This window comes from Lissotriton helveticus, chromosome 2_2 (genome assembly GCF_964261635.1).
Source record: "Lissotriton helveticus chromosome 2_2, aLisHel1.1, whole genome shotgun sequence".
NCBI classification, from domain to species: domain Eukaryota; kingdom Metazoa; phylum Chordata; class Amphibia; order Caudata; family Salamandridae; genus Lissotriton; species Lissotriton helveticus.
In genome coordinates, this window is record NC_136060.1 from 123,019,586 (window position 1) to 123,163,764 (window position 144,179).

Sequence of the window (144,179 nt, forward strand, 5' to 3'; positions counted from 1 at the left end):
CAGTAAGTTCAGGAACACCCACCATTATTGCCGTATAGGGCACTGCCTCCGGGGGCAGGTTAACCGCCCTACGCCTGGTATTGGGACTAATATTATGCCCAGGGGGTACATTAGTATCCCGCCCCCCCCCCCTTGGTTCAACTGCTGGTGGTGGCTTAGATCTTCTCGGCGCGGGAATAGGAGGCCTGCGGGTTTGTATGGAAGGAAGTGAGGGGACATGGTTAGCTAGAGTTCCTGTTGGAGCCCCAGTCTGGGGCTGTGTAGATGTTTCAGCAGTGAGATGACCGTTCCCCCCAGATTCTCCAGAAGCGAGCTGCGCGCTTGCACCCCCCCCTCCGGGAAGGTCACGCCTATGCGCATTTTCTATGGCCGCAAGCCTAGCATCTATAGAATCTAGTTTCATAGACAGTGGTTCTAACAGGTTCTTAAAGATGACTGTGAGTGAGCTGATTAAAGTGTCTGCAGGGTTGGTTAAGGGCCCCCCAAATGTAAATGGCCCCAAGCGCCCCTGATCAGCTGTGGCACAAGGTGTATCTGGCTGATCAGACTCAAAACCCAGTCCCGTGCTATCAAAGGATGCTGACATGACCATGCTAGCCTCCGGTGTTGGGGCAGTCGCGTCCAGTTTAGCCCTTTTTGTGCCTGATGTCTCTCTAGACCTTTTCCTTTTCGGCGGGTTAGCCCTTCGACAGCCCAAGGGGGCTGTTGGCAATAGAGGCTGGCCCTCCTCCGATGAGTCGACTGGTATCACAGAGTTCACATACGGAGTGGTGTCCACTACACCGGAGGGACATAGTTGCTGGCTGTCCCTGAGTTGAGTTGTCGGGGTCCTGAGTTGTTGGAGCACCGATTCAATAGTCTCATCAATGCTATCCAGAAGTGAAAGGTGAGTGTTATGGAGAATTAATGGAGTGCTTGCATCATTAGACGGTGAAGCCAAAAGTTCCTGGGACAGATTTCCGGTGTTAGCCTCAAACAATGACTCTTTCACAGTGGAGTTTTTCCTAGCCCCAGCGCTAGCCTTAGGGAAAAAATTTTCAAGAGTGTTTGCGTGCTGCAAGGCGGACTTGCTCCGCGACCCTCTGGAAGCCATATTGGTGTCCTGGCAATAGAACAACTCGAAATCGAGGGAGGAGGACCGGCAAGCCAAAGTTAGAGACGTGGCCCGGTCCGGTCTCTTCCGGCCTCTAACGGCCTAGAACGGCCCGCCCTTTGCCCGGGCTTAGCCCGGCGACCGCCGCGCGCGTCCCGCGTTGCGCGTCTGAGGGCGTTATTCTATGGCCCAGGCCCAGGGAGGCGTGGCCAGCCGGGAAGAGCCACCAGGTGCGGCGTGTGAAGAGCCGCTTAGCTCCCTGGGACTCGCAGTCCCGCTGGTCCGCCGGTGAAGAAATCCCGCCAGGTAAGAGTGCTGGAACCTCCTTCGTGCACAGTCCCGGTCTCAAAGCTGTGTCTGCGCTCCCAAATCGAGCGGCACCCGCGGAGCGGGGGCCGCGAGTCGCGGTTTTGACCTCCCAGGTAGGAGGCGCGGCCAGCCGGGAAGAGCCACCAGGTGCGGCGTGTGAAGAGCCGCTTAGCTCCCTGGGACTCGCAGTCCCGCTGGTCCGCCGGTGAAGAAATCCCGCCAGGTAAGAGTGCTGGAACCTCCTTCGTGCACAGTCCCGGTCTCAAAGCTGTGTCTGCGCTCCCAAATCGAGCGGCACATTGTGATAAGATGATTGGTGAAAACAGACGTTTCATTAATGAAGGGGATTGGGTGAAACCTGGTGGACATAGCATTTTCGTGAACAAATTTAATGGACCTTTTAAAGGTAAGGCTGTAGGAAGTAATTGGGTCAAGGTAACTAATAGTCAAACATGGAATTTGAGGTGGGTCGCATTATATCAAAGGCGAGATTGCAAGCATGTGGAAAATTTGGAAGATAAGCCTGATTGTGAGCAATGTTCGCTATGGATGTTGATGGATGATTCTGAGTTTTCTAGAGAACAGCATGTTGATTCTTCCTCCTTTGATGAGGAAAATGGGTCTGATGAACATGGTATGGATGCAAGGGAGGGATATGGGTCTGGTGATGTATCACGCGTATTGAGGGGAGCTGGTGAAAGAAGACTTCCAGCGTATTTGAGTGATTATGTTTCTTGAATTCATTATGTATCTTTTTTTTACTTTATATTGTTTAAATGTTTTTACCTATTTTAGCATGTTTTGTTTTTATGTTTTAGTTTTGTTTTACTCCAAAGGGGGGAGATGTGTTGTATTCCATTGAGATGCTGCCTGGAATGGCTCATCTCTGTGATGTGGTGGAGATTCTAGCATGATGTCATCTATGTGGCATCATTGACAGTTGGTCCAGCTGTGTCTGACAAGAAGCTGTTTGGGATCTTTCTTTAATCAGAATAAATATACTTGAAGATATTCTTCTCTGCTTTCATGCCTTTTAATCATAACAATAAGTTTAGAACCCGTCAATCTTTCACTATTCTAAAGTTGCTAACAAGGGCTTATTTGAGTATTAATAAATTCTTATTAGTATAGACAACCCCAAACACTGTATTATGTTTTAAACCCTGAGATTGCTGGGGCTGATTTTCTAGCATACTGCACCATGTTTTTTCACAAAAGTGAAACAAACCCAGCACATAGAGTTGTCATGGGTTTTACTTTCCAACGTTAATCCTGATTTGCATTGGAATGTAGCCATGAAGTAAAATAGTGCTAAATGCTACTTTGCATCAAGGGGGCATTTATGGATTCTGATGGTAATGTCTAGTGGGAAAATAATTTTACACTGTTAAAGCAAAGTATTTTTCAACTAGAAGGGGCACCCTTCCATAACAAAACCTATGCTTGACATGCACACACACTTGCACTATAGTAAAAAGGTGTGCACCCTGGTGCAAGGCAGTCTAATGTGTGTCACTGCTGGGGATAGAGCAGCAGAACTAGATGTCGGAGGATATGGCCCTGTTGTACTGTCTCCATTTCATGCAATGCAGCAACTTTGATTTCTGCGCTGTTTGAAAACTGAGCAAATCTGCCCCTCTGTTTCTCCAGGCCAGACACTCTTAACATGTAATGGCCAGCAGTATGGATGACATGTGACTCCTACACCTTGTTGCCTACATCCCATGTAATATTTCCTGTCCACTGATTTACATGTTTGTATAATTAATGGTCTCTATATAATATGCAGCGATTATGTAGCAGGGAAGCACTAAATTATGTGCCATAGTTGATTACATGATGTAGCAAGAAAAGGCAAATTAAGCGACACATGTTTCTAGCATTCCTTCAATATTTCATTGTTTATACACATGATCATACTGTCTGGACAAAGATTTTGCCTCATTAGTACCAGTTTACCAACCAAAAACGGTTTATTTGGACTCCCCTTCCAAAGATCTCTATAGTAATTCCCACTTCCACACGTCCTCTAGTATATGCGACAAAGGTGAGCAGATAGGCTGCAATTCCATCCCCCTGGGGTCATTCAAACCTCACCCCCTCACACTCACTTACCTCACCTCCTGCCCCTACATCACCTCCACAGCAGTCACATTTACCTCCTGAACGCTTGTGGTTAGGCTCTCCCCTCTGAAGTGGACCAGAGCTTTCCCCAGCACTCTTGTGCACATGCAGAGTACTTGTAATTTGATGATTGCATGTAATGACCACTAATGTATAACTTTTCTGATTGTAACTGTTCGCACCTCTTCAGGTTCAGGCAGTGTCTGGTCTGATGATTGTATTGTATTTGTGGGAGTCCATTTGTAAACCAGGGTACTAAAGCCTAGTTTTGCCATCCCAATGGTCCGGTGGGAGGGTGATTTGAATTTGGGAGAGTTGCAAGTTGATTCCCATGACCACCACGTTAATGTGGGGCGGAAAGATGACTACACCAACAAGCATTTACAATGCAATATGTCTCGCATTTACTAAAGTTTGAGCTATTGGCATCGTAAAAAACAATGCCTTTTATTTATGTGTTGTTTTTAAAACAGATATATAAAAGGCATTGTTACTTACAATGGCAATATCTTAAACTCTTGCAAATGCAAGACCTATTGCACTGCAAATGCGTTGTGTGCCAGTGCTAAAAATACACAAAAAGCATTAGGAGAGAGCGTGTCCTGCCTGCATTATCAGGCAGGACAACGCTATTTGAAGAAATAGTGCTCGGAGGCTGTAATTAAAGTCTACTGAGTAACAACACTTGTAACATGGGGTTTCGCCATGGGAGGTTACAAAATGAGACAAGGAAGTACTAATGAGTGACTACCAAGACTATTGACCAATGAACAGCCACAGTTTACAGTGGGCAATGACACAAGCCTATGAAAAATATGGGCGGAGGGTGGGATGAGATTTAAGTCCCTACCTAAATACAGCATGCCTCTCAGAGCAGCGCATGCGCTGCTCAGGTTCATCCTAAAAATTACTTCTAAGCCCCTTACTTTTAAAGCAGTGACGGTGTGTCATAAGATGGAGGCCACTTGAAGTGTGAGCTTTGAATTCTATTCCACCCAAGACCAGGAACTCAGTTGTGCACACAAAACCCTGCCCCTCTTTCACACTCACCTACTGCTCCTCAGTCACTTGCTACTCCGATATGGGTCCAAGAATGTTTTTACAAATGGCTGGTATTTGAGGGGGAGAATGATAAAACACATGTCAAACAACAAATATAAAATGTCACACAGCTATTTAAATACTACTGTTGCAAGTCTTGTGCTGGCTTGCAGGCTGGGTGGCTGCCATAACGATACTGGCTGAAGCAGTTCTGATGCAGAATAAGGGTCCTGAATTGCTGGTACTGTTGAGGCTGGGGAAGGGTCATGCAGGTTGGTTCCATTCCAAGCCCCTTTCACTTTTGGCTTCTGTATGATTTTGCTGCAGTCTGTACGCTCGCTCACCTTAAAGGACAGCAAGGGTCCCACTGGTGGCTGACTGGCTTGCTGCATTGTAGAAAGAGAAGGGAAATCCAGAGAAAAAATGCATTTCTTTAAAAGATTCCCCTTCCCGCTACAATGCTCACCTAAGTTATGTCACTCTGTTGCTTCTTCAGTAATGAAAAGTGAGCATGCGCACATCTATTTTACACCAGTGAGCACGATCAACCCAGACACTACCCAAAAACCGGGACTCTCCTCTGCTTAACCAGGTCATTACTCAAAAACTGAGACATTTCTTTAATTTGGAGAAGAGTGTCCGGACATTTCTCCAAAAATCAGATGGTCTGGGGAAATCAGGGATGTCGGGTCACGCCACACTAGTGTTCACAGGAGTCTGTGATTTTGTGAAGAGTTTTTCCCAAAGTCTACATTATTGCTGTTGGTACATGTTCGGTATCCATAACCCTATGATGCTTTTGTGAACTGAAAAGATCATTTCAAAATAAATGGGTATCTGTTTTACTAGATAATCATCCTGGGCCCAGTTCTCATATTCGTTGTATTGTCAAGGAGTTTCAGAAGTTGCGGCTAAGGGTTCATCCTGTTCCTCCTCCTCGCATTGTTTAGAGTCATCAGACGCAACGTAGTGTGGACTGCACAAGTGTCACGGCACTCTTCTGCTACCTCTCTGTCACAGCCCCGTTTTTGCTTCCTGTGCATGGTGGTCTAGAGCGCAGGGCGCATGTTATTTTACGAAGATGTCTAGCACGTAGGGCTCATGTTCCTTTAACCCTATGGTGCACTATGCACGCTATGATTTGCCTGATTGATCTTTCCCCAGCATCCTAATGTCCCATGTTCCCCCAACACCACTCATGACTGATGCTTCTCCAGGATTCCTCATAAGGATAATGTTGCTTACCCAGTAAACATCTGTTCTCGTCGTGTACAGCTGTAGAATCATGCTTTGCATACTCCTGCCATCTAGTGTTGGTTCCGGATGTTGGCAATTTGTTTTTCTTCGAAGAAGTCTTTTCCAGTCACGAGGTAGGTGACTCCTCCTTTTGGTGATAGTGCGCATGGGGATCGACTCCATTGTTAAATTGTTGTCCTGCAGAGGGTGATAATGGAGTTAGTAAGCAAACAATAGAGATGTCCATGCGTATGTATGTAGAATGAGATAGAGAACTACACCAATTACAGGTACCCGGGGAGGGAGGTGGGAGCATGTGAATCTACAGCTGTACATGCCAAGAACAGATGTATACTGGGTAAGTAACATTATCCGTTTGAGGCATGTGAGCTGTAGATGCTTTGCATAGATTATACAGCAGTATTCTCCCGAAGCAGTGGTTAACCTGTAGCTGTTGGAGTTGTCTGAAACAGTGTTCTAAGTACTGCCTGGCCCACATTAGCTTGTTGTCTGGCTAATACATCTACATAATAGTGCTTGGTGAATGTGTGCAGTGTAGACCATAAGGCAGCTTTACAAATGTCAACTCTAGGGATGTTTCCTAAGAAAGCCATAGTAGCCCCTATTTTACAAGTGGAATGCACGCTAGTGGGTTGTAAAAGTTCTTTTTGCTTTTGCATAACAAGTTTGAATGCATTTAACAATCCACCTGGCAATACCTGACTTGGATATGGGACTGCCCATGTGTGGTGGTGCAAAAGCAACAAAATGTTGTTTAGTTTTACGAAATGATTTTGTCCTTTCAATGTAATATTAAAGGTCTCTTCTGACATCTACGGTGTGTAGAGCTTGTTCTGCCACTGAATCAGGTTGAGGAAAGAATACTGGTAATTCAACCGACTGATTGATATGAAAGGCAGAAACTACCTTAGGTAGAATGTGGGGTTAGTACGAAGAACCACTTTGTCTCTTTGAAGTAGGAAAAAAGGTTCTTCTATTGTTAGTGCCTGTAGTTCACCCACTCTCCTCAGTGAAGTGATTGCAATGAGGAGAGCAGTCTTCCAGAAGAGGAACTGTGGCTCACATTTATGCATGGGCTCAACAGGTGGTCCCATTAATCTTGAGAGGACTGTGTTAAGATTCCACATAGGGGCAGTCGGAAGTCTTGGTGGTATAACTATTTTAAGTCCTTCCATGAAAGATTTGATAACTGGCACTTTGAAAAGCAATAAATGTTGCCTATTTTGTAAATATGCAGCTATTGCTATGAGATGTAGTTGGATTGAAATGTAAGCTAATCCTGACTGCTGCAAGTATAACAGATAACAAACAGCAAAGAGCTCTTCAACATCCAACCCCAGCTCAAACGACATCCTGCAGTTGCAAAACCTCTGTGACTCCCTAGCCACCTTCTTTTACCGCAAGATTGCAGACATCCACGACAGCTTCAACAACCAGGCCCCCCCGACAGCCGCTGACACCTCAGACTCTCCGCCCCCCAGCCACAACGACCTCCTGCTCTCCTTGACCCAGGTCAATGACTACAACACCATCAAAATCATGAACACCATCCACTCAAGCTCACCGTCCGACCCCTGCCCACACCACATCTCCAACAAAGCAAGCTCCATCATCGCACTCCCTTTCCGGAAGATCGTCAACAACTCCGTCGAGACCGCCACTTTCCCGGAGAGCTGGAAGCATGCCGAGATCAATGCCTTACTCAAGAAACACAAGGAGGACCCGAAGGACCTCAAGAACTTCCGGCCCATCTCCCTGCTCCCGTTCCCAGCGAAAGTCATCGAGAAAATCGTCAACAGGCAACTGACAAGCTTCCTCAAGGAGAACAATGCTCTGGACTCGTCCCAATCTGGATTCTTCAGCAATCACAGCACCAAAACTGCCGTCATCGCCACCACCAAAGACATCAGGATCCTGCTGGACAATGGCGAAACCGCAGCCCTCATCCTCCTGGACCTCTCAGCCCCTTTCGACACCATCTGCCACCAAGATCATCTGCGGCGTACCCCAAGGATCATCCCTCAACCCAACCCTTTTCAACGTCTACATGGCACCGCTCACCAACATCATCCGATCGCATGACTTCAACATCATATCATATGCCGCCGACACCCAGCTGTTCTTCTCCTTCACCAAGGACCCCACCACCGCCAAAGCCAACCTCCATGAAGGAATGAAGGGCGTCGCCGAATGGATGAAGAACAGCCGCCGGAAACTGAAATCGGACAAGACAGAGGTCCTCATCCTCAGCTCCACCCCCTCCGCCTGGGATGACTCCTGGTGGCCAGCCACACTGGGAGCCGCACCAACACCCACCGACCACGCAGGCAACCTGGATTTCATCCTAGATTCATCGCTATCAATGACCCAGCAAGTCAACGCAGTCTCCTCTTCCTGCTTCAACACCCACTGCATGCTCCGCAAGATCTACAGATGTATCCTCACCAGAACCAGAAGGACAGTCAGCCAGGCCCTCGTCAGCAGCAGACTGGACTATGGCAACCCCCTCTATGTGGGAACCATGGCCAAACTCCAGAAACAACTTCAACGCATACAGAACGCCTATGTACACCTCATCCTCGACATACCCAGCCACACCCACATCACAGCCCACCTGAGAGAATTGCACTGGCTCCACGTCAACAAGAGGATCACCTTCAGGCTCCTCACCCACGCTCACAAAGCACTCCACAACACCCGACCAACATACCTCAACAACCGACTCTCCTTCTACACCCCAAACCACCAGCTTCGCTCCGCTGACCTCACCCTCGCCACCGTTCCACATATCCGCAGAACGACCGCCGGTGGCAGATCTTTCTCCCACCTCGCGGTCAAGACATGGAACACCCTCCCAATCTACCTGCGGCAGACCCAGGACCTGCTGACCTTTAGGAGACATCTCAAGACCTGGTTGTTCGAGCAGTAGCAGCCCCCCGTCCTCCCCCTCCCCCCTGCGCCTTGAGACCCTTACGGGTGAGTAGTACGCTTTACAAATGATTGATTGATTGATATTTTGGATTGAAGCATCAAGAGGATTGATGTTGTTGTAATTGCAATAGATAACAAAACGTTTCCCTTCAGCTGCATAACAGGCTCTTGTAGTAGGCCTTCTGGCCATTCTAATGATGTCATACAGTCTGGTGGGAGATTTAGATAACCAAACTCTATGATTTCAGGAGCCAGATTGCAAGGTTCAGTTGTTTGGGATCTTGGTGTCTGATTTCTCCATGGCTCTGTGTAAGTAGACTGGATGTTAGGTGTAGCTTTTGATGTGGAACTAGGGACAGCTCCAACAGGGTTGTGAACCACGGTTGACGTTCCCATGTAGGAGCTACTAGGATCAGTGTGAGGGATGTTTGAGTTTCTGAACCACTAATGGAATGAGTGGGAGAGGCAGAAAAGCGTAGGCAAATATCCCTGACCAGTTCATCCATAGTGCATTGCCTTTGGAGAGCAGGTGTGGGTACCTGGAGGCAAAGTTTGGACATTTTGTGTTTTGGTCTGTGGCAAAAAGATTTATTTGAGGGACTCCCTAACTTCGAAAGTGTGGGAGGAGAACTTGAGGGTGAAGTTTCCATTAGTGTATTTGCTGTCTCTGCCTGCTGAGAAGATCGGCAATCTGATTGTTCACTCCTGGGAGGTGTTCCGCTAGGAGATAGATTTTGTGGTGAATGGCCCACCTTCAAATGTCTTGGGCCAAGTGCGACAGTTGGAGAGAGTGTTTTTCCCCCTGTTTTTGTATGTAATACATAGCTGTGATGTTCTCAGTACGCACCATGACAGCTTTGCTGACCAGGTGAGTCTGAAATGCTTTGAGCGCTAGAAACACTGCTATCAGCTCTAGATGGTTTATGAGGAGAGTTTTTTGCTGTTGACTCCACAGCCTTGCACTGTGTGGTGTTGAAAATAAGCCCCCCAACCAGTGAGGGACGTGTCCACTGTTAGCATTGTCTATGGGACTGGGTCTATGAAGGGCTGTCCTTTTGATGAATTCTGTGTGTTCCACCACTGCAGAGAGCAATGAGTGTGGCCGCTTACCAACACTAGATCGGTTAACAGACTCTGTGATTTCTTCCACTGACTTGCTAAGCATTCCTGTAGGGGACACATGTGAAGCCTGGCATAGGGAACGATAATGATGCAAGATGCCATCATTCCCAGTAGTTGCATATACATTTGAGATGGAAGCGAGTGATTGGACTGAAATTGGAGAACTAGAGCCTGAATGTAGCGAATTCTGGCTCCATTGGGAAAGGCCAGAGCCCTTTGAGTATCTAAAGTGGCTCCTAGGTAATTTTGAGTGTTGGAAGGCTGGAGATGCGAGTTCAACACATTAACTGTGGACCCCAATTGGTGCAGTAACTGTAGTGTCCTGTGAGTATGTTGGAGACACTTTGGAGACGTACTGGCTTTGATGAGTCAGTCTTCCAAGTAGGGGAAGACATGAATGTGTGTCTTCTCAGATGAGCAGCGACTACTGCCAGACATTTTGTAAAGACTCTGGGAGCAGTGGTGACTCCGAAGGGAAGTACCATGAACTGGTAATGTTGGCCCATTATCACAAATCTGAGAAATGTGCGATGAGCGGGATGTATTGGAATATGGAAGTAGGCACCCTTTAAGTCTAGAGTAGACAGAAAGTCACCATGTTGCAGGAGTGGGAACATTTGTTGAAGTGTTACCATGTGCAAATGGTCAGACTGTATGTAAAGATTTAATTCTCTGAGGTCCAATATTGGCCTGAGAGAACCATCCTTTTTGGATATGAGAAAATAAAAGGGAGTATACGCCTGACTTGTGGTATTGTAGTGATATGGGCTCTAATGTCCCTTTTAAAAGGAGAGACTGAACCTCTTGTTTGAGAAATGATCTGGTGACATTTTGTGTGAATGTGTAGGAATGTTTGGAGGATTGTTGGTAAACTCCAGGCAATAACCAGAACGGTAATTTCCAGTACCCATTTGTCAGTAGTTATCGACCGCCAGACCGGTAGGAAATGTGAAAGATGCTCCCTAAAGTTGCTAAATGGTATGGGGGGAGTGTAGGCAAGTCCCTGTTTGGTATTGTAGGGGGGGGCCTTTGTGTTGAAACCTCTACCTCTGCTGTGGAGAAGTGTGGCTCACTGGTTAGAAGCGGCAGACCCTGAAGCAGAGGACCAGGGTTCAATTCCCGACACGGCAGGGTCTTGGGTCAATGTCCGCGGACTCGATAATTCTCGCTTAGGTGCCTACGCTAACCATGGGTCCCACTCTGCAACTCTGGGCAATAGCTTGCTTAATCTCCACAACGGCCCCAGCAACGCAGGGGATGCCTGGCTTCACCTTGGGGTGCCCTCTCACAGGGAAAGCCAGGACGGGTTCCCCAGGGTTATACAGCGCCAGGACGCCACGTAACGAGGTAACAGTGCGCTTTACAAGTATACATACATTACATTACATTACATTACTCTTGCCATTGTTGCCTCTGTAACCTTCTCTGAAGAAACCCTTAGAGGCAGAGGGTTGATTGTTGCCTTTATAGGTGATAGAGGCAGTGTCTGAGGAGGTATTTGTGGACCATCCACGATAGAAGGAGTACCAAAAGGAACCACGTCCTGCAGTTAATTGGAGGGCTGCCATAGATTTGGCCACCTGTGTCAGTCTTCACTTTCTCTAATGATGAATTTACCACAGGGCCAAAGAGGTGTTCCTTATCAAATGGTGTGTTCAGGATAGAAGCTTGAACCTCTGGTTTAAAACCTGAAATGCGTAATCAGGCATGCCTTCTTAAAAAAACATCAGTGTTGACAGCTCTGGCCACAGTGTCTGAGCATCTAGGGCGCACCTGATTGAATTATTGGATATGAACTTTCCTCCCGCATTAGTTCTTTTGCCTTGGACTTCCGCTCATCAGGTAGAAATTGAAGTAACTGCTCCATTTCAAACCTACACGCCCTGTTGTACCTAGCTAAAAGTGCTTGGGTATTGGAGATGTGCTGGAAGTTTGCAGCCTTGGAAGCTACTTTTTCCCATGAAGTTGCTAGCAACTTAGATTCTTTGCCTGGGGGTTGGAGCATCTCCTGTGGTTTGGGAATTGGCCCTTTTGTGTGAGTTAGAAACTACCAATGAATCCAATGGTAACTGTCCTCTTATGTATGCTGGATTAGATGGTGACAGCTTATATTTCTTGTCCACCCAAGGGGTAAGAAAGCATGCCCTGACGGGATCATTAACAATTTCATCCACATGTCTGATCATACCCTTGGGGTGAAAATTGCAAAAAACACAGTTGATGGACAGAATGTAGAACAATGTCATACATTCACCCCAGTACAGAGATCTGGGCCTAAATCCATTGGTTTTTTTGCACTCCACACCACCCTGAGTTAGACACTGGCTATATGCAAATCAGCTCTGACCCTGTGCCTCATGGGAACAGTCCAGTCCGAACTACCAAGCCATGTCTTTCCCAGACCGGAATCAAGCATCCAAGGACCGGTTTCTGGCTAACAGCCTTCATCAGTCTGGATAGCTTGACTCCAGTGGTGTGGAGAGCCTGGGACTCACGTCTGAGCATACCCAGCACACTCGCGGTGAAAATTGCAAAAAACACAGTTGATGGACAGAATGTAGAACAATGTCATACATTCACCCCAGTACAGAGATCTAGGCCTAAATCCATCGTTTTTTTGCACTCCACACCACCCTGGGTTAGACACTGGCCATATGCAAATCAGCTCTGACCCTGTGCCTCATGGGAACAGTCCAGTCCGAACTACCAAGCCATGTCTTTCCCAGACCGGAATCAAGCATCCAAGGACCGGTTTCTGGCTAACAGCCTTCATCAGCCTGGATAGCTTGACTCCAGTGGTGTGGAGAGCCTGGGACTCACGTCTGAGCATACCCAGCACACTCGGGGTGAAAATTGCAAAAAACACAGTTGATGGACAGAATGTAGAACAATGTCATACATTCACCCCAGTACAGAGATCTGGGCCTAAATCCATCGTTTTTTTACACTCCACACCACCCTGGGTTAGACACTGGCTATATGCAAATCAGCTCTGACCCTGTGTCTCATGGGAACAGTCCAGTCCGAACTACCAAGCCATGTCTTTCCCAGACCGGAATCAAGCATCCAAGCACCGGTTTCTGGCTAACAGCCTTCATCAGCCCGAATAGCTTGACTCCAGTGGTGTGGAGAGCCTGGGACTCACGTCTGAGCATACCCAGCACACTCGGGGTGAAAATTGCAAAAAACACAGTTGATGGACAGAATGTAGAACAATGTCATACATTCACCCCAGTACAGAGATCTGGGCCTAAATCCATCGTTTTTTTGCACTCCACACCACCCTGGGTTAGACACTGGCTATATGCAAATCAGCTCTGACCCTGTGCCTCATGGGAACAGTCCAGTCCGAACTACCAAGCCATGTCTTTCCCAGACCGGAATCAAGCATCCAAGCACCGGTTTCTGGCTAACAGCCTTCATCAGCCCGAATAGCTTGACTCCAGTGGTGTGGAGAGCCTGGGACTCAGGTCTGAGCATACCCAGCACACTCGGGGTGAAAATTGCAAAAAACACAGTTGATGGACAGAATGTAGAACAATGTCATACATTCACCCCAGTACAGATATCTGGGCCTAAATCCATCGTTTTTTTGCACTCCACACCACCCTGGGTTAGACACTGGCTATATGCAAATCAGCTCTGACCCTGTGCCTCATGGGAACAGTCCAGTCCGAACTACCAAGCCATGTCTTTCCCAGACCGGAATCAAGCATCCAAGGACCGGTTTCTGGCTAACAGCCTTCATCAGCCTGGATAGCTTGACTCCAGTGGTGTGGAGAGCCTGGGACTCACGTCTGAGCATACCCAGCACACTCGGGGGAAAATTGCAAAAAACACAGTTGATGAACAGAATGTAGAACAATGTCATTCTTTCACCCCAGTACAGAGATCTGGGCCTAAATCCATCGTTTTTTTACACTCCACACCACCCTAGGTTAGACACTGGCTATATGCAAATCAGCTCTGACCCTGTGCCTCATGGGAACAGTCCAGTCCGAACTACCAAGCCATGTCTTTCCCAGACCGGAATCAAGCATCCAAGGACCGGTTACTGGCTAACAGCCTTCATCAGCCTGGATAGCTTGACTCCAGTGGTGTGGAGAGTCTGGGACTCACGTCTGAGCATACCCAGCATACTCGGGGTGAAAATTGCAAAAAACACAGTTGATGGACAGAATGTAGAACAATGTCATACATTCACCCCAGTACAGAGATCTGGGCCTAAATCCATCGTTTTTTGCACTCCACACCACCCTGGGTTAGACACTGGCTATATGCAAATCAGCTCTGACCCTGTGCCTCATGGGAACAGTCCAGTCCGAACTACCAAGCCATGTCTTTCCCAGACCGGAATCAAGCATCCAAGGACCGGTTTCTGGCTAACAGCCTTCATCAGCCTGGATAGCTTGACTCCAGTGGTTTGGAGAGCCTGGGAATCACGTCTGAGCATACCCAGCACACTCGGGGTGAAAATTGCAAAAAACACAGTTGATGGACAGAATGTAGAACAATGTCATACATTCACCCCAGTACAGAGATCTGGGCCTAAATCCATCGTTTTTTTGCACTCTACACCACCCTGGGTTAGACACTGGCTATATGCAAATCAGCTCTGACCCTGTGCCTCATGGGAACAGTCCAGTCCGAACTCCCAAGCCATGTCTTTCCCAGACCGGAATCAAGCATCCAAGGACCGGTTTCTGGCTAACAGCCTTCATCAGCCTGGATAGCTTGACTCCAGTGGTGTGGAGAGCCTGGGACTCACGTCTGAGCTGTGTTTTTTGCAATTTTCACCCCGAGTGGGCTGGGTATGCTCAGACGTGAGTCCCAGGCTCTCCACACCACTGGAGTCAAGCTATCCAGGCTGATGAAGGCTGATAGCCAGAAACCGGTCCTTGGATGCTTGATTCCGGCCTGGGAAAGACATGGCTTGGTAGTTCGGACTGGACTGTTCCCATGAGGCACAGGGTCAGAGCCGATTTGCATATAGCCAGTGTCTAACCCAGGGTTGTGTGGAGTGCAAGAAAACGATGGATTTAGGCCCAGATCCTTGTACTGGGGTGAATGTATGACATTGTTCTACATTCTGTCCATCAACTGTGTTTTTTGCAATTTTCACCCCGAGTGGGCTGGGTATGCTCAGACGTGAGTCCCAGGCTCTCCACACCACTGGAGTCAAGCTATCCAGGCTGATGAAGGCTGATAGCCAGAAACCGGTCCTTGGATGCTTGATTCCGGTCTGGGAAAGACATGGCTTGGTAGTTCGGACTGGACTGTTCCCATGAGGCACAGGGTCAGAGCTGATTTGCATATAGCCAGTGTCTAACCCAGGGTGGTGTGGAGTGCAAGAAAACGATGGATTTAGGCCCAGATCCTTGTACTGGGGTGAATGTATGACATTGTTCTACATTCTGTCCATCAACTGTGTTTTTTGCAATGATCATACCCTTGAGCATGAGGAGTGTGTGCAAGAATTTTAGAGTACTACTGGGAGTTTTGAAAGAAAGAAAATCCTTTTCTAGGGATTCCTTATGCAACTAAACCCCATGGTAGATAGCAGTTCTATGTATCCTACACTGTCGTCCGGTGGAGAAGGCTTGGTAGGGTACAGATCAGCATCATTCCCTTTGGGCGAATTGGTGTTGTAATCTGTCCAGGGCTCTGTAGGTGTTGGCTCATTGTCCCCAACCCTATCCCCATCCCCATCATCCTGATTATCAGGTGTATGTGGTGGTTGAGTTCTCAGGTGAAATTAGTAAGGGTTGAAACTGAGGAGAAGAAGGTGATGGAAAAGGAGGAGGAGAAAGGTTAGTACCCACATTTTTCCTTTTTAAAGGAATGTGGTAGGCCTCGCCAGTCTCAGGTTTGCATTTTGTTGTCACCTTGGTGGCAATATGTCCAGTAGTTGGAAGAAATAGAGCTCCGGTTGCTTCGCATCCAGTTTGGAGGGCAGAACATCGATTTGGTGGAATCCGCACATCCGTTTGTTTCGGTGCCGGTGTTTTGGGTGCCGGGGGTTTGGATGCTGAGGATTTCGGATCCAAATGTATTTTTGGTGTCAAAGGGGGTGGGGCTGAGACTGATTCTGACTTCAATCTGGAGGTTTCGACTTGGTGCCCAACTTCAAACGACTGTTTGCATCCGGAAGGCTTTGGTATATGTTTTGGTGCCGAGCCAGAAGGGAGGGCATCGGAAACATGGTCTCAGTGCGGACTGTGGCTCGGAGGCGGGGTTGAACTAGAGCCTTCTTTTTGGGCTGAGGTGAACTTTGGGGCAAGGGAGGATCTGTACTCACGGTACGCTGCCCTTGCGGTACGTCTTCATCCCCCTCGGAGCCGTAGTCAGAGATGGAGGTCGGGTTGTGTTCTTCCTCGGCTCCCATGGCGTCTCCGGTCTCTTGTTCTGAATCCTCTCCGAAGAGGTCCGGAATGGAACCTGTGGGATGACTCTGCATGTTGCAACGTCTAGCTCGACAGTCACAAAGAGTTTTCTTCGATCGGAAAGCCTTACATGCGTCGCAGTCCTGTTGTCTGTGCTCCGGAGACAGGCATAGGTTTCACACTTCGTTTGTCAGTGCGCAGAAACTTCGCGTGGCACTGAGGGCAGAATTTAAATGGAAGCTGTCCCATCTGCTGCGAGGCAGACCAACGCGGGTAGTCCCAAAGGCCTTCAATGAGCTACCCGATCAAAAGAGAGATTTTTCCAGTAAATACAATACACGGAGAATGGAATTACACGATCGAAAACAATACCGCCGAGGGTGAGTATATTGCGCACTGAGAGAAACCGGAGGAACGGTGTCGAACCGGAGCGCAGCAATTTACGTCCGAACTCAATGGCTGAAAAAAACAATCTAACAATGGAGTCGATGACCATGCGCACTATCACCAAAAGGAGGAGTCCTCTACCTCATGACTGGAAAAGACTTCTTTGAAGAAAAACAAATTGCAAACATCCGGACCCAACACTAGATGGCAGGAGTATGCAAAGCATGCGATCTACAGCTCACATGCATCAAACCTAGTGATTCCCTCAACGCCCCTCATAACTTATGCTTCCCCAGTACCTCTTACCTGATGATCCTCCAGTCCCTCATGACTGATGCACACCCCAGCATCTTCATGGCTAGTTTTTCCCCTGCACCCTCATGACTGATGTGCACACCAGCATTCCTCATGGCTAGTGTCCCTCCCATATTTACTACTAAAACATATACCTATTTGTGTGAAGATCTCCGCACTGAAAAGATAGGAGAGGCTGAGGCAGAGATCTCGGCCCACAGGTTTGTAGATACCATTTTGACTGCATGAGTAGTACTAATGTGTTACCACTTTACGTACTGCAAAAGTCTGTTTGTGAATGGGCTCTATGGATGGATAAAAATATATCTGTTAGTATGGACGAGTTCATTGGTCATATCATGATCCTGTTTTTTGCATTATGCCAGTCCAGTGTCTGTGTCTGTGTTTCTTATTCTCTTCTCATCTCAGAATTAGTGCATGGACTACAGATGTAAGAGCACAGAAACACATGGCAGTAATTGCCTCATTGTGCTTCCGAGCTCTGCTGTTAAAAATACATGAACTATTAGTTTTCGAATAAAGGTATGCGCAGAAGGCATGAAAAATAAAATGTACAGACCCATTCTGCACTGGTACCGTGCGGTGGACAGGATCATGAATTCATGATACAGACCCTTGAGCATAATTGACAGGACACTATGCATAAAGGCAGTGGAAGTTAAAAGCATTTTCCTGTGCAGTCACAATTCTTTTTACATGGTCAGAGTACATGATTGATGTCCTGTTTTTTCCTTTCCCGGTTGTGATAATAGTTGTGTTATTTGTATCTTGCAAGAAGTGCTATTTATATAGATCTTGGCTCCAATGCCCAGATCAGGCCCTTCCAGCCAGTGTTGTATTCTGGTCAAGGGTGCTCGATTTGTCAGGTTATTTGTGCTTCCGACAATGCAGGTAGATTCCAATGGTGATCTTTAGCCACGTGCTTTGTGATGGGCATGCAAGGTGAAAGTTATTTGATAATGTCTTCTTTACCAAGGCATCATTCCAAAAAATGTAAAATGCAGAATTAAATAATAGATCATGGCTATTTATATGTGAATTAAAGAATGCCCTTTTTTGTTGATCTAAAGTAACAAAAATGTCAAAAGAAAGGCTTGTTTGTAAAAAATGTGCATGTGTTCAATCCACGTAACATTAACTTACATGCCTAAAATAATCTATAAAGCAATAAAAAACATTTGAAAGAAGGGCCTCACTCTTTTTTAAATATTAATGTAAAAAAAACAGTTATATAAGTGCAACGCAAGGTTCTTTGATGCTAAACAAAGACCACGGGCTCACAGGGCAAAAGCAGAATTGTAAAGCATCAAAATGTAAACACTGGTTAGATAGACAAAGCAAATAAACTAAGTGCTGTTGGGGAGTTGAAAAGTAAAGACTGTATTGAGGAATAGTCGCCAGGTGGGTGGGTCTCCAAGACATCAATGGAATGTTAAAATACTTCAAAGGAGTGATCGAATGGAGGGTAAAGTCATGAAATCACCAATAGTTAACACCCCAAATAAAACTTCACAATGCAAGACATGCACTTAGAGACTTGGAAAAGAGATGCAGGCAATGACAGATTAAAAGCACAAGAAATGAATCACTGCACTTAGAAATATTATGATAGACAAACTGTATGACAGAAAGCTATGACATATGACTTTTAATGAACAGACAACATCGATTAGTTATAAAAAAATGTTTATATATAAATATATATCCATTTACATCATTTATTGAAATATATAAATCTTATTTTACATGCTTGTATGACAAAATATCAACAGGGGCATTATTTGAAATAACAGCTGGTCTGTGCAACCAGTCAAATCATGAATATGCTTCAACCATTCGTCAAACTACCAACAATTTGGGAACACTTTAGTTTTTTTATTATTCTAAAATAAAACTTTCAGGCATTCAAAAGTGCAACAGTTAAAACATCTGTGTACTACATCACAGTCAAAACAATTGTAGACAAAGGCAGTGATACAGCTTGATGTAGGTTTCGGCAGTATTCTTATATACATATTGATGTATGACAGGACATGGCAGTTTGTGTGCCATTGTCAAAAAAGGGTTATTTATTAAAAGGCTAGCCTTATTGTAAAATAATCCGCATTGGACAAAAAAACTAATTGTGTTTACTTGTTGAATTCTGATTGTCAATGTTCAGGTAAAAACAGCAGCCACTTCGGTTGCCAAAGCCACTCGTAAAGGTAATTAAAAAAATCCACTGGGAATATTCAGTTTTAAATATAAAACAATCCAAAGACTGTCCTTGTCTGGATTCAAAGTGAAAATCAAAAAGGCTAATTGACATTGTGTTGAAATCATGAATCGCAGATCAGTCCTGAAATGGGTCAGAGATTGGAGCAAACTCTGCGAGACATTAGCTACAACCTAAAAGATGAAGAATCCATGGGTATTTCAAGTTTTCCATTGTTGCAAGTTGCAGTGAGTGGTGCCAGAGATCACTGGCTAGTCTGTACAAAAGCTTGATAACAACTAGTCATGTCTAGGATTTGACAATAGTTGCTTTCATTGGTACCTTTACATAGAGGTGTACAAAGAAACAGTAAAATAACCTTAGGCCTCTAAAGCAAACTTAGTACATCCCAAACAGTTCTTTGTCAACTTATGTCGTCTATTTCTCCTAGAATTGTGGAATGAGAAGAGATATTCTTCATAGCTTAAATTCTAATTTAAAAAATCCATGTTGCAACATTCATATTAAACATTGTACAAACAAACAGAAAATATGGTCCCTTGCAAGTCAACATTGCAGTCCAGTTAAAGTATATTTATATTCTTCCCTTTGGTCCCTCATGTAAAATGTGTTTATAGTTGAAAATTGCCATGGATGATTTTTGAACTGGATACTTAATACTGTTAATTGTAATTTCACACATACAAAAGAAATATCCAGCCATAGATCTAGACAGTACAATAACTTGCATTTTTGTTGCTCAATAAAAATAAATGCGCCTTCAGAAAAATAATATTGCACCTTTCAAAATTTCATACCACACACTTCTTAAAGAGGCCAGCCAAGCAATTTTGCAAAAGCTACTTAATTAGGGTGAGAGGTGCTTCCTAAAAAGGGTGGATAAACACAAATATCTGTGTCTTGCAGCAGTTGGAGAGACAGACACGGTTCAGCGCTGAAAATTAACCCACATTAGAGTGTGTATAGGTTGAGGTGGGAGAAAGCCAAAAAAAAGTAATTTTCATCTTAAAAAATCAAGACTCTAGCTTAAATGAAGGGTGTTGACTTATGTGCATCTAAATAAGCTGTCACACATAAGCAGGAAGTGGAAAGTAAACAGACCTAAAAAAGAAAACAGCTTCATTGATCTAAAGTTAAAATGCAATGAATGACTGACAGGATTGTTTAAAATGCTGACATGTAATGTTAGAGGAGTAAACAGATAAGTGAACAATCTCATGTGCATGCCCTTTGCTAAGAGTAGGATTGCAGTGGATTCTTCCAGGAAAAAAAGGTATGGGTTAGTTTTTCCATTTCTGCTGTTCCACATTTGCAAGAGGAGTGTGCTCTCTACGTAGCACATTCGTATGGCTTACACCTACACCATATGGAAGATCTTGTATGAGCAGCAGAATGGAGCAGTGTAGTCGGTAACAGAATCTCCGAACATTTCAGGTAGAGGGGTTTGAAATGGGGACTGGTACACAATGCTCTGACCATAGTGGTGTGGGTTAAAGAAAAAGAATGCTGGTCCTGACAAGGATGAGAAAATTGACCTGCCTTGACAGCCACAGGGTAAAAGAGTGGTGGGTCCAACTAGAGAAGTGGATGAATAGAACATCTATATACACACACAATGCAATCAATAGGAACAATTACATTGAACACCTATCACACATCCAACAAAATTCAACTACACCATACAGGTGGGCATCTTCATACTCACAAGAGCGCTCCCTTTCTACTAACAAACAGTCATGCTAATCTGCACACTACCAGAAAATAGGTCAGATATTGCATATATCTTGGTATGTAGATTCTCTCACCGGCACACATATTATTAAGTAAAATACACAACTCAACAAACTTCCCAGCCTGCACTTATCTGTGCAGAACTGTGCCGAAGGGAGCAGTCCTTAAAAGTCACACTGCCTGCAACAGTTTCACTAGATAACAGACGACATTCAACAAAGCACATTCGACACAACACAGGACACATTTGCAACACAGCTCAGATTTCAATATATTTGGTAATCACCAAGATCACCACAGTACCGCCAATAGTAATACAAAATCACAACACAACGATCAAAACAATGCGTACACACAGTCTAAATGCACCGCAAAATATTGGACCTCGCCACACTCACAACAGCACTTCACTCCCCATAAAACAATGGCTGACTTAAAAAACAACACAGAAATCACTATGCAGCACCCTCCCAACACCCCACAGCTAGACAAACGTAAAGGAATATTGTGGATTTTACCAATACACAATAGTCACAATTACCACATATGCAAACCTGAAACTATGCAATGTTCATACTAGTGCTTGAGATGGCAGGTACCCAAATTGGTAAAGAACCCAATTAAACTAAACATATACAAAAAAAAGTAACCACACTCACACTACTGATGAGTCTACTGAAATCAGAAAACAGACTCCATTTTGTGAAGGAATCATTAACACCTCGGCGAGTTGGTAACTGTTTTTAACAGAGCTGCCAGGCCATATTAATGCAAATACACCCCTTTTAGCATAGCATGTAGTGGTCGGAGCAGTTCTGATTCAACAAGTTGACTAAAGTTAATCTACTGCATATAGTTGATGAATGTTGTTTTACAAAAATTAATTTCATAACTCATGCATTCACAGAAACAACTGTATGTCTACTTCAAAATATAATTTCGAGCACTGAAGTTACTGGGCACATTTGCAAAACTTTTGTGCTTTTTTTCGGAGTACAATGTTATCAAAAATACATTTACTATTCTCATAGACACTACTTATAAATGTACAAAACCAATGCCATTCACAATGACTCGGTATAACACATATCATTTACCCACAGGCTTTTTTAACTCATGATTGTTAATAATCTCATCCAGTCTTCATCTGAACGTACAACAAAAATATTCATAGTATCTGTACCTTTTTTGTTTAGAAAGTGGTTTTTTTGTGGGCTGTGTAAAAACAATTTAACAGTAGTCCATCTTGTTCCCTCGGAGAAAGCACATGCAGACTTTTGATTAAGTTGTGTCCTCTAGAAAATGTCAAGCCGCATTCTAACCTTCCCTTTTAAGAATTCATTGTTGAGAGAAAACTATTTACATATGTACAATATAAGAATCAGCCACATGAGAGTCCTGTTCTCCAGAGGTACAAATGCCCTTGAAACACAAGTTCTTTATGGCTTTTTTACTTTTGTTCATCCACTCAGTAAAACCATTACAACACTGAGATGCTACTGTACCAAAGGCAGAGGCTGCATGGAAAATACTGTAACTTGTTGGCAATTATGTAGCAAGAATTCAATGGTCTTAATGCAAACAAGGACAATGGCGCCAGCCTCTGGACAGTCATATTCTGGGCACATTGAACTCCTCATTCTTCTGGGCCCCAGTGCCACTGCTATGCCCTTGTTCTTGTGTGTGCTTATAGTTTTGTGTTAATCAGACAGCTTACTTCCGTACTTGGGCCCTTGAATCACATTTCTTATTTGTATTTCAGTATAAGTGGTTTTCCGGAAATTCAAATACAGCCAACATAGTAGTTTAGTTTTCTTCTATTTGCTGGAAGATATCCAAATTCACCACAACAGTTACAAGAAGCTATCCTCCACCAGGTCTGAAGAGTCCATTCCAATGTCGTCCATCATCTCAATATCCTCGATAGTCTCATCCTCCCGCTTGATGAAAGTGGAACTACTGGAACCAGTTTCAATGGCACTTTCATCTGATGTCTGTGAGCTGCAGAAATCCAAAGAAAATAGCTGTAAATCAGTCTGAAACAATCCAAAATTGCAGTGCCAATCCAAGTTGCAATACTAGCTTTGAATTGGTATTATCAAAAGAAACTCAAGAATCCAACCAATGATTTCCAGATAATAATTTGATTTCTGTTGCATTTTATTAGTAAATGCTGTCTAGATAAATTAATTGTCACATAGTTACAGCCACTAGGCTCAATTCACAAAGTCAGAAATGTAAGAGAACGAAATAACATCCACTCCCGTCTTAGACTTTTAGCTTTTTTGCATTGACAAACCTCTTTTTTGAGGCATTGCTCCTGCAAGATTAATGCCAAACATAGATTTCAAGAAGTAATTCTAAAAGTCCTAATGCAATAACAGATTTTCTTCCATGAACAATCTTATTTGTTTATATTTTTCCTTCATAGTGAAAATTATTTCCCAGTAGACAAGGTTTTTTCTTACATATCCATGAAATATGCAGTTAATCTCACCTCAGTCGCTAAGAAATAATACGATTAGACATATTGGGCACGATTCACAAACATTTTTTTTCTACGAGTTTTTGCTTCCTGTGGGTACCACACAATTATGCTATACAAAGTGCTCATTCAATTGTTCGTTAGAAAATTCTAAGCTTGTCCAAGCCTGGTGTAGCATTTCTATCCTCACGCTACCTATCCTTTGCCCCGCATCATGTTTTGCAGCCATGTGCTCTGAACCTTGTAATCCATCATCACTAGTTCTTTACACGGTATTTCTGTTTTACATGTTTATTTAATGAAGGGGCATTTCAAGTTTAGCGGGATGTATGACACTGATGATACTGGTTATATAGATTGAAATAGTGAACAAAAATGTCTGAGTGAAGAAAATGACCTTTTAAGGAGACTCCCTATTAGATATTGAAAGAGGTGACTTGGTTAATAGAGGGCCGGACAATGGGTTCAACCATTCAATCATATCCCACATTCAATCCAATAAACTGCCTTTCAAATACACAAGGACATTCTCAGAGAAAGTTTGTATTTATGCATAACCGGCCACTGAATCAACAAGCCAACCCAGATTCAAGGAGAAGTTTAGCTAAAATGTCTTTTGTTAGAAATAAGTTGTTAATCTTCTCCAAACTCTATCGGGCCTTTCTCACCTTTCCTGATCTACCCGTGGCTTATCACACTTTCCACAACCACTGTTGTGCCTGCCATTGTTTGACACCGCAAATACTGGATACATAATCCTATAAACCTCTGGGAAAGGAATTACTTGCCACTGTGTTTCCCAGAGCAGACTTTGAATAAGAGAGCAACTGAAAAGGTCGAAAGGTTCTGCATCAGCTAAAACGCTTGGAACTAGAGCTCCCTTTCAGCTTTTATCTGAGCTTCTTAGAAGCAGCATAGTGTTAAGTGTTCCTTCAAAGCTGATCTACCTACCTGTGTCGGTTTCTTTTGCCATATTCGTCTTCTGAGACAGGATCAAGGTCTGGTAGGGGGATGATGTAACCGCTGTCTGCACTCAGTCTCTGTTCATCAAATCCACTCTCCCTGTCCTTCATTTTCTCTTCATTTTTGTAGGTGACACCAATGTAGTGGTTGTCGGAATCTATCCTCATGCGAGTCACAGCTGGGTGGTCACTCTTCAGGAAGTCCAAGTGGATTTTCTCATAGCTCTGTGAAGAAACAATGTCACATGCTTCATGATTAAGTGTCCAGGTGGCCAGATAAATTAATTGGCAACTGGATTTCATCAGATAAATGGAAATCTTTCTCGGCAACATGATAGGATAGTCTATGAGGAATATGGGCTGGAATATATCCCACTGAGAAACAGCATGTATTTTCAATACCACAAAATGTTCAGACAGGAGCATCAGAATGTCTACGGCTGTGGCAGCTGAGAAAAAAACGAATTGGAAGCACAATGCTACAGGATTTGGAACTAGGCAAAACTGCAACCAAAACTCAGATTTTGGTCTGGTCCAAAAGAGTGAATGACAAACACATCCTGTAAAATTGTAAAAGTAGTGCTTCACAACTCCATATCTTTCACTTTAAAAGATACATATCTTTCACTTTAAAGATAACATTACCACATGAGATCAAATAAAGGTTTAACATCCACCCCATGAAAATCAGTGGGATGTATTCCTGGTGTTCTCGTTGAATTCTCTTTAATGAGAACTCATCTTGTGAGGAGTGGAAGCAGGGTAAAGGAGTTGGATCACTAGAGCATATCTTAAGTCGTATAACTTTTCCAACATGAAAATAACTTAACAATCTTAAAACAAAAGGTAGGATTTTTAATTGGACCTGATGCAGTGTCTTAGATGAGTGAATTAAGAAAACAAACAAAGTGGTTCCTTCTAGGTTATTTTGACAATAACGGTATATTTTAGAAACAGCAAAAAGTCAAATTCTAACAGTGCTGAATTCTCAAACTGCTCTGATAGAAGACAGTAATGGTGTGCTGTAATTCTTCTCCTTAATTTTATTTATTCCACATGATTTGGAAAATTGTGATGACCATTTGTTTACATTATTGAAGCTTCCATTAAATTGTACTCTTGATGTACTCGTTCTAAGGTTTGCTGACCCACTTTAAGTAATGTCGACCAACTATGTTCTTTAGACTATTGTGCTATAACTCTATGGGACACTTGGAGACTTATGCGCTCTGTTCCCTAGGCCTCCCATTCTGATTGGACTCACACCCATTGATTTTGGTTTTTTAAATATTTCAGTATATATATTGCACACTGTTTGCACAATATGTTACCCAATGTCTTCCTTAGGTCCAGCAATAATTTATTTCTGCACTGATTGTTCATTTTATAAGAAATTGTACATTTAACAAATTCATCATTGGTAGAATTTGACTTTATGAACTGTTCTAAAATGACCAATTATTCCAATTGTCAAAATAACTCTAACGGACCCTCTGTTTGTTTTCTTCATGGGCATTGCTCAGGTTTCAAGGAATACTGGTTCACCCCTTGTTGTCTATGGACATTGGTATTTGATGGGGACAGATACATTCATCTATAAACCATCCTAAGGATATATTTTATTAACACACACCTCTTAAGAATTATTGATGATAAAAGTGATAGAAATCACCGATCTAGTGTATTTTCACATTTTTAGTTCTCAGGATAAATATTACACCAGGAAATACAGCATTTGTTTCTGATCCATGTCCATGTGCTAATCAGGTAAGAATTGGGTTATTTTTCAGATCTGGCATCTTATAAGTCAAAAAGTAATGTGCCAGTGAAGTAAGGGAGCTTTAGAGTGTCTAGCATGAGATGGCTCACTCACTGAACACTTTTGTGCAGTGCCCCCTTTTGTGTGAGAGCAAAATCAGCATCAAACAAAGAACAAAAGCCTCATCACAAATTAAACCTCCATTGTTAGGTAGGAAGGTCATTTTGACAGCTGTGAGCAACAGCATTAGCACACATCAGAAGACATCTACCCAAAATATGCGCCTCAAAGAACTGCCAAAGCATAGAGTAGAGTTTTGTTTGATGTAGAACCACCTGACACCTGTTGTGACCAAAGTGCACTGACCTGTATCCCTACTCACTGTCACAGATTGCAGAACATGTGATGTCCAGAAGATGAGTTATATAGTCGGATTAAATAAAGACTGTATTTAAAAGCGTGTTGCAAAGCACTATGCTGCACAATCTCTGAGGGCAGTGGTTCCCAAACTTCTTTGACCCACGGATCTCTTGACCATTGGCCAAGACTCCCCATATGTACCTTTTTTTGGTGGGTGGGGGTATGTAAGCCCAGCCTCGGAAGTTCTTAAATTTTTCACCCTGAAAATATTTGGGATGAAGCTGATGCAGGTGTTATAATCATAGATGATATAACAAATTAAAAATATAACAATTGTTTAATAAAAAACTGTAATTGGTTATGTCAGAAACAATACTTTTCAGCAGTGGGGTCTGCATATGGAATTTTTTAAACAATTTTTTGTTTTACAAAAATTGCCTTTGGAGAGAGGGGCTCACTCCTAGAAACTAAGTGGAGAGGGAGATGGACGGGGGACTAAATAAATAATTCTCATTGGCACCTTTCGCGAGATCACGTTAATGTGCCAATGCATCCCATCTTGAGTAGAGTGAATACAGAGTAGTATAGTTATCCATTAATTAGTCATGCAGTTCAATGCAAGCATTCAAGTGTACATGATAGATACACTGAAACAGCCAAAAGCACTAGTTAGCAATATTATAGAATAGCCGCATCTTCATTAACAATTTTCTTTTTTGTCCTGAAAAAGACAAAAAGGAAATGGTTGTAGCTTTATAACTTTATGTATATGTGCCTAAAATTGGTTTTTTTAATACTGCCCAAAAGCATGTAGAAACTGTTTTAATAAATTGGCAAGCTGTCTAATTATTACAGACATATTTATTTATTTATTCAAAGTTTTATATAGCGCGAACAGGATCCTTACAGATATCAGAGCGCTTCACAAAGACAGGGTAGGGGCAGTAGGAGTCAACAGAGATAATGGGAACAGTATAATAGTCATTAGCATGGTAATAACATGGATAATAAAAACATACATAAAACCAATCCATATACAATCAGGTAAGGAGGTAACATAGGACAGCACAAGACATTGATCCCACTACAGAGGTGTTCAGGTGGATCAGTAAACCAGCGTGTATCATATCTTGGTCGGTAGTAAGAGAGTAGCGTAGTAGTGCCCCCAGCAAGTAGAGTATAGTGCCAAGGGATAGGGTGAGCAGTGATACAACGCAATGCAGAGACTCTGAACCAACATCTATAACGATCAGGAGATCTTGGCCAGAAGGATTGTTTTCACCTCTTTCTTGAAGAGTGCAGTGGAGGAGATCAGCCTGGTTTCAGGAGGGAGCGCATTCCAGATCCTGGGTGCCATTCCTGAGAAGGAGCGCTTGTAAGTTTTCACTTTCCGGAATCTACGAGGTTTCAGGAGTAGATTTTTTGTACTCCTATTGGATCTCAAACCTCCTGATATAGACAGCTTTTGAGCGAGGTAGTTGGGTGCCTTGTGGTGCACGGCCGCGTGTGTCATAACTGCAATTTTTAGCTGTATTCTGGCTTCAAAAGGCAGCCATTTTAGAGACTTTAAGTCTGGGGATATGTGCGAATGCTTTCTAGAGCCAGTAATGAGTCTCGCGGCAGCGTTCAGGGAGGCTCTTAAGGGTGCTGTTGTGGATAGCGGGAGACCGCTGAGGGCCGCAATTCCGTAGTCTATTCGAGGGATGACTAAGGCTTGTATAGCAGTTTGGAAGTCTTTGGCCGGGAGGAATGGTTTGATTTTCCTCAGCGTGTTAATTTGGAAATTAGCTGCTTTTGTGGCTTTGCTGACGTGCTGCTGCATGTTGAGCTTGGCGTCGAGTGTGATGCCTAGGGATTTCGCCGAGTCCACGATGGTAGGTTGGACATTGAGTGCTGTTAGGTTGTTGAGCCAGGTTTGGGTGGTGGAGATTTTCGCCGGGGGTGTGATGAGTAGGAACTCAGTTTTCAGAGCATTTAGTTTGAGGTGATTATCGGCCAGCCATGATTGGGTGTTAATAAGCGTGGAATTCAGATGTTTGATATCTTCCGGGGATTGTAACTTTAGATAGAGTTGTGTGTCATCGGCGTACATATGGAATTGAACATTGGATGCTTGAAGCAAGGTGGCGAGCGGTTCCATAACGAGGTTGAACAGTGTAGGGGAGAGGGTGGATCCTTGTGGGACACCTAGATCTGCAGGCACAGGTGTAGATAGCACATTGTCGATCTTGAACCTCTGAGACCGATTGTGAAGGAAGGACGAAAACCACTTGAGAACAGTTCCCGATAGCCCCATTCTAGTGCTTAGCAGCTCCAGCAAGTTCTCATGTTTGACCGTGTCAAATGCTGACGAGAGGTCAAGAAGGATGAGGAGGCAGGACTCATTGCGATCCAGAATTTGGAGGGCGTCATCAATTATGTGTGTCATAGCTGTTTGAACCATATGCACCAACTCTACTTCCCTATTGTGACAACCCAGCATGTACTGAAATTTGAAGTGCCACTCTGTTCCCATGTACAAAACCAGTTTCATATATTTTGGTCAGGGAATGGAATAATCTCATGAAAGAGCTATCCCCTACTATACATCTGTTCCCATTAGCAACACTCCTAAAACGAACTTGTTTAACCTTTGTTATTAACTTGTGTGAATCGTTTGTCACCAAGACATTTTGGTAAAGCTGTGTTTACAAATAATAAATCCAAAAAGAACGGATTTAAATCTTTAACTTTAAATAGCTACCAGGAACTGGAAATGTTGAGGCATACAAAAACCTGCAAGCCCGGGGGATGTGTGGTAATTAAACTTTGAAAAGGAAATACTAACAATTCAAAAGTAAGGAAATGGCATAGTAACCATATTAAACCTTGTTCGGTGGTGCCCCTAAAAATGTAAAACATCAATCCTAATGATGCGCGTGACAAGCTCTGTCATTCTGGAGGATAACCTTTAATTTAACAGTGAGTACAGCAACTGTTTTCACAATTTCCCCACATAAAAAAATGTTGGGTGTTGCATTTCCTGCCAGTCAGACCTTTGTGCTTACAAAACTGTACAGTTAGGCAGCCAGCTGGCTTCTAAGAGTCCGTGCTGGAGGATTTAGGCTTGTGATTTATACTCATGGTACAGAGGTTCCCAATCTGTTTGCGGCGCCCCTAGCTTGATTTGATGGCGCACCACGGTACCACAGCGCACAGATTGGGAACCACTGTCTTAGGGTGACAGAATGCCAACCACACAGGACCGTGCTCTCCAATAAACCTACCTTCTTGTATTCTCCAGGCAACAGACTTTCAACTATTTCACTCAGGTTGTAAAATGATGGTCTTTTCTCAGGCTCACTGTTCCAACATTTTGCCATAATTTCATAACTAGAAACATGAGGGAGAACATTATGAGTAAGGCATAGAAGAAAGAGGTCACAATGGCATAAGCAATAAAGTGCTAGGGCACATTAAAACTTGCACATCTGAGCCTGATACTTACACTTCATGAGTTGCATGGTCAGGCTTGGCCATTCGGTAGCCACTCTTAATCTTGTTGTAGAAACTGGAGTCAACCATCATCCCAGGGTATGGTGTACCACCTGCGAAACAAGCAGAATATGAAACTCACATGCCAAGATATTTTACAGACCCACACACACACACAGAGGTTTTATATTCCATCTTGAGGTTAAGGTCTCACAAATCTTACATTGCTGTATATTATTTCACCTGGATTTTTAATTACGTTGTCTGACCACAGTTCTAGGTTAAGTAGGTATATTTTTGCTCTTTCTTTACATGTATAAATAAATATACTGAGAAAGAGATGGCATTATATTTAGAGGCACAACATTACATTTTATATAGGCTTACAAAATAATTTAGGTATAAGCTTCTGACACCTGACCAGTCACTTCTCCGAGCTGAATAAAGCATGTTGACAAAACATTATTAACAATGTATCCACAAAAATATATCAATCTGGCACTATGTTATGAAGTTGCAATTCTTAAAATGTTATAACAGGGTCTTGCGATTTCTTTGTTGTCAATTATTCTTTTTATGGATACTACATCTCTCATTCCCATGGAGTTCTCGTGAAGGAAGGGTGTTATGCTAACTTGCTTTCCCAGGAAAAAGGAGGCAGATCTGTTGCAGATAACCTCCAAAAATAAGGTAGAGGTGTGATCAAGGTCTGAGAAGAATACTATAAGTGATCTCATGAGAAGAATGGGGTGGGCCAAGAAGGACGATGGGTCAAGCAGATACAGCAAGCGTAATATACACAGAGGTCCTGCTAAATTACATGGAGATTTCGAATATTGATATTTGTTAAATACATTTTAAATTCAGGGATGCACCATTGATAGTTATACTGTCTAAGGAATAAAAATCTTGCTTAGTATTGTTTTTTGTTTTCAAGAAATTTGGAGATGAAACATTGGAGTCTAGTTGGTGTTGGCGTATTGGCATGTCAATGATCAGCCCCTTTACAAGACATAGTCTAGAACCTTACACTGCCCCTTGAGATGTTGCAATCTTCAGAACATTTTTATGTCAAATAAAATCAGTGCTCACAGCATCTTTAACCTCATATGTGATTTCTGGGGTATGCATGTTAGTGTGTAAGAAATGCATCCTGGAAATCAGTCTCACAGCTAAGTAAAATCTTACTTTGTGCCACAAATTGCACATCGAGTGCAGATCGGGCAGATCATGTGCCATTTCCACATTTACTCCAAAGCCACACAGTAATTGTCTCTGCTTCTTTTTGTTTAAAACATACACTTTACAATAATTTCTAGACTCAGTAAAGCATCTTGTTCAATGAACGCTGTGATAATCTGCAAACTTGGTAGATAAAGAAAGTTACGGGTACATACCAAGGGAGAATATTTCCCATAAGAGGATACCAAATGACCAGACATCACTCAGTGTTGTATACAGATTGTCAAAAATGCTTTCGGGTGCCATCCATTTTACTGGAAGGAAAGTCTGTAGGAAAACAAACATAAGTATATATAATGAAAGATCTGTCATTGAACAGCAGAATAAGCTCAGCGATTTCCAGACATAAGTGAAATCATTCATCTTATACAAAGTACAAGTAAGTGGAGCGGGGCAACAGGAGAGTACATTTACACTTAATGCTGACGCACATAATTACATTTCACAAGAAATAAAGTGTACAGAGCAAGTTGGGGATAGCGGTTACGCTTTACAAGAAATAATTAACAATTTCAATAATATGCACTATTACAAATTGAACACTAAGGGGGTGCCTTTTTAGTGCCCTTTTAAATCTGCTGGGATCCGTTTTGCCTGTTACAGGCTCGATTGGAATTAGAAAGACTGTAGATGTTCTGTGACCCTGGACCTCAGGATCCTATTTATAATTCCCCATTAAGACCCTCCATCCACCTGTAAAGTTACCACTATACGTGGTAGCTATACCTTGAGGGAAGAGTAATTAGGGATTTAAGAGGGTGACAGTAATGAGACCCCAAATGCCTGACTGCAAATTCTTCTAGAGTTTACAGAGAGAAATGAATGATTTACAAATTCATGTTATTTTTGGTCACAGTCTCACCCATATTTTGAACTCCCAAAGTCCTCTAGCCTAGCCTCTTTCAGAAAACCTTTCGAAATCTAATTAGTTGAATATACCCCAAAATAAGTAAATCAGGGTTCTCCAATTTCGGTCAGGGCCAGATCCATGCCAGATTAAGTAAATATTTATTAAAAAGGTAAGTAAAACAGGGGATGCCTTAAATATCACCATCCATAGCACATATTTTTTATTTCTTTTAACAGTTCTATATCGCGCAAACTTGACCCAAAGGTATCAGAGCCCTTTACACGAGCACCAGAGCTTTACATGAGGACATATTCATTTTTGTAAGGCACAGGGAGATTAAGTGATTTGCCCAGAATCACAGGATGTTGCGCGTCCTTGCTGAGACTTCAACCCGGTTTCCCAGATTGGAAGTCGACCGCATTAGCTGTTAGGCCACATCCTCTCCCCAGATTCTAATTATCAGCTTGCATGTCTGGCAAAAGAAGCGTGTTGTGGGGAATCACACCCTGGTGGCATCCGATTTTGACACAGGCATTTGCAGATCACTTACAAAAAAGATGACTGACAACAGACGTAATAGTTAACTGCTGATTTTGATCCTCTCGTTGTTCTTGCCCAGCGTGGCAAACCAATGGAGTAACATAGTACCCACATTTAATAAACAAAATAGTTACAGGGACATGCCCAATATTTTCTGTTTGGAAAATAAATCAATTGAATTGCTTACCATATCATCAAAATGCTACATACATTTTTCGAACAGCATTTCGAGAGTCTGACTAAACAAAAAGTGGGGTGCTTTCTGATTTCGTTTCTATTCCCTATATCTTAGTAAACTGCTCCTCTGCAATGCTAACAACGTTACACAGGAGAGACAATACTTGGTGGGGCCCTCTTGTGTCTTACCAGAAGACCATGCATGTTTTACCAAGTTTGTACCCTGACGCTGTTGCTTCATTCTGCTGAGCCTTTCTTTTAATCTGCCTTCAACCCACTGCTTGCGGAACCCGCTCCGCGGGTCCCGCTGCGAGGAAGGCGGACTCCAGCTTGCACGAGGGTGAGAGAGGGAAGCAGGGCTGCGAGCTGTTGCTGGCGTAGGACTACCTGTCCCAGGAGCGCCAGCAACTTCCCCAAATCGACATCAGCTGGGGCGCTCTCGCTGCCGGCTCCTCCCTCGCATTTCGCCGCATTGAAAAGCCTTTACCTATCTACACACCGGCGGATTTTGCATTTGTACCCTGACGCTGTTGCTTCATTCTGCTGAGCCTTTCTTTTAATCTGCCTTCAACCCACTGCTTGCGGAACCCGCTCCGCGGGTCCCGCTGCGAGGAAGGCGGACTCCAGCTTGCACGAGGGTGAGAGAGGGAAGCAGGGCTGCGAGCTGTTGCTGGCGTAGGACTACCTGTCCCAGGAGCGCCAGCAACTTCCCCAAATCGACATCAGCTGGGGCGCTCTCCCTGCCGGCTCCTCCCTCGCATTTCGCCGCATTGAAAAGCCTTTACCTATCTACACACCGGCGGATTTTGCATTTGTACCCTGACGCTGTTGCTTCATTCTGCTGAGCCTTTCTTTTAATCTGCCTTCAACCCACTGCTTGCGGAACCCGCTCCGCGGGTCCCGCTGCGAGGAAGGCGGACTCCAGCTTGCACGAGGGTGAGAGAGGGAAGCAGGGCTGCGAGCTGTTGCTGGCGTAGGACTACCTGTCCCAGGAGCGCCAGCAACTTCCCCAAATCGACATCAGCTGGGGCGCTCTCCCTGCCGGCTCCTCCCTCGCATTTCGCCGCATTGAAAAGCCTTTACCTATCTACACACCGGCGGATTTTGCATTTGTACCCTGACGCTGTTGCTTCATTCTGCTGAGCCTTTCTTTTAATCTGCCTTCAACCCACTGCTTGCGGAACCCGCTCCGCGGGTCCCGCTGCGAGGAAGGCGGACTCCAGCTTGCACGAGGGTGAGAGAGGGAAGCAGGGCTGCGAGCTGTTGCTGGCGTAGGACTACCTGTCCCAGGAGCGCCAGCAACTTCCCCAAATCGACATCAGCTGGGGCGCTCTCCCTGCCGGCTCCTCCCTCGCATTTCGCCGCATTGAAAAGCCTTTACCTATCTACACACCGGCGGATTTTGCATTTGTACCCTGACGCTGTTGCTTCATTCTGCTGAGCCTTTCTTTTAATCTGCCTTCAACCCACTGCTTGCGGAACCCGCTCCGCGGGTCCCGCTGCGAGGAAGGCGGACTCCAGCTTGCACGAGGGTGAGAGAGGGAAGCAGGGCTGCGAGCTGTTGCTGGCGTAGGACTACCTGTCCCAGGAGCGCCAGCAACTTCCCCAAATCGACATCAGCTGGGGCGCTCTCCCTGCCGGCTCCTCCCTCGCATTTCGCCGCATTGAAAAGCCTTTACCTATCTACACACCGGCGGATTTTGCATTTGTACCCTGACGCTGTTGCTTCATTCTGCTGAGCCTTTCTTTTAATCTGCCTTCAACCCACTGCTTGCGGAACCCGCTCCGCGGGTCCCGCTGCGAGGAAGGCGGACTCCAGCTTGCACGAGGGTGAGAGAGGGAAGCAGGGCTGCGAGCTGTTGCTGGCGTAGGACTACCTGTCCCAGGAGCGCCAGCAACTTCCCCAAATCGACATCAGCTGGGGCGCTCTCCCTGCCGGCTCCTCCCTCGCATTTCGCCGCATTGAAAAGCCTTTACCTATCTACACACCGGCGGATTTTGCATTTGTACCCTGACGCTGTTGCTTCATTCTGCTGAGCCTTTCTTTTAATCTGCCTTCAACCCACTGCTTGCGGAACCCGCTCCGCGGGTCCCGCTGCGAGGAAGGCGGACTCCAGCTTGCACGAGGGTGAGAGAGGGAAGCAGGGCTGCGAGCTGTTGCTGGCGTAGGACTACCTGTCCCAGGAGCGCCAGCAACTTCCCCAAATCGACATCAGCTGGGGCGCTCTCCCTGCCGGCTCCTCCCTCGCATTTCGCCGCATTGAAAAGCCTTTACCTATCTACACACCGGCGGATTTTGCATTTGTACCCTGACGCTGTTGCTTCATTCTGCTGAGCCTTTCTTTTAATCTGCCTTCAACCCACTGCTTGCGGAACCCGCTCCGCGGGTCCCGCTGCGAGGAAGGCGGACTCCAGCTTGCACGAGGGTGAGAGAGGGAAGCAGGGCTGCGAGCTGTTGCTGGCGTAGGACTACCTGTCCCAGGAGCGCCAGCAACTTCCCCAAATCGACATCAGCTGGGGCGCTCTCCCTGCCGGCTCCTCCCTCGCATTTCGCCGCATTGAAAAGCCTTTACCTATCTACACACCGGCGGATTTTGCATTTGTACCCTGACGCTGTTGCTTCATTCTGCTGAGCCTTTCTTTTAATCTGCCTTCAACCCACTGCTTGCGGAACCCGCTCCGCGGGTCCCGCTGCGAGGAAGGCGGACTCCAGCTTGCACGAGGGTGAGAGAGGGAAGCAGGGCTGCGAGCTGTTGCTGGCGTAGGACTACCTGTCCCAGGAGCGCCAGCAACTTCCCCAAATCGACATCAGCTGGGGCGCTCTCCCTGCCGGCTCCTCCCCCCTTAGCTCCAAGAGCTTATTAGAAGTTGTAGGGCCCCGCTGCGCGGGAGCGCGCGGGAGGGCGCCGGGAGAAGCCCGGGAGAAGGGCGGGCCCTCTGTGGCCCTCAGTGGCCGAGGTAGGCCGGGCTGGGCCCAGTTATTTTCTGCGACAGTGATTTATATTCTGTGCTCATTCACTTATGGGAAATACGCCGGTCTGCTGGAGAAAGTAACATTTTAATGAGACTTTTTTGCATTTCTCTCTGCCCTCATTGTCGGACAATTTTTCTTACATCTCTTGGACTATATTTTTTATTCTAGAAGGACCATAGCACTTTGTGTTTTACTCCTCAGGAGGAATTTAAAGCTTATAAAAATATTTTGTGGATACTGTTGTTTAGAATATGTTTAAAAAATTGCGGTCGGGTAGGGAAGTGGGTGGTATATCTGTTGTAAACAAAGATATTAAGCGCACCAGAAATAATTCTGTAAATAACCCCCCTTTGAAGGGCCAATGCCAACTCTCTGAATTTTGGGATTGGCCCTCCCCCAAGAACGCTAATTTACCTACAAAAATAGGCGCCTGTGCCATGGCTTTAGGGGTATATAGTCAAGCTACTATATCCCCGCTGCCCGCCCTCGTGCAGCCTGTTTTACAACAGTCTGTGTCAGTAGTGCCTCCTCCTCATGTCCTTTCGGAGGGGAATGATGAGAGTGAGTTCGCCTTCCCAGTACTTGACAGGGAATTCACTCATTTACCATCTTGTTTACCATCTGCGTCCCAAACCCCGCCGAAGGATCAGTTGGGTAGAGATTCGCTACCACTATCTATTGACTTTGATCTATGCGGCCGTTATGTGAGTACAGGGAAAGTGGAGTCTTTAACCCCTATTAAATCCTCGGGGGGTGCTACTCCATCTGGATTATTGTTGTATAGTAGCACCCCCTCGTTGAATGGTCAGGATATGTCTGATTTGTTAATCGCTTCTGGGCCCCCGGGTCTTGACCTATCAGGTATTACACGGCCAGGGGTAGCATGTGAAAAACCAATTTCCGAATCTATGATTGCTTTGGAACAATTATTAGCCTCTATTTTATCTCTTTTAGGGAAATTTGTTGGTAACTCGGATTGTATTTTGGAGTCTGTTACCCAAATACTGAAGTCCTTGTTACAAAAGCCATCTGAAACGAGAATTGTTCCCCCCATTATGACTGAACATGTTCTCTCACGGAGGGAAATAAATGTGGCTCAAGTGGATTCTGACAAGAAAGTGGGGAATTCGGTCTTGATATCACACACAGTAGCTTTGCCCCAAACGGCAGTGCCTAACTGTATTAACAACTCAGTTCTTGAGATTGTGGAGGAAGATAAATCCACAACTGGCCCTAATGCAGCTCAAGATCTTTTTCCCATCTTCATGCCTGAAAATAACAAAGAACCTATTAATGATAAACAGGAGATAAAGGTGAAAAATGGTAAACTTAGAAAGAATAAGGGGAATGGAAAGAAATCATTAAGAAAATACAAGAAGAAAAGGCAGCGTCGGATAGTTTTTCAAAATTCTCTGACCACTCTGGAGAACGAAGTGATAGTTTTAGATCCTTCTTCTATACCTATAAATGCAGATATTGATATGGAAGTGAACCCCCCCATTTCTACTTTTTTTAAGGTAGAAAGTGAATTGTGTCCGCCAACTCCTTTGGAGGGTATCTCACAAAGGGGGGGCTCCCTCCCTAGTCTCTTTCTACCGACTGCGACTGGAGGTTCCATTCAATGTCAAGCGGGGGCTCTTGATCCTTTGGCCCCTGCTTTCTTAGTTGCTGCTGAGAGGGGAGATTGCCATGTTGTGGATCGCCCCGTTATAGCTTTAAAAGCTCCAGTGGAAACTCTTGAGTTAGACTTCTTACCGCTTTTTGACGGGGACTTGCCCTTAAATAGAGCTTGGCTCCTTAAACGTTTTAATGAGATAGAAAGTCTTCGTCATATCCAAACTAGGGACATTGAGTTAGTTTCCCTATTTGGTGAAGTTAAGGTAACGAGTATAAGGGTTAAATTCTATTCACCTATCATTGTAAATTTGATACTACAGCAAGCTGAGCACTTTCAACGTACAGGTATTGATATTCTTCCAATTTTCAAGCTTGGCAATACAAACCTGTTTTCTGGGGAGGTATTCAGAGGAGAGGAGCTTAATGGTGCAACCTCTCCACTTAGAGACCTGAGGATTTGGGTATCCAAGGGAAAACGCTCGGTCTCCCAAGTAAAGCCACTTCCACTGACTCAGAATTCCTCTATTTCAGAGGACAATTATCGGTGGAACTGGCTGCAAAGTGCCTTATCTACAAGAACAAAAGATAATCCCAGATTGTTCCAACATCTTTAACACCACATTAAATATCATTTCCTGGAACGCGGCAGGGATTCACAGTAGCCCAGAGAAATTTGATTTTTTATATTCCCTGGGAGCTGATGTGATCTGCTTACAGGAAACGTGGTGTATTAATACGTTGAAGGTTTCTAAGGACTATTATGTCCTGGAGGTGCCTGCTGTTCCCTCCAAGAAAGGCCATGCTAGGGGGGGCATTGCTTGTTTACTATCAAATAAAATGCAATGGAGATTTTCACACTATATTGATCCAAGCAAATTGTTCCATGCTATAACCATTGATAATTTGTATAACAATGGTATAAAGTCCCCTATTGTGATATTGAATGCTTATATTCCCCCTGAGGAGTGTTTTAATGTGATGTTAAAGCAGGTATTTCAGTATATTGTTTCAATTAAGAATGTCCTATCTCCACCGGAAATTTTGCTGGTGGGAGACCTGAATTGCAAAATCTCCAATGTTAGTTTGGAACTTTTTAGAAATAAACCTCAGGAAGAGGCTTATTTTATTCCTCAAGCACTCTTCCCTGATAAATTAGTGACAAATAAACGTGATTTTGCTAAATGAATTAGCGGGCGTCGACGGACTCATATTAAATGGGAGATTACCGTCGGATGCGCCGGCTAAATTTACTCACAAGTCTCCCTTTGGGTCTTCTATCCTGGATTATGTGATCACGGATTATGGATTGTTTCCTTCGATTCTGGACCTTAAGGTCACAGCTACCCCTCTGAGTGATCACAGCATATTGTTTGTAAACATTTCTTTAAATCCGTTGACAATCGCACCTTGGTCTATGCTTGGTAGTGATGTGGGCTTCCATGTCTCTTCGGGTAGGTGCTTTTGGAATCCCTCAGCCATTAATGGGGTACAGGATTTTTTATCCGATACCCTATTAGTTTTAGACGAGTGGCGTGGGAATGAAATGGTTTACTTTGCAGAATTTATGCGAAAAATTACTTCGTATGCAAAAAAAAGGCCTCGACAAAAAAACGGAGTGGTGGTCCCCAGTATCTTGCGTAGTCTGAATGGGGAAATTAACAAATTAGTCCGTGAACAATATCTCGATAGAGTTATTGATCGCGGAAAAGAAATTTCCAGACTAAAAAGAAAGAGAAGTAGACTCCGGCAAAACATAAAAAAGGAAGGGGAGGATAAGGTATGGATTAGCCTGAGGGAAGCTGTTGTGCACGGCAGGATCAGAGAATTTTGGGCAATAATCGGTAGGGGGTGTGGCTCTAGAGTAAGCCCATCTCCTATTGCTATAGCGGAAGAGGTATGGACTACCTATATTCGGGATCTTTACTCAGGGAATGGGAGTTCAAATGAGGATATTACCAACGGTGCCACCAGTGATAATGATCTGGACAGCGGTGCCACGTGTGTGGGTCTTTGTATTTACCCCGCTGAGAAAGAAATCGAGATGGCTATAAAATCTATGCGTGTCTCAGGGGCAATGGGCCCAGATGAACTCCCAATGACGGTTTTGAAATCTGATCCTGTAAGGTGGAGTAAAATCTTGTATCCGCTGTATAGAGCTTGTTTTTTGTCTAAAATGGTACCTGCCTCTTGGAGGGGAAGTATCTTGGTACCTATTTTTAAGAAGGGTACTAGGGAGAATCCTAGTAATTACCGTCTGATTGCGCTCCTCGACTCTATCGGAAAGGTATTTGCGAAATGTATCTTAACATCACTTTCCGAGTGGGTCGAGGAGAACAATATTCTGCCAATAGAACAGACTGGTTTCCGTAGGAACCACGGTACGTTAGATAACCTTACAGCCCTTCATGTGCTTACAGATAAGTATGTTCAGGTGAGAGGAGGGGTTTTGTATGCCGCCTTTATTGATTTTTCCACAGCGTTCGACAAAGTTGATCGTGGAACGCTGTGGAGAAAATTGGCAGTGCTTGGGCTCCCTCTCTATTTGTTGGAGTTGGTGAAGGCTTTACATACAGAGACGTGGTGCAGGGTCTTGTTGGGGGGCGAAAGGGGGTTATCGGATATAATTTTAACCTCGAATGGCCTTAAACAAGGCTGTTTACTGGCACCCCTCTTGTTCTCCTTGTATACGACAGATTTACCTACCGCCTTGGCTGCCGGGAAGGGTATTGCCCCGGTGGTGGGGGGGGCACCGCTCTCCTGTATGATGTATGCCGATGATGTCCTCATCCTTGATTTAACTCCGAAGGGATTAGCCAATCGACTTCATGCCTTGCATTCTTTTGCGGCAGCCCATGCTATGAAGATCAATATTACCAAAAGTAAAGTCATGTGTATAGCTGGCAGGAAGAGGTGCCGATCTGTAGATTATGGTTGGTTTATTGGGGACCAAAAACTGGAGGTGGTAAAATCTTATACTTTCTTAGGGAAAATTGTTACAGCTAACTTGAGTGAGAAGCTCCATATAGAGCATTGCACACGCAAAGCTATTGCCCATGGCAAAGGTTTAAATGCCCTATACCACGCAACGGGGAAACAGCACTTTCCGAGTTTATTGGAAGTATATAGATCCAAGATCCCCGCCACAATATTGTATGGTATTGAACTTATTGAGGTAAAAAAATGGGATTTTTGTCATAAGATTGAGGGGAAGCTCCTTAGATCTCTTACTTCTGTAAACACTGCGTGCTCGCTGGCAGCCTGTAGGCTCGATTTCGGGCTTAGGAGTAGTTGCGTCCAGGGACTATGTGCCCTCGTAAGATGGGTGGCTTGCCTTGCTAGAGCTGAAGGAGGGACGATGAGAGCTCTCCTCAGAAATGAATTGTTGGGTAATTTCAATGAGTTCTCTCAACTGGTTTGTAATTTTAGAAAAGCTGTAACTCTGTTAAATTTAGATGAAACAACTCTTTTCCTGTACTCTCCATTACAGTTAAAGTTGGTGTTGAAAGCAGCCTCATGGGATTTATGTTTTCTATCTGATAAAAAATCTATATGTGAAAAAAGGAATGTAGTTTTTCTCCTTGATTCTTATCAGTTGAAACAACCTCAACCCTATGTTTTATGGTCCCTACCGCATGGTATACGTAGATTTTGGTTTCTTCTACGCTATGATCTAATACCTCTTAATCAACTGTTATCTAAATGGAATGGTTCATCTCCTCTGTGCAACTTATGTAAAGGGAATATTCAGGACTGTATGCATGTGTTATTGATCTGCCCAGCGCTTCGTAAATTGCGCTCTAGATAGTTGAAAACTATCTGTCTTCGTCTGGGCATTGTCACATTGAATGGCTTCCTCTCTGCCCTTTATTCTCCTCCTAATGAAATGTTCTGCTTTCACATTTTTAATTTTTTTAAAGGTTTCCTAATTATTTATTAATATGTTCTGGGAGATGTTTTGATATTCCGACTCTGTGTAGTTTTGGTTCATATGTCAGTATTGTACTTATCCTAGGGTTTTCAAAAGGTATATGTTTTGTGCTTGCTTTCATGTTTCCTTTTGTAAATGTATGTGCTGTGTGTTGAAGTTTGTACACTTTTATGTGGCCCTCTTCGGAGAGCCAAATCATAATAAAATAAATTTGATTTTTACCAAGTATAATCATAGCGCCAACACCCACAAAATGAATAAAGTTCTTTATTTTCAGTATAACAGGAATGCATAGATTTCAGGATAAATAAGGTTTAGCCCAATAGCCTGTAATATTGGGTGTAAAACTTAAAAGGTCCGGAACAGATCAAGAATACCTGATTTTATTTCTTTCATAACTATTTTTAGTTTCAGAGGACCCTAAATAATGTGATTGATGCAATGCATTCCAATAGAATGCAGATCATTGGTCAAAAGCTTGACCAAAGAAGCTGTCTTTGCTGTAAGACATTCTTGATGATAGGAGTTCCCGCCATCATATAATAATTTGCAGTAATGCAAGTCAACTTTTGTGGCTGATCATAAAGTTATTTTATTTACCCAGGATGTAGCCTGAAGCAGTGTGAGCCTACTTTAAAGGCGCGTTTACTTTGGTTGAATTATGAGTAAAGTGGTAGAACAGGTTCATATCTCAGAGCTGCAAGCACATTTGATTGGTGTACACATATACAAAGGAAGGATGCTGAAAAGGTACATACGCTGCCTTTTGAAACGTAGTTGGAGTCGTGCATGATGTCTCTTGCCAATCCAAAGTCACAGATCTTCACGATTTTGCCTTGAGCCAAGAGAACGTTGCGAGCTGCCAGGTCACGGTGCACACACTGCATAGAAAGAGGTAGAAAAGGGAGAGCATCACTTTACGGGTCCTTACATGAGCATGAACCGGCTTAGAGAATTACACAAGGACATTAGTGAATGTAATCCTTCATAAGGGTGCATTTGTAAATGGAGGATGGGGACCTCTAACAAACAAACTTTGAGAAAATAGATATGATTCATCATTCTTATTTCAGGATCTGCCCCAGCACCCAGGAACTTAGTATTCTTACGGAAATAAAAATAACCCACTTTCTAGTGACTCACTGTGACATCTCCCACATTACCTAAACCCCAATCTTCCTCAGGATGTGACACTAAAACAAAGACTCATGAATGAAGAACTCTATGAGTAATATGAGGAAGTTCTTCGCTGAAAGTGCAAACAATGTAAGGAATCGCTTTTGAAGCAGAAGTTGTGGGGAACCATTAGCAAAATCACAGAATAATCACAGAATAATAGCAAAGGGGAGAGTATAGTGATATGACCAGTTGGAAATTTGGTTACAGTAGATGGGCCTGCCAGTTCTAATATGCAGTAATTGTTCACTTATCTAATGCTAATAAGTGTTTATATAGAAATGACTACCACAGTTTCCCACTTAGTGGCATTGTAAACAATAGTTGTTACTGTTATCCAACTGAGTAATACATTGTATAGGCCTGGAAGGATGAAGGGCATAAGTCAGCTCTGTTGGGATTCAAACTTATATCCTGCATATCACACACTGCTGTCGTGCAGATGTCAACAGCAAGCCATCTGAGTAGTGTTATGCACAGAGTTTGCAAGTATTGACAAATGTAGTCAACGTTTCATGGGACACTTACATTTTTTGAGGCCAAAAACTCCATTCCCCGTGCAACCTGGTAAGAAAAGCTGAGTAAGTCCATGAGGGTGAGACCGTCAAAGTTCTCATCTGAAAGGAGGCTAGTGACCTCTGGCTCTGTAGCAAAGACAAGCAGATATAATGTTGGTGAAACAGCTCCTAATGGCAATATGTTGTGCAAAATTTATAAACGGATTGAATTATATATATAGAGAGCATTTGTGTTGCACTGCCACGATTTATATTCAACATGTCCAACATAACCTCTATCGGTAAATTCAAAAGCGTAAACCTAGAGCGGCACAAAGATAACATTTAGAGCTCTTAATGCATGTGATGCAGTACATAGAACATTATGGACTATGGGGTACCTTTTCCTCTAGATTAAGATGTCAGGATATGATGATGTGATGGATATGAGTCTGTATTCTAGGGTAGTGCATTTACCAGTTATCCATTGTTTTGGGTCGCGTACCAATCTAGTCCCTAGTCACTGCCTTTATTTTACCACTGCATGTTTGGTCATGTAGTTATGACTGTGATAATGTTTGTTATCATTAATACCATTTGTAGTAATAGTTGTAGTAGTAGTAAATGTAGGACTAACAGAAGAGGAGCTAGTAATGGATAGCTACAGTAGTTACGAGTATTTTAAAATTATAGTTGCAGCAGCAGCAGTAGTAACAGTGACAGTATAATAATTCTGTGAACAAATTGATTTCCATATATAATGCACGCTTTGCTTTTCTTTGCTTTGGGAGTTACACTAACGGACTGGTCAGGACTTTCTAGAGCTAATATATTATATCTCTATTATAAATTTTGCGTAAAGTGCAAAACAACTTTATAGGACACCTAGTTGTAAGTTAGAAGTCAGAGGCAAGAGAATCATTAGCTAGGTAAGTTATGGTATTTTCCAAACACCCAGCTCTTAAGTGTCTTCCTGGAGGCCATGGAAAGGCCAAGGGTTCTAGGCAAGGAAGTGTTGACATTTGGGTCTAGTCATAAGAAAGCACCATATTGGGCTATGAATATGAATTACAACAGTATTTTAACGTGTAAAAAACTTGCACGCAATCATTAAACTTTCAATTCATTGCTGGCACAGGTATCAGCTTACATAAAATACAGGTTTCCATATATCAGAATGTTTCAGAAAGTAAACAATGTGCTCTTTGTAAGTTGTATTGCCCAAAAGGAGATGTGAGGCATGTAATATTGCAACTAAAAAGTGTAGGTTTTAGGTAGCTACGTGAATAATCAATATGCTTTATATGTCCACATTGTACCCAGAAAATGTAGTTCAATGTGTCCACAGCAGGTTTGCGCATTACTAGCTCAGAACCTATGACAACTTAAAAAATATATTTACCTCATAATATATTCTTTTTTAGCAAATTAACATTTTCTGGTTACCTGAAAGATGCTTTTTCTTGTACGATGCAGGGCGGTCATACAGGGATCGCTGAATGTCTGAGTAGGTGGAACCCTCCTTCCGCTCGAGCATAGGCACATACTGGGTTGTGTCAGCTTGCTTCATGTCCATGTAGTCCCCATTGTTTTCAAATGATAAGATGACATAACTGTAAAATGAAAAAGAGTTGCTTAATGCTCATCAAAGTTCTGGGCTACAGTCCTCGACTATTGTCTGGTTCCCCATACACCAAATATTATAGCTTAGTGAATATGTCAAATTTGCATATTTGTCCTTTCCCTTGTACAACATGTTCCTACTTTACCTAGGGAAGTACCTTTTTGCTAAAGTGACCTATTACTAAAATGTGAGGCAAATTGAGAAAAATGTTGATGTAGTATTTAACCCGTAACTCGAAGGGACCCAGCAGGAGCCTACAGGTATGCATGTGTTGCCTGTGGATAAATCTCAGTTGAAAGTTACCAAAGGCTCTGCCTATTTATGTCTGATGTCTATGTTAGCCAACTGGCCAACATTATCCAGGAGAAATGGCTGCATTGCCAGACAATAATGACACCCCGATTTATGTTCCCCTTTTAGAAAGTACATAAACTGTATTTTTGTCTCTGAGTACCTGCTTAGTCGAGGTAACTATGTGACAGGAGGTAAAGTATTTATAACTGAAGCATGACAAGTTGGAACTAATCATCATTTTATCATAGAGATACTGGATTCACTACCCAGATGTGCTGTCTCCGTTTTACTATTTGAGCAAAGCCTGAAACAAAGAGTTGGCTACCTTCACAGCCAGATCATTCTCTATCCAGAACTTTCGGATGTTGCAAGCATGTATTCATCACTAACTAGTGCTTAGACCTATGTCAGCATGATTCGACTAAGGAAATCCCTCATGTCTGCTTTGACCTTGTTCCAAATGTAAAATTCCCCAGTAGTTCAGGAGACAGCAGCTCAGATGTTAAGATGTGTCTCTCAATCCATGCATGTAATAATTGTTGGGTTCTATCTACACTGGTTGCCCGTGATCTTCAAATCCTGATTCATGTAAGGGGATTGTTGTCACATTATTTGCGAAAAGTGCCAGTGCTCCAAAAATCAAGACCTGCACAGCTTCTGTTTTTAGAGGATGTTTACTCAAACTAAGGTTACTGCACCCTACACTGAGAGGATATGTGTTTTCAACTTCAACTTTGGCAGTACAGAACTTAGACCTAGATTAATGGAGAGTCACACATTATTTTGGCCTTCCTGTAGAACAGTATTCATCTAGATGGCTAGCACTACCTGTGTTTGTATCTGGACAAATTATATTTGTATAAAATAAATGTTAAAACTCTTTCTGTGGGTTTTGTTTTTCCAGAAAGATAAAATAATGACTATGAACAAGGTGTTTTCTCTGTTATAGTATGTGAATATTACAAATAACCATGTATGGAAAACTCTAAATTAGCCAGTCAATATCCTGTACAGGTGGAACTGGAATAATCTTCAACTAGACCTTAGCACTGTAGTAATAAATATGTGATTGTGAGTTTATTAGCACCATTGCTCTAAATAATATGCATTATTGGGCTACATTCATTTTCATGAGCCAAATATAAAGAGGTACAGAAGGTAATATGCTATTTATTACCATTGTTGAGGAAGGGACACCGTGACCCATGCAAGACTTCAACTCTTGTGAGTTAGCCACTTTTACCTTTTAAACATAACTATGACCCTGCTACACGGTAGAGAACTGCATTAACTCATACCTGGTGTGATTTCAATAACAAAACTACATCAAAATGTCTTTTAAAACTACATAAAATCATAATAGTTGTAATAAAGGCACTGCTCAACGAATAAAACTTTCAAAATATTCAACATACAAAATTCTGGATGAAAACATTGGAAGATCTAAGCAAATAGAGAAAACAATGCGAGAAAAGAAAATGCTAAGAGTAAACAACTTCAACCAATTTGCCCTACCTTCTTGTGGTCTCATCAGTTGGGTTCATCCCAAAGATGTCTAAATCTTTTTTAGGCTTGTCCGGGTGTCGGCTCATGAAAGTGTCCCTGTTCTTGTGCAGGTAATTAACAAGATCTCCATAGAAGCAGTATTCAGTAATTATGTAAATGGGACCTGAAGTAGGACACATAAATTAAAGTGTTAACATCTGAATGACAAAGAAAATCCCAACAATGCTATACAAATTAGGAGCAATGGGTGCTTTATCGGCCACCAAGTCAACATGATGTGCTGGGAGTTCACGTGACTCTGAAGCTGATTACAAATTTGTGTTGAATAACATTTGAATCATTAGTTACGAAGTATTTGACACGTTCCCATACAAAGGAAAGTGGTTCTTTCCTACCTGATTTTGTGCAGGCTCCCAACAAGTTCACAATATTCAAATGGGGCCCGAGATGAGTCATTATCTTCAGCTCCGACATTAGCGCCTGTTTTTCACTAGTTCGAGCAGTGGCTGTGAGAGAAGTATAACAGTAAAAAAAAAGGGCACAACACCTGAACAGATTTACCCCTTGCATGGAATGGTAAGCTGTCCCCAATATCTTCCCGACTAAATATCATTGACTGATTACTTCAATTATGGATAATGGACTTTTTTAACGCCAACAATTTTTATTTGCCTGAAACACAAAGTAATATGTTCGTCCACCGGGCTTACAAGAATCTTCCTTTGAAATTTGAAGATATGAGTCTTTAAGATCCATATAATGAATTTTGCAGTGTTTATTTAACTAACAAAGCACAGAACTCAGACTTTTGAAGAGACACAAATGTCAGATTTTCTGTGGCTGAATATTCATGAGTCCTTTTTTTTACCGAATAGCAATGTAAGTATATTGCTTTCTTGGGACAGTTAATCTTTTTAGGCAAGAATTGGCTAAATAATGGTATCACATTTTCCCCTTTCTGATCAGGTGTACCTGTCAACCCTAGAATAATCTATTAAAAGATTATCGAATTTGTTTTGTTAGTAATAATTATTTTAAAAATTTAGCAAAACAATTTTGCAAGAGTACAATCCACTTACATATTGTGATGTTTTAGTATTGTACAAATGTTTGAAGAAAATGCCAATGCTTTTATTCATATTTTACAAAGTTTCCTAGTAAGGCAATTTTAGAACCACCTTTAACACTTTGTTCTATACTGATTTTTCTTGTCAAGGATGCAGCAGGGGGGTCTCGAAAGGTAAGTTAAGCATGTGAGATTGTCTTAGGAGATCTTGTTGGCAAGTATAGGTATAGGTAACAAACTCACTGGACTTCAGACACTGTTATTTTAAAGAAGATGGCTTTCAGAAAAATACATCATGAAGAACTGTAAAGTGGGGCTCATCACAATAAAAAAAAAGGAAAATATGCATTCATAATCATTCATACTTCCATTTTTGGAAATTGGAGTACAAAGAGTTCCATCATGGAGACAGAAATACAAAATTGTCAACTATGATTTATCATATCATATTGCAATAGTACAAAATAAATATTCACTGATGCTTTTTTCATGCCTCTATAGAATTTACCATGAATGTTGCTGTGATAATAGCTGACTGGTAAGCAGCTCTGTTCTGTGTTTTGCTTGGCTTTTACATACAACTGCATCCCAAGCAGCTGCTGCATGCTATTGTCATAGGATCTTAAGTAACGGTCTGCACAGATTAGTGATAAATCTGTCTGGATTTTTCATGACAAAACCAATCATTAGAGTGCAAAACATATGGAAAGCAGCAAGGATATGTAATCCAATCATGGCACAATTGACTAAGACATAGATGTACTAATGGTTGTGCGAATACAACACAATTTTGTGCTGAGCTTGCATGCCTTTAGAATGTGTAGTAAATAGGTGCTTCATTTTTGTGTTGCATCATAAAAACACCCAGCCAAAGTTTTAATATGTCCACTTAAAAAATAAATATTTTAGGGCTTTCAAAGTATCCTAATTTATTTGCTATTAAAGTGAATAGTAAAATCTTAAAAATGCAGGATGCGTGTGATGATATGTAACCGACGTGTAACACCCAACATCATTCTATGAACATGTAAGATTCATTATATATGTAAAAAAAGAATGTAACATTTTAAATACCCTGTTTTAAAATTAAACATACATGTACATTACTGTGACATAGCAAATCAAGCAAAGGAAGTAATGAAGTGACACAGGTAATAGTGCAAGACATGTACTTTACTTACGTTTCAACATTTTCACAGCCACCTTCATCACTGGTTGAGAGCGGCTCAAGCCATACGCTGTTCCTTCAACCACTTTGCCGAATGCGCCAGAGCCGAGGATTCTTCCTGAGGTTAAAATAGTAACATTTAGTTAGGTTTTTTCCACATGACTTGCTGTAATAATGAATACTTTGTACAAATCTAAATACGATCAATCCCCCTTTAGGTAGACAAAGGGCTGTAAAGTGAAGAAAGGGATCGCTCAAGTATAATGCAACCAAACTAGAATGTCTTGACAGACTGTGCGAGTATAAATGGTAAGGAAGAGAATAGGACCAAAACAAAGGTTTCTATGTAGACCAAATAGAACTAGTCAAAGCAGAACATTAGATAGCATAACATTAGATGGCGTGAGAGGGCACAGCATGTGATCCACAACATCATGTGCTGCAAACACTGCTTCAGAATGCAGCATGTCTGGCATGGTATCAGAAAGCCTTAAATAGGATTAGAGATTTAGAGGCCACTCGAAGAAAGAGTCAGATTGGAACTGAATGCATTGCTGTTTGAAGGACGCAGTTAATGATAATTCTGCAAAATCTATAAAACTGATAATTTTTTCTAGTAGTGTTATTTTATGTATTTATGTGTGTATATGGTATTTCTATGGTCAAACCTACCAAAAATGTAGCAGAGCGCTTATGTTTACAAAGCAAGATAGTCATTGGCAACCCACTCAGCAATTGCTGCAAACATATCCACAAATATCTACTTACCAAGCACTAGTCCATCCCGTGGAAATTCCCATCTAGAGTCATATGGCAGCTGCATGGGGTCGACATAGATGTACTCATGGCCATCAGGGCTAATGGACTCAATGACACGCCACCTGATTTCATACCTTGGTTTCTGTAAAGAGATATTTTACGTTGTTATTCTGAGCTCTCTGGCCTATTAAACAGGTGTAATTGACTTAACAATATAACCAGCCATTCTAAAATGAGTAAACAACAGCAATTCAATGGCTAGAGTGGTCGACCTCGAAGCTGGAACCATGTTCGAGCCTCGGCAGGGTAGCTCATCATCCTGTGACTCTGGGCAAATCACTTAATCTCCCTGTGCCTAACAAAATAAATGTGTCCGGCTGTAATGCAACTGTTGCTCATGTAAAGCTCTCTGATACCTTCAGGTCGAGTTAGCTCAATATAAAAAAAGTTCCACATACAGTACATTATTCCACAATCTAGTGGGGTGATTGGATTGACAAGTATATATTGACAAACGTTTTGAATGAGTGTACACCTAGACAGAGCCGGTATGAATCACTATAATATCGACCATAAACCCACAATATCCCCTAACAAAGACTTCATTTACCCGGTGGAGAAGCGTATGAAGAAGGCACTGACCATCCTATTGCAGTTTCCTTACTTGTCTGACTATCCATGTTAATGTTTATACATGTGTTTGGATACCCATGTCTTGAACATGTATATTTCTTGTAAGGATACATTATACATAAAAGCCACAAGTGCCCCTTTCTTGCAAGTGGAATGTCCTTTTGGTATAACATACAGATATTTATCTGCTAATTGATAGCATAGCAACATCATTTGAACTATCCATCTGGCAATAGTCCATTGGATACTTCTGCGCACACTGTTTGTCTTATATGTGCTTCAAAGAATAGTTTACACTTTGTGATATCTTTTGTTTCCTTAAATAATACATAATAGCTCTTCTTACATTCACAGTATGCAATGTTCCGTGGTTGACTTTGGAAAAGTGATGGTAACAGTATTGTTTGGTCAGCATCAAAAGGTAATACCACCTTTGGAATAAATTGAGAATGACTGGGCTGTAATATGAAGTCATTTTGAGGTGGGGAAATTATACTTCAGATCTGACCCATGGTTTTCCACCTCCCATGCAAAATTTGCTTGCCTTGATGGTGTTGCACCTATTTCATTGTTTAGCTAAATTTCCTCCTATACTTTGAAAATGTGGTGCATATAGATGTCTTGTCTCTTTTCTTCAGTTTGAGGTGCTTCCTTTTTTGAGTGTGCCACTCACTGTCTGCAATGCTCTTATTACCTTGTCAGTTTTGATTGCCTTTTTCATATTCTCCAAAGAGTGGTCAACTTCTGAGCCAAATAAGACCGATGAAGAAGGTGTCTATTGTGTTTGTATCAATCTTTTCCTGTTTGACCTTGATTTTTTTTTAGTCCAGTCAACGTATTTAGGGAAATTCTTTTTCACTGGCCTAGACTTTTGAACTTAGTAGGATGTGAATTTCTATCAACATCCTCGACTGACATTTTTTTTTAGTGTCCAGTGTTTGCCTTTATGCGACCATTCTGTTTTGTTCAAATAATTTAACGTTCAGACTGAAGGCTTGGATACCCTTTCCTTTCACCACTCTCAAAGTTCTTATTTTGGGTACTGTAGGATTAAGGATGTACCTCTTCGGGCATAACGACTGGAGAGGTCGGCCTCGAAGCTGGTGAACCAGGTTCGAGTCTCAGTAGGGATGTTTAACATCCTGTGATTCTGGGCAATTCACGTTATCTCACGGTGCCTAACAAAAATTTATATTTTCGTCTGTAACACAACTGGTTCTCATGTAAAGTGCTCTGATGCCTTTGGGTCTAGTTCGCGCTATATAAAACTTAAATAAAACAAATCCATGAGCCTTGATTTTATGTGAGGAAACTTCCTCATGGTCTGAACCATCTCGGTGTTCCCCTGACATTAATCTGGGGCCTCTAACTCCTCTTCCTCTGAAAAACCCATCTTCTCCATCAATGGAGCACTTTTCTTCTGCTTCTTACTGCTTGTTGCTCAGACATTTGCTGCAGGCAGTATTTTATTACCACTAACCAGAGTTTTTGACTTGAAAGCTGTTTTTGGTTGTGAGTTGTCACACTGCACGGAGACATAGGTTATGTTATCACTAACTGACATTAGGGCCCAAAACAAAGACCCAGTGTCTTCTTGGTACACAGTGAAAAGGTAAAAGGAAAACTGCCTAGGTTGACGCCCAGGAGAACATTTTTTTTTATTGGACCCAACCAGTGGGTTGACGAAAAATGCTTAGTATGTGAATCTAGAAATGTTTCCTGCTACAATCGAATTATGAGATCACTGTGAACACTGAGGATCTCCTTACTTTCACACGGTTTTCAGCTGCTGAACACAGCCAAAATCTTAGAGAGAAAGTCATGGGGAAAATATGGAAATACTGGGGGAATCAAACACTGAAGCTCTAAATAGAGCTTCAAGGTCCAACTCATAATGGGCTGGAATTTCCGCAACCCTGGAATTACTGGTATACCGGTTTCAGTAAATCTCGGCGCAAATATATCTTCACATTTTCTGGGGCACTTCTAATTAGAGCTTAAATAAATGTTGGATTTAGACAGACTTAGAAAATGCTGCTTTCCACCCAGTCCTAATGACTGGGTGGACATCCTGAAGATTCAAGACTACCATAGGGAACCATCTTCAGCCCCCTGTTATTCAATCTTTATGTAAGACCGCTGGCTGAGGTGGCTGAGATATCAGGGTTATCCCTTTTCGCTTACGCCGATGATTCTCAAATCATTTTCTCCCTTTCCTTACACAATACAAATGCCTCTTCTATTTTCAACATTGGCTTAAACAAAATAGTGTCTTGGATGCAGCAAAATGTTCTTAAGCTAAATGGAGAGAAAACAGAGATATTGGTGTTAGGAAAAAAAAAAAGATCTCTTGAACCACCAACATTGGCCATGTGAAATGGGTGATCTTCCGTCCCCTTCCTCCCAAGTTCGAAATCTGGGCATCACGATTGATGATTCACTCAGCATGCACCGCTAATCAGTCAAAGTCGCAGCGACTTGCTTCACCATTCTCAAATGGTTAAGGAAAATCTGCGGGATGCTACCGGACTCTACTAGAAAACCCATAGTCAATGCCCTAATTACATCTGCTGGACTATGGAAACGTACTCTATCTGGGCTCAAACAAATCTGTAGTCCATAGACTAAAGATGGTACAAAACGGTGCTGTCAGACTTCTGTGTGGAGTCCCTAAGACCACTTCCATCTCGACCTATCAACGCAAGCTACATTGGCTTAAAGTAAAAAACCGAATAAAGTTCAAGGCACTAAGTTATATGCACAAAATCAAATCTTGTTGTGCTTCTCGTTATCTTCAGTCCTTGGCCAGTCCATACTTTCCTTCCCGAAATCTCCACTCTGCCACCCAAGGAAGGTTCGACATCCCTAAATTTAAATTAGCCCGGATGGGCGGTAGGTCGTTCTCTTACCTTGGTCCCTCCTCCTTAACATGAATGCAAAATACTATTCCTGCTTCAGCGATTGAAGACTGAGGAATTTAACATTTGTAATGTGCCATTCTGAATACAGAAATTGGTAGAGTATGGTGGGCTTATCATATTTTTGTGCTTAGGTTTAGGGTTGAAAGTATGTGCATTTTTTAGTTAAGGCACTGTGCAAATGAAGGTGCACCCCATTGCTTTGTGGCTATTCACAAATCCCTCAGAAGTAATTTACCACTGCAGAAGCACATGCAAATTCCCTTCTGGTAAAGGGAAAGGAATACGTAGTTAATGATCATAGAAGAGGTCTTTTCATGGAAAACAATATTTTCCCAAATTAGAAAAAAATGAAGGGACCAGAGGGATTTGCACTAGAGCTACAAGTGCATAGGTTTACCACCCTTTGGATGTTTTGCACATGTTAATGTTATTCATTTGAATGTTCTATGAAATCTACAATTTATACAGATTTCTTGAGTATAGAGATCATGAAGAATCTCCTAAACAGTTGGAAGCTAATTAGGACCAATCCTATGAGTCAAATATCCATCATTCAAACATTGGACTTAGTGAAGCTAAACTAGGACTAGGGATTGCAAATTTTGATGCACACACACATCTATCCCTCGATCATTAAAGTGGTAGGTTCTGACGACCAAGAGAACCAGACATATTTGCACTTTTAAAATGCACATATAATTAACTTTTTGCACAGGTCAGTGCTTGCTTTGGCATGATCATAGGGAGAGCTGTGAATATAAAAAAGGATTATGGGAAATGTATGTGATCTTCCACAATACTCGCTCTACACTTTTTTAAAACATGGTAATGTTTTCAAAATGTTTCACACCACATACAAAATCTTTTTTTCAAGGATATATGATTATATTTGAAATCTTCTTTGATATTAAGTAACTGATGAAAAGGGAGGAACCTTTCCATTTGGTTTTCTCAGAGAAGTGATAATGGCACAAGTAGCCGTCCCAGAAGGACAGGAGGGAGGAATATAAATTGTTTTACACGGGTACAGTTTTTCCAGTAAATGATTTTTCAACACATAAGGGAACAACTTAGAAGGCTTTGGCTGACAGCCCTAAAGAACATTAATAGAAACCACAAAACCACAATAAGATTACTTCAAATCTGATCGCAGATAATAGTGCGCTGACAGCCAGAGCTAAGCTGGATCTGCAGCACCAATTTAAATGCCTGATTTACAATGGCTGCATTTCATACTCTCATCATAAGCTGCCACTACCTGGAACATTAAAGCACATTGAATGGTTACCTGCTTCCATATGATAACCAGAACGATGAGTGAGATGATAACAATCACAAGAAGCACCAGAACTGCTGCCGCCACCGTTAGTTCAGAATGTAATGCTGAGGAAGAATAATGATGAGCATGTTCAAAAAAAGCTACGTTCAAGTAATGCGTACCATCGTTTCATACATAATTCAGGATTTGATAATTCAACAAGACAATTATATACATGAGGTGTCAATTTGTTTTGGTAAAGGAAGAAAGTATCAATGGTAAATGAATTGGAACACAGAACCAAGAAGACCAACCCTGTCACACATAATTATAGATGAGAGTGTGTGCACACGCACACACACACATCAAAGTATTATTGAACAAACCATGCAAACTATTGAAAAGAAATGTCAGCGGACAGAATTCACCGAAAACCTCTTATTAAGAACTATGAAATATTCTTAAAGTCAATTCCAGGAGAATGACACAGGTACAGTATAGAATGAACAGCCTGTGTAGATCCGACAGCTGATGATATGTACTGCATCTTAGATTTTTCAAGCTGACACACAATTCCTGAAGAAAGCAAATATCCCAGTATAAAATTCGCTTTGTTCCGTCTGATGCAGATTCAGACTGATGTGCACTGGTACAGGCTGCAAATATATATTGGAGTATTTCTGAGGATTCTCAAAGTTCTCAATAAGGTACTTTTTGGTATTTGTATTTCTTTGTGCCATCTGTGTAATTTTGGAAAGACATTCTCATTCAGTGTAGAATGCATCTTGAAATTAAGATCACTGCAGGTCTGTGTTTTGAGTGCACCTGCTCTCTGGACAATGTTGAATGAGGTAAAAAAAATAGGGGTGATATTGACTTTTATGCATTTTTTCTACCTGGGAAATTGAATAGTGTCATTGACTCACAGGAACCATTTCATACTGAGTCTGGTTGCTCCAGAAATGAAATGAAATGTATTTGTTCTGACTCAAGATGACAAAGCGCTGATGAATTTATTTATTTTTATATTTTTGAGTTTTATATAGCGCAAACTAGACTGAAGAAATCTTGTATCAGATCGCTTTACATGAGCACCAGTTTCATTACAAATGGACACATTCATTTTTTGTTAGGTACGGGGAGATTAAGTGATTTGCCCAGAATCACAGGATGTTGAGCGTCCTTGCCGAGACTCGAACTCGGTTCCCCAGCTTCGAGGTTGACCGCTCTAGCCCTTAGGGGAGAGGATGTATCCATATTGCTAGAGCGGTCGACCTCGAAGCTGGGGAACTGGGTGTGAGTCTCGGCAAGGATGCTCGACATCCTGTGATTCTAGGCAAATCACGTAATCTCCCTGTGCCTAATAAAAAATGAATGTGTCCATTTGTAACAAAACTAATGCTCATGTAAAGCGCTCTCATACTCGAACTCTCGGGTCTAGTTTGCGCTATATAAAACTCAAAAAAAAAGAAAGGCGAGGAGCTACGCTACGAATCAAGATGGCCGCATAAGCTCCCGGCTCCGTCGACCTCCGCCAACAGCTTGATTATCCTGTCTTTCATCCTGTCTGCACACCTGATTTTCTTGTCTATGAAGGTCTACTGCTTCCAGAGGTGCAATCCCGAGATTTCTACCTTATCGGCTGACGAAGATACGCCGTGTTTCTATTCTCGGCCTAACATCGTGTTGAAGCCGGGGCCTCGATTTCTAGACTACCCGAGTCGGAGTTGAACAACATCGGCCGTGAGACCTGGACTGAGCCCGGTCTCCCGAAGAGTGCCTGAATTGTTGGTTTTTCTGACGATCCTTTGAACGATCCACACCCGGGACACGCCAGCGTGCCACGCCGGCTGCTGTGGTGGAGGCCCGGCGCCCGGGGCCCTTTCTGCCCCGGTGGGGTCGACGGGCTGGGTCCTCCCTGACGGCGAAGGTGTGTTCTATAAGACGAGGAGCGCCCATTATTTGTGATCAGATTTACGTGGCCTGTGACTCCGGAGCAGCCGGCCTCCGGGGTCCGAACCCGGCTCTGTCACCTACCGAGAGGAGATGGAGCGGACGGAGGGCACGCCATCACTACGGGCCGTTGTGGCCGCCATTGGGGCGCTCCATTCGCACACAGTCGCTGTGTTCCGGACACTGATGGTGAAAGTGGACGGTATCCTGGCACCTGAGGACGACACCTCGTTTGGTCTCCAGCTGGAGATGGTACCAGCGATGCATGGCATCTCAGAGGTCGGGGTCCCTGTGCATCGCCCGGACTTTATGATTCTCGACGGTCCCTTATTGCCGGCTAGCCAGCCCGTGCTTCTCACTAGTGTCTTTTGCCTGACCCTGCTGCCACCCATCACTTCTATGGACAAACTTCCATGTGGCCACGAGTTACTTGCTGATGGTTTCGGATGCTCGCTGTTCTTGGACATCTTTCCTAGTTCGAGCCATGTACTTTTATCCTGTTTTCGATCCTCTTATGCTGCAAAGAACTTTTATGGACACTCTACCTTTTCCATCAAAATGGCGGCTCGAGTGGCAAGGACTCTTAGGACGGACCGTACTGGCCAGGGCTGAACTTTATCGCTGGGTTCCGATATAATAGCTTTTCTTAATGCCGGGGTTGTGCCTATATTGTGATGGGAATTGGGTGGCTGTTATTTATCCTACCGTGACTGGTTTGTATAATTGCTGAATATTGGTTTTATTGTGTCTCCGGGTGGTTGCTGTTGGCGGTGGGCATGGGAGTCCGGGAGTGTGTCTGCTTTCTCCTCCTCCGCTTTCTCTTTTCTTTCCCTCTCCTTTGGGGCAGTTCCTGGGTGACAGGCACGCTGTTAGTGGGGTAGGCCGTAGCCATTACAGTGGTGTAGGGTGGCGGGTGTGGGGGGGGTTTGTTATTTTAGTTTGTTTTGTTCTATGGTCCCTTTCTTCTTTTTCCGTCTGTCTCTGGGAGGGTTCTTCACCTCTTTAGTAGGGTTGGCTGTCTTTCTTTCCCTTTTTCCTTTCTTATAAGGCTTCTACACTCAACTATGCCTTTAGGTTACTGGGGGGCGAGTTTTCAGAATGGTGCTCTGCTTTATTGTTTGCTGTCGTATTGTTTTTGCTCTAGGTCCGCCTCGGCGACTGTATTGTTTTGACAACTGTGTGGTTCATCAACTGATTCTGTTTGCTCTGCGGGGTACGTCCCCCCCTTACCTCTTCTTATTTTATTATGTGGTGTGACGCCATTGCTCCTGCAGCCGTTCCTACTCTACATAACTTTTAAAAAAACGAAAACCTCATATATCCTTATGCTTTGCAGTGCGCACTCACACATGACGTATCTATGATATTGCTTTTTTCGGTCGTGTTCTTGTTTCTACATCCTGATTCATTTGATACGCTTGCGGCCGGCCCCTGTGGTTGTGGGCCTGCGCATGTAATACTTTGCAAGTTTCAATAAAGGTTTTTAAAAAAAAAAAAAAAAAAAAAAGAAAGGGAAATCCCAAAGCAGATTTTTCTTTACACTAGCACCCTCGCTATGGGCGTTTCCTCCCATGACAAAGGGGTTATTGAGCACTTTTCAATGCTCCTTACCACCAGGTTGTATGTCTGTCAATCTAAATTTAGTGTGCGTCCCTTACTCTGTCGAGCCATCAGAAGGGTTTGACCGTGGTGGACATGGAGTAGCCTCTGCTATCATCAAACCTATGATCCCCCAATTCTGAATAGGGCAGTCAAACCACAATGCTGGTGGGGAGGAAACTCTGTTGCAGTTGAAACAGACTTACCTCTCTGGCAACATTTAAATCACCCCCTGTTTTCAGTGTACGTGAAATCCTCTTACAAAGTGAATGCAATGTCAATATTCTCTATTGTACAAAATGCCAGTTCACTTTTCCTTCAAAATGTTGGCATGCCAATTGAACATTACCGTGAAGTAAAGGGTCTAGTTATTAAATACTAAATGAAAGACAGCTTTGTGAATGTGTTTGCCACACAGTTTGCCTTAGAGTCAAAGGCTTCCAGTAAGCCATGGTCAATAATGTTTTAAATCCAGTAAAAAAAAAGCGTCAAAAATATGACTCCATGAATCAAAAAAAAATTAAAGTTAGTAATGAGACAGGAACTGTTGACCTGTAGGGTGGTGGAAGAAAAAGGTATGGGATGGAAGACTAAATACCTGATTTAGAGTATGGAAGATGGGTTACTTAATCACAAACATGACAGATATCCTGTCCATCTCATTACAAGTGCCACAGAGTGGAATGTAGAAGGTGGACGGGATATCCGTCACCTTTATAGAGGATTGACCTGTTCTCCAAACTTTAAATCAGACCTAAAGCCCCTTGATGTTTGCCATCCATGGCTTTCACTGGTGCAGGGCAAGCTTGTATGGAAAACTTATGGCTCCAAGCACTAGCCAGTGGTCTTAAGGGTCTGCCAATGTAGTGTGCACTGAGGTTCTGAATGGAAGGGTTTGGAAATGAGGGCTTGATGAAATAGCTTTGAGTAGGTATACTTACTTTGCGCCACTAACTTCATTTCTCTGGAGTCAATGCCGAGCTCGTTCCGTGCAACACATCGAACTGCCATGGTCTTTTCCAGCTTCTGAAAGGTCACCTCACTTCCTACAACACTCTGATCATCAAGATATGTCTTTGTGGTGATGTCGGAGCCATTGGCAGGCAAAAGAGACCAGTCACTGCCATTATTGCACCTGGGTACGAAAATTCGAATTTACTACCACATTCCAAACTTTTGTATTACACAGAATGTGTGACATTGGGATTTTTGTAATTATGTGTCAGAACCCATTGGAGTATCAAGAATATGAATTAATTCTTACTTTTTGAGATCTTTGCAGATGAACCACTCAACAACAGGTGCTGGGTTCCCTCTGGTCACACATTCCACAGTCTGATCCCCAGAAGAGCCGTGGTGCTCATCCACCAAGTCCAAAACAACAGCCGGGACTGTAAATAACCAAAATGAACTATGATTAAGCCAATCTATTTGCAGAGCAAAGTACAACTCCGATTGGTAAAATGAACAGAGCCCAGCAGGGTGTTGGCAAAATACAAGCAGATGTGAATTATTGCTATGCCCTCTGCTTCTATAGTCTTGCATAAATATCTTACAGATAAGAAATAGTTTTGTTATTGTGTGACTGATATTTTCGAGTACTAAAAGAAAGTAACCACACTGCTTTATATAATAGTCCAGCACTTGGTTTTCTTTCAGGTTGGAAACGTCTACATTTTTTATATTGAATTTAACAAAAAGGGTCTCTACATAGAGGTATATTCAGCTGGACGTCACCTCAGTTAAAATCTTTTCCAGGTTCACCGACTTGCAATGTGCTAACGTATTCTTAATATTCAAGACAATAACCATCTTCAGTTTGTCTACGCGGCTTGATTAGCGCTTTAAAGGAAATTGTTATGCCCAATGTTTTTATGTCATAACTTCAAGTGCGTAAACATGGCATTTATTTTTCTTTGTCTATGCAGTTAGCATCAATATGTTATTGAAAATTTAACTTTATAGCAGTTTTCTTGTGTGTTGATAATGTTGTTTAACAAGTTATGTTTATTACTGACTGTATGCAATATTGCTGACCTCCTGCTGCAGCCTTGTAAACATAAAAACTGAACTGAAATGACGAAAACAGGCCACTGCGGTCTTACCTTTAATGCGCAAAGAAAATGTGTAATTTTTTATATCATCATCATTTTGAGCTACAATGGTGTAGAGTCCACTGTCTTCTTCCTTGGCACGAATCAGCTTTAATTTGCTTTGGTAGCTGTAAAGATTGTGCATGTTTTAATTGTTCTAGTAAGCAAATGCATAAATCATTCATTCAACCATATATACATTAATAAAGGCTTTATGTGCAAAATCTCTTTCTTTAAATATTTTGGATGTAGCAAAGAGTTAGTTTAATTTTTATAATTACTTTTCTGGCACAAACATTGTAATCATAAGAAATATTTATGTCAAATCGACATGCATCTTAATAAAATCCATGTGTCAGGAAGAAACCTATGTAGACTTGCATCTTCACATCACACAAACCGGCTCTTTATAAGTGCCTTCATTTTAAAATAGGGTGGGGGTTCCCATTCAGAGTCGGAATAGACAATACCTTGATGCTGCAATTTTACAACACAATTAAACCACAACTTTTTCTTTTCCCCATCTGTTATTTCCCCATGTAAAATATTGCATGTGACACCTTTGAGGAGTTTATGAGGAGAAATTCCATCAGTCTGACCCAAATGTTGCTCAACTTAGAATCTGAAATCGGATGAAAACATCATTATGCAAATTTATGGATTTTATACTGCACTCAAAGTTAGCCTGAAAGTGTGCAGTGAAGACTTTTTATGGTGACTCATGACCTCAAGAAGTCAGCTGATAAGAGAGAGTTCAAAGCTCTACTAAAATTAGTTCACAATATTAAGATATAAACTTCGAAAATATGAACATTTTCATAGAGTTGCATAATGTCATGGAATTTGCCTAGATCCAAGATCTCAAATTTCAGAGTCAATGTGCAAGAGGGACCATCAAAACGTTAACCGTAAGCCAGAATATGGTATGATGAGTGTATACACTCAAGTACACCAAAAAAAACTCAGGGCATAAAAAGGTTACACATGCTCCTCCTTGCATCGGGCAGCATCTCCTCCCTGTTTTTACTTATAAATCCAGCCATACAGTTATGACAAATTTCATAACTGGATCTCAAACCTATTGTTCTGTACAGAAGAGAGAAAGTTCTTAGCAGTGCCCTTGATGCAACTTTTACTTTCCATTGCACAGATGATCAACAGTGCTGTTTTCATTTATTATTTACTATGTTCAGTGAACTATGGCAAGCGTTGGAGAAAATGTTTCAAGCAGTGCATATTTGGCAGGGAGATCAAGACACACAGCATCATGGAGTGCAACCCATTTGTGAGTTGTAGTCCTAGCTGCAAATGTGGGGAAGACAATTTGATGCCTTGGAAAAGGAATTTCAAAGTCCAAAACAATAACAGACTGCATTCTTAGGAACAACTCCAATGTAGAAAATAGGTGAGGGCATTAGCATAAAAACATAGTCCAAAATCAGAGTGAATGTTCTAAGGAGAGAAGGATCAGGACACAAATTATTAGTTGCGGTTGCTACTAAATATTTGCTACTGGATAGATGACCGTACCAGCTAACATTTGCATGTTGTAATGTGCACAGGAAAGAGCTACATGTCACATACTTAAACAGATTTACAACGAAAAATCCCTTAATCTTTTACTTTTGGCTTATCACTGTAGCTCAGTTTACCTATAAGGCACCTTGTGGCTTTTAGTGAGATGAAGCAACTTTGACACTCATAGGATATTTTTATTTGATTTTTTTAGGTTTTTTGCTACCTCTGGACTGACGTATATTGCAGTGAATGACAGTCACAGTTGGGTATTGTACAAACAATGCACGTGTGCAAAGGAGATTCCATACAGATGGAACGTGGACGCCGAGCATGAAGGATTGATTAGGGAACTCTTGAATACGGTGTAGCTAACATAGAAGCTAACCCTTGTGGAGTTGTTCTTATTTTCTATGTGATGCCTCTCTACATATAGTAGTAGACATGTCTTTCTTCTCTCTCAGAGGCTGAGGTACAGAGCGAGGGTAAGAGCAGAGCAGAAGAGAGTGAGTTAATGAGAAAAAAGATTGATGGACAGAAGAGAAAGGTAGAGAAAAAGGATGGACTGAAAAGGAGAGAAAGAGGAAGTGAGAGAGAATATGAGAAAGTGCCAGAGAAAGAAAGACAAGGGAGAGAAAGATTCAGAGAAAGAAAGACAGAGGAGAGAAAAGGGGAGGAGGAGAAAGAGGAAGGGAGAGACAGAAAGAGATCGAAAGAGACAGACAGAAAGACAGAGAGAGAGAGCCAGAGAGAGACCAGCACTGCATTCAGTGACACATTGAAAAGGTACACAATCCGCCGCGTGTTATGCTTGTTTGCTTGATGTTTTCATGTTTGCATTGAAAGGTGTGTAGTATTCCAAAATATTTATTTACTGGGTGATGGCGGTTTATTTGTCTAAACTTTAGTGCTGTGCAATTCTGAATTTAAAGCACATTGTACTGTATTTTTTAATGTTGGACTAAATTGTTACATTTGAGAGCAACAGAAAGTGGTCACATGGAGTTTGCTTCTAGTTAGCATTGATCCTTCTTTGCCATCCCTTCCTAGGCCATCCCTGAAGTGAGTGAAGTGGCTATGCGTGCACAGTGGGATTGCATACCTGGATTCTTGCGTCTGGGATGTGCTGGTGATGATCTCAGTGAAGTTTTCAATCAAGGTGACATTGTCCTTCATCCATCTGATTTTGGGAGCAGGGTACGCTTGCACATCTACCACAAAGCTTTTTACTTCATGAAGATTTGCAGACTCCTCCAATTCAAACTTGGGCTCCAAGAGGACAAATCCTTTATCTGCAAACCACAAAGGAAGAACAGCATCGTTAGTACAAGTCTTCAAAAACAAATTGTGAACAATGACATAAGCTCAAACAGCTATGAGATTAATTGCAACTGATGTCAATGATCAAAGATCTTTATAAGAGCCACTGAACTTTGAGGACGTGACCTAATACAAATTTTATTCATGCTTAATTCCAGGACAGGGGGTTAAGCAAATAGTGAATGAGAAGAGAGCGCAAATTTACTGCACATGTAAAATTTGAAGAAGTTAAAAACAATGGAAGCCCTAGGGCAATAAGAGATGGAGAAAGTCGAAATCAATGGATTTACTAAGTATGACAATAGACAAATGTCAGAAAAATATTTAGAGCGAACTCTTGGAGTGAATATGTACCATGAACTATGATGTCAATTTTCTTCACTTCCTTGGAATCCTGGGTTGCGTGTCGGACCACACACTCGTACTCGCCGCTGTCCTTCACCGTGGCATTGTGTACCGTTAGGGTGCATGTGAGCTTCAAGGATGGCACCTTTGACTCTTCCATCTTGATTTCTGCACTTTCTTTCTGCATTTAAAAAGGAAAAGTACATTAGAACTCTAGCTCTGAAGTTAAAACTCTGAAAGATCGACTTCACGCAGCACCGCTTAACACATTCTCTCCATCATAATTTCAAATGCCGTCAGTTATAATAAATCTTTATTGACAAGAGAATCTGTTTCAATGTACATAATCTGCTTATTCAGACATGCTTTGGCCCACTAATGGATCTTTGATGCCAGGATTCAGAAAGCCCTTGAGCACTTAACCATGTACAATGAGATGCGGCGGTCTCCTTAGCATTGCGTGTACTGTATATTGCCCATGTAACTTTAAGTCTGTAGAGTTGTCCTATATTGTTGAAATTGACACAATGACACAGGCAGCTCATTCACCTGAAAGAATGTATGATGAACCTAGTAAAGGGACTCTAGGTGCTATGTCGTTTTCATTAATTAATCCCTCATCGTTTTTCATTATCTGGCAATGCAGAGATTGAAGATTTAGCCATGATACCATATATAAAGATTCAGCTATTTAAATATGAGATGATACTATGTTCTAAACCACGACGATTTATTTCTTTTGCACATGGAAGAAGAAGGTGCAGAAATATGTACACTTTTAGTGTAATAGGCACTGCAGATGTCATCTTAGATAGGGCAGAAATCACAAAGAAGAGGACAACAAAACTGGAGGGCATAGAATGGAGAATGCAAGTTAAGAAAAAAAAGAGACCGTATGGGAGGAAAAAAGGGGAATATGTGATGAACAGGAAGGAAATAAGAACAAAGAGAAAAACTACAGGATTGCCTCGTGAGAAAGCTAGGTTGTTGAGTGTATCCCCAAGTCTCCAAACTGAGTTGGAAATGAAACAGTTACTATTGATTGTCAAGTGGAATCCAACAGGAATCTGGGGGAGAAACTTTCATGGTAATATCATGAAGGAGAAGTATTGACGGAAAATACTTTGCAATTCATCACCGGCAATGTGTTCTCACTTATTAGAGTTAGTGGAAAGGTGCAGTCATGGATGCGGGGACAGTGAATATGTAAGGAATGCTTGTTTCCCTAGGAGGCGGGCTTTGGAATCAAACAGAGGCAATGCAAAATTATGACTCTGCTTTGGTAACTGTAGACATTGTCCCAGCATGCCGGCCTGATGGCCATGTCATTCAACACCTCCAACTAACACCCAATTAAGTAGTGAAATTGAAAGTTAGCACTGCTGAAGGTTTAAGGTGTGCTACTGTTAGCTCGGAAGAGCAATCGATAGGGGGAACTGTAGGTGAATAGCATGGCCCTCCTAAAGGCATGCAGGGACCATCTTAGCAGTCACTAAAACGGGCTTACAAGATCCAATAATATGTCTTGTGTGTTTTACAGTTATGACATGCAGCTTATACGGAGGCTAGATGGAAACTCGGATATGGTGTGCAGCAATGTCTGCACCTGTTAAACAGGAATATATGATTATACCACGATTTCAATTACCACGCATGGCTTTACCACGCGAATTTTACATCGCAAGTGGCTTTACCACGCTGGTATTTACAACGTAGGATTTTACTACGCCTAGAAACGTCTTACGAGCCCTTACTTCCATCCTCCATTGAAACAAGCGTCAAAACACGTATACCAAAATAAAAAAAGGACTGCTTTTTTGACGTACACGGCACGTCTTTGGGGGAGGCTCTTTCCTTTTTCTTTTAAATTTATGTTCGTTTTTTTTTTTAAAGTAACCTGCTTGTTATTTTTGGGGGGGGAGACCCCCCCCAGCCCCCCTCCGAGCCCCCCCCCCTCTGCCCCCCAAGCCCACGCAGAACGACTTGAAGGAATACCACGTCTCCCCCCCAGCCCGTGGTAAAGACGTCGTGGAAGGCACCCTGCGTGGAAGGCACCCTGCGTGGTAAGTGTCACGTGGTAAACGTTAGTAGTTGTAATGCCTTCGTGGTAAATGATGTTTCCCGTTAAACAGCAGTTGTTAACTGGGTGGGTCTCAACTGTCTGAAACTAAACTTGGACAACACGAAACTGGTGGATTTCAGTTTGGCTATCCACCTTGTGGCAGGGTGCCTTAAGCCACCCCTCTGTCTAACCCCTCCACCCCTCCAAAAGAACAGTAGTGAAAACTAAGAGTTTTGGTCTTCATAAATTATCATTCAAATCTCAATTGGCTTAAGTTTTCAGTCCATGCTCTTTCCATCACGTGAATTAAAACTGTTCCCTTCCTGCCGGAGAACAACCGCTTTGACATTCGGATCACTTCCTGTGAAATCGTCATCTTGATTGTTTTTATTTCTTTTAGGTTCATTAGAACCAGAATCAGGCATTGTTTTGAGTCAGAAAGGAAACAAGAGAAATCCCTTGGTTGAACTACTTTTCTGGTACCTTTTCTTTAGCACCTTGCTTTTGGGAATCTTTGACTTTTTACTATTGGGAGTTCAGGTGGCCTGCCTTGCACTTCTGTTTTTTGGTACAATGTTTGGAGGTGTCCTTTATACTTCTATACACTACCTGTGTTATATCACATTTAGTAACCACTTGTCAGAGGTTATTATCTCCTATTCTTGGGGGAAACCATCGGAGCCTACTGTGTGAGTTGTTTGGTTGTTTGGCAAGTGCCCCTTGGACTGTGGTTCTTTGCTCTCTGAATCCAGAAAGATTCACGCTGCAAAAATATTGTTTTCGTTTTGTGTGCTGCTGCTTTTATGAGTTTCGCTTTTGTGAACCTGACCCCTGACTGGCCGGAAAATGTTGTTGCTGGAAAGGTGGACATCCAAAACCCATTCCAAAGCTTGGCACGCCTCTTCAGAAGAACCCCACGTGCCTGTAGAACTGTTTTCGCTCTTGTAGTGCCATTTCCCTTTTTTATCTAGTTTGAAGATTTATCCACAGCTGCACCAAAACAGATGTTCTCCAGAGAAAGGTGAATTGATGACATTAGCGAGAAGTTTCAGTTTAAATCCTGAGGCACGAATTTCTACTCAGTACTGTGCCAGTGAGCAATTGCCCCATGATGTGTACACAACATCTCAAGATGCTTTGAAGAATGTATTTGATATAGACTTACTCTCAGGGGTGATATTTCTGTCTCTCTGTCTATATACCTCCGTTAAATGCTGCATGAACTCCTCAATCTCCTCCCACCATTGGTCCCAATAGGTTTGTGAGTCGAAACTAAGCTTAGTATTCCTTCATTGTCTTGCTGCTGTTCTTCCCATGTTCTTGCAACGCCTCCAGCCTTTTGCCACATTTATCTGCTGGTGGTCCAGTAGATGATAGTGCATCATCACGGCATCGCAAAACGCTTAAGAACAAGAGAAATGCCTACTTTAGGAAAATCAAGCGTGCAAAAGCTGACTTCTTCAGCCTTCAGTTGGATCAAGCAAAAAACAGACCAAGAAAACTGTTTGAACTAGTCAAAACTCAAACGAAGACGCAACCCTTACTATCAAACGACACAACAAACGACATCCCACACTGTGAAGACTTTTCTGCCTTCTTTAAGCTAAAGACCGACAACATAAGGTGTGACCTCCTTAATGATGTAAGTCGATACCCGAGCCACATCAAAAGACCCGACACCCAACCTAAAAATAACGCATCTTGGTCGTCATTCGACACCTACTCTGAAGAAGCAATACACAAGCTGCTCGGCACCTTGAAACCCTCTAATCACCTCACAGACCCCCTACCTGCTAATGCTGTAAGAGACTTCACCCCCGTACTCCTCCCACTCTGGACTAAAATCATTAACAGCTCCCTTCAGCAAGGTCTCATCCCAGACTCCCTCAAGGTGGGGCAAGTCACGCCTATACTCAAGAAACCTACAGCTGACCCGTCTGACCTGAACAATTACCGCCCTATCACCAATATCCCCACCCTGGCCAAACTGCTGGAAAAATGTGTGCAACTCCAACTAACAAAGCATATTGACCGATTCGAACTCCTCGACCCTCATCAATCAGGCTTCCGAGCGAAACACAGCACGGAAACGGCCATGACACACATAATTGATGACGCCCTCAAATCCTTGATCGCAACGACTCCTGTCTCCTCATCCTCCTGGACCTCTCCTCAGCATTTGACACGGTCAAACATGAGAACCTATTGGAGCTCTTAAATACCAGAATGGGCTTATCAGGGACTGTGCTCAAATGGTTCACTTCCTTCCTTCACAACCGGTCTCAGAAGTTCAAGATCAACAATGTGCTGTCCTCACCTGTGCCAGTAGATTTAGGCGTCCCACAAGGATCTTCCCTCTCACCCACGCTGTTCAACCTCATCATGGAACCACTTGCTTCCTTGCTCCAAGCTTCCAATGTACACTTCCATATGTATGCCGATGACACTCAACTTTACCTAAAGGTACAATCCCCGGAAGATATCAAACTTCTGAACTACACACTCAGAAACACCCAATCGTGGTTGGCCGACAATCACCTCAAACTAAATGCGCTGAAAACTGAGTTCCTACTGATATCACCCCCTGCGAAAACTACCACCACCCAAATCTGGCTCAATCACCTAACAGCATTCAATGTCCAACCCACCATCGTGGACTCTGCGAAATCCTTAGGCATCACACTTGACGCAAAGCTCAATATGCAACAGCACATTAGCAAAGCAACGAAAGGAGCCAACATTCAAATCAACACTATGAGGAAACTCAAACCCTTCCTCCCAGCCAAGGACTTCCAAACTGCTGTACAAGCCCTAGTCATCCCCCGCATAGACTACGGAATTGTGGCTCTCAGCGGACTCCCTCTAACAACAACCGCACCCCTAAGAGCCTCCTTGAATGCTGCCGCGAGACTCATTACTGGCTCAAGGAAACACTCTCACATAACTCCTGACCTGAAATCCCTGAAATGGCTTCCCTTTGAAGCCAGAATGCAGCTGAAAATTGCCGTTATGACACACGCGGCCATACACCTCAAGGCACCCATCTACCTCACTCAAAAGTTGTCTATATCAGGAGGCTCGAGATCCAATAGAAGTGCAAAAAGTCTGCTCCTGAAACCTCGCAGATTCCGTAAGGAAAAAACTTATAAACGCTCCTTCTCAGGGATGGCACCCAGGATCTGGAATGCACTCCCTCCGGAAACGAGGCTTATCTCCTCCACTGCACTCTTCAAGAAAGAAATGAAAGTCATCCTTATGGCCAAGTTCACCTGAACCTTACTGTTGTAGTTCAGAGACTTTGCATCGACTTTGTAACATTGATTATTTGATGGTCCAATAACTTTATACTCATGCATGACTGTGATCTTATTATGCTACTCACCTACTACCCATTACTATACGGTGCACATCTCCCCCTGATCCCCCTACCCCTTGTTCTCTGGATCTCTAAGTAAGTGATATAGATATCCTTTTAGCCTGAGCCCTCCTGATTCCTTCTGCAGCTGGATCAAAGACTCTGCACCATTTTATATTATTGTCTATTTTAAGTGTTTATTGGTACCTGCTGATCTACATTGCAGCTGGATCAAAGACTCTGCACCGCCTTATATTGTTATATTTATAACAGCACATGACTGCTATTCTAGCATGCTAGCGTTTACTATACTGTACCCAAATATTATGTTTATTCACCCTCCTGTTGCCCACTCCTGCTGCCCCCTGTGAAGCGCTCTGATATCTGTAAAGATCTTGTTCGCGCTATATAAAACTTTGAATAAATAAATAAATAAAATAAATTAGCCATCTTACACGCCCTGGTCACAATTAATGAGTCAGCACTGGGAAGGGTTTTTCTAATATGTGGGATCTTGAGACTGCCTTGGACGGCTCCTTGAATGCCTCTGTCCTGTTGGATGAATCTGGTTAACATGACGAAAACTGAATTATTTTCTGTGTAGGTAGGAATGTCTCTAGCAGAAACAAGAATTACTCTATTCCGCTTATAACTGGAAAAAAAATCTTAAATATTTTGTTAAGAATTTTTTAGACAGAGTTTGCTTCTGAGTAGGGCTGAAATACAAATCAGTTACAATCTGTCCTTGTCCAAACGGGAATCATTCTCTTGATACCATGGGTCACTATGTGGATGACACATAATGGGTGACAGAGATCATCAAAAGAAAACATTGGAGTAGAGCGAGGCAGGGAGCTGTGTATCTCATCCCATCTCTTTAGCCACTTTGGCTGTGATTGTGCAATGTCGTCGCTGTAGTTCGAACACACACTCTCACTCACATACAAATATTTGCCTTGGCAAACCTGCAGTACGGTATAATCACCTTGAGTAAACAGGCGAGAGCCCTGTATTCCCGTGAGCGAGCAGGATGTGCATGTTTGCTGTTGTCTGGATAAACAGCTTCCAGGAACTTGTCCAGAGAACGCACTGCCACGCAGCAGAGACACTCGAGAGGTGTTAGAGCGCCCTCTAGAGCGAATCCAGGGTTTGTTTCCACTGAATCAGTTCACATTCAGGAGAGAGCTACTATTGCCTGCAGAAGAACCCCTGTGCTGTCATTTGTCATTTGAAAGTGTATTTATTATTTTTGGACTTACATGCCAACATCCATAGCATTAAAATCAATAAAGAAAAGCAGGAAGGATATGAGGGAAAAGAAATTCGCCACTCTGGGGGCGTGTATCACGTTTTAGAAATTATAATGAGAACTCTTCAGCCCCTCCCACATCTGGGAGCATGGAGCCCCAACGCTGGCTCTGTGGCGGGACCCTGTCAGACCGCTGCAAACATCTCGCTTAGACCAATGGGATGTGGTGAGGGAGTGTCGTCCCTAAATTAGTTAGCACTGGCTGTAGGGCCACAATAGGTTTCCTGATAGGTATATACTAGAAAACTCCTTTGCAAACCCAATAGGTCTTCCCTATGACAGCTATTCATTGGCTTTGGCCATGATTTTGTTAGCCATGCTGCACAAAAAGCGCTACATGTGGCCAGTGCTAATGTGCGTTTTTTATTTTAATAAACACACAAGCAAATGAAGGACTGGGTGGGGGACAAGACAACATAAAAGGAGCGAGAGCAGGGGAGTAGGACCTGGGAGGGGAAAGACATGTGACATACAGACATTGATTGGAAGGCAGGAGTGGCTGTAGAAACACGCAGGTAACGGAGGGTGGGTGGGAAGGGCGAGGAACAGCCATGACATCGTGGCTGTTGCTCGCATGCCATTACAACGCAAGCGTTACCTCGCATGTAACAACAGGTAGTCTTTATTACGCATTTTTTACAAGGCATGTGCTTTTACCACGCATGCCTTTACAATGAATTTCGTTGTAAAGGTATGTATGGTAAAAGCACATACGTTGTAAAAAAAAAAATACAGGCAATCCACGTTGTTGTGAGGAAACAGAGGCTCTTCTGTTTCCTCACAACAATGAGCACCGCCCCTCAGAAGACTGCAGGAACCAGCCGCGGCCGGTAGTGGGAGTACCGGACGGGCGGTGACCTGGGGAGGGGGAAGGGCAGGGTGGGGGGGTAGTAATGTATGGATTACGGACTTTAAAAGGTAAGTAAACATAAACATAAATAAAATGAATTTCGTTGCACACACTGCATCACCAAATGCGATGCAGTATGTGCAACAAAATTTGTTTTATTTATTTTTATGTTTACTTACCTTTTAAAGTCCGTAATCCATACATTACTACCCCTACCCTGCCCCTCCCCCTCCTCACGTCACCACCCAGCCGGTACTCCCACTACCGGCCACGGCTGGCAGGAACCCACGAGGAGAGAGAGGACCCATGAGGAGAGCGAGGCAAGGGGAATTGGGCCTGAGGTGGGGGTTACTATTTTAGTGTAAAAGGGGGTTGGGGTGTGTAGGGGTAATGGTTTAGGGTAGGGAAAGGATTGGGGTTCGGGTTGTGCAGGGATACTGTTTTAGGGTTTAGAGTAGGGAGAGAACTGGGGGTCGGGGGTCATGCAGGGTAGTGTTTTAGGGAAGGTAGAGGACTAAGGTCGGGGAGGGTTGTGCAGGGGTAACGTTTTAGTGTTTAGGGTTGGGAGAGTACTGGGGGTTGGAGGGTCATGCACGGATAATCATTTAGGGTTTACAGTACGGAAAGGATTGGGGGTCGGGGGTCGTGCAGTGGTAGTGTTTTAGGGTTTAGGGTAAGGAGAGAACTGGGGGGCAGGGATCGTGCAGGGTAGTGTTTTAGGGTACGGAGAGGACAGGGGTCGGGGAGAGTTGTGCAGGGGTAGTGTTTTAATGTTTAGGGTTGGGAGAGGACTGGGGGGTTGGAGGGTCATGCAGGGGTAGTGATTTAGGGTTTACAGTACGGAAAGGATTGGGGGTCGTGGGTCGTGCAGGGGTAGTGTTTTAGGGTTCTAGGGTTTAAGGTAGGTAGAGTATTTGGGTCGGGGGGATTTAATCATGCTAGCAGGTTCCAAAGTAATTTAACTTGCTTTTACGTACCGCTTGGTACCACAGTCATACAGTGCGATAGCAGTGCAAACCAGTATTTTACACACAGATCTCTTGAGAAGAGGCAACAACTCACTGGAAAGTCTGACAGCAGATCTTATAAGTGAAAATAAACATTATCTCATTTGCATCCAGTAAAAGACTCCTTATCTCCCCAAGAAATTGTTACAAATGATAACCCCATTAAATAACTGTTTTCCCAGTCCTAGAATTTTCACTACAGAAGGTAGTGTCCTGACTTCGACAACTGCGCCAAATACAGATTAGAAAGCAGATGCTTACTGATTTTCCTGGATAGTTCCATTCCAGATCCACCAGTTCATTGTCCAACACTACGCATGTGACAGTGATGGTCTCCCCCGACTTAAACACTGTTTTACTGGCCTCTACGTTGACAGGAATGTCGTCTGTAGCTGGAAAAGTAAAAAAGACCATCAAAAATTAGTGCTTATTGCAAAAAACTCAGCCTTGAGGTACAGATACCACATTGGGGCCGCTCACTTTGGTGCTCACTTAAGCGCAGATTTCCAAGCATCGTGGTTTGGTAAAGATGGTGAAATGAATCTAGAATACGTTTATGCTGCAAAAAATCCACTGTTTCTGGGACACTTCTATTTGTTCCTGGAGGTCTATAGGTAGATGCTGATGTTCCAGCTTGACGCAATAATGATTAAGTACCCTTTACAAAATGTTCTTGTTTGAATATTTTGAATGGGATAGCCATGTTCTTAGAAATGACTCGACTGTGTTCAACAACATTACACAGTGCATGATATTGGTGGGTGAGATCACTGGAAAAAAATCAGAAAGGCTATATTGTCTTTAGTGTGAACTGGTTGCATGAGCCATGCCCCAATGACCACTCCGTCTCATCTCCAATCCACCTCGAGACAAATGCTAACTCCTACCCCTGCACCGTTAAGCATCAAATCCACTCCCGACACCAAACATTGCCCCGGCTCTCTGCACAACATACAATTGCAGACGTATACTTCTCTTGTGCTTACCTCTAAATGTGCTGCCATCAAAAACAAACAAATCCACTGAAGTCATGCATCCTATCCTTGCAATACCTACTTTCAACACCATTCTTACTCCTGCCCCTCAACTTTCAGCACCAATCCTCTTGCACTGTTACATTCACTACATTTTACAGGTACTACTAGCACTATGGATAACCACTGCCTGTCATACAGTCTCCCCTACTCACCCACTTTTTGTTCATTCTCTCGTAAGTCATGCCTCTCACAGTCCTGCACTCTCACAGTCACTAGACTTAGCCAACACACTCCCTGGAATTGTACACCCAGTATCAGCAACAAAGCCATCCGTTCTCATGACAACACCACACTCTCTCCCACCAATTCACCTACTGCCATAGGACATCCACTCTCAGAACTCTCACAGCTACAATGGCAGGAAAACCACCAGAAGTCCGGTCTACTCCCCAGCAAACCCACACTTCGCATCACACTCACTCACTCAGTCACAAACCTACAGTTACAGACCTACTTGTGAGTCACTTAGCCACTCACAGACCTACTCAGACACTCATGCATCCACTTACAGACCCACATGAGACTCACACAGTCACTCACAGACCTACTCCAACTAACCACATTACACCCCACATAAAAACTTCAATCCATTAAGCCCTCACTCCAAACCACAGCCGCAACACCAACACCACCCCAATCAAGATGGTAACAAAACTGTGGTACTCTGGTGGTGTGCTTGAGTGTAAAATACAGCAAATGTTCACCAAGAGCATACACCTTGCTGCTCTCATCACAGATCGCCATTATGAATGGCATCCTAATTAAGACCATGGATCTTTTTACTCTCACCTGGAGAGTTTGGTTACTCAAAACAGAGAAAATCTCTGTGTGAAAGAATGGGGGAAATGGGGACCTATCTAGGAACCAGACCAGAGTTATCTATTTCCCTGAATATTCCTAGTTGTTTCTTGGTAAATCTTCACAGCCCAACTTGGGGCACATTATCAAGAACGGTGTTAAAAATGCTCGCTGCTTTAGCAGCAGGAAACTGTCGCTAAAGCGGCGATAATGGGCTTAATAATATGCCCTTGAGAATTCCAATAGAACATGGGCTTCTGTTGGAATTCTCCAGCGCATATTATCAAGCCCATTATCGCCGCTTTAGCTGCAGTTTTCTGCCGCTAAAGCGGTAATAATTTTATCGCCGTTCTTGATAATATGCCCCCTAGAATGGCCCAGATTATCTCTATTCTCCAAGCTAAAAGGTACTCCCGCTGTCAATAACTCTGGCAAATGGGGACTGTCCAGCCCATTTACTGGGTCGCCTATAATGAGAGCCAAAGTGCTTTCTTGTAGAATAGTGCCAAAACATACATTAAAACAAAGAGGATGTAAATGCTTGTCTGGTGCTATAGTTAGAGTAATACTCAATAATACGTTGTATTTTATTTTGAATAGCGGGGCACATTTGCACATTCATGTCTCAAGTATTAACATACTGAAACTAATTTGGACAAAAGTGATTGGGTCTCTATATCTATATTAACGCCAAACAATAATCTTATACATAGGAATTTTTTTACCCTCTAAAATAGAAAAACAAGTTGAGGTTCCATCCACATAACTGAAAATTGGTATGTTTGGTACAATATTACCTTTAGGACCAGCAGACTCTTGTCAGCAGTCCGACAATGACCAAGACCACCATATGTCCACGCTCGCACCTGAAAACATCGTGTGTTACGCAGCACATACCTTTCCACTTGTGCAAGATGTATGTCTCAGTTTGGATCCTGGCCCCATCGATGATGGTTTCGCAGATATATGCTCCAGAGGGGAAGTTTCCAAAGAAGCCCTGCTTGTTGTCGTAGAAGGCGAACACCACTTTGGAGTCCTCTTTGTTGATCAGAGTGACCTGGGTGCTGGGCGAGGTGGTGCGGCACGGGATAACGGACGAATCATCTTCCTCCACCACGATGATGTGGTCCAACATCTGGGACGGCACGAAGACTATAGAAGGATCTGTTAAAGAAGCAACATGGTGATTATACAGTCTTCAAGGCTCACAGTTGAAGGGAAAACACAGATGTGTCCCTCCTTCTGCACTCTCCTGTGCCATTTTTTCCATCTCTCTAGCCTGCCCAGTGAAGGACCAGAATATCATAACCAAAATATAGAAATTATATATACTTAAGAGAGCAGTCCTATTTCTGGCATAAACACTAGGGATGTGTGGAGTTGGGAACCCTTTCAATGAAAAGCTGCAGTAATCCTCGCGAACACTGCAGAACCTTTTCTGCCTGTGGCTTTACGAAGTAACATTTGGACTTCATACCCCTTTTAAGTTGTTCCACAAAAGGTATGATCATCAGCATCTATCCAGTGTAAAAGCCACTAGGAAATTAAATGAAAGTTAACTTGCAAGAAACCGGCACATCCATGTCAAGTCCCAACTGGCACTTGCAAAGAAATATAGACACTTTGCTTGCAAAAACAATGGAAGTGCATAGGCGGCATGGAATGCCTCAAGGTACAAGTATGCCAATAATGGGGGGACAATACATGAACAATAAAAACCTTCCACAGTCTAAAACACACCAGCTACCATGAAGCACTTATTAATACATTTCCAACCTAAATTCTCCCATTCGTCAATGGTTATAATGAGGGACAAAAGGCCGACCCTGTGTGAGCCTGTACAATGCAACGTTTCACGTTAGCAAACGTCTGACCGACCCCAAGACACACCCAACATTTGCAACAAAAAACATCCAGCTCCAAAATCTTAGGATAACCTAAATTGAGGATGTCGTGAAGGAGTTGCAAATAAGTCTGTTGCAAGAGTACAATATCTGGCTAGATCTGTACAAAACATTGTGCTGGCATTAGTGTCACAGCAAGTAACGATATGTGACTGGCGAAGACCCTATAAGCTAAGTGCAATAAAGAAGTCATACTATTTTATTTTGCATGAATGAATTCTTGCCATGTTCACACTGCTTTGGTGAATAAATGAAGTGTTATTGAAATATCCAGTTATTCCATTTACAAAGATAGTGGTATACATCCATTGTTAACAGGCCAATAAAAAGGTCAATTGTTGTGTCGTGAGAGGTATTAATATGCACGTGTTACCCCACATGGGTAAAAGAAAGAATATGTTAGTCTCACTTTAGGATTACTACTTTAACACAAAATAACATAGCATGTGTATTTGTAAAGCACACGTTCACCACTACGGGTATCTTGGCGCTGAATAACAGAAGTTTCTTGTTATCCAACTCAATGGTAGGGTAGGAAGATAAGTTAACTTTTACTCGATTCATAGGATGGATTAAAATTATCAACTCAAATAAAAAGAAGTAAAAGCTGAAAATAATGTGTTTGATCAAGAGAACTACTTTTAGAGAAAACATGACTTTTCAGACCAGGGGCACACATTAATCACTTGTGTTTTTTCAATGATCTGTGACAGCTTGCTTTCACTTCCACGTGCCTTGTGGCATGTGAAGATATATAAATGCATTAACACTGTCGTACTGTGTAGGTAACATGAGTTGGGGTGCTATGCACACTAGTGTGCAGGTACAGCCATCATGACAGAGATGCAGTGTTCATCTCCACCACCTCTTGCCTTCTGCGACATTCTGTCCACCCTCCCCCCGCTTCAGTGCTTTGCTGTGTTGCATCATAGACATGGTGGAAAGACTTCCCTGGCCCTCACCTGGCACATAGATGTAAATGTCTTTGCCTTCGATCTCATTGTCTTCAAATTGACTGTGGTTATGATAACAGGTGTACATGCCAGTGTGAGCAGCCGTGGCATTCTTCACTTCAAGCAGAGACACGAAGAGGCCACTATTGTTTTCTTCGCTGCTGATGTCGGTGGTCTCCTCCACCGCTTCGGGGATCTTCCAGCTCAGTTCACTCTCCCCCGTGCACTTCAGGGTAAAGGAAGAATCCAGCTGCACCACCATTTCATGAAGGTTTGGAAAAACGGAAGGGATGGGGTACTGGCAGAAGCATGCCCATGGACCTGTGGTGAAGATAGAAGAGGGACTAATAAGAGACAGTGATGATTGTGCATTTTCACAATGGCAGTCTCCGTATGAGATGTGCTGCAAGCTACAGGCCACAGACCTAGTGTCTGGAGGAGACATTCTCCACGTCTCAGCATCCCTCACCCTCTTTACGGCACGTGTCCAACGCGACAGCAGCTCTCGGTCTCTGCATGACATGCACCTAACTGGTTTGCTAGAAACAACAGCACCCCTCTCTGTGCATGCTACATCATCTCTCACTCTCTGTGTGACATGTGCCACACTGGCATGCCTTGTTCATCAACATCCCTATTTATGCAAAGCAAACACCCAAGGCCGCATCTCATGCCACATTATCTCCCAGTCTCTGTGTGACATGTGTCTCATTGGTATACCACATGCAACAGCATCCCTGTCTCTGCAATGCAAATACATCACATGATAGTCTACCTGCACCAGCATCCCTGTCTCTGTATGCAAAATATCCAGTGCTATGACTCATGCTTCAGCAGGTCTCAGTCCCTTGGTCTCAGCGTAAGATATTCTACATGCAAAAGCATCCCTCGGACTCATTGTGAGATAGTCTACATGCTACAGCATCTTTCAGCCTCGACGTGAGATATTCTACATGCTTCAGCATCCCTTGGACTCATTGTGAGATAGTCTACATGCTACAGCATCTTTCAGCCTCGACGTGAGATATTCTACATGCTTCAGCATCCCTCGGACTCATTGTGAGATAGTCTACATGCTACAGCATCATTCAGCCTCGACGTGAGATATTCTACATGCAAAAGCATCCCTCGGTCTCTCCATGAGGAATTCTACCTGCTACAGCATCTCGCGGTCTCAGCATGAGATATCCTAAATGTTACAGCATCTCTCTGTCTCAGCGTGAGACATTCTACATGCTACAGCATTCTTCTGTCGGTGCATGAGATATTTCACATGCTACATCATGTTTCAGTCTCAGCATGAGTTATTCTACATGCTACAACATCCATCGGCCTCTGCATGAGATATCCAACATGCTACAGCATCCTTTGGTCTCTGCATGAGATATTCTACATGCTTCAGCATCCCTCGGTCTCACTATGAGGAATTCTACCTGCTCCAGCATCCCATAGTCTCTGCATGAGATATCCTATATGCTACAGCATTCTTCTGTCGGTACATGAGATATTTCACATGCTACGTCTCAGCATGAGTTATTCTACATGCTACAGCATTCCTCAGTCTCATTGGGATATATTCTACATGTTGCAACATCTCTGGTACTGCTACAGCAGCCCTCTGTCTCTACATGAGATATTCTACATGCTACAACTTCCCTCAGTCTACGCATGTGATATTCTACCTGCTCTAACATCCATCAGCCTCTGCATGAGATATCCAACATGCTACATCATCCTTTGGTCTCTGCATGAGATATCGTACATGCTACAGCATCCATTGGTCTCAGCATGAGATATTCTACATGCAAAAGAATCCCCTGGTATCTGCATGAGATATTCTACATGCTACAGCATCCCTTGGTCTCTGCATGAGATATTCTACATGCAAAAGCATCCCTTGGTCTCTGCATGAGATATCGTACATGCTACAGCATCCCAGGGTCTCTGCATGAGATATCGTACATGCTACAGCATCCATTGGTCTCTGCATGAGATATCGTACATGCTACAGTATCGCTTTGACTCAGCATGAGTTATCCTACATGCTACAGCACCGCTTTGTCTCAGCATGAGATATTCTACATGCAAAAGCATCCACTGGTCTCTGCATGAGATATCCTACATGCTACAGCATCCCTTGGTCTCTGCATGAGATATTCTACATGCAAAAGCATCCCTTGGTCTCTGCATGAGATATCCTACGTGCTACAGCATCCCAGGGTGTCTGCATGAGATATCGTACATGCTACAGCATCCCTTGGTCTCTGCATGAGTTATCCTACATGCTACAGCATCCCTTGGTCTCTGCATGAGATATTGTACATGCTACAGCACCGCTTTGTCTCAGCATGAGATATTCTACATGCAAAAGCATCCACTGGTCTCTGCATGAGATATCCTACATGCTACAGCATCCCTTGGTCTCTGCATGAGATATTCTACATGCAAAAGCATCCCTTGGTCTCTGCATGAGATATCCTACGTGCTACAGCATCCCAGGGTGTCTGCATGAGATATCATACATGCTACAGCATCCCTTGGTCTCTGCATGAGTTATCCTACATGCTACAGCATCCCTTGGTCTCTGCATGAGATATCGTACATGCTACAGTATCGCTTTGACTCAGCATGAGATATTCTACATGCTACAGCATCCCTTGGTCTCTGCATGAGATATTCTACATGCTACAGCATCCCTTGGTCTCTGCATGAGATATCCTACATGATACAGCATCCCAGGGTCTCTGCATGAGATATCGTACATGATACAGCATCCCTTGGTCTCTGCATGAGATATTCTACATGCAAAAGCATCCCTTGGTCTCTGCATGAGATATCCTACATGATACAGCATCCCAGGGTCTCTGCATGAGATATCGTACATGCTACAGCATCCCTTGGTCTCTGCATGAGTTATCCTACATGCTACAGCATCCCTTGGTCTCTGCATGAGATATCGTACATGCTACAGTATCGCTTTGACTCAGCATGAGATATTCTACATGCTACAGCATCCCTTGGTCTCTGCATGAGATATTCTACATGATACAGCATCCCAGGGTCTCTGCATGAGATATCGTACATGATACAGCATCCCATGGTCTCTGCATGAGATATTCTACATGCAAAAGCATCCCTTGGTCTATGCATGAGATATCCTACATGATACAGCATCCCAGGGTCTCTGCATGAGATATTGTACATGCTACAGCATCCCTTGGTCTCTGCATGAGATATCGTACATGCTACAGCATCGCTTTGTCTCAGCATGAGATATTCTACATGCTACACCATCTCTGGTACATTCTACAGCACCCCTCCATCTCTACATGAGATATTATACACGCTACAGCATCTTTCAGTCTCAGTGTGAAATATTCTACATGCTACAGCATTCCACAGTCTCACTGGGAGATATTCTACCTGCTCAAGCATCCCTTGGTCTCTGCATGAGATATCGTACATGCTACAGCATCCCTTGCTCTCAGCATGAGATATTCTACATGCAAAAGCATCCCCTGGTCTCTGCGTTGTATCCTACATGCTACACCATCTCTGGTACATGCTACAGCATCCCTCTGTCTCTACATGAGATATTATACACGCTACAGCATTTTTCATTCTCAGTGTGAGATATTCTACCTGTTCAAGCATCCCTCGGTCTCCGCATGAAATATCCTACGTGCAACTGCTTTTGTGATGCTTGGCTGACTTCTTTCAAGAAAAAATAGCCAACATCTTCAACAAACTTACAGCAGGCAGGGCAGCCACACACGCGGAAAGGCAATCTCAAAACGCTACATCAGGTCAAGCCAGATTTTCTACCTTTAAGGTTCCCTCTGAAGAACAACTTATAAAGCTAATTCCATTAATCAAATGTGGTGCTCCGCAAGACCCCTGCACCCGTGAAATAATACATATGATTCCAGCACAAGTTGCACAACATTTGGGGCAAATCTTCAATACTATGATTGCGGGGAGCCTTCCCCACAAATTGGAAATCTGCTTCCGTTTTGCCTCTACTGAACAAGGACAACCTGAATGCTCTGGATTTGAATAACTATCGCCCTATCTCTAGACTCCCCTTTGCCGCAAACCTGGTGGAGAAAGTAATGAATGAACAACTCTCAGAGTACATAGAAGAAAACTCTCTTCTGGATGGCACACAACACAGGTTCAGGAAAAACCACAGACCAGAATCTGCTTTGGTGATAACCACCAAAGATATCTGTGAAACACTTAATAAGGGGGGGACAGCAGCTCTGATTTTCCTGGACCTCTCTGGGGTGTTCGATACAGTCAACCATGAGATTCTGGTTGACCGTTTGCGGAGCCTGGGATAGAGGATACAGCATTAGATCTCCCCCAATCCTTTCTAGCTAAAGAAACAAATGGTGGCGCTGGGCAAATTTACATTCAGGCCTTTCTCCCTGCCCCGTGGAGTATCACTCTGGTGCATGGGACAACAGAATGATAGGAAAGCAAAACAGAACAAATGAGGAATTCAAAGCCAACTTGTATTCCTTGGATTTATCGCCCTCGGTCATAGGCTGAAGCAAAATATAGCCTTCTAACTCTTTATTAGTTAATTAATTATTTATATATTGTTTCCCCAAAAGGTCTGCCCAATCAGAGACGTCTGGGCTTTGAGCATATAAATACATAACACAGAAACACAAGGTGCATGGCTTACCTGTAATCAAGAGGCAGCCCAGGGCCAGGAATGCCTTCAGGGAGAGGGCCATCTCCAGGGCCAGCTGAAAAAGAGAAAGGAAGTCAGATAGAGTATTTCCTTTACCTGCTGTTCTAGTAATGGGACCAGTCTCTTTGCCCATAAGGACTTACTAGACAGGCTTCAAGGGAGAATAAAACAGGGCTACACAGAAACAGTGAACATGACAACAGCCCTGCTTCCAAAAGAGGTCCTTTCACAGCACTATAACGACCCCCAAAATGATTGAACGATATACTTTCCACGAAAGACAAAGTGATAAATGTCAACATGTCCTTCTCAGTGTCACCTTAAGGAAAAAATAAATAAAACGAATTTCGTTGCCTACGCTGCATCACATTTGGCAATGCAGCGTGGGCAACGAAATTCGTTTTATTTATTTTTATCGTATTTACCTTTAATGGTCCATATCCCGCATTTTACAACCCCCCACCCTGACCCTCCCCTGCCTGACGTCACCGCCCCAGTATAACGCCCGGCACGGGCCGTGCCTGCTTGGAAGGTAGGAGCCCTGGGCAATTGCACATTTTGCCATGCATTAAAACATCTCTGGGGCCTTATTTACAAGAAAGTGACTCAGCACTGGACCGCAAGCCATTTGACTGCACCACAATGCGTCACTTCCAAAGCACAGGGATGCATCATATTTACAACAATATGTTGCATCCCTGTGCTTTCCCCTGTGCCGGCGCACAACTGGCTGCCATGCGACAATGCAGGCACCATTGCACAATGGTGAAAAGGTGTCTGCTTTTTAGGGGGGATTGTTTTTGTGCAGGAAGGGACACCTTCATGCATAAAAACAATCCATTGAGGTGTTTACCTCTTTCTATGTGTGCTGCAGAATGCAGCATGCATAGAAATAGGATGCATAGAAAGAGGAAAAAACTAGGAGAAATATAAGTATTTCTCATCATTTCACCTCCTTACGCTTCCCCTGGCAGGGGAAGGATTCTGGCGCATTCCCAGATTTACAAAACATTGTAAATCTAGGAATACAGCAGAATCCATGGGTGTTGCTTGGGAACACCCACAGCAACACCCACGGCACGCCCCTTTCATGCAAAGAGCTGCGTGAAAAGGGCAGTTGTTGCAAGGCCACGAAAAGCCACGCAGGATGGATTTACATCACCTTGTAAATATGGAGCACCACACTGCGCCACTGGTGCGTCAAAAAAAGTGATGCGTCAGCTGGGCAATGGGCTTGTAAATATCCCCTGTGGTCTTTATTCCAAAAATGCACTCTGTCACCAATAGCAGCAACCACTCTCAGTTCCTGGCGTGACTGCACCCACTCACTCTCTTCTCCCTCAGTCTGCCAAACCAAGAGCCTGGAAGTAGGCAAGAAGGCAAGAGACTGCATTTCAGCAAGTATGAAATCACTGCACTGTCTCCTTGCCAACACCCCTGTCATCACTGGACAATAAAACCATAAATGAACAGGCCTCTGCAGTGTAGCATTACAGGCTGAATCCTTTCAAGGTGCTTCCTATTAGGAATAATAAGTATGTGGCTGATTCAGAAAATATTTCAGAGTTTTATTACTGACGGGAGTAGCTGGCACAGTCGTGCCTTTGGCGGGAGAGTCTCCCTTCTATTAGCTGCATCGTATTCTTGGGGTTAGGAGAAAGTTTGCTGGATAAGCAGAGGACAGTAAGATTAACATGGGGTTCTATTTTTCTGGGGCCTTTCTTGATGATACGTTTGTTAGAACTACTAGGGTTTGAAAGACGAGGTTCCCCACGTGGCAGTTTGGGGAGAAACAAACACTGCTGGAGGGTAAAGAGGTGAACTATGTCACCCCGGACACACTGTCCCATTTTTGGATTAATCAACTCACAGCAGGATCTGCTCAAATTAAAACTCGTGGGTCAGATTCACCTACATTTGACAGAATGCAGCGTGGCAACCAAAGTTTCGGTGTTGTGTCAAAGGGATGTATGACATTACAACGCATGCTTTTAAATCGCATGCCTTTACAACGCGGTATTTACAATGAATACCTTTACAACGCATAATGCTTTTGGGCGCTGGATAGTGAATAGTTTAATTTACTATTCCAACTCCAGTCCCCGTGGATAGTAGGGAAGGTGTTGGATAGTACATTAAACCTATTCCCTATCCTAGAGCGCCCCCCAGCGCAATGCGTTGTAATGGTTTGCGTTGTAAAAGTTGCGTCGTAAAGGCACTGCGTGGTAAAAGTTGCGTTGTAAAGGATGTTTACCGTGTCAAAGGGCATAAGGGCTACTAAGATACGGTGCTGATATGGTGCGGTTTCTCTCTCCCCCTGCACTGGCATACTTTAGGGAACCTTGCACCATGCTCATTCCCTTGCAAAATAGTGCAAGGTTGTGTGCTTGACGCCTTGCATAGGTTTTGAACGGGAAGGGTACTTGGACATAGCTTAAAACTTTTACAAGTTTGTACGTGTGCTGCGCAGCATCGCACTCACGCAAAGCCGGAAACGTTTGGAGAAAAGAAAACTTTTTATCAACTTCACACCTGCCTCAAGGGGGTTACATTTTTTGTGCAATGATCTGTCGACCTTTTTTTCAGTAAATAGGGCTATGATTTAAAACTAAGAGTGGTTGCATGTGATGCTCTGTTATCAATCATGGTACACTCCCTTTATGCAAAGTTGAGCACACATCAACTTTGTGTTACTTTACTGCAACTTTACAATGCAAAACAAGTTTTGTGCGTTAAAGTAATTCCAAAGTCTACACTTTGTGCCAGTCTGCGTCAATTTAAACTGGTGCAAAGTGTTAGTAAATCTGCTCCTTTGAGTCATATTTGATGGAGAACAGTCAACAGAGGACCGTGTCTTTGTAATCTTATCTTCATCCAAGTATCAATAAAACTACTGCGACCAGCCAGTGAACCAGGTAAGAACCCTAGATTCTGGAGATATTGAGGGCGATAATTAAAGTGGAAATAGATCAGCAATTCCCAACTCCTTGGGAGCACTGCCGGGAATATCAGAAAGCCACAGATTATACAAAACACAGTATCAAGATTAGTTCTAGGAATAGCACCTAGATGACATTGGACACCTATCCTGAGGGATAACCTCTGGCCTCCAGTCAGGTCAAGAATTAAGGTCAAGACTTTGGCTTAGGCAATCTTTCTGGGATTGCAATAGGATCCTTGGAAGTGTCCCTTCGGCCACACCAGCCAGCTAGGACTTTAAGATCGTGCTCCAAAAATGTGAGGCATGTAACAAAAAATTACTAGTGGGAGCGCCCTTCCTATCCAGGTATTGAACCTTTGGAAAAAACTTCCAAGACCTGTGAGGCTGTTGGACAAGCCTCCCTCCTTAGGGAAACAGAGAATGCACCTTCCCTGTACTTCAGAGGTCTTTTCGTCAGATGTGTCACACTGAGGGAACAATGTGGGCCTAGTAACAGGTTCCCATAGCGTGGAAAGCGGCATTCCAATATGCAGAACTTTTGGCTAAGCAACAAGAAGCCGTCTAGTAACCCAAAACCTAACTGTGTCCCAGTCCACCCTACCCACCTCCCCCAAACATGCAACTTCCCCTCACCTCGGAAACGCATGCATGCAATGATACATGCGGGGGCTCTGGGAGTAGATTCGTTTGTTTGTAGGTCGCCATGCTTTGTACCAGACTATTCGGCGGTAAACAATACATATCAGTATGTGCATCAGGTAGAGTGTGTGCGCCTTTCTTAAGTCTGCATTTGTAAAGGTCTAAAAGATATTATACCGTTGCAGGTGGTGTCACCTGTTTACAGTTTATCCTCATTCCCCTTGCCGTGATTGCCTCTAGTGAACGGCTGTGTTACAGGAAACGTGATTCATTTATTTAAAAACAGCGTTTGTACAAAGTATGGATGGTAGGGCGTGTCTGTTCAGTTGAAAACGGTGTATTTCCAGTACAGATTAGTTAGTATGTATAAAACTCTATAGGCATGAGCTAAAAAGGACTCCAGCGAGCCTGAGAAAAATGTTATGTGAGCCCCAAGAAAGTTTTTAAAGGAAATACATCTAAAAGTTGAAGGAATGTGGAACTCTCTGGATTGACACTAGATGGAGCACTGCCCTTCTGTTTTGTCCATATTATAGTAATTAAATCTGAGATTTTGAAGAGCAGGAGCTGAAAGCAGCCCTTGCAGGAAGTGCCACACGGTAGCGCCCCAGACTAAGAAAACGCGACCTCGGATAATTTAGCATACAGCAAAGCTCGTGGAGGGTCACTGAAACACAGCATTCTCTGCACGAGATGGATCTCTGATTCACAATCGCACAATCAGGATATTTTTCTGTGAAATTGTCACTGGTAACTTTGCCTTCTTTCACAGCTCCACCTTTAAGGGGCAGTTCGCTGTAGCCCCGATAAGCAAACTATGGGTGAGCAAAGAAGTTGGCACCCAAGAACTTCACCAGACTGGTTGCACATTCGCATGTATGAAAAAAATCATTTTGCATGATAACAAGGGCCCAGTCGCCTGAAACAGGGTGCACTTTTTAACTACATCATTATAACAATAATTTAATGTCTGTCACTGTTAGGTAGCTTCATTTTTACTTTTATCAACTTTGATACATATTGCATATTCTTGCCCGAAAAAATATAGCATGCTTTCCCAAAGCCATTGGGTTTGTCAATGCTTGTTTTTTGAGTTTTTTTTTTTAATATATATTTTTCCAAATTAAACGTTGCCAAATTTAAGAAAACTACCAAGCTTCTAAAAACTGATGATAAGTATGAACACGCGTCTTGTGTGGAGGTGCCAAACTATTTTTTTCCCAGGAACCCGAGAAGATGCGTGGAGTACTGGCCCTTAAAGAACTTGTTTAAATTCCACCAGGGCTTAATTTGTATGTGGCGACCCAGAGTTTTCTAAGGGCCTCGTCGCCAGCATTGCTGCCGAATTCCAGGGTTACGGAATACAGAGACTTCCTTATCTTTATTTCTCCTCGTGCCTCTTTCTTCCACCGCCCTTCACTCTGTCTCTTTAGTTTACTCTTGCTGATTTGTATCCCTTCTTTCTCCCTCCGTTACTAATTATATAAGATTACCCATTAAGTGCGTAATGGCACTGGCTGCCGGAAGAGGGCAGTGATTTGACACCCCAAGGTGGGAAGTGACGCTTTGCCAATTGCCCACTGTGCAGTGTGTGGGAACAGGCATCTTTGTGAGCAGGCTCGCAGCTGTAGCACACCTCCCTCTGCACCTCCAGCCCCGGGAGGGCGGGCAGCTGGCCTCGCCATATGTGTGAATCAGGTCTTGGCCTCTCATACACTGTCCTGCTTGGGTTTCAGCCGCACTGCCCATCCTTTCCCTGCCACGCCCTCGGACAGCTCAGCGTCCGCAGCAGACAGCGCCACTCCCTGTAAACCGCAGAGGGGCGGGTCACGTGCTTGTGACCTAATCACCAGGGGCTGGGGGGGAAGGGATCCGCGCGGTGCTTGTCTTAGAGCGGATTCTGCTATCCAAAGTGGGTGTGACTGCGGTTCCTCACGTGGCTTCACGTTTTAACATCTCCGAAGAGAGGCTGCGAGTGAGTGCATGCCAACATTTTTGGAGAGGGAGAATTTAAAGCAATAATTGGGAGAACGTGGCCCCTCTCTCTCCCCTGCAACCCTACCCCACCCACATTAACTTCTATTAAATCAGAGGCAATTTCCGGTGGATGACTGCCAAAATAATCGTGTGTCAGGGAAATCTTATCGGTTTTGGGGGCCCTGTGCCCAAACATATGTTGGGGGCCCTGTTGAGACATCTTTAAATTTATAGTCCATTTTCAGCTTTTTCATGTCTTCTTTGGCCACGTCCCTGACAGTGCACATGTACACCGGTCCAAATTCCAAATGTGTTTACAGCTAATATTCGGGGACAGTGATGTTTTCAGTATTGTAACACAACAGCAGCAGCTCACTAATATTACTGCAAATAATCTCTCCTACACCCTCTGAGTTCCCTTTGGCGAGGGCCTGTTTTGATCTAAAAGAATCGTTTTAACTGAATGTTGCATGAAATGTAAACAACCTTTCTCTGCAAAATGTCTGTATTAGACTCTCACACATCACCCATATTACAAATAAATAAAAGGAAAAGGTTTTTAAAACAATCTGCTTAAGAATTATTCACTGTCATGGGGGGCACGGGGGAGGGAAGCTGAAAGGCTGGGGCCCTGGGCCTGAGCCCACTTTGCCCATGCATTAAAACATCTGTCGGGTCGATTGGCATGCATGTGAGTGACAGCCCCGCCTGGGCCTCGATGGGGCTATAGGCGCAGAAGGTTCCAGGCCTAAAGAAGGGGGCGGGGTCACGGCTCATTACCCGGATGGAAGAGTTGTTGAGAGGTGCGATGGCACACGTGGCTGCGCTCACATTTAAACTTCTGCAAGAGGGGGTACTGTGGCTATGCAGGGAGCTTGTCAACACCACATGGTTCAAATATTGTGTGCAGAGGGCACAGGGAACGTGCAGTGGGATGTCCCTCCATCACATAGTGTCTAACCAAAGCCTCAAAGGGCCCGAGTTTGAAACAAATACACAATACCCATTCGGCTAAATGACGCATAGCATGCACCGCAAGGCTTACTTAAGCCAGGCTGTGTGCCACGTGTTTGGGTTCATTTGTGTCTTAGATGGTTGAAGAGCTGAACCAAAGCAACATCTTACGGCCTAGGTGGCAAACACTTGATAGTCACAGGAACTTTCAAACCATCTACTGCCTTTGGCTGGAAATGTAGCTTTATTTGTTGACATATCAAAGTAAACAACAAAAGAACCAAACACAATATCACGCACAAAAAAAACATACAATTTAGAACGTATAATGCACGACAGAACAGTCAAAACAGAATGCAACACAACCGTAGTACAGTAACACATTTCAATAATGTAGTACAGAACACAGCAATACAAAAGAGAAATAACGCATCACCCCATAACAAAATGCCACATATACATCAAATATGCCCAAACTTTGTTACCACCACCAGAAGCCTGCTTTTATATGGTAGTAAAAGGTGTTTGCATCAAGCAATGCTTTAACTTACCCCCAATGGTAAGAAGTAGCGCCTGTCAAAAAATGTGTTATGGCCCGACCACTTAAATGTAAGGATCCTTCTCAGACAGATCCTAAATGGAACACATGATCCCCCACTGCATCTAAGATGAGAAATGTATTTGGAAAAAAGAATGTCACACAGAGGAATGCCTTCATGCAGAAACCAGTACAGAAAAATGTTACAGGTAATATACCTTTATAAGGAAACCATTACTGATAAAAGTTGAAACAGAAACATTATTTTACAGAGAAACTATTACTGAAGAAGGTAGTAAGAAACACTTTACAAAGAAAGCGCTCCCAGGGGATACTGTATGCAAAAACGACTTTACATGGAATCCACTGTACAGTTTCATAAGGACAAATATTTTTACGGAATACCCAATACAGGGAACAAATTATATAGAAATTTCTATCAAGGGCAACGGTTACAAAAAAGTGTTAACAGAGAAATGCCTTTAAAAAGAAACCACTGTAGAAAAATATCAAGAACATGTTTGGTTACTTCGTGACTCTGTAAACGAAACACGATCTTTTAGAATAATTCTTTCTCTCTGCCCTGTGGTATTATGCACCCGGCCTCAGTGCATACAATGCGAAATGAGAAGTGCAGGTACGCACTGACCCAGAGTCTCTGTTTGTAAACGAGAAGTGCCAGGACTCTATTATTCAAGTGGTGCATCCATGCATGCTGAGGAGCGCAGACACTCTACCCATGGAGATAAAGACGTGCAGCTGCTGAGCACCCGTCTGTGCATGTCTCTTTAACTCCCTGCTCATGTTCCGAACCATAAACCTAACTCTAAACTGAACCATAACTGGTACCACTACACTTACCCAAACCCTAACAACCCCTAAACGACCCAACACAGTTCATTGCTCTAATAATCATGCACGTTATCTCTTATAATAGAACTAACCCATTCCTTGATTGCATCTGTAACCATGTACTCAAGTAATTCGCCTTCATGTATATTTGGTATTTTTCGTTCTCACAACTTTAAAATGCTCCCACCTAACAGCATGTCTCTTTCACGGTTCCTTTGGAAAGGTGTCATTCATGTTTCTCTCCAAGGTCATTTCGTGATATTTCCTGTACATGTAGATACCTGTGTGAATCACTGGTCCCCACCAGGGGGCGCGAATCTAGTTACGAGCTGTGGACAGAGCCCCAACAAGCCAAGCGTCTCGAGGCCCCAGTCTAGGAGCGCGCAGAGGCGATGGGTGCACGCGTTCAGTTGGAGTGAGCAGCCCAGGGCAGAGCATGGCTGAAAGCACCTTTTCCTGCCACAATAACCCAATCTCAAAGATGTTGAACAGTCACACGCGAGTGCTGCCTTGTATGTGACTAGTCCTTCTCCTTCATATGTATTTCTCTACATTTCTGTACTAGGACACACGAGGGCACACTTTGAACTTTGTGAATAACAAAAAGTGGGGAAGGACCACCCCCTGCAGCGTACAAGGGCCGTGCGAGGGGACAGGAGCAGAACCTGTCCTCACTCGGACAGCCCCTAATACTAGTCTGTGTGTTTATCTCCCTGCCTGCCCTGGATAACCGCTTCTGGGACTTCAAAGCGCTGCTTCAAGGGACCCTCCCTTCAGTTAATCACACGCTGCCAGTGTCTGGGCTCCTGGGGTCTGCTCCAGACCCCACATTAATGAGACTGAGTAGCTTCTACATGATGTGTGGGGGGGGGGGGGGCCTACCTGGTGGTGTTCGGTTAATCACAAGTTGACTGTATCTGTAGGTCTGGTGTCTGCTGCAGGGGCAGAGCCGTCTAACAAGAGACTGCAGCCATCTAGTGACATGTAGTCGTGGCATGCGGTCTCCTATGTGCAGATTGAACATGACGTCGAAGTGTTCAACCCCCCTCTTTTAATCACGTGCTGAATGTGTCTGAGGTTCCGGTACTTGCTGAAGCGTTCAGCGTCTGGAGCGGGGCACTGGGGGCTCCGAGGCCATCAGCTGAGCTCAGCATAACGAGCACGAGGGCAGCCAATGATCTTCCATCCCATCTCTGCTGCAGTTTTCAGAGTACCCGTTTCCCTGGCTCGTTCTACACACAGTAATAGCGGGTCTGGTAATAGAGACGCAATACCGTAATGGCGATATTAGCGGCCACCTTTAACTGGCCCCATGGCCACTTTCAAGATGGCGCTCAGACTTCCGTCTGCAGAGCCAGCTGCACCTTGGTGTTTAGTCAGGAGACGGGGCCTTATGGTGCTCAGACACTGGCTTCGCTACCTGCAGCCCCAATGCATTGCCTTGGGGTGGGCAGCTCCTTGCGTAGGGTTTTTCCACGTCTCCTGTGTATTGCCTTGGGGTGGGCACCTCCTTGCATAGGGTTTTTTCCACGTCTCTTGTGTATTGCCTTGGGATGGGCACCTCCTTGCATAGGGTTTTTCCACGTCTCTTGTGTATTGCCTTGGGATGGGCACCTCCTTGCATAGGGTTTTTCCACGTCCCCTGTGTATTGCCTTGGGGTGGGCACCTCCTTACATAGGGTTTTTCCACGTCCCCTGTGTATTGCCTTGGGGTGGGTACCTTCTTGCATAGGGTTTTTCCACATCCCCTGTGTATTGCCTTGGGGTGGGCACCTCCTTGCAATGGGTTTTTCCACGTCCCATGTGTATTGCCTTGGGGTGGGCACCTCCTTGCATAGGGTTTTCCACGTCCCCTGTGTTTTGCCTTGGGGTGGGCACCTCCTTGCATAGGGTTTTTCCACGTCCCCTGTATATTGCCTTGGGGTGGGCACCTCCTTGCATAGGGCTTTTCCACCTCCCCTGTGTATTGCCATGGGGTGACCACCTACTTCCATAGGGGTTTTCCACGTCCCCTGTGTATTGCCTTGGGGTGGGCACCTCCTTGCATAGGGTTTTCCACGTCCCCTGTGTATTGCCTTGGGGTGGGCACCTCCTTGCATAGGGTTTTTTCCACGTCCCCTGTGTATTGCCTTGGGGTGGGCACCTCCTTGCATAGGGTTTTTCCACGTCTCTTGTGTATTGCCTTGGGATGGGCACCTCCTTGCATAGGGTTTTTCCACGTCCCCTGTGAATTGCCTTGGGGTGGGCACCTCCTTACATAGGGTTTTTCCACGTCCCCTGTGTATTGCCTTGGGGTGGGTACCTTCTTGCATAGGGTTTTTCCACATCCCCTGTGTATTGCCTTGGGGTGGGCACCTCCTTGCAATGGGTTTTTCCACGTCCCTTGTGTATTGCCTTGGGGTGGGCACCTCCTTGCATAGGGTTTTCCACGTCCCCTGTGTATTGCCTTGGGGTGGGCACCTCCTTGCATAGGGTTTTTGCACGTCCCCTGTATATTGCCTTGGGGTGGGCACCTCCTTGCATAGGGCTTTTCCACCTCCCCTGTGTATTGCCATGGGGTGACCACCTACTTCCATAGGGGTTTTCCACGTCCCCTGTGTATTGCCTTGGGGTGGGCACCTCCTTGCATAGGGTTTTCCACGTCCCCTGTGTATTGCCTTGGGGTGGGCACCTCCTTGCATAGGGTTTTCCACGTCCCCTGTGTATTGCCTTGGGGTGGGCACCTCCTTGCATAGGGTTTTTCCACGTCTCTTGTGTATTGCCTTGGGATGGGCACCTCCTTGCATAGGGTTTTTCCACGTCTCCTGTGAATTGCCTTGGGGTGGGCACCTCCTTACATAGGGTTTTTCCACGTCCCCTGTGTATTGCCTTGGGGTGGGTACCTTCTTGCATAGGGTTTTTCCACATCCCCTGTGTATTGCCTTGGGGTGGGCACCTCCTTGCAATGGGTTTTTCCACGTCCCATGTGTATTGCCTTGGGGTGGGCACCTCCTTGCATAGGGTTTTCCACGTCCCCTGTGTTTTGCCTTGGGGTGGGCACCTCCTTGCATAGGGTTTTTCCACGTCCCCTGTATATTGCCTTGGGGTGGGCACCTCCTTGCATAGGGCTTTTCCACCTCCCCTGTGTATTGCCATGGGGTGACCACCTACTTCCATAGGGGTTTCCCACATCCCCTGTGTATTGCCTTGAGGTAGGCACCTCCTTGCATAGGGTTTTCCACATCCCCTGTGTATTGCCTTGGGGTGGGCACCTCCTTGCATAGGGTTTTCCACGTCCCCTGTGTTTTGCCTTGGGGTGGGCACCTCCTTGCATAGGGATTTCCACGTCCCCTGTGTTTTGCCTTGGGGTGGGCCCCTCCTTGCATAGGGCTTTTCCACCTCCCCTGTGTATTGCCTCGGGGTGGGCACCTCCTTGCATAGGGTTTTTCCTCATCGTATTTGAGCCCCACGGTCTCGGGCGGAGAGCGTGACCGCGCCACGTTTTCACAGCTCTCAGCCCATGCGAGGACCACAGACGCTGCCAGGAAAGCAGCGGCTCTGCGGCCAAAATATGTTTTCCAAAGACATGGGCGGTAGCTTGAGGCTGAACGAAAACATGCCGCCTCGTCGCTTTCTCGAATTTTATTACAAAGCTTAATGTATCTTTCTACGAAACGCATTCCTTCAGCCAAATCTGAGATTAAACAAGCACTGACAAGGCCAATAGATCTGGTTGTCAGCCTCAGGTGCCCATGCATGCAAGCAGAGGCATTCACAAGTGCTTTTTACATGGCGTTGCCAGATTTATTGCAAAAATATCAGAAAGGATTGCCATCCGTATATAATGCATATGGATGATGAATAATCTGATATTACTTACAGCGTGGTGATTGACCAAATCTTTTCAGTACAACAGTCCATGGTGCTATAATGGAGAGAACAGGAGGGGACCAAGGGGGGCTAAAGTTAAGGTAAAGTAGTCCCTCGTGTAGTTTATTTATTTATATGGCGCTAGCTTAAGGAGGCTGCTGGACACGCACACAGAACATTAATTAAGTACTCTACTGGACTGAGGAAGGATGTGATTGAGAAGTACCTTGCTGTCAGAACTCAGATGGGAGACGTACTGTTGTGGAAGCACCTACTTGGACCTGTACTGTGTGTTCTGACATGGTACGACCCTATTATGCTCGTGGCTGGGTGGATGGCTCTGCCCACCCTGCGCAGCAGATCACTGTGCGTTGGCGCGAAAGAATTCTTCAATGCATTATTCGTTTCGCATGGGGACAGCGACAAGACATGCCTAAGGCCCTCTCACAATAGCTTTCTTCCCCCTTTTCAACTTAAACGGTATTTCAGCTTTTCCGTTGAGCATTGGAATCAGTGTGTGCGTCACTACGAGTCCGTTAGGACAATTACCTTTGTTCGATTGTATTTGGTTGAGCACTGTATTTGAGCTCAGCGGAGGCTGGGCCCCCAGCGCCATTAGCACGTGCAAAGGAGAAGACGTCAATCAACCACCGGAAGCCACGCCTACCTGTCAAGCTAGGCTGTTATAGAAGTGTACCGACATCCGGTTCAGAGGAAAACAATAGCAACGTGATCAGAATCATTCTGAAGCACCGGAAGACAACTTCCCGAAAGGTGATGTTATTACCTTCAAATGTCTTGAACAATATCAATGAATTAGATCACAAGGTCTCGCAGGGTGATATCTTTTAAACTGACGGTTTGCTTCATATATTTCATCCTTAGGTATCCATATAAAAAATGCTTGTGCGTCTACTTTAGCTAACTTTGTCCTAGAAGGGCTCCAATTACGCTTTTTATTATTATCACGATGTATAATAATTATTATTATTAGTAGGAGTAGTATTACTGTTATTGACACGATTTTGTCCAATAATAATAATACATCCTGATTATTATAATATATTTGTTATGCTGTGGTGGTGTTTTGATATTTTATTAATATTATTAGTCGTAGTATTTATAATTGTACTGTTATTAGTGTCGGCACTGGTATTATTACAGTATAATGTGCTCATTGTTCTTTCAATGAGGTACTTCGAATATGGCCAGTTTGTTTTGCGCACTTTTTAGATGTCTGCTTCTTGGTAGTTTTAGAGCTGTCTGCGCGCTCGGATGCACCGCCCGTGTGTGCCACGGTGTCCCCAGTGTTTCGCTTCAGTGAGCTGCGCAGATGGATGTGTTTTAACGGTGGGTGACTGCCTTGGCCTCACATCTCTTTGATATTCATTCGATCCTGGTTTAATGTACACATTGCGAATACAACACATAGCGGGGTACGGTGCTTCTATATTAATTCTTACGATTATATTATTTGTAATAAGATAAAGGGTGAATCGATATAAAACGGGCAGGACTATAGAAAGGTTTCATGGATACTATTCGTCAAGGGCGCTTTCCTTGCGCTGGTCAAATTTCGCGCCTTTTCTGCCTGTGGCGCACATAGTCAAGAAACGTCCTAGGCATTTTAGTTTAGTGACGCGCATAACATTATTCTAAATAATGTCTGTTCCCTTGCAGGCTTCTCATGACGTTTAAAACAACTTGAAACGAAATCAATGTACGCGATGCCTCTCAACGCCACTCTTCTTTTCATCTATTTTTTGTTATCGTTTTAAGAAGCCAAACAAACATGAAATGAACATTCGGGAAGTAAAAATCTGTGCACACAGCGAAATTATGTAAAAAAACAGACACTGGATCGCATCAAGTCTAATAAATGCAATTGCTACATCGTAATATATCCACCAGAGGGCGCCAATGCTCTGCCTGCGTGTGCTAACATGTCGTATGTCGACTTAATGATGTTGGAAAGTATTCATCTCAACAAAGAAAATGCGCCATTTTAGAGAAATTCTATCGGATCCACCAATGTCTAGTATTTTTTGAGTTTGAAAATGTTTAATTTTAGAAAGAAACTCAAGAAACACACCATTCCTATGCGTACAGAGTTTAAGAATGATTTCGAGCAAACACTCACAAGATTTGTTGATTAACAGCTAATTTGTTTCCATCTTTATTGAAACAAATACTAAATGATGCTGAAAATGAACACATTTCGCTGGCAGATACCATCAAAGCGTAATTGCAAAAACATATAGTTCAATAAATCGCGAAAGACGGGTGTCATGACATGAGGGATAGTTAGTAAATGAATTAGTTGCCATGACCGACATAACACGGCCGAACTACTCTTAAAAGAAGTTCGGCCGCTGGCTCTTGCCTCCCGTCCCTTTCTTCCCTTGTCCTCGCCCCTCGCAGCAGCCCTCGGCCCCCCGCGCCTCTCCAAGCTCACATTGTATCAATAGTTTCCCGAACACCATCTTTATCTCCCCGTCCACCAGGCACCCTTTCTTCTAGCCACACACCGCCATAAATTAAAGGACCACGCCAAGACCTCCATCTGCAGAATCTTATCATCATGGGGAGGTCTGTGCCGCTCCCACCCAAGCAGGCTCATAGCAGTTGGTGATCCAGATTGTTTTTGTTTTTGTCTAATTTTACGTAGTGCGAACTCGAACGCAGGTATTGGAGCGCTTTATATAAGCACCAGTCACTTTACATGGACACATTCATTTTTGGTAAACAGGGGGAGATTAAGTGACTTGTCCAAAATCACAGGATGTTGAGCCGACGCCGAGACTTTAGCCTGGTACCCCAGCTCCAACGTCGGCAGCTCTGGCCGTTACGCCGCACCTTTAAAACTCTATGCATGGCTGCCAGACCGCATTCACCACACCTCTCCATCTGTCGTCCAACCAATCTATCTACAATCTATCTACCCGGCCACTGGCCGACCAACCTATTTGCCCGTCCAACGCTCTGACTTCTAAAATATCCATCCATACAGGCCCAGCCAACCACATATCCATCCATACAGGCCCAACCGTAGATACTTAGGGCCTTATTTATGAAGGCCTTGCGCCGCCGGTGCGTCACTTTTTCCCATGTTAAAAATGACGCACCGGCGGCGCAAGGCCTTCATAAATCTGCCCCTTAGTATTCAAGCATAAACAGCCCAAGTAAAACATCAAACTGAGACTCAAATTGTGTTCGTGAGTGTGCGTGCGTTTTATTTCCAACATCGTGCTTGTTCTGTGTTTACTTGCTGCTGCTAATCGCTGGTTTTGTCCCATAGAGATGGCTTCTATACATTAATCCCTAGGGGGCAGCAGAGCGCTATCTGCAGGCGAGCCTGCAGGGACCCTCTGAGACCAGATCAAAGGAAGAGGCAGGGTCCTGGCACCAGGATGCACCCACGCACGCAGCATCCAGCGAGTCCCGGCGGAGCCGCTGCCTCTTCCAAGGAGCCCGTTATCCTGGACCCCCTCCCCTGAGTACGAGGCAAGGACCCGGCCCCCGCTGGGCTCCGGAGCCCTCCGCCCACGCAGCTCTCCCGGCGCCTTCCAGACTCGGCTCATCCTCTGCCCGCAACCACATGTATCGAGCGTCTCTGTGCGCACCAGTACTATACCACCGTGCACGAGCTTAGTACTGGTACTATATTATGCAGCGCGTTTCTACTCATTGCGACTACTGACGCGCTTCAACAGCAAATCAACGCACACGCGCAATTATCTCACCGCAAAATATCCGAAGCGCAGACATTTGATAGAGGGATTGCAGAATGAATCCTGCAAGGGTGCAAGCACTGTTCATTGCTTCAGTGCACACCGGAGAGCCGAGACCGGGCGCCACCTGCCCTTGGTGGCGAGTGTGTGCTCGGTAAGTGGGGCACTAGAGCGAGTCCCAAACTACCAGGGGAGAGAGGCAACATGGGTGCACTTTAGGAACAGCTGCTGGAACCAGTAGAGCACAATACGTTTGAGACACGAGTGCATCAAACCCCTGCCACGGGCACCAGACCAATGGAATGTAGTACAGCAAAACAAGGTAACAGGCACCAGACCCTTGGAATGTAAACCTACTGAGCAGACATACGGGCGAGTGCAGCAAAACAAGGTAACAGGCACCAGACCCTTGGAATGTAAACCTACTGAGCAGACATCAGGGCGAGTGCAGCAAAACAAGGTAACAGGCACCAGCCCAAAGGCATTTAAAGATGCAGAGCAGACACCAGTGCAGCATAGCCCAGACATTAGACCAATGTAACATACACGTGCAGTGCAGACACCAATGCTGTTGCAGCAAAACCCAGTAAAACACCAGACCAATGGACTACAAACCCGCAGAGCAGACACCAGGGTGAGTGCAGCACAACAAGGTAACAGACACCAGACAAAAGGCATTTAAACCTGCAGAGCAGACACCGGTGCTAGTGCAGCAAACCCCAATAAAATGCCAGACCAAAGGCATTTAAACCTGCAGAGCAGACACCGGTGCTAGTGCACCGAATCCCTGAGGCAGACATCAGACCAATGTAATCTATATCTGCAGCGCAGACACAAATGCTGTTGTATCAAAACCCAGTAAAACACCAGACCACTGCACGAGACCAATGGGATATAAACCTGCAGAACAGACACAGGTGCTAGTGCAGCAAACCCATGAAAACGCCAGAGGAATAGAATATAAACACGCAGAGCAGACAACAGTGCAGCAAAACCATGTAGCAGACATCAGACCAATGTAATATATATCTGCAGCGCAGACATCAATGCTGGTGTAGCAAACCCCAGTAAAACAGCAGACCAGTGGCCTATAAATCTGCAGAGCAGACACCAGGGCAAGTGCAGCAAAACAAGGTAACAGGCACCAGACCAAAGACATTTAAACCTGCAGAGCAGATACCGGTGCTAGTGCTGCAAACCCCTGTCACAAACTCCAGACCAATGGAATTTCAAACTGCATAGAAGATCCCAGTACTCGTGCCGCCATACCCTGTAACAGACACCAGATCAATGCATCAGACCAAATTAATATAAACTTGCAGAGCAGATACCAGTGTAAGTGCAGCATAACCCTGTATCAGGCATAAACCAGGGCAATAAAATCCTGCACATCAAACACCAGTGCTACTGCAGCCTAACCCTGTAACAGACACCGGACCAGAAGAACGCAAACCTGTAGAGCGGAGACCAGTGCAAGTGCAGCACAGCCCTCTAACAATCACACGACCGGGCAATATAGTCCTGCACAGCAAACACCAATGCCAGTGCAACATAACCCTCTAACAGACACCAAACCAGTGTAATATAATCTCCACTGCAGACGCTGGTGCAGCATAACTCTGCAGGAGGCACCAGACCTGTGCAATATAACCCTGCACAGCAGACCGGTGCAGCATAACCCTAGAACAGACACAGGACCAATGCAATATAAACCTGCACAGCAGATACAGTGCAAATGCAGCATAACCCTAGAACAGACACATGACTAGTGCAGCTAATCCTGCACAGCAGATACAGTGCCAGTGCAGCATAACCCTAGAACAGACACATGACTAGTCAACTAATCCTGCACAGCAGATACAGTGCAAATGCAGCATAACCCTATAACAGACACATGACCAGTGCAACTAATCCTGCACAGCAGATACAGTGCCAGTGCAGCATAACCCTAGAACAGACACATGACTAGTCAACTAATCCTGCACAGCAGATACAGTGCCAGTGCAGCGTAACCCTAGAACAGACACATGACTAGTCAACTAATCCTGCACAGCAGATACAGTGCCAGTGCAGCATAACCCTAGAACAGACACATGACTAGTCAACTAATCCTGCACAGCAGATACAGTGCCAGTGCAGCGTAACCCTAGAACAGACACATGACTAGTGAACTAATCCTGCACATCAGATACAGTGCTAGTGCAGCATAACACACCCCTCCTCCTCTTGCTTCAAAAAGGACATGAAACTCTTTCTCCTCAACCAATACTTTACCGACCAAGGCAACTGTCCCAGGCATCAATAACCTAGTGGACTCCCCACTCACTGTGATCTTCAAAGATGGCGGTTTTCTGACTGAGTCAGCCACCTGCGTCCTTCTCCCGGCACTGGATACATAAGTAATATGTCTTTGCTTTTGTCTTTAGGCATTCTCATGTAATGCAATTCTTTTCCTTTTCCTGTGTGTATGTAAAGTGCACTGATACCCACGGGTCTAGCTAGCACTATATAAAACTTTATAAATAAATAAATAACCCTGGAAAAGACCCAGGACCACTGCAATATAACCCAGCACAGCAGAAACCGGTGCTAGTGCAGCACAGCCCTGTAAAAAATCACAAGACTATTGCAATAAAGTCCTGCAGAGCAGGCACCAGGGATAGTGCAGCAAAACCCAGTAAAAGACACACGAACAAAGGTATTTAGACCAGCAGAGCAGAGACCAGTGCAAGTGCAGCACCGCCCTGTAAATATCACAAGAACCGTGCAATGAAGTCCTGCACAGCAGACACCAGTGCTAGAGGAGCAAAACCCAGTAACAGACACCAGACCACTGCAATATAACCCAGCACAGCAAACCAGTGCAGCATAACCCTGTAACAGACACCAGACCAGTACAATATAACCCTGCAGGGAGGGGACCAGTGCTAGTAAAACTGCAGCAAAACCCTGTAACAGACACACGACCACTCAAACTAGTCCTGCCCTGCGCAGCAGCCACCAGTGCTAGTGCAGCATAACCCTGTAACAGACTCCAGACCAGTACAATATAACCCTGCAGGGAGGGGACCATTGCTAGTAAAGCTGCAGCATAACCATGTAACAGACACACGACCAGTCAAACTAGTCCTGCCCTGCACAGCAAACACCAGTGCTAGTGCAGCATAACCCTGGAACAGGCACCAGACCAGTACAATATAACCCTGCAGGGAGGGGACCAGTGCTAGTAAAGCTGCAGCATAACCATGTAACAGACACACGACCAGTCAAACTAGTCCTGCCCTGCACAGCAGACACCAGTGCTAGTGCAGCATAACCCTGTAACAGACACCAGATCAGTACAATATAACCCTGCAGGGAGGGGGCCAGTGCTAGTAAAGCTGCAGCATAACCATGTAACAGACACACGACCAGGCAAACTACTCCTGCCCTGCACAGCAGACACCAGTGCTAGTGCAGCATAACCCTGTAACAGACACCAGATCAGTACAATATAACCCTGCAGGGAGGGGGCCAGTGCTAGTAAAGCTGCAGCATAACCATGTAACAGACACACGACCAGGCAAACTACTCCTGCCCTGCACAGCAGACACCAGTGCTAGTGCAGCATAACCCTGGAACAGGCACCAGACCAGTACAATATAACCCTGCAGGGAGGGGGCCGGTGCTAGTAAAGCTGCAGCATAACCATGTAACAGACACACGACCAGGCAAACTACTCCTGCCCTGCACAGCAGACACCAGTGCTAGTGCAGCATAACCCTGTAACAGACACCAGATCAGTACAATATAACCCTGCAGGGAGGGGGCCAGTGCTAGTAAAGCTGCAGCATAACCATGTAACAGACACACGACCAGGCAAACTACTCCTGCCCTGCACAGCAGACACCAGTGCTAGTGCAGCATAACCCTGGAACAGGCACCAGACCAGTACAATATAACCCTGCAGGGAGGGGGCCGGTGCTAGTAAAGCTGCAGCATAACCATGTAACAGACACACGACCAGGCAAACTACTCCTGCCCTGCACAGCAGACACCAGTGCTAGTGCAGCATAACCCTGTAACAGACACCAGATCAGTACAATATAACCCTGCAGGGAGGGGGCCAGTGCTAGTAAAGCTGCAGCATAACCATGTAACAGACACACGACCAGGCAAACTACTCCTGCCCTGCACAGCAGACACCAGTGCTAGTGCAGCATAACCCTGGAACAGGCACCAGACCAGTACAATATAACCCTGCAGGGAGGGGACCAGTGCTAGTAAAGCTGCAGCATAACCATGTAACAGACACACGACCAGGCAAACTACTCCTGCCCTGCACAGCAGACACCAGTGCTAGTGCAGCATAACCCTGTAACAGACACCAGATCAGTACAATATAACCCTGCAGGGAGGGGGCCAGTGCTAGTAAAGCTGCACCATAACCCTTTAACAGACAACCGACCAGTCAAACTAGTCCTGTCCTGCGCAGCAAACACCAGTGCTAGTGCAGCATAACCCTGGAACAGGCACCAGACCAGTACAATATAACCCTGCAGGGAGGGGACCAGTGCTAGTAAAGCTGCACCATAACCCTTTAACAGACAACCGACCAGTCAAACTAGTCCTGTCCTGCGCAGCAGACGCCAGTGCTAGTGCAGAATAACCCTGGAACAGACACAAAACCAGGCACTGAAACCCTACAGAGAGAAGAAAGATCCTGAGGAGGGCTGGTTCTCACTCTTAAGGTACCGAGAGGGGCAGATCTTTCATATCTCCACATCTGGCTCTCCGGCTGGGGCGGATGGAGCGTCAGCAGGGAAGGGGGCAAGGTCCGCTTTAGTCACTGTCCTTCCAGCGCCTGCATCTCATCCCAGACATGAAAGGCGCATTATCCAGAGCCCAAGACATCTAGAGAGGAGCGGAGAGGAGCGGAGGGGGGCCGGAGGGGGCGAGGCAGATCCCCAAAGGCTCCTCTGCGGGGTACATAACGGCATGAAACGGCCCTCGGTGGGTTCTGAGCGCTTTAAGTTTGGGGCGAAGGGGGCACAAATCATCACAAGCCCCCGAGCAGCAGGTGTCTGTGTGAGATCCGACTCCATGCGCTATCCGCGTTTCATACATAGACGGAGGCGCCCTGTGTTCAGCATCCACCCGTGGCACGTGCCATCTCGCGCTTCCGGTGCGTGAAGCGCTCCCCGAGCGGTCAATAACGTCTCGAGAGGGGCGTGCGTTTCTAGAGCGCGCACACAGCTCAGACACTGCAGCCAGTGTGACACTCCGGAGGCACAGCTGTACCCTGGCAGTGAGACTGGGTATCAGACGGATGGGGCACCAGGGCTGCACGCACCATTGCATGAACCATAACAACGGCGAGGCGCTATGTTCACACTGAAGGCCTTAATATGCGCAACATCGTCGCCTTATTTGTGCACCCGGAATGAAACAGTGAGTGTGAAAAGATTGTGCTCTAGGGTCCGGGGTCGCCCGGCAGTGGGATTACCTGCAGGGCGGTGATGTGGGGAGGGGGAGGGGCAGTGTGGGGGGTAGTAATGTATGGATTACGGAGCTTCTCAGGTAAGTAAACATTTAAATAAATAAAACGAATCTCGTTGAGTGCACTACATCCCCAAATGCGATGTAGTGCGCGCAACGAAATTCGTTTTATTTATTTAAATGTTTACTTACCTGTAAAACTCCGTAATCCACACATTACTACTCCCCACCCTGCCCCTCCCCCTTCCCACGTCAGGGTCGAAGTGCATTACAAAGGTATGGAAACTGTGCTGCTGGAGCAAGTGGGAGGAACAGGGGTGGTGTGAGTGAGCGTGTGGGCGGGGCTAAAAAAAACATTCTGTAACTTTTTTCGTTTTCTGCCTTCCGGTAATTACATATAAAATAACACATCTTAAATGCAAATTCATGGGATGATCATTGTGAAATGCGCTGTGGTAAATTATGAAACCTATATTAGTTAATGCACCAAATCCTGGTTGGTAGAGTGGAGAACATAGTGCCTTGTGTATGTTTAGTGCTACACGGCCCCAGTCTGTGATAGAAAACAATGTGAGTGAACATGTAGGCCATTATTTTTAACTTTCACTACACACAGTATAGATACAAAATGTGCAAAAAGGTTTCGGATAAATACGCTTCCAAAACGTAGATTTTTTGCAGGCTGTACATAGTGCAGTGTTTTTTTGTTTGTTTGGTTTTTGTAACCCTCTTTTAAAAGCACACTTCACAGTTTAGCTGGTAGCTCCCTTACAATACCTCTCATACAGAATACTTGTGTGTCACCAGGAAGCTTCAAGTGATTCCATCAATTAAACCCAAAGCCACTTCCCTGCTCCCTCTACATATGCAGATTGACCAGTTGTGTACATTTACTTTTCTTTCGGGCAGTGGTACCCAGGCAAGAAGGTCAGTTTAGCTGCCTGCCCCTCCCTCGGTTTCACAGCATAGGAGACACCCCACCTTACACAATTCAAGCTTTTCAGCTGTAGAAATTGACGGTCGGAGCGATTGACTTTTGACAAAAAAAGGGGGGCTTTTTCCTAAAGTGTGCCCCTCAAGCCCTTCCCACTTCGACCACTGACTAGGGCTGTGATAATTCGTGAATTTGGCTTGTAAAGCTATCCCGTCGTTATTCTAATGTGCACCACTAATGTACTAGTGAATGTGTTACATTTGTAGCATTGAGGGCACAACGATGGCGGCCTTGTGAGCACAGGATAGTGACACACCTGTGATCCCCCAACTGTGACCAGGTGCACCACGAACATGTGTGCAGTAGCGCCTGTGCAATTAATGCACACACATTCCACAACTTCACAGGTGAGCCCCCTACCCTGCAAGAGGACACGCAGGTGGTAAAACACAGAGAGGAAACACAATAACCGCACCCAGCTGTGGGTGCCACCGTACTTTGTCACAACCAAAATACGTCTTATGTCGACCGCTGCCAGCATTTCCGACGAGGGGTTTAACTAACAGCGTGAGAAACACATTCCAGGAGCAGGCAACTGCAAGACCCCCTGGGAGTGAGCACATCACTGCGTGTGTACCACGAGTACACACCCCACAGCAAGTCTGTCAACAAACCCGGGGTGCTTGCAACTCATAACTATCACCCCCTAATCCCCCTCTCACCATATCAGTCGTTGTTTAATCACTTCCTCGTAGATTTTTTAAAGACAGATGCCTGTCGCACAAATACACAATGGAAATTCACGGGTGTGACATAAAAGTAAAGAAAATACAAAGGTATCAAACAGCAATCACAAAGTGCTTTGCTGTTGTTTTTCGACAAGAACCAGCACATCCCACCCCCGCGCTGCTGCGTTGCGCACAGCTTCGCCCTCTGAGTGTGCCACGGGTCTGAAGCTCCGGCGGAGGGCGCCGAGCCTTGCTCCTAGCTGGCTCTCTGGTGCCCCCTGCCCATGTTGATGTTTGTACAGTACGGTTCATCTGCGCCCTTGGCACCACACGTGCGGAGCTGGACTTCTTTACTCCTGAGCTGCTGTGCTGTGTGTGTGCCACCGCACAGCTGTTGCGCTCCTGGAGCCCCAGATGTTCACCGCTGGCCGAAGCGTCGCCCAAAACACTACCACAGCGGACACTGGTACACACACAGCCCCTGCATGGCCATATAGAACAGGTAACGCAGTCAATTTGGCACAAGCGCCCCGTGCACCCCACAGCAGAGGTACCCATGACCCCACAGCCGAGGTATCCATGTCGCTTAGGTGCTCACGCCGGGGCCGCCTGTACAGCCACAGCAGAGGTACCTCAGTCACGTGGGTACCCACTACCGGCGCAATGCTGCCGCCACAGCCACTTGGGTACCAACGCCCAGTGCATCGCCACATCAGAGGTACTTCAGTCACTAGGGTGCCCACGCTCGACGCCTCATGTCTGGCGTAAGAAGAGATAGGTACCTCAGTCACGTAGGTACTTACCCACGCCCGGCCAACCATGCACGACCACAGCACAGCCACCCCAGCTACTGGGGAACCCGTCCCATGTGTGCCGCCACAACACTGGCACTTACTCCCAAGTGTGCCACTACAACACTGGCACTTACTCCCATGTGTGCCACCACAACACGGGCACTTACTCCCATGTGTGCCGCCACAACACTGGCACTTACTCCCAAGTGTGCCACTACAACACTGGCACTTACTCCCATGTGTGCCACCACAACACAGGCACTCCCATGTGTGCCGCCACAACACAGACACTTACTGCAGTTACTAAGGCACCGACGCCTGGTGCCACAGCACTTCCAGGGAGCATCGTCAGACACAATCAGCTGCAGAGACACCCAGGCTCAGCGCCTCCCCAGAAAAGGCACTGTAATCCACCCCAAACAGCGTCTGACGCTCCGTCGCAGCACGACCACCCGAGGCACACGGGCGCCCACGCCGAGCGCCCCTGCATAACCACAGCACAGGTACTGTCTGCCAATGCCACAGGCACTCGCGCCTCCCAAGAACAGCCACCTTCACCCACATGGGCCCAATCACAGTGCCCCTGGCACCACCACAGCACAATAACTTGAAACACACGGGCAATTACACAGAGAGAGGAGAGGAGTTGGCCTAACGGCTAGGGCGCTCGACCTCGGACCACCACAACACAGGCGTCCAGTGAGACTCCCGGACGCTGCGTAGCACCTCCGTGGAAATTAAGAGGCGCAGGACCAGGCCGGCCCGAGGCTGACCTCAGGGAAGAACGGTGGCTCGGGACCGCGACCCAGGCAGGCAGGGACCGTGGCCAGACGGAACCAAGGGAAATGGCAGCCTCCCCAAACGGCCTAAAGCACGCGGGGCACAGGCATGAAATGCAGTATCAAGAACAGGACATTGGGGGCCCGATTATATGTGGCAATTGCCACAACCCCGCTATAATATTTTTGCTGGGGCGAGAGGCACAGTGCATGGGCCTTCGGTCACCATTTTAAGCTGAGCCAGGTATCTACCCTGGAAGTCACCATCAGAGGCCAGTCCTTAACTTGTATACTTTTATCACGTATTCCAGAACAGGGCCAGTCCTTTACGGCAGTCTTTTACGTATATACTTGTATCTTGTATTCCTGAAAAGGGCATTGCTCACATCCCATCTAAGGCCAGTCCTTCAAGTGTATACTTTTATCACTATTCCAGAATAGGGCATTGCGCACTTATCATCTGACGGCAGTCCTTTACGTGTAGACTTTATCACCTGTTCCAGAACAAGGCATTGCGCACAAACCATCCAAGGCCAGGCCTTTAAGTGTATACCTTCATCAACTGTTCCAGCACAGGGCCCTGTTCACAGCCGGCCTGATGCCAGTACTTACAAAATCTACTTTAATCGCTTATTTCACTACAGAGCATTGCACCCAAATCATCTAAGGCCAGTCCTTATACTTTTATTACTATTCTAGAACAGGGCATTGCGCACACACCCTTCGAACTCAGCCCGTAACCTATATACTTGTATCACGTATTCCAGAACAGAGCATTGTACACAAACTTTTGGTGAATGCAATGCCAGCAACCACGCACAGGAAAGACAATGAATAATGCACAGAACAAACCCGTAACAAACCCGTTCAGAGAGGCCAACCGCATCTTCAGGAAGTTATCTGCTGTGGATGCACAATAATGCGTCCAAACGCTGTGGCTCGAAGGTACAGTTGGTAGGAATAGAGAAAGCGCAGAGGGACCAGGGATAGACGCTATGGTGGGGCTTTTTCCCGCGGTGCAGAGGCCTGTTGAACCCTGCTGGCAGCCTCTCTGCCCCGTCAGCTCTTGGCCTCAGTGTGATACAAAGAGCGTCTCTCCGGGTTATAGCGGCTCTGCGGGTCCGTCCTCAGAGGCCACACGTCCCAGCCGTGGGCCTGAGGCGGGCGCTGCGCAGCCGCCTCCATGTGTTTGTCATTAGAGGGTCCGTGGCCGGGAGGCGGCAGAGCCGGCAGCCTGCGCGCAGCCGCCTCCCCTGGGGCTACCGCTGCAGCCGGCCACTTCCTGAGCGGCACCAGGGCTCGACCCCGGGCTGACGGGACAGTGAAGGGACGCCCAGCGCGCGCGGGGCCTGGGGCCCAGGGCCAGTGCGGGGACACCCAGCGCAGCGCAGCCCTCGAGCCCCTCCGCAGCGGGGCTCTGACTGAGCGGCACAATGGCTCGACCCTGGGGCTGACTGACGGGCCAGAGAGGGGACAGCCAGAGTGCGCAGAACCTGGGGCTGGGGCTAAGGGGCCAGTGCGGGGACACTGAGACTGCGCAGACCTTGGGGCCCCTCTAAAGTCGGCCTCTTCCTGAGCGGCACCATGGCTCGATCACGGGCAGTGAAGGGACACCCAGCGCGCGCAGAGCCTGGGGCCCTCCCAGTGAGGGGACACTCAGCCCAGCGCAGCTCCCTAGCCCCTCTGCAGCGGGGCTCTGACTGAGCGGCCTCGATCCTGGGGCTGACGGGCCAGTGAGGGGATACACCATGCCCAGCGCAGGCACTGGGGCCCCTCTGCAGCCGGGCCCTTACTGAGCGGTACCTCGGCTCGATCCTGGGGATGGCGGGGCCAGAGGAGAGATGGGGCGGGCGTAGGTCGGTAAGGCCCAGCCCTCCCCTGTCCCCTCTCTCTACTTGGGGCCCCCAGTCTGCAGCCGACCATTCCCCCAGCGGCTCCGCGCTGTTTCCAGAAGACTGAGGGGAGGGGGGGCAGAAGCGTCCCCCAGACTAGCTCAGGCCCACCATAGCTTGCACAGGGGCCCTTGTCTGCAGCCGGCCGCTGTTTGCGCGGCCCCGCGCCTGGGTACCGGGGCTACCGGAGGCAGCGATGGTTCCCAGTCCAGCTCAGGCCCGCAGCCCCTCCCGCTTGCTGCAAGCCCCTTCCAAAGCGGCCCCGCGGTGGATGTCCCAGTCTGAGGGGGCAATGAAGGATTCGCAACACAATCCAGGCCTACAAACTCCCAGCACATCATAGATCCACACGCGTCTTCCCCCTGCACGAGATACCTCCGAGACACCCCTCCGCCGCACTGTGTAACCATCTTCTAATGTACTTCCAGTGTGAAGTTTCACCAGACTCCCCTGCGCGAGGTCCCCCCTCAGACATCCCTACGCCGCCTCCCTCCTGGGTGACGATAAATGCACTTTGTGAACTCTCGCAACAACCTCAGCCCAAGGTACCAACGCGGGCACCCTCAGCGCGCGCTCTCAGCTTCCTCGGCATACGTGGCTCTCTGCTTCCTGCTGCATCCTCCCCATCTGAGCCCCAGACAGGACCTTGGTGCGTCTCCTGGCGCACCCGGCACTGGCAGCCTTTGCCGCCACTTGAAAACACGCGCACCGGGTATCATGTGCGCACCCCGCTCTGTGTGCGAGGGCCCCCCTCGCGCAAAGCTGACCATCTCCACTCAAGCCCGGCTCCATCGCGGTCCCCCCTAGGAGCCGTGGCAGGTCCCTGGCACAAGAGCGGCCAAGGATCACGTCACCTCCAGAATACGCCGGGAGCAGACGGGCTGCAGCACGGTCCTGGCTCCGAAGCGCAGGGTTTTATCATATAAAGTGCAAAGCCGGACATCTCACCCCAAGAGTCACACACCGACTCCGAGATGTGCTTAAAACCGCCACTCCGCAGAGGGCAAATATTGTGCATTCCATCCATCCAGCCAATACCCCCGGACCACAATCAACGCCAGTCCTGCAGAGCACCGCTGCCCACATCTGCAGACATGAACTCAGCCCGGGGAAACAAAGCGCAAAACCTTCTTTTCTGCACTGAAGTACGTCTCACCAGTAATCACCAAACATAACCTCAAAATAAGTCTTAAATAGCAGTTTGCAAATTGTGTTCGAAGCAAACGTTCTCCAAAACAGAGTGGTATAAAAAAAATACAGAGTGTAAAAGTCTGCCTCTTGCTTACCTTCTCAGTTCCAATAATCCAAAATAGTAAAAGTCCAAGAAAGTACCCAAAAAAGAAAAAGAAAAACAATCCAGTGTCTTTGCGCCTCGCTGCCACTCTGTCCTCCTTTAGTTTCCCGACTGTGATGGTCTCCGAAACGCGCGTCTTGTAATTGATTCAATGTTATAGCCCATCCTTCTAAAAACTAATCATCTGTTTAAGTAAATAGCTGTCAGGAAATGAAACCCCCACCTCTGCCGCCTCCAGAGTAAGAGCCCAGGGATGGGAGCCGGGCGGGCGGGACAGCCGGGGGGCTCTTACTCTGACAGGGCTCTGTCTCCTCCTCCCTCTAACCCCGCCAGCAGCAGGAGGGGAGATGCCATATGTGGATTTTGGTGGCTTTGGCTTTTTTTTGCAATTTCATGGAGCGAAAAAAACCAGCTCTCTGTGAACATTGCAACATCTAGGAGTTTCATGAATGGGAGCCCTGCGTGTTGTTGCGCTAAGAGAGCTGGGCATGGACACACTGCTGGGGCGAGGGTGGCAGGAGTCCTGGTGCACTGACTTGGGTAGTGTGCGCCCTGGCGCACCCAGAGAGCTGGGCAGGGAGACACTCTGCACTGGTTTGGGTGGTGTGCGTCCTGGTGCACCCAGAGAGCTGGGTAGGGAGACACAGTGCACTGGCTTGGGTGGGGTGCGTCCTGGGACCCCCAGAGAGCTGGGTAGGGAGACACACTGCACAGGCTTGGGTGGTGTGCGCCCTGATGCAACCAGAGAGCCGGGCAGGAAGACACACTGCACTGGCTTGGGTGGGGTGCGTCCTGGGACCCCCAGAGAGCTGGGTAGGGAGACACACTGCACAGGCTTGGGTGGAGTGCGTCCTGGGACCCCCAGAGAGCTGGGTAGGGAGACACACTGCACAGGCTTGGGTGGTGTGCGCCCTGATGCAACCAGAGAGCCGGGCAGGAAGACACACTGCACTGGCTTGGGTGGTGTGCGCCCTGATGCAACCAGAGAGCCGGGCAGGAAGACACACTGCACTGGCTTGGGTGGGGTGCGTCCTGGGACCCCCAGAGAGCTGGGTAGGGAGACACACTGCACAGGCTTGGGTGGTGTGCGTCCTGGGGCCCCCAGAGAGCGGGGCAGGGAGAAAAACTGCACTGGCTTGGGTGGTGTGCGTCCTGGTGCACCCAGAGAGCTGGTCAGGGAGACACTCTGCACTGGCTTGGGTGGTGTGCGTCCTGGTGCACCCAGAGAGCTGGGCAGGGAGACACACTGCACTGGCTTGGGTGGTGTGCGTCCTGGTGCATCCAGAGAGCTGGGCAGGGAGACACTCTGCACTGGCTTGGGTGGTGTGCGTCCTGGTGCACCCAGAGAGCTGGGCAGGGAGACACACTGCACTGACTTGGATGGTGTGCATCCTGGTGCACCCAGAGAGCCGGGCAGGAAGACACACTGCACTGGCTTGGGTGGTGTGCGTCCTGGTGCACCCAGAGAGCTGGTCAGGGAGACACTCTGCACTGGCTTGGGTGGTGTGCGTCCTGGTGCACCCAGAGAGCTGGGCAGGGAGACACACTGCACTGGCTTGGGTGGTGTGCGTCCTGGTGCATCCAGAGAGCTGGGCAGGGAGACACTCTGCACTGGCTTGGGTGGTGTGCGTCCTGGTGCACCCAGAGAGCTGGGCAGGGAGACACACTGCACTGACTTGGATGGTGTGCATCCTGGTGCACCCAGAGAGCCGGGCAGGAAGACACACTGCACTGGCTTGGGTGGTGTGCCTCCTGGTGCACCCAGAGAGCTGGGCAGGGAGACACACTGCACTGGCTTGGGTGGTGTGCGTCCTGGTGCTACCAGAGAGCCGGGCAGAAAGACACACTGCACTGGCTTGGGTGGTGTGCGTCCTGGTGCACCCAGAGAGCTGGGCAGGGAGACACACTGCACTGACTTGGGTGGTGTGCGTCCTGGTGCACCCAGTGAGCTGGGCAGGGAGACACACTGCACTGTGGGTGGTGTGCACCCTGGTGCACCCAGTGAGCTGGGCAGGGAGACACACTGCACTTACTTGGGTGGTGTGCGCCCTGGTGCACCCAGAGAGCCGGACAGGAAGACACACTGCACTGTGGGTGGTGTGCGCCCTGGTGCACCCAGAGAGCCGGGCAGGGAGACACTCTGCACTTACTTGGGTGGTGTGCGTCCTGGTGCACCCAGTGAGCTGGGCAGGGAGACACACTGCACTGTGGGTGGTGTGCGCCCTGGTGCACCCAGTGAGCTGGGCAGGGAGACACTCTGCACTTACTTGGGTGGTGTGCGTCCTGGTGCACCCAGTGAGCTGGGCAGGGAGACACACTGCACTGTGGGTGGTGTGCGCCCTGGTGCACCCAGAGAGCTGGGCAGGAAGACACACTGCACTGGCTTGGGTGGTGTGCGTCCTGGTGCACCCAGAGAGCCGGACAGGGAGACACACTGCACTGTGGGTGGTGTGCGCCCTGGTGCACCCAGAGAGCTGGGCAGGGAGACACACTGCACTGACTTGGGTGGTGTGCGTCCTGGTGCACCCAGAGAGCCTGGCAGGGAGACACACTGCACTGTGGGCGGTGTGCGCCCTGGTGCACTCAGAGAGCTGGGCAGGAAGACACACTGCACTGACTTGGGTGGTGTGCGTCCTGGTGCACCCAGAGAGCTGGGCAGGGAGACACACTGCACTGTGGGCGGTGTGCGCCCTGGTGCACTCAGAGAGCTGGGCAGGAAGACACACTGCACTGACTTGGGTGGTGTGCGTCCTGGTGCACCCAGTGAGCTGGGCAGGGAGACACACTGCACTGTGGGTGGTGTGCGCCCTGGTGCACCCAGAGAGCTGGGCAGGAAGACACACTGCACTGACTTGGGTGGTGTGCATCCTGGTGCACCCAGTGAGCTGGGCAGGGAGACACACTGCACTTACTTGGGTGGTGTGCGCCCTGGTGCACCCAGAGAGCTGGGCAGGGAGACACACTGCACTTACTTGGGTGGTGTGCGCCCTGGTGCATCCAGAGAGCTGGGCAGGGAGACACACTGCACTTACTTGGGTGGTGTGCGCCCTGGTGCACCCAGAGAGCTGGGCAGGGCACACTGCACTTACTTGGGTGGTGTGCGTCCTGGTGCACCTAGAGAGCTGGGCAGGGAGACACACTGCACTGGCTTGGGTGGCGTGCGTCCTGGTGCACCCGGAGAGCTGGACAGGGAGACACACTGCACTGACTTGGGTGGTGTGCGTCCTGGTTCACCCAGTGAGCTGGGCAGGGAGACACTCTGCACTGGCTTGGGTAGTGTGCGCCCTGGTGCACCCAGAGAGCCGGGCAGGGAGACACACTGCACTGGCTTGGGTGGTGTGCGCCCTGGTGCACCCAGAGAGCTGGACAGGGAGACACACTGCACTGTTGGTGGTGTGCGTCCTGGTGCACCCAGAGAGCTGGGCAGGGAGACACACTGCACTGACTTGGGTGGTGTGCGTCCTGGTGCACCCAGAGAGCTGGGCAGGGAGAAACACTGCACTGTTGGCGGTGTGCGTCCTGGTGCACCCAGAGAGCTGGGTAGGGAGACACAGGGCACTGGCTTGGGTGGTGTGCGTCCTGGTGCACCCAGTGAGCTGGGCAGGGAGACACACTGCACTTACTTGGGTGGTGTGCGTCCTGGTGCACCCAGAGAGCCTGGCAGGGAGACACACTGCACTGTGGGTGGTGTGCGCCCTGGTGCACCCAGAGAGCTGGGCAGGGAGACACACTGCACTGACTTGGGTGGTGTGCGTCCTGGTGCACCCAGAGAGCTGGGCAGGGAGACACACTGCACAGGCTTGGGTGGTGTGCGTCCTGGTGCACCCAGAGAGCTGGGCAGGGAGACACACTGCACTGACTTGGATGGTGTGCATCCTGGTGCACCCAGAGAGCCGGGCAGGAAGACACACTGCACTGGCTTGGGTGGTGTGCGTCCTGGGGCCCCCAGAGAGCTGGGCAGGGAGACACACTGCACTGACTTGGGTGGTGTGCGTCCTGGTGCACCCAGAGAGCTGGGCAGGGAGAAACACTGCACTGACTTGGGTGGTGTGCGTCCTAGTGCACCCAGAGAGCCTGGCAGGGAGACACACTGCACTGTGGGTGGTGTGTGCCCTGGTGCACCCAGAGAGCTGGGCAGGGAGACACACTGCACTGACTTGGGTGGTGTGCATCCTGGTGCACCCAGAGAGCTGGGCAGGGAGACACACTGCACAGGCTTGGGTGGTGTGCGTCCTGGTGCACCCAGAGAGCTGGGCAGGGAGACACACTGCACTGACTTGGGTGGTGTGCGTCCTGGTGCACCCAGAGAGCCGGGCAGGAAGACACACTGCACTGGCTTGGGTGGTGTGCGTCCTGGGGCCCCCAGAGAGCTGGGCAGGGAGACACACTGCACTTACTTGGGTGGTGTGCGTCCTGGTGCACCCAGAGAGCTGGGCAGGGAGACACACTGCACTGACTTGGGTGGTGTGCGTCCTGGTGCACCCAGAGAGCCGGGCAGGAAGACACACTGCACTGGCTTGGGTGGTGTGCGCCCTGGTGCACCCAGAGAGCTGTGGGCAGGGAGACACACTGCACTGACTTGGGTGGTGTGCGTCCTGGTGCACCCAGAGAGCTGGGCAGGGAGACACACTGCACTGGCTTGGGTGGTGTGCATCCTGGTGCACCCAGAGAGCCAGGCAGGAAGACACACTGCACTGGCTTGGGTGGTGTGCGTCCTGGGGCCCCCAGAGAGCTGGGCAGGGAGACACACTGCACAGGCTTGGGCGGTGTGCGCCCTGGTGCTAAAGAGAGACGCGGGGAATATTTATATGCCCATACTGTAAATCTGGTAGCATGTGTGTGTGCTTGCCGTTCTGCGTGTATTTGTGTGTGCCTGAGTCTTGTGTGTGTTCCTGTGAATCTGTATAGGTGCTTGTATGTGTTCTTGCATGATTGTGTTTATTGCATATATAAATATATTGCGTATCATTGTGTGTCTCTTCTGTGCTTGGGTGTGTATGGTGTTTTTGTGTGTCTTCTATACTTGTTTCTAATTTCTATGCGTGTTTTTATATGTGCGAGTGTCTGTGCGTTCTGCGTGTTACTAAGTATGTGTTTATCTACGTGTCTGTGTGTGTTCACGTTCCTCACATATGTAAACTCGTGCTGTGGTGGACCAGAAACCCCGTGTGTTAGGCAAAATGCTGATACTTATGTTTTTTAACTTTCTCAATCTAAAACATATGCATCAGTAGACAGGTTAATATTATGATTTCTGCAACAAAATATTTCTCAAACATACCGACAAGTAGGTAACTCTATGAGGCAGCACTAGCGGCTCTCGTCTTTGGGGAGAACCGAGGGGGCATTGCCTTGAGCCGTCATCTTGAATTGGCTTTAGGGACACTTTGGGAGGGAGGCGGGTTCTCAGATATCAAACGTCTTTAGTTGGTTAAACAAAAAAAACGTGAGTCATCCACATAAACAGTGCGAGTAGTCAGTCTGGTCCGTGTTTTTGGGCGGGCTCCACATTCTGGCTTGTGTGCCCCCGTGAGTAGGAGGCTGGACGAGGGGCAGTGCCCGCTGCCTTGGCAAACATGCCTGACAGGGGATTTTTGCTTAACAGCAGGGACTGGAGAAGTCCTACAAATGTGAAATAACGGATGTACGTCCCCATACCACCTTTATGAGGGGGTGTTTTGGAAGCGCCTCGGAGTGTTTTCACAGCGCATGTGCCAATCACACAAAACCCATCGAGAAGCAGCACACAATGCCTGGATGTGTATGGAGGGAGAGGCGAGCCGTGTGTTCTTTGGCAAGCTTAGTTTTTAATAAAGTTAAAACCGGTCGGGCAGGGAGGGCCATCCATCTGACAGAGCAGGCAGGGGCTGGGACTTCGGCTCACGCACCGATCCCCTCACAGATACACACGCTGAGCTGTTTGTGTCTTTCCTACAGTAATGTGTGCGTTGCGGATGGGGGTGTTTGCATGTCGAATGCCTCGAAGGTTCCTGCAGCGTGTGTGCGCAGTTAGTACAGCGGAGTTAATCTTGGCCTATCCTGCAGGAAAGGGAAACATCGCTATTTACTATTTGAGTGACAGGGGGCGCTGGAGCTCTAGGAAAGACACCCAGTTCCCCTCTTTCCAGTCGAGGAAAAAAAAACAGTGCGGGGGCAGGGAACCATACTCGGCACTGTGAGCCATTCTTGCTGGAGCTGACAAGGAATGTAAGTTCTGTGATTCCTGGAAAAGGGAGACGTTTACTGCTTCTACTGTGGTGCTTGTATTCCATGGGCTATGTTGAAATCTACGTTTGCCACCAGTACAGAACAAAACAGAAAGGCTAATAAAATCAATGACCATAACTTGTTTCATACATGCGCCCCAACGCAGTCGTAAAACATCTGAGCGCTGAAAATAACGTGCTGGTTTTTCCCGATTTAATAGTACACACAATTGATATGATTCTTCCATTTTAAAAGCACTAGCAGTAGAACAAGCAATGGTGGGACTACGACACTTTTATATTTTTATTATTGAAGTTTTATATTGGTGAGAACTAGGTCCAGAGGACGGCAAACGCCTCACAATATTCTTTTCAACTCACAATACAATATATAACCAATGATTTGAGAGTTACAGCTGTTTCAAAACAACTTACAGGATGAAAGGAGAGCTTGCTGGTTTATTTTTTATAACATTTCCAACAATTCAGTCATGCAGCACATTCTGAAAAGACGTTACAAGCGTTTGTATATTTCTCTAAAGTATATGTTCAGAAGTCTGGAGGCAAGAGCTCTGACAGGATCGTTAAGCGTGACGTAATTTCGAAATGGAGTGGAAGGATAACATTTACATAGATATTTCCCCAAAAACGGGTGCCTTTTCAGTAGGCCTCAGTGGAAAGTTTTTATGCAGGTATAACATTTTGCAGAATTGGTGCCTGGAGAAGATTGTTTCACACAGAAAACTCCCTGAGCCAGTCTTCGGTCAGTATTTCGCATGACCTTTGAACCAAAGGTCGGCCCTCGAGTTCAATTTTTAGGTCTGGCTATTCGCACGGCCGCTTGCTTTTACAATAATTATATGTATAAGGATCCTAGTTTTCTTTTTTTACTGATTTTTTTTACAAATAAATACAGACGGAGAGCAATGTGTTTCCTGTCTGTATTTTATGTTTAAAAGCAAAAAAGTACAGAGAATTGAGCTTCTTGTGCTTCTTGTGAGTGACTTTCAAGGCTGTCCTTCATGTATTCAAAGCCAACAGTTGAGCAGATAGGCAGCATGGGGAGGTAAAAACCAGGATGAGATTTCATTAAATGTTACCATATATTTGTATGTAATGCTAATATTTACATGTGGGTGTAGTGTTTTGCTCTATTGGTTGCTTAATTTGCTAGAACGCAACAGGCATCAAAGTATGAGCACATTTTTATCAGTTAAAAAATGTGGAAATGTATCATATTATTACTCTATTCATTCTTAAAACACAAAATAAATATGGATAAATAGCAATAAGAGGGCCATAAAATAAATATGGATAAATACAGATGGACATTTTATAAAATCCATAAAACTGGGAGCCCTAATAATAAATGTGTTGGGGCTTTCAGCCAGCCCTCTTCATCTACTGGTCTTTACTGAGTCATTCACATTTTCTTTCAACCCCTCCAGCATACAGCATGAGGAAGAGGATCAGCCCACTTGAGCATGTAGACACAAAAAAGTAGGTCCCTTAAGTACCAGGGAGAACCATGGCAATGTGTGCTTTTGTAGAGCAAAAATACTTGTTTGCTTCAAGACAATGTTTTCTTAATGACTGATAAGGTTCTGGCAGGTTCCCCAATAATAAAGTTATGGAAAAACCAGGCCAAAACAAAACAAGCATTGACAAACACACAAGGTTGACAGCCAACGCCAGACCTGTTGGCTTTGTCAGTACTACTAATAGGTGTATCATGCCTCAATTCGGTGTCAATTTAAGGAAGAGGTGGACAGTGTGAAATGGCCATATCTGGAGGAATTTGAGGCTAGCCGAGCTGCGGAATAGCAGAAGATGTTAAAGGTGCTTGGCTTTTCTTAAGAACTCCAATGAGAAGTGAATTGCAGCAGGCCAGGCAGGAGGGGACAAGGGACCACACTGGAGGTTTTAGGTCACCAGACCACAGAAGAGGTTCACAGTTACAAAGTAATTTGAGTTGGACCAAGGCTCTTTTTGTCAGATTGAGCATGTGGGGCTTGAGGGGTACATTTTTTACCTAATATGACTCTTAAGTATTGAGCCGATCCAACGTTTGGAGGCTGAAAGCCAGCGAGCCGGGCAACATTTATTCTGTCTCCATTCACATGGAAGATGCAGCTGAGACGAGTCTTAGCTGACTGAGTTTCAGTCTCTGCTTTTTAGTCACTCCTGTAAGTTGATTACACAAGAGGGTAGGACTGAGTGGTCAGAGTTAGACTTCACCTTAAGGTATGACTGGCTGTCAACTGCATAAAGATGATTGCTCTTTTCCTGGAACAAAGGAACAGAATGGAAGAGATCTCATATTAAAATCTGTCTCTAAGCAGTTTTTCATTGGCTAGTAAAGGCGCAATTGAAATGGAATGAAGACAAAACTGAAATTCTCCTCTTTGGGGAGCTCCCGCCACAGTTCTGGCTACCTTTTTGGCCAGAAGATGCACCCCGCCTGATACTTAAAGTGATTTGGTAAAATATTGCAGATTTTGTTTGATAATAGGCTGTCTTTCGGTCCCCAAATTAATAGGTGGCTGGAACCTGCTTTGGGATCATGAGATCACTAAAGAAATTTCCGCCTTTCTTGTGTTTTCATACAAAGAAGACAGTTATCCAGGCTTTGATGACGTCCCGAAACGACTATGGTAATGCCCTTTATGTAGGCCTTCTGGAATATCTCGGAGAGACTTCAGGTGATCCAGAACATGGCAGCTCGACTTCTGCTCAATCTGCCAAGGCAGCCGCATATCATGTCTCATCTTAATGATCCTAAAGGTAGGATGTTGGCGCACTACTGTTTCTATTGAAGTTGTTTAAACGTTGTGCCGTGCTCCAGGGTATCACTCTCCGATATGAGTGTAATGATGTGAATCATAATGGAAGCATCCCCAAAAACAGTGGGGAATGTCCCCTGGGCACTGGATCTGAAGTCCTTGTGAGAAGGTTTCTTTTTTCATGTACGATAGAATGATCTCCATTGGCTGCCCATCAGGGACAGAGTGAAATTCAAGGCTATGGTGTTGGTACATGCAGCCCTTTACTGTAAAGGACCTACTTATCAAAGTGCCAGATTCAGCTTCTACAACCCTCTAAGACAGCTACGATCCACTAATACATTTCTAGCATGCATCCCCAGGATCCGGAGACAGACATCAGGAGGCAGATCATTTTCTTTGTGGGGTACTTCTGTCTGGAATCAGCTCCCCTTGGAATTACACCCCATTATCCAGGTTTTAAATAGAAAAACTTGAAAATCCCGGTTCTTCATGCAGGATTAACTTCTTCCTCTCCAACTCTCAGCTAGTACTGCGCCGGAACACTCCTCGGAGCAGCTGTGAGCAATATAAATAGTGCATAATATCATATCATATCATGATGAAGCTGCTTAGCATCCTTGTCTGCAACATCCCATACTCAGCTACATACATACAGGGCCATACTGAATCAATTTTCTGAGAAGATTCAAGATGCATTAAGCATTACTGCTCCATTTAAATGGAAAAGTCAAAACGTGTCAAATAGAATAGAATAGAATAGAATCTTCAGATATGATCCATCTAAAACATGTGGATAGAAGACTTGAGTGTTATTGGAGGAAGTCTCTCAAAACAAATGATGATACAGCATGCAGGCAACACTACGCATTTTAGTAGATGACTACCGGACAGTCATATCAACTCTGTATTTCTACTCCTAGTAACAATGCAGCAAATAGTTTCAAAGAACTTTTCACAGTCTGCGAAGAGCACGTAGTCAACCCACCCACACTCCCTGATAACACTAGCAACCTCACTCCTACTCAGGGGCAGGGAGGTTCTAGCTTTTTGATTTTTATGTTTATGTAAAAATAAATCATAGACATTCATGATAACATTGCCAAAGGCACCAAAACAATAGTTTACTTTACAAATGAAAGTTATAACATCAAACTGGTGAAATGCAAGCTTTTAACTTTTTTCAAAATGTCTGCGATGTTCATAACAAGGGTTGTACGGCCTTACAACTCGGACTTTTACCCCGCATGCCATTACAACACAGTTTTTACAATGCAAGTTGTTGCAACGACTTGCGTTGGAGGCGCTGGATAGTGGAATAGTTTAATTTTCTATTCCAACTCCAGCCCACGTTGACAGTAGGGAAGGTGTTGGATAGAAAATTTAACTATTCCCTATCCTACAGTGCCCTCCAGCACAAGTCATTGTAACAACTTGCTTTGTAATAGCAGCGTTGTAATAGCAGTGCGGGGTAATGCCCGCGTAGTTATGGATGATTCCCATAACAAGCGTTTTTGGATTAATTTTGCTGTCAGGCTCCCAATCTCATGCTGTGACTACAGATTATTAGAAAAATGTTGTAGGATCACAGTTAGAAGATGTATCTGTATTATGTTATAACTTTTCTACAGTGAGATATGCACTCTATAGCACTTAAGCGGGTTATTGCCCTTGCTTTGATTGGAGAAGCCTGTGCTAGATCCATCTATTTCTCAAACTTTGGACCAATTGCAAGGTTGCCATTTATTTTCAAAATCATGGAGACAGTAGTAACTTCTCCAGACCAGACAGGCCTGGAGTTCAGTTAAATGTTTCCAACTTCTATCCCGGCTTTGTCCCCACTTAAGATGGAGACATCCATTCCATGAAGACCTGATGTTCTGGGGCATGAGGCAGCCATGGTCCATCTAAACCTGCCTACAGCTTTTGACAGTCTATACCAGTGAGCGTGCATCCATGGCATTGGTAGGGACTAAGGTTCTGTCTTTTCAGGCGTGCAAAAGTTAGTGTGAGAAGTGGGGACAATTTCATTTTCCTGCAGCTGCTGTCCCCTGGGTGTCTCCGGAGATCAGTGCGCCCTCTGGTCTTTAACATCTATATCTTACCCCTGGTCCAGCTGATTTGTGACCAGAGTCTTTAGATCCATATTTATTCCTCAAACATGTAGATTCTGCCTGATTTTCATGGAATCTCCAACAAGGTTAAACTGGTACCAGGCTGCCTATGGCCTTGTCTTTTTGGAAGCAAGCCAATTGGTTCTGGCATAAAGGAGATAAGACCGAAGTTTTGCTGCTTGGTTGTTGGGATGTCAAGCTGATCCTTTTTGGATGGCTCCTTTAGATGTCCCTGTACGAAGAGCGGGGGGATTTAAAGAATGATTTTGACGCATGATTGTCTTTTGAGCCTGAGGTGAACGCAGTGGTAAAAGCATCTCACCACTATCTGTATTTGCAGTCGTAAGCCAGCTCTCTTCCGAAGACTGATTAAAGGGTTCTCTTGATGCAGGTGGTGGACATCTCTTGAACATAACTTTGTATGTACATTCACTGAAATGTTCCAATAAGATGCCTATCAAACTACACTAGGTCCAGAAAAGAATAATCATAACCGTTTTCGCTTTGAAAAGGTTTTAACCCTATGGTGCAAAATGTTGTGCAGGCTCACACCGGGACAGCAAATTCAGTGACGAGTATCAAAGTTAATGTGGAAATTGCCTGATATTAAGGCTCAGGTTATCTTTCAAATCTGTTTCCTAGCAGAGTACAAAGCAGAAATCTACATCCAAGTTCAGACTCTAAATTGATGTTTATGACACATTTCAAGATTCATTTAGGAAACAAGTCTTTGAAGGTGAAGCTATAGAACTCTTGCCATGATAGAGTCAGGGGTGAAGCCACCTCCTATGGTTTCAAATCACATCTGAAAGCCAGCCTACCAGTTCAATTGCAACTATAACTTACTGTGCTCTATTATATTATATTCTCTGTGATTAGTGCTATCAGTATATTCTTTTACTTTTGCAATATGTGTTTATGTTGTATGTGTGTGCTTTGAAACTATTCTTTGTGGGGTATTATGAAGCACATTACAAATAATGAAGACTAATTTAACTGATGCAATCTGCCCACCAGCCAAGCTTTCTCATCTATTTGGGGGAAGAAAGGAAATAAGAAAAAGTTGTTTTGTACGTTAGGAGAAAGGCTTTCTAACGTTAATTTAAAAACGTGTCAAATTTTCTAAACAGGAGTAGTTTACTCTATGAGAGAAATTTGGGAAGTTAGAATTAGGGAAAAATGATTTCATGTATTTCCGTAGTAACTTTTAAATATGTGAGGCTTTTATTTGCAACAGACATACACCAGTTTGAAGTTTTTCAGATTACTAAATAACCCCATTATTTGTTAACTTAAAACCCTTTCAACACCAGGGATTCTATGCATTTCAATGAAATGTAAGGTGTATTTAAAAATCGTAAGGGCAGTGAAAGGTCTATAAGCAGGTTCAGATAAATCCTGGGAAACCATGTGATAATACCTGTACCTATTTTCGTTTCATACTATATTTATTACTATATCCCAAGTGTATAAGTGAGATCCTCGTCTATATCATTATTTGTAGGGCTTGCTTGCAGACTTTGTCAAAAGGCCTGCTGTGTGCAATACTAACATGTAGAGTGGGCTTTGGGTAGGCTTTCTTGTCAATGTCATCTTCCTTCCTCTTCCTGTCTTGGTTCTCCCCTGGTGCATAGCTTCTTTACCATTCTTTGGATTGGGTGACTTGTATCCTTCCATCCCTGATATCAAGGAACCCGTTTATGCTTTGGCATTCCTTGGAAGTGCATGTGTGTCTTAATCTCTCCCGGTGAGCCACTCCCCTTCACTCTCCATCTTGTTCTCCCCACCCAACCTCCCTTCAGCCCGTCCATTGCTTCCTCTGACCGATTTGTCTTTTCCCCCCATTTACCTGTAACCCCCCTTCCTTCTGTTGCTTTCCTTCCCTCTACTTTCTGCTTTTCCGTTGCTCTTCCATCCACCCCATCCAGTTTTTTAAATGTAAACTTTCATTTGTTTTGTCTTGCTGAGGTCATTTCCCTATTGTGTGCTTTTGCCCCCTTTTCTTAAATGTACTTCTCCACAAAGGATGTCAGCCATCTTACAGTGGACGACTAAAAGTAAGGAAACAAATAGCTGCCGCGAATAAACGAGTGCTTGCCTGGTGAAGCAGGAGAAGGTATGTTAGCGGTCTAGGGCTAGCCATTTTGGCGTCTATATTTTGCTGATGCTGTTCAGCATCGACAGCGACCTTTTTCTTCTTTTTTGCCGATGTTGTTCAGCATTAGAAACAAGCACTGGCAAAGCCAAAAAATGGATAATGTCTTTAAAAGGCAAGACCTAATAGTTGTGCCTAGGCTTGTGTGTTTTGAAAGTGCACTTCACCAACCACCCAACGGAAGTGTGGCACAGAGCACCGAAAAGCTCCTTCTTTGCAACACTGCCTGGACTTACCACAGAAATGACCAGTGGGGCAGGGCGCAGGTGGAGGCCATAACCCAGATGTGATGTCGAGGTGTGGAGTGGTAAGGCCGTATCCCCCGACTACAAGTCAAATAAACGCTGAATGGTTGAAAAAAACACAGAGCTCCTCCCCCATCCCCTCAAAAAATAAAGCCACTCCACGTTCTCCTTGTGTTGTGCTGACCTACACTTTCTGCACCCCTGCCAGGGCACTACGTGAACAGTTCTGCATGGGCCCCCTCCCCCATGCCCCCACTCTGCCTGCAGCATTATTTTTTCTCCTGGCCTGTTCTCTCCTCATACCTCTGCAGCTTGGGGGACTGGGAGCCTCAATATTGCTTCCACATGTCCCCGCAGGAAATCATGGCAGTCTGCAGAACAGAGCCCCTTGTTCGGAATGTGAAGGGGAACTACCGTACTGCTCGGAAACGGCGCGCAATCCAAATCCTCTGCGGCTATCAGGAGCGAAGAGGCTGAGCCCGCCCCGGTTTCAAGCTGTTTCACAAACACCTCCCAACAGACCCTCTGAAGAGAAAGACGACGATTTGGCGATTTTTGAGCTGCAGCTGTGAACGTTTTTTGCTTTTGTTTGAATTTTTGTTTGGTTCTCTTTTAAATATTTCAATCTGTCCGACAAGTTTCAATAGACAGAATGCTCAGGGTTCAAGAGAAAAATAACTTGAAACAATAGCTGTGCAAAAATGCATATTTGTGGGCCCTGTTCCGAGCGATTTTGCATTGTATTACACACGTTCTTCTATTTTAAGACCACGCGAGGCCAAACAGTATATCATTGCATGTTACATTTTCAGAATCAGGCTCTCTCAAAAAACACAACTGAAATGTGTATTGTCATGCCAGGGACCTAGAAATCCGATGACACTGGGTGGAGATAGTAAGTGGTAGGAGTAGGCTAAGAGATGGAGTGAGGCTGAGTACAGAAAGAGAGATAAAAGAGAAATAAATCAGTGCCCAGGTGGGGCCATTGGAAGGTGGGAGCCCTGGGTGATAGGTGACTTTGCCATGCATTAGAACGCCTCTCTGGGCCGCGGCTACCCGGTGCGGAGACGTCACGTGGAACAGCATTCCCACAATCAAACTTCCTCACATACAATTTTCGACGGTACAAATGTTGACAACTTTCCATTCCTGTAAGAGCCGGATTCTGGCGTGAGCCGCCATCCTCTCTTTTCAGACTGGCGTTTTCAGTCCAAATGTCATTCAGGAATGAGCCCCAACTTGTGAATTCGGGTATAAAGCTATCATAGTTGCTGTTGGGACAAGGTTTGGTGACGCTCTCCAGACACCCTGATGTAATGACATTAAAGGATTGGAGGGGCGCCCCGCGGGCCCCGGGGCCCCCGCGGGGGCTGAGCCCGGGCTGCTTGAGCCTGTATTGTTCCAGTGTAAATGGGCCGCGCGGGGGGAGATTAGATTAGCCGGTATCAGGGGGCGGGGCAGCGGGCATGTGATAAAGGCGCCCGCTGCCCCTCACACCGGGCGCTGCCCCCTCCTCGGCGGCAACAGATGTGGCGACCCGGCACAGAGGGCGGCACATACCTGCCAGCTCCTTCTGCTTGTCATTACCGGGGGCTCATTTGAATAATTTCTTTGTTTTTCATCACTACCCAGTGCTCGCTAAAGGCTTCCATGTGTGCTGCTCCCAGAAGTGCTTAGAAAACACAGGCCCCTCCACCCCCGTCCTCAGGGCAGAGCAGGGGACATGTCAGAGGGGAGACAGCTTGTCACATTAAGCTCTGGGTGAAGCAATCCATCACATCTATCACAGAATAATATCGCAGCATTTCGAGGTTTTTTGGTAGACTTTGATTTCATTAACTGTTATAGTCCGGCTTCGTGTAGACTTAAGGATTGGAATTGTTGTCATGTCTACTTTGAACTAGAAGTCTCTCTCTCCATTTCCCACACTCTCTATGGGGCATATTACCAACAACTAGCGATATTTATTGCTAAATGGGCTTAGCGAGTTTTTTTTTATCGCCAAGCATCGCCGGACATTATCGCAGAGATAACGTGCTATTAGCAACGTTTATCTCTAAAGCGATAAAATATCCGGCGATAGTGGCGAAATGCGTGAATATTGCTGCGAATACAGCGATATTCACGCATTAACGCCAATAGGGTCTTAGCCATAATATCCACCTCCCATTGGATATAATGGCTAAGAACTGGTCTGAGCCGGCGTTAGCTTTTGGAGATATTCTCGCTTAGCGCGAATATTTCCATCGCTACGCCTGTGTTGATAATAGGCGATAGCGATGTTAGCGACTATTTTTAGTCGCTAACAGGTTGAGTCACTTTGCATGTCATTAGCGACAAATATCGCTGACATGCAAAGCGGGCCCCAAACCGCTCGCTATCGCCTACAATCTGTTGCTAACTACTGTTAGCGACAGATTGCTAATAAAGCGATAGAATTATCGCCGCTGAGCAGCCGAAAACGGACGCTAAAGCGGCAATAATCTCTTATCGCACTCCTTGATAATATGCCCCTATGTTTATTCCTCTCAGTCTCGTTCTTTCTCTCGCTATCTCTTTCCACTCTCTCACACTCTCTCACACACTTCACCCTCTCTCTCTTTGTCTGCCACTCCATAGTCCAACAATCAGTCCCTTTATCTACTTGCAATAAATTCCAACATTTATATAGTGCTTACCATCACTATGTGGGGCGCTGAAGCGCTTGGCGACATGGTAGCATGCTACACCATGTAAGGTGTTTAGTTGGAAGTGCGTTGTCTTTGTTTTGATCCTGTATCTGTCTATGGGTCAGATTTATATCTTGGTGGAGAGGGAACCTGTTGAATTTAGATGAGTGGCCCTATTGCCATTTTTCAAATTCTGCCACCTTCAGAAAAACATGACAGTGACGGGCATTGGAAAGTGCAAAAAGCTCCCTTGCCATGGGAAGAAACTACCATTAGGGCTGGACTGGGAACTAAAACCGGCCCTGACAAAGTGCTCGCTGCGACCGCGCTCTTTGCCAGGACCGGTTTTGGCTGATTTTGTTACAGGACCGTAAAAACGGCCCAGTAACAACAACGGACCCCAGGGGCTCAAAAACGGCCCTCACCCTTGCGGCGCACCGGGGGATTGCCCGGTGCCCGCAACGGCCAGTCCGGGCCTGACTACCATGCTGAGGGGGTCATTGTTTTTTTTTTTTTACACTCCAGTTTTAGGAATTTATTTTTGAAAATAAAAAAAACTTGCATCTTTGACGTTCAGCTCTGTTATGTTTGACGGTGCTGTCCAGCAAATTTACAATGCATTGGCAAGAAACGCCAAGGCGGCTGTTCCTGCGAATGCTTGAAATGTTCCACGGGCTGGCAGACATTTAAAAATTTGTTGGGCAGCAACTCTGTGAGGGCAACGGTTTAATTTACTCTGTTTGCCTGGTGGAAGATGGGCCATCCCCCCAAAAAAAAATCAGGCACTATGTCTATCTCCATGTCTATTTCTTCATTCATCATATTTGTCTTTTAGTCACTGTATGCTTAATAAATAAAACAGTCCCTATTTTTCTTACCAATGCCTGTATACACACTGCTGTAAATGTGTTTTCACACCACATACAAAGCAGATAAATTAAGGCTACATGAGTTATACTGAAAAATTAGGAACTCAATTTTCAAGACATGGCAGAGAGGCAGTAGTGAGATGATTATAAATGATATTAAAATAGTCCCTTTTAAAGCATATTTGATAGGGATCACCCCTGAACCGGTCGAGGTTAGCAAAGAACAAGTTCTCAAAACTGTGTGAGGATCCATGCCTTGCAACAAGAAGTCCTTCTCGAGTTTGGACACTGACATCATTAAAGGCACGAACATGTACTTCAACGGGGGACATGCAAAAAGGAGCCCATCTCAATGATGGACATTGACTTTGTGAAATGATAAACATGTTCTTCTACAAGGTTGGACATGAAACACGGAGTCCTTCTTGACGAGGAACTTTGACAAGTAAGAAACACACAATTGTTATTTAGCTCACTTCGCCACCCTAGTTCAGACCCAGCCATATGCAAATCAGTCTTCACCCTGTCCCTCATGGGAACAGTCCAGCCAGAACTGCCAAGCCAGGCCTTCCCTGGCCCGTAAACAAACATCCTAGGATTGGTTTTGGGGTAACACCCCTCATCAGCCAGGCTAGTTTAAATCCAGTGGCAAAGTCAGAATGGAACCCACGTCTGGGCATACCCTGCCATCTGAGAGCGAACAAAGCAAACACAAGAAGATGATGGACGAAGAGCTGAAACTTTTCAGACAAGCACCCCTAGTCAGAGATCTGGGTTGAATCTATCTTTGTTCTTTAGCTCACTTCGCCATCCCAGTCCAGACCCAGCCATATGCAAATCAATCTTGGCTCTGTCCCTCATGGGAACAATCCAGCTCAACCTGCAAAGTCAGGTCTTTCCTGGACCGCAAACAAGCATCCTGGCACCAGATTCGGAGTAACACCCCTCATCAGCCAGGCTACCTTGAATCCAGAGGTAAAGTGAGCAAGGGACCCACGTCTGGGCATACCATGCCAACTTAGGGTAAACAAAGCAAACACAAGATGATGGACGGAGCACTTAAACTTTTCAGACACTCACCCCCAGTCACAGATCTGGGTTGAACCCATCATCATTCTTTAGCTCACTTCACCAACCCAGTACAGACCCAGCCATATGCAAATCAGTCTTGATCGTGTCCTTCATGGAATAGTCCCGCTCGAACTGCCAAGCCAGGTCTTCCCTGGCCCGTAAACAAGCATCCTGGGACCGGTTTCGGGGTAACACTCCTCATCAGCTAGGCTAGCTTGAATCCAGTGGCAGAGTGAGCATGGGACCCATGTCTGGGCATACCCTACCAACTGAGGGTGAACAAAGCAAACACAAGGAGATGATGGGCGAAGAGCTTAAACTTTTCAGACAAGCACCCCTAGTCAGAGATCTGGGTTGAATCTATCTTTGTTCTTTAGCTCACTTCGTCATCCCAGTTCAGACCCAGCCATATGCAAATCAATCTTGGCTCTGTCCCTCATGGGAACAATCCAGCTCAAACTGCATAGTCAGGTCTTTCCTGGACCATAAACAAGCATTCTGGTACCGGTTTCAGTTTACCACCCCTCATCAGCCACACTAGCTTGAATCCAGTGTCAAAGTGACCAAGGGACCCACATCTGGGCATCCAAGACAGGTTTCAGCCTATTCGGGCTACTTCTGTCAGCCGCAGCTTAGTTTGAGTGGCACAGTGATCATGGGGCATAGTGATCATGTCTAGGAATATGTGTCACACTTTGGAGGTCATTGAAAAGAGTGTAGTCATTAAAGTCCACCAGGCTAACAGTTAAAAGTGGTGTGCCTCAAGTACATGGTTCTTCTCTCCTGTATGCAGGGGTCGATTGGTTCTCGTAATCAGAGAGAATCTTCTGCCATTCACAATGAACATCATTAATACACAGATAAATTTCTACTGGAAGTGACCTCCGAGGCCAGCCTCACAGACAACCTTGACCATGCCTATTATTGGATAAGAGATCATTGTGTCTGTTAATTATGTGAAAACACAGATCCTTGGACTGGACAGGAACAGCATTAAGAGGTAATCCATGCCTGTGACTTTTACCAATCTAGGGACAGACTCTGCCTCAGTGAAAAATGGAGTGAACACAGATGCAATCTTGAACTGAGACCTAACATCCCCCCTCAGAAAAAAGATCTCAATGTACATTCTTCCGGATTTCCATTTTCTGACACATACTATTGCTACAAACCAACCATTGAGTGGACTTAGCAGGTACCCCTGTTCAGGGTGCACTTCAACCACTGCAATACAATGTGTGGCAGGGAAACATCTCTTCAACGAACTGAAGGCACATCTTTTCAAAGGATATCTCACCTACCTTTGTGAGAAGCCACCAGGCCCTTAGGGATCATCGGGGCAGCCAGAATGAGAAAACTTCACTTTTACCCAACACTAAATGCCCCACCCCTCTACAGCAAATTATTTCATTGCTTTGCTTGCTCGGTTCACACCATGTGAGTCGCAATGCACATATTTTTAGCCATAAAGCACATGAGGTCCCTGAAAAGCACTCCTCTGGCTTCCACTGGAATAGAAAATCAAATTTATCCCTCTGCTGCTAGGCCTTTCCCTCCCAGTGCTGAGCCTTTCTTTGGCTATTTGGGGTAGTTCGTGCTTAGGGCTCCATAACTTTTTGCCACATAAGGTATCCATGCCAAATTTGAGTCCTTTTTTCCCAACATCCTGGGGATTCTAAAGGTACCAAGGGTTTGTGGATTCCCCATGAAGGGACAGGAAATTAGCCAAAATACAGCTACATTTTGGGTTTCTTCGGAAACATGGGAAAAAAGTGCTGCAGAAGAACGCATCTGGTTTTTTTTCTTCCTGCAAATGGCATCAACAAAGGGTTTGTGGTGCTACAATTACCATCTTTCCTCCTTTCAGGTTCAGGCAGATTTGAATCAGAAAACCAGATTTTTCAACACAGTTTTAGGGATGTATGTCGTTACTACGCATGCATTTACAACGCATGCCTTAACGACGCAACTTTTACAACGCAAGTCGTTACAACGACTTGCGTTGGGGGGCGCTGGATAGTGAATAGTTCAATTTACTATTCCAACTCCAGTCTCCGTGGATAGTAGGGAAGGAGTTGGATAGTAAATTAAACTATTCCCTATCCTGGAGCGCCCCTCAGCGCAAGTCGTTGTAACGACTTGCGTTGTAAAAGTTGCCTCGTAAAGGCACAGCATTGTAAAAGTTGCGTAGTAAATGCTGTACCCCCAGTTTTAGCATTTTACTGTCAGATAGTTCATGTTTCCTATTTTTGTGTGCTTTCAACCTCTTTCCAGTCAGTGGTAGAAATTGGTGTGGAACCCATAATGGATCCCGGAAAGCTATACATTTCTGAAAAGTAACAACATTCTAAATCCATCAAGGGGTCATTTGTGTAGATCCTTCACAATTTTCCCATGAAAAGTAACAGTTGAAATAAAAAAAGATTGAAACTGAGTTGAAAAAACAGCCATATGTGTCTATGTTTTCATCTTTAATTTCTTCTTACAATGGCAGATTTTCAAAAGCAATATACTGTTATGTCTGCTGGACCCTGGTTGCAGGGATATATATAGAGCATGTAGGGTCTCCAGGAACCTGAGGTACCCAGAGCCACCAACCGGGCTATACCTTACAATAGTTTTTAATTGTGTACCGACTATAAAGCAATTCATATGGCAAATTTTAAAGAATGGTAAAATGGTATGAAAGAAAACAAAACATTGTATTCAAGAAATGTACACCAGATACCGAGTTAAGAAGCAGTGGTTGTTTGTAAATCTCTGAATTTATGGGTATCCTTACAGACATGTGTTCAGAGGGCATTTTGTAAAATGTCTTCTGTATTACACACTTCCTTACATTTGAAAGGCACACACAGAAATATGTAGAACCGGCTTTTTGGAGACCCCTCCCCACTAGGAGAGTCAAAGCCAGCGGTGCAGGGGACACCTAGAATCTACGGGTTCTTCTTGCATAAATCATACATTACCAAAGAGACCAGGACAGCCAGCCGTGGAGGGAAGTAAGTTATTTACTAGCTCGAGCTAAGGACAGGGTCCCAGAATGGTACAAAGACAATTCTACGGAGACTGCTGCTTTACTCCGCAGCCTACACGTATTTATAGCGCTAGCCACGCCCATTTGCACAGTACAAGTTCCTTATTCAGATAAGTTCCTCATCTGACAAGTTTTTCGTCAGTCTTGTGTGGTGCAATCGTGGCCAGGTGACATCTGTCTCTGATTGCACAATGTACGCAGCCCCATGCTTCCTTGCCCAACTGGTGTGGTCATGGGGCACAGCCTCGTGCTTCCTCTATCAGTTGGTGTGGTCACAGTGCACAGCCTCGTGCTTCCTCTATCAGTTGGTGTGGTCACAGGGCACAGCCTCGTGCTTCCTCGTCCACATGGTGTGGTCACTGGACAGTTGGTCGTGACAGGCTGAGTTGCCAACAATGGAAAGGATGTGGTTGAGTCTCTGGCACAACTGGGGGGTTGAGGCACACATGCAGCTTCTTGGAATCGGCTCGACCACAAGGAGCGGGGAGGGTTGTGCAAGTTTCAACAGGGACGTGGAAAGCAATTCTTCACCAGGTTGCTGAGAGCATGGCAACACAAAATGGAGTCATGTGGGTCATTTTAAAATACAGTTCAACAGGCCCTCCTTTTGCCATGCAGAGGCAACAATCAATCGTCGTCTAGGTAAATGTCCATAATTTCCTGGACCTCTCTCTCGATCATCATCATGGCATTGTAATGGTGTAATTTCATTTGTTTGGGTGTCAAAGAGGTGGCACAGAGCCCACATAGCGCGGGCATGCATTGAACACAGAGGTAGCAAGAGAACAAAGCGGCTGCAATGATGGCAATGAAAATAAATCATTATCTTCCATTCCCACTGAGAGACCATGCTCCAAAACCAGCCGGTTAGGGGCCATGAACCCTCATCCTGATGGATGTCTGAAGCAATTTTATGCAGTCTCTGTATTGCTTTATAGACTGTTGGCGCATTATCAGGTATGTATATACAGCAGCTTGTTCTGATCAATGTGCAGACTCCCCCACGGTCCGCCAATATTATGTCGAGCACCATTCTGTTCTGTAAAAGTCATGAGGCGGTCGGCTTGAAGTTCCGCCGTGATGTTACTGAGGGCACCGGCAGTTGCGTTGATGTTGGCCTTTACCACCCTTGTGAGATGTCGAAGACTGCGGCTATTGACCATAGGGCCCCAAAAGGGGAGGAACCCTTTAGCAAAGTCCCCAAACTCTTTGCCAGCTGTATCTTCAGCGTCAATCACACCTCTCTTCTGGATGTGGTGTGTTGCATCAGCTGTGTAGGTGGGAGGGAGCAACCATGCAATGTAACATGTGCCGGCCCAAGACTTGGGCAGCCAGGTGTAGGTCTTGCTCCCACACACAAAGTACGTATTCAGTGAGGACACCAGAGCTGGGAGAGTCGAACCATTGAGCTGGAGCGTGTAGGCACAGTCACTTTGTCCCACCCATACCAGCCATTGCTTTTCATGCTCAATGTCTCAAGGCAGTGCACCAATGTCTCTCCTCTGCGGCAGGCACTACAGATACCATGCTCTTCGGTGGTCGTGGGCACAGATCATCTTGTGCAGACCCAAGTACTGTTAATCAGGAAAGAGCAACAGACTTTCACGTTCAGCAACACTCTCAGGCTCCAACACTTGTTATTCAGTGTCAGAGGACGATCGGGCTGCTCTTTCATTCTAATTTTCCTTTCAACATAGGTATCACGAATGTACTGCCTTTTGATAATCTTGGATCCTCCGGTGCACTGCCCTTCTGTTGGAGCAAAGGAAAGGAGGGGGTGTGGCAAAAACGTCGGCCAAGGGGTTCAAAGAACCGCGCGCTGTCAGAGGTTACCAGCACATGACAGGTAGAAAACTGAAGCCTCAAACCAGCCCTGCCGTCAACAACAGGGATCCTTCTTTTTCGCTCCTTTGCACTAAAATTCTTGTTCTGTGGCAAACAGGGAACCAGCTCCTCCTTCTTCTCTGATGTCCAACGCCGTCTGATGAAGCAATCACAATGCTTTGGAAATGCCATTGATGATGTGCTGGCGATCGCTGTCCAGGCTTGCTATTTTCTGGGTGCTGGGACTGTAGGTCCAAGACGTCCGCCCCTCATCTGTAGCTGTCACTGATGGGAATTAGGACTCATCTTTATCACCGTTCTGCAGGTTATTATGACTCTTCCTTTTACTCTGGAAGATACCGCAGAACCTAGTGATGTAGGAAATGTGACACAGTTGTTAGTTTCCTTCAAATTAGCGCAAAAACTATTTATTGTATTTAACAATGGGATGCAAGCAGGTGGCCTGCAATCTTCATGGGAGTGGCCAGACGCCATGGGACTACTCTGGTCTAGAATGCACGGTCACTCTCAAAGGATACAAAGGCAAAGGCAGTACTTGTAGTCTCTTCAACTGGGTACTCTTCATTATCCTCACTAACTTCAATGGGAGAGCATATCCTCTGCCATCTAAGGGTAGATAGCTACATGGGAATTCTATCTGAATGTAAGTCCTCACACATAGTGGCATTGTCTAATGGGGTCAACATCTTTTGAATTACTACATCTGTGTGTTCCTACATTCCTCATCTAGAACATCTCAAAAGGATAAATGCATGATACTGATTATCGGGGACATGTAGATACCTCCCTTTAATAATTGTGCATCAGGTGCGCTATGCAATACACAGGCTAATGATCAAAATGTGGAAACAAAAGACAAGGACTAGAGAGTCCTGGTATTTTCATGATTAGAACACATCTGATCCCACTGAAACTCGAAACAGCAGGGACAAAAGGGTAAAACAAACTAAAATAGGCATTAAAATAGGTCATGTTCAAAAAAATAAACGTAAGGTATCCCCTATTGAGGTGGAAAACTTGTCTACTATAGTAAAAGATCTTATTGAGTCAGTTAACCAGTCCATCACTACCCTGATAGTCAGACTGGAAAACAACAAAGAGGGCATGGAGAAAATTCTCGAAAACCAACCTGGTCATACAAAAAGGGAATTATATATAATATGGGGGTCCCTAGTACATCACTGCAGTCTGAGAGTGTGAACTTGAATAATACACCAATAATATTAAAAGGGCTGACAGGTGAAAGGAATACGGGAAAAGGAAATGGGACTAGGACACAGCTAAAATCTCCAATAACTAGCCAAATGCGACATCGATCAGGGGGGGGCAAAAGAAAAATCTATAGAAAGAACAAAAAAATTACTTGGGGAGCGAGAACTTTTTGGGGGCAATATCGACACCAGTGCTCACCGGAGGTGTCTTGGTCACCGCGGCTCCCTGCTTCACTCTCCCCCGCCGCCGCTTCTCAATCCCGCGGCCGCTGAGAGGGGAGAGTGCTCTGCTCAACACCAAGCCTGCCGCCTACAATCCCCAGCGTGCCCTGCTGCACCACGTGGACGCCGGTTGCAGCGTCCGCGTCAGCTTCCCGCGCCCGGAGGCGCATAACAGCAAGCCGCTCCTCCCGCGTTGCGGGACGCGCGCTGGCGACGGGTCGGCCAGGGACGGGACGGGCCACATCCCTAACATCTACACCCTAAAAGGATCATCGATACCAGCAAAAGCCGTAAGAGGAACTCATTATTTAACTGTGCCTGTTCTGCCTTAGGGGTAATTCATTGTATCTTCTGAAACGAATTAATCCCCGTATACTTTAGCTACATGGGAAAACGAAAAACGATGGAGGGGGGGGGAACGGAGCAGGCAATGTGTCAAAGCATCACAAGGCGAAGAGAGTATCTAAAAAGGCATGCCAAGTAGTAGATAGTGGTGTTATGGATCGTATTGACTCCCTTGTGAACGAGTGCAGAGACATTCTTGCTGTTGACCAAATAGAGTCCGTTGTGACTGATAATGGTGGGGTCATCTTGAACTCCAATGCTTCAAATGATCATCCTAAAATACCAACTATGTTTAAGGCAAAACGGATATGTAAATCCAAGGGAATTATGGCTAATCCTACTGACGATTGCTTAACTGCACCGAGTGAGTCTCTAAGGCCAGTAGGCAGGACTACTCTCCCTGACTCGGAGAGTGAGATTGAGCCACTGGCCTCAGCCCCGCAGGTACTTTTGGGAAACAGGTTTGCAGTCTTGGCTGAGGTCCATGAAGAGCCTCCTTCTGACTCTAGCACCAATAGTAGCAGGGATAAGATACTGCCTTTGGATGTTGGTACTCTGTCTAATCTAGTTATTTTACTGAGGGATGAAATAGGGGCCTTGAGGTCATTGATCGTAAATTTAACCTCTATGATCACCGAAAAAGGCGAAGGTGTAGTAAAACCAACAAGTAAAGTGGCTCCGCCAGTACGTAACTTATCTCAAACACGTACTGACGTCGCTAGCAATGTACCCCTAGCTAAAACCTTGAACCAATCCAGTACCCAGAGACAGGGGAATATAGCAGGACCAAACACCGGGTGCCTATCCCCGAAACTGAGGAATACAGGCCAGCCTCCCCACGGCTCTAGAGGAGAGGGGTGTGGCCAAACAACTAGACAGACTATTAATGGGCCAGCCGGTTCCCATTTATACTCGGCTAAAGTCTCTGAGGGTCCACCAACCCTAGAGTCAAATAACCTGGGTCCCAAACGAAGTAGCCTCCATAATAAAGTGCACTCCTCCAAGAATAAAATATATATGACCAATGTTCCGAAACTAACGAAGGGAAAGAATGGCAATTTTGAGCCCCCGGATTCTCTAACTAACAAAGCCATTCATTGGCTGCGCTATGTTAGAGGATGCCGTTCGGTGATCAGGGAGGATATTATAGAGGCAAAGAGATTGAGTTCCCCAAATCTTGCAGGTGACTCTATAGAGCTAACCCTGAAATCCCCATCGCTTGCAGTAAACCTTTTTGCACTGGAGTTTAGATGTAGTGTTCCATCTCCTTCTCAGATCCAGCTAAGCAAAACATGCCCCCACACCCTGGTGTCTAGCCCTGCACTTTCTACAAGACCAGGTAGTAGGTTTAACTCTGGGCTAGATAATATTGACTGACAATCATTGGTCTTTCAGACAGAAGGTAGCGAGAATTGGATGGCAACTAATGAAAGGGAGGGTATGCACAGACTAGTAAGAAATGGATCATCTAGTCCTGAAGTGCGTGATGTTATCTCCTCTTTAGTAAGCCCTAACTCTGAATCAGATCCTGGGAGAGGGGTCGACACTGCTCCTAATCAACATCAAGGTCTGCTAAAGGAAATGGAACAAGATTCGTCTCTGGTGAACTATGTAAAACCTCTACTGAAGTCTTCGATTGGCATTGTGGACAATAAGGGAAAACTGCTCTCATGGAACATTGCTGGGTTGGGTTCGAAACTGGACTCTGGCGACTGGCGTTTCTTTGTTAATTCTTATGATTTATGTATATTCCAGGAGACATGGTTATGCGAACCATCCTTTGCGCAGGGATACCTGAATTACTTTGTGCCAGCACTAAAGGGTCCAAAGGGGAGACCTATGGGTGGTCTAACCATTTGGGTCCGTCAGACTTTAAAACTAGCTGTCAAGGTAATAGACACCTCCCACAGAGACATACAACTAATCAGAATGAGCTCTGACACTCTGGGGTTGCTTGACATCTACAATGTTTATGTAAGGAGCAAAAAGGATGGGAGGTCAGAGGTTCTAGCGGCCTTGGGTTCCCTCCTTGATACCCACTCACAAGATAATAACATTGTAATTGCAGGCGATTTTAACCTAACATTTGAACCCTTAGCTATAGATGACGATTTTCTAGGGGACGAAGAGGATATGCAATGGGGAGTCCACAAATTAGATCTGAAATCAGTTGTACGCTGGACTGAGGATATCATTAGTATGAATGCCCTATGTTATGAAAAAGGATTAAGAGCATTAAATGGGAGGACTTTAAGTGACAAAAATGGGTCTAGTACATTTGACAACGGGCGCCATAAAAGCAGAATTGACTATGTCATATGTAGTCTGAAATTATGGCCGCTGGTCTATGACATGGAGGTTGTGTGGAGGAGTGAGAGCGACCACAACCCTCTGTGTACAGAGCATAAATGGTGGACTCCCACGAATGGGCCATAGGCGCTAATGTCCTCATCCCTCCCTTAATTGTCCCTACAAATGACATGCGCAGGCTTAGGTGGGCAAATGTAGCGACCAACCAGCAGGCTATTGCCAACATTAACTGTGAGACAGATAATGCAATACAAGCTCTAGAACTTATTAACTCCACTAGTTCTGGGTTGAGTACTGCGGTTGAAATCCACGATACTCTCTTTTGTGTAATCAAAAATCACTTCTTGAAGCCTGCAAAAGCTACTAGAGCGAGAGCCCCCAAACATGCAAAATGGTTCAATGCCCATTGCAGGGATGCACGACTGGCCCTAGGGGCTGCCATAAAAGGGAGACAGCCTATTGTTATTCGATTAGCCAGACAGGAGCATAAGGCTAGTATAGTGAAGGCAAAGAAAGCCTGGGACGAGCATCACTGGTCTGAGTTGAAAGTGGCCTGCGATAGGAGCGATTCTAGGCTATTCTGGAGCATTGTTAAGTGGGGTAGTGAGGGGCAACCCGAGCCCCCAGGTAACAATGTTCCAGAAGAGGAGTGGGTAAAATACTTTAAGGCACAGTACGCTGATTCTAAGCAGGTCCCCACAATGGCGGGTATAAGTTTATCCCACTTTAAAGATAATTCCTTTAGCCTAAAAAAGATCATGGCGGCCTTGAGCACTGTGTCCAGTGGGCGTGCTCCTGGACGAGATGGAGTACCAGCGGACGATTTTACTAACGATAAGGAACGTTGGTGTAAATACATCTACCTTCTTATTAACGTTATTGCTCAGGGTGCAGAGGTACCGACATCTTGGCAGGGTGCGCTAATAATACCAGTGTTTAAGAAGGGTGACCGTTCACAGCCTGGCAATTACAGGCCAATAAGCCTTATTGATACCATCCAAAAGGTAGTGGGGCGTGTGATTGTGAACAGGCTGCTTGACTGGGCAGAGGAGAACAACGCTCTGTCACCTTTTCAAGCTGGATTCATGGAGGACCGTGGTACTGGGCGGGGGCAGTCTATATGCAGCCTTCGTTGACTTGCGGGCTGCCTTCGACCTAGTGCCACGGCCCAAACTGTGGTCAGTCCTCAAGACTATGGGCGTTCCCATAGAATTATTGTCATTGATAACAAGACTCCACAGATTTTTTTTTGCCAGGATACAGTGGGGGGGACATGGCAAGGTGACTGCGGACGTCCCGGTCGAGCGGGGCGTCCGACAAGGTTGCTCAATGGCACCCACCCTCTTCACACTATTCATTAATGGCGTAGTAGCCCGTATGTTGTCTGCGAAGGTGGATGCTCCCTCACTATCTGGCATAAAAATGCCTATTTTAATGTTCGCAGACGACACGCTCATTTTATCAAAGACCCCGAGCGGTCTCCAGAGAGCTTTGTCCATCTTTGATCTATTTTGTGGGGAACATGGCCTAGAGGTCAATGTGGCCAAAACTTATGGTCTTCAACCCCATCGTAGTTTTAAATCCAAAATCATTATGAACGGCCGCCCTCTGGAGATGGTGGATGCTTTCACATATCTGGGGATTCATATATCGAGTAGGAACAGGTGGAGCCAGCATATAGATCTTGCGACACTGAGGCATAGACAACTGTCAGGTGCTATTAGTTCAGAACATAGAAAATCCCTGACTAAACCTGTAAAGCCTGCTCTCCAGGTATATGAAGCAAAAGCTCTTGGCTCCGCACTTTATGGTGCAGAGTTATGGGGGTTTGAGAAGGTGGCTGCACTTCAATCCTCAAAAAACAAGTTTTTCCGGGCAATTACTGGTGTACCAAAAAGCACTCCCTTGCTGCCCTTGAGGTATGATCTGGGCAGAAAAGCGGTTACAGACTTGGTCAGGCTCCGACCGATCCTGTATTGGCGAAGGCTCTGGACGACTCCTGAGCTTTCCCATTACGCCGAGGGGTTCCTAGACATCATTAAGGCAGATGTTTTTCACAAAATCAAGTGGCTCAAATCACTCAGCGCAATTTTGAATGAGCTTGGTATGAGTTCACTTTGGGTAGATCCAGCGGGATCGCCTTTTCCGACTAAAAGAGTCTTAAAAGAAATTTACTGGGAGAAGGTAGCCTCCCGGGGCTGGGGTAGCTCGAGTACAGGATCTATGGCTGGACCATTCTTAGAAGCTAAACTCTATCCCTGCCTGGAACCCTATTGGGACATCATAACAAGGCCTGGCGACAGAAAGCTCCTTTTTCAATTAAGAGCAGGTGCACTTCCCCTCAGAGCTTTGACAGTAAAATGGGATGGTGGAGCATGCGACAGCTGCCCTGCTTGTGGTACTGCTAAAGAAACGATTGGACATTTTTTATTTTCTTGCCCAGCCTACTCTGATCCACGGCGCACTTGGTTAACACCGATGTGCAAGAATTTGGGAACCACTAGCAGCACTGTTGCTTTGTGTATTATACGGACTAACAATCTGACATGGTTATCAATAGCTACTGCCAAGTATCTTAGATGGGCATGGTCGATCAGACAGAGACTGCTAGTCATTTGACTATTCTCTGTCTAATTAATTTGTCTGCGTTCTATGCTAATGTTTTTATTCATAAAATCGTTTTAACCATGCAAGTTTTAATTTTTGTATATTTTTAACAAATCGCCTAGTTTGCACTGTTTCCAATTCCTAAATTGGCAATGTAATTCAAGTCAATAACTGTTTTAGTTCTTAATATAACTAACTGTAAATTTAATTGTATTTTTTAAATTGTTGAATGTACTTGCTTTTATGAGTGAAACCTTGAATAAAGCACATCTTGACTTAACTTGACTTGACTTGAAATTACTTGGGTGATAGTCAGGCATGGGACACAACACCAGGAGTACGAGCAATACACAAAAGCCAAAGTAGTACACAGATTTTAACTCTACCACCGGCTGCTACACCATATACTGTAATCTCAGCTAATGTTCCAGTTCCTTCCCCTGGGAAAATGAATCTTAGTTCCCTTTAAGGAACAAAGCCATACACTGCTCAGGAAGCAGAACAGGATTAACTAGTGTAATATCATGAGAAAAATTAGGTCACCTTTAGCAAGAGCCACAGATTTATAGTTCATCCTTAGGGTCCAATAAAGGAAAATCAATCTAGGCTGCTTATTCCTTAAAGGAAGGGGCAGTAATGTGACTAACTGCAGGTAACATGCATTTAATCCTGTGTAACTCTTTTATTTTTCTTCACTACCATTATAGCCAAATAGACATGCACTGGTGAAGTGTTGTCTCTCATGTTCACAGCATGAAATATCATATATGTGGAATTTAGTAACCAGAACAAGTCCAACCAACCGTTGCATAGTGATGGGCATCGTCATGACCATCCCCTCATAACACAGGGGAGCTTGTAATAGTATCAAAAGTAGAATTGTCAAAACAATGCAAAAACAAAAACAAACATAAGATAAAAACACACATGCCAAGCCATCAGGTATAGTTGCTGTATACCAAGCACAGAAAGCATAAACAAATTACAGTAGCCCATGCAAATGAGCGGTGACACACAATACTATGTCATGCACTTTATGCACAGTAAACCTGCAGCCCAAAACCCAATATTCTGGCCTGCTTAATTTGTCAGGTTTAAAATCAATATTCAATTTCCTCACCTTCCTCGCCCCCCTTTTTGACAGCAGGTCACCTTAGTGGTGATCGGCTGTCAATACAACTTACTGTGTCGCTGCTGACATGCAAAAATCCATGAACGATATGTGGGCAGAAGCAAAAATACACAACACACAAAAGAGAGACACTTCACATAACACATAAAAATATCAACTGTAACTTTTAATCAGGAGACAAAACATAATACACAATAACAAAACACAAAATAGTAAATATATATACTTAACTGTAACCATCTTGTTGACTTTGCAATGACTAAAACATGTAAGCATGTTAAGTCACCTTCATTTTGACTGTCTAAAATTAAAAGTCAATTGTGCTGGATCAAGGGCCGGATACATGGCGGGGGTATAGGGTGGAGGGGTATTCAACATGGGGGACATGAGAGGGTCATCCTCCTTGTCCCGGGCCTTTTCAGGAACCTTCTTTGTAATGTAACATCCATCTACCTGCATTCAATGTAATCTATCATGTATTATTATACCTTCTTCTATTCTCTGATTATCATGATTCTGGGCATCTGAATCACACTCATGCGCATTACTTTAGCTTCACTCTTTTTGAGTTTGATTTCTTTCTGTTTGGACTCCTTGCGCCAAACCCAGAAGGAATCAAACATCGCAGGTCTAGCTTTTCTTTGAAACAACTTCTCCCCTAAATTATGTAATACAGGAGGTTCAAACTACCAAAAATTGGCTATTGTAACTCAGCATAACCCTTTGTATACTTAGGCCAAAGTGAGCAAAACATAATCGGGCCAACACTATGTTTAGCATAAACTTCATGATTAGGGGTCCCCAAAGGAGGAATCGGACAAGATTCCTCCAATGCGGAGTCCTGTGTACAATAACGACAACACCATTTCCGGAACTTACTAAATCCAGGTAGCTCTAGACGTGTTTCCTGGTTCCAAACATCAAAGGCTGAAATCTAATGTTTACAGCATATAACTGTACTTACCCTTTGGTTTTCGGCTTTTGCAAAAGTCGAACAACACCCAAAACAAAAATACAATTCACCAAAGAAGTGGGCCACTCCCACTCTTGCCTGACCATTAATCTTCCATCACACGCAAGTGTCACAAAGGTCCCGATCTTCCAAAACTAGGAACCAGAACTGGGGCCGCAGTCGGGGCCGCAGTCGGGTAGACCACTGGAGGGAGGAATCACGCAATCGGAGACTTCGGGCCCACAAAGACAATTTTCAGCCAATGTAGTGGCGCGCCTCCCTTAGCATTCGATCACGGACTCCTCACGACCACGAGGCTCGATGACGACCACCAAAGACGTCCCACGTTGGGAGCCAAATTGTAGAACTGGCTTTTTGGAGACCCCTCCCCACTAGGAGAGTCAAAGCCAGCGGTGAAGGGGACACCTAGAATCTACGGGTTCTTCTTGCATAAATCATACATTACCAAAGAGACCAGGACAGCCAGCCGTGGAGGGAAGTAAGTTATTTATTAGCTCGAGCTAAGGACAGGGTCCCAGAATGGTACAAAGACAATTCTATGGAGACTGCTGCTTTACTCCACAGCCTACACATATTTATAGTGCTAGCCACGCCCATTTGCCCAGTACAAGTTCCTTATTCAGATAAGTTCCTCATCTGACAAGTTCTTCATCAGTCTTGTGTGGTGCAATCGTGGCCAGGGGACATCTGTCTCTGATTGCACAATGTACGCAGCCCCGTGCTTCCTTGCCCAACTGGTGTGGTCATGGGGCACAGCCTCATGCTTCCTCTATCAGTTGGTGTGGTCACAGTGCACAGCCTCGTGCTTCCTCTATCAGTTGGTGTGGTTACAGGGCACAGCCTTGTGCTTCCTCGTCCACATGGTGTGGTCACGGGGCAGTTGGTTGTGACAGGCTGAGTTGCCAACAATGGATAGGATGTGGCTGAGTCTCTGGCACAACTGGAGGGGTAGGCAAACAGGCAGGTTCTTGGAATCGGCTCGACCACAAGGAGCGGGAAGGGTTGGACACGTTTCATTAGGGACGTGGAAAGCAATTCTTCACCAGGTTGCCAAGAGCATGGCAACACAAAATGTTCTACTATTCTGTATTCCAACATGCCTCCCCAAAAATGTGGTACACCACTTGTGTCTGGGCCCTGCGCCTGCGACACAAAATGCCCTAAAACGTAACCTAGGAGACATTGTGACCTATGAGACATCATATGTCACCCAGCAGAATACATGTATTTTTACAAGGTGGCTACCTATAGATTTTGGGACCCAGGTCACCCAGCACCTTGAGAAACCTATCAAACCAGCACATCTTTTAAAACTCGACAACCGGGGGAGTCCAGGGTGGAGGCTTGCATGGCTCTCACCAGGTTTTTGTTAACTCAGAATGCCTTACAAATCTCAAACTTTGCCTAAAAAAACATATTTCTCTTGCATTTCTGTGAGACAAAGTACTGGAATCTACAGGCAGCCACCTTGCAGCAAGTCTACCGAGAAAAACAGGGCCTCACTTGTGTGGCAGGCCAAATGTCGGCGACACAAAAGGGTGCCAAATGCAACGTAGGAGCATCTATAGATTTTGGGCACCAGGTGAGCTGGCACCAGGGAAACCTACCAAACCAGCAAGATTTTGAAAACTAGATACCTGGGGGAGTCCAGGGTAGGGTGACTTGCAGGGCTCTCACGAGGACTTTTTCCCCGAATTCCCTGCAAAACTCAAACTTTGCCTAAATACAAATTTTTCCGGCATTTCAGTGAGGACAAGTCCTGGAGCCTACAGACAGCCACACATGTCTTACCACTCGGCATTTCCACAAGCCTCGCGAGAACAATGGTGTCACATTTATGTGAGTAGGCCAAGTGCCGGCAACACAAAAGGGTACCAAATGCATCGTAGGCAAAGCTGTGGATTTTGGGCCCCAGCACAGCTGCTACCTAGGGAAACCTACCAAACCAGCACATTTTTTAAAACTTGATACACAGGGGGAGTCCAGGGTGGGGTGATTTGCATGGCTCTCACCAGGTCTTTTTACCCAGAATCCCCTGCAATACTCAAACTTTGCCTAAAAAAACACATTTTACCAGCATTTCTGTGAGGAAAAGTCCTGGAATCTGTAGACAGCCACACATTTCTTACCACCCCACATTCCCCCTAAGCTTCCCGAGAAGAACGGTGTCACACTTGTGTGGGTAGGCCCTGTGCCGTCCTAACAAAAGGGCACCAAACGCAACGCAGGTTTATCACATTTTTATACTGAAAAACAATGTGTTTTTTCAATGTGGTTAGCTGTGGATTTTGGACCCCAGCTCAGCCGGCACCAAGGAAAACCTACCAAACAGCACATTTTTTAAAACTAGACACTTGGGGAAGTCCAGGGTTGGGTAACTTGCATGGCTTTCACCAGATATTTTACCTAGAATTCACTGCAAACCTCAAACTTTGTCTAAAAACATAGTTCCCCTGCATTTCTGTGAGGAAAAGTCCTGGAATCTGCAGGCAGCCACACATTTCCTATCACCCAGTGTTTCCCAGGGTCTCCCAAGAAAAACAGTGCCTCACTTGTGTGGGTAGGCCAAGTGCTTGTGACACAAAAGAGTGAAGAGTGTCTAATGCAACATAGACCCATACACTGATGACGTGGCAGCATGAGCCATTCAAACAATGAATTGTCCGATATTAATGACTATGCATAATCATCCAATGAGAGTGATCTTCCGTGTATTTAAAGACTCTGTGAACGAACTTTGTGCATAACCAGTATTGAGAAAGGCAGTGAATGCTGAAAAGCATCTGTCTTGGCATTAAATTGGATTTTGAAGTACCCATTGAGTGTTCCTTTTGGAGCGTTGTTGTGGATATATATAGAGAGATAGATAGATAGATAGATAGATAGATAGATAGATAGATAGATAGATAGATAGATAGATAGATAGATAGATAGATAGATAGATAGATAGATAGATAGATAGATAGAGTCAATAGATCTAGCATATGTGAAACCTATTGGCTTTGCCTAATGCGTATTATACTAAAGACTAACACCAGAGTCTTTATATACCATGTTCCTAAAATATCACATTACATGAATCTCCTGATAGTCCAATTTGCAATCTGTTTTACCCCAATAACAGCCAGAATATCGAATTGCTTCAAAGAGAGTTTGTTGTGTTCACCTAGTTGCTTGCTCTGATTGTTTGACTCTTATATGTACACAACCTTTACTGCATGCACTATGTTTCTTTTAATGTTGAACCATTGATGACCGGTCTATTTTATCTCTTACAACTGATTGTCCTAACCAGGTGGATCTATCATTTGGAACCTCTTGACAACCAGATGTAACGTTTTCACATTATATTAAATGAACACCCTGTTAGCAGAGAGGACACACCAGTCCTGAAGAATGGCCTTACACCTCATATGAGGGTGTTGCATTCGCATAAACATGTTGATCTCTCCCTGTTGGTCTAATTAAACCCACCCTCTTTTATCCATACCCCTGGGGACACAATAAACAGTCATTCTGTCCACCAATAGGTAGGTTTAAGTCCTATTGCCCTCTGCACGAGAGCCCATCATCCAAAACCCGCTCTGATCATACAGCACCCCATGTGACACAAGTTCTTGTGTCAAAATTGAATAGCCCACAGGCTTCCTTACACAGGTAGTAGCGCTAATCTGGATCATGGTGACTGGTGTCAGAAGGCTTCCTGAATCCTTTTGCAGCGCTTCCGCGTTGTAACCATACCTGTCTACTCCGGAGCGATTTCTTTAATCTCTTTGCAATATATCTACTTTCTAGCCAAGTCTGAAGGCTTAACCCCGCTGTACTGACCCGCCGACCACTCATGTGGCACTTAGCCCTTAACCCTTAGGTGAGTCCGGCGCTGATTATTTCATTATCCTGTGTGCCACCTAGGTTTGACAGTCCACACTGAGTCCTAGATGTTGTCACTCACACAATCTATGTTCGTGATGCCACTCTGAGCCATTATGGTGTTTTTGTAGTTGCCTGCTGTTTTTACAATTTGT

The 144,179-nt window shown here is 45.3% G+C and overlaps 1 protein-coding gene across 1 annotated transcript; it reads right to left on the reverse strand.

Annotated features, from left to right (window-relative positions):
- Positions 1–18,631: 18,631 nt before the first annotated feature.
- On the reverse strand, positions 18,632–108,490 carry PDGFRA (platelet derived growth factor receptor alpha). The gene is made up of 24 exons (XM_078678188.1): positions 108,353–108,490; positions 88,043–88,154; positions 80,972–81,035; positions 76,288–76,599; positions 74,319–74,585; positions 71,848–71,978; positions 63,013–63,184; positions 62,441–62,630; positions 59,836–59,951; positions 58,995–59,121; positions 58,672–58,865; positions 54,209–54,303; positions 49,376–49,508; positions 48,621–48,725; positions 46,769–46,879; positions 46,383–46,536; positions 44,396–44,562; positions 42,981–43,096; positions 42,035–42,157; positions 31,346–31,457; positions 29,962–30,061; positions 29,741–29,846; positions 24,345–24,580; positions 18,632–22,909 (listed from the first exon to the last, which is right to left on the reverse strand). Exons 3-24 carry the CDS (start codon positions 81,021–81,023, stop codon positions 22,762–22,764), a joined length of 3,267 nt encoding a protein of 1,088 aa, XP_078534314.1. The 5' UTR covers positions 81,024–81,035; positions 88,043–88,154; positions 108,353–108,490; the 3' UTR covers positions 18,632–22,761.
- Positions 108,491–144,179: the final 35,689 nt, after the last annotated feature.

Excerpts from the sequence above, each read along its gene's own strand:
- PDGFRA (XM_078678188.1), bottom strand. The coding sequence starts at position 81,023 with ATGGCCCTCTCCCTGAAGGCATTCCTGGCCCTGGGCTGCCTCTTGATT. Across the intron at positions 59,122-59,835 it reads ATTTTCTTTGCGCATTAAAG|TCCCGGCTGTTGTTTTGGAC; the intron begins GTAAGACCGCAG and ends GGTTATTTACAG. Across the intron at positions 30,062-31,345 it reads ATGGGAAATATTCTCCCTTG|GTGGTACACCATACCCTGGG; the intron begins GTATGTACCCGT and ends CTTGTTTCGCAG.